Source organism: Hordeum vulgare, chromosome 2H, assembly GCF_904849725.1.
Source record: "Hordeum vulgare subsp. vulgare chromosome 2H, MorexV3_pseudomolecules_assembly, whole genome shotgun sequence".
NCBI classification, from domain to species: Eukaryota; Viridiplantae; Streptophyta; class Magnoliopsida; order Poales; family Poaceae; genus Hordeum; species Hordeum vulgare.
In genome coordinates, this window is record NC_058519.1 from 78,718,630 (window position 1) to 78,862,808 (window position 144,179).

At 44.8% G+C, this 144,179-nt stretch overlaps 1 protein-coding gene across 1 annotated transcript; it reads left to right on the forward strand.

Moving 5' to 3' along the window:
* Nucleotides 1–21,280: 21,280 nt before the first annotated feature.
* LOC123425155 (probable serine/threonine-protein kinase At1g01540) lies at nt 21,281–24,943 on the forward strand. The gene is made up of 7 exons (XM_045108835.1): nt 21,281–22,473; nt 23,376–23,480; nt 23,586–23,708; nt 23,790–23,960; nt 24,057–24,186; nt 24,291–24,503; nt 24,620–24,943. The coding sequence occupies exons 1-7, from the start codon at nt 21,863–21,865 to the stop codon at nt 24,752–24,754; spliced, it is 1,488 nt and encodes a 495-aa protein (XP_044964770.1). The 5' UTR covers nt 21,281–21,862; the 3' UTR covers nt 24,755–24,943.
* Nucleotides 24,944–144,179: the final 119,236 nt, after the last annotated feature.

The following is a 144,179-nucleotide window of genomic DNA, read 5'->3' on the forward strand; positions in this document are numbered from 1 at the left end:
TGGATGATGACTATCTTGTACTCCTAAGATGGACCGCGCTCCTTGATTGCGCTGACTCAATGAAGGCTAGTAGATTGCTCCCCCATACTCCACTATCGGTGAGGCACTCTTCGGCACAACTTCACAAGTCCATCGTCACCATAATGGACGGCAAGCTTCAAGCATGATCTCTTCGTGATGCTCCACTTGAACATGCACACCGCAATCTCGATGACAATTACCACTTGATGTCATCCTTCATGGGTCATATGAGATCTTCCTCTTGACGCAAGACCATGAAAACATACCTAACCCCACATAGAACTCTCACGTAGATCATAATGGACAATTCTTACCATACCATGGGATCACTTGATCCCTCTCGGTACATCTTGTATGCTTTGATTCACTCTTTGACTTAGTCTTGATCAACCTTGTATCTTATCTTCTCTCTTCATGAATACGATGTCTTGAAGGTAAACATGAATGTTCACACAATCTTCTTCTTCAAGACATGCTTGCAATAAGCTCAACTCTCACATGCCCAATCTTTGGATAAAACCTTGAATACCACCTTGGTCACCATATAAACTCCTTGAAACCAAGAAATGGACTTCAAGAAGTGACTATGGACAAATCCTTCGAATATAACTCAAGGCAACCATTAGTCCATAGGGATTGTCATCAATTACCAAAAGCACACATGGAGAAATATGCTCTAACACATAGGGTGCAAGGTTAGCACACCTCGCATCGTGTATGCAACCAAACAAAGTGATTATGTGTGAGTTTGAACAATGCGGGCAACCAAATATTATGCGCTAAGCTATCCCCTAATGCTTGAGAACTGAATGCAGGCAACCAAACAGGTTACACATGTTGGTTTAGAGGTTGTATTTGCTCAACCAGCCTCATGTGAGCCCGCCTTGAGGTAGCGAGGCCTGGCTACTACGACTTCCAAACACGCCCCTATTTCTTTCTCCGTCTCTTTTACAGTGCTCGGCTACATTACTTCTTAATTGTACCTACCACCTTTTCAGATGACAAGATGGTCTCAATTATACCAACACCTTCTTAGAGTCCCTTGACGTTCTATGTGATGCCCTAGTATCCACACATGTTCCTCGGTTAGACACTATCAACTGACCACCCTTTCCTCAATCTATTGATACCCATGTTTTCCGATGATTCTACTATAGATACTCGGTATTTGTTTCTTGTGTTGATCTCCATGAATCAAATGAAGTTGATTCTACCCAACGCGCCACAATGTATCCATGTAATGGAACTATATTTTCCTAAACTTACTATAACAAATGTATTACATTCACTAAGTCATGTGTTCCTAATCCATAATACCTCTATCAAATACTACCTCATTCCGTTGTACATCCATCATGCGCTCATCACATATATATTCTCCAAAAATCTCTATTATCATATTCAATGTGCACCAGGCCTTCTATCGTCTAGATCGCTCATCCTTTGATGCTCATGGTCCGACCCAATAAGCTCCCTCTCGCTCGCTTCTACTCACCCTCAGACGCTCGGTTGGGGTGAACTTTTTCTTGTATACGGTGAACTTTTTTTAGCAGTATGGTGAATATTTTTAAATACACATTGCATGATTTTAATATATGATGAACATTTTATCTGTATATATTGGAAAAAATATACAGCGAACTTTTTAAAATATATGATGAACATTTTTAATATGGTGAACTTCTTTTGTATACACCGACTATTTAATATAACACTACTGATTTTTTTTCTAATATAGTTTTTTATATTTTTTTAAATGGGTAGCTCTTGAAAGATAATAGCCATTTTTTTGGGTGAAATCTCCGACAAAAAAACCTGAGAGTAAAAAATAAAATTCTGCTCACACGCAGAGTAGGTCAGCCTATCGGCCCCGCTTCATCAAAACCTCCTCTATTTGCCACCTCAAGTGTCAAATAGGAGGTCTCCTCGGCTAGCTCTTGGCTATTCGGCTTCCTGTTTTTATGATCTCCCGTGTTGGTTTAGAAGAAAACGGACATAGTTTCCAAAGCAGTTGGTATAAAAAAAAATCTAAAACACACTAGATTTTTTTTTGAAATCCCACGAACTAAAGCAATATTTGAAAATTTAGAAAATGTTGGCAACATATTTTTTCTTGAATTTTAGAAATTTCTATGAATTTTATAAATTCTTCATGATTTTTTAGTTTTTTTATATATTTTATAAATGGTCATTGGTTTTAAAAATATTGACCACTTTAAAAATATTTAGTATGATAAAATGTTTGTCAATTGGAAAAATGTTCACCAAATTAAAATTGTTCCTCAGTTTGAAATATATGCACAACTTTTAAAAATGGTAATGAGTTTGTGAAAAATTCCATGAATATGGAAAAAAATAGATCATGGATTTTGAAAGTGCATATACGAGGAAATGTATTCGTAGTAAAATAGACAAAAAAATTATATGTATAAAAAACTGCTTAGATGGATCATAGGTCGGACTGTATTTTTTGCGCCATGGTTACATTTCCTCGTATTTTTTCACAAAACTTCAAAGGGGAGTAGATTGGGCACCCAAATTTGATATCCCCAAATTCTAGTTTTTTGCTATTAATCTGGTATTTTATAAAATTAATATTTATAGGGGGCACCGAGGAGCTCATGTGTATTTTCCATTCCGTTAATTGCAAGATACCTATTTAGTCGGCTAAAATAACTCCATTTGATGATTTAAGTGTCACCTATGTCGGGTTGAGTTCCCTAGGAACAACTTTTATTCATCTAGTTCGAAAGAAACTCACAACCTTCCCCAGAGTTAACTCTTTAAGGGGTGCGACATGAAGAAGCATACGCTCGGGGACTCTCAAGTCTCAAAGTGTGCTTAACCAAGCTGCTCGCATGTGTGCTCAAGAAGAAGGTGTTATGTACTTAGGTGTCGTGGTGTGCCTTCTCGTTATGAAGCTTATTTTATATCAGGGCCACGGCTGACATATCTGCCTTGTGGGTGCCATCAGTGATTGATGATTTGCAAAGCCTATAACCTACTGCTACATGGACGAAAGCCACCACCGGACTTCAAGGATATGGAGGTATTGGGTTTATAAATCTTAAAGTCTTTAATCAAGCGTTGTTTGGAAGACATGCATAACACCTTCTTCAATTTCCAAACAAATTGTGTGTAGAATTCTGAATGCTAAATATTCCCTTGTGGGCATGTGCCACACACAATTTTCCCTCAAAATATGTTGTGAGCTTGGGAGGGCATTCCGCATGGCTTGTACCTGTTGAAGCAAGGTATAATATGGAGATTTGTTTTTCGTGTGAGAAGGTTCATATTTGTAGAGATAAATTGCCCCCTCCCCCATGAGTCCTCTTTGAAATTTTAGCTAAATAGAACAAAACTTGGTGTAAGTGGGTATCTGAATTGTTATTACATCATCCCCTGTGATAGAATGAACACCTTTTTAGACACATCTTCTACCGTCGTGATGTTAAGGCGCTCCTAACTATTCGTGTGTCATCCACTGGAGGGGATGATTTTGTGGCTTGGCATGGGTTTTTTCACTGTAAGAAGTACGAAATGGAAATGCAATATAATACTCCCTCCGTTTCTAAATATAAGTCTTTTTAGAGGTTTCACTTAAGGACTACACTTCAGAGTATAAATTAATTCATTTTGCTTTATATGTAGTCCCTGATGGAATCTTTAAAAAGATTTATATTTAGGAACGGAGGGAGTAATGGCCTGCAAGAGAGGCCAATCTAGTATGACGCCACAAGGGGACAGAAATATGTGGAAGTTAATTTGGTAATCTCATACGCCTCAGAAAGTGGGGCGACGAATAGTCTTGTGGTGTATGTTAATAGATTTCACCATCATTCGGTGTTATTCTTACATGTGGAATATGTGGTTGTGAATATGAGGATGCTTTCCACATGCTTATCATATGTCGCAAGGTACATGCCCTTAGGTCTGATATGGCAAAGTTTAGCCTATTCCTAGTGAGTTGTTTGCTAATGATGGGCAAGGGTGGTTGCGCATTTTGCTAGGAATTCTGAATATTGGTCTTAGAGCTAAGGTTTTGTTTATGCTCTAGAGACTCTGGCCTCTAAGAATGACCCAATATTCTGTGAAGGTAAGGCATGTTACAGATTTTGTCACCTTTCCCCAAGATTACATGGACAATTTCCTTGTATGTGATAATGACAAAGGTAAAGAATCCATGGGAACAAATTTGTTTTTGTACGCAAGCATGAACGATTATAGTTTGGAAACCCCATCAAACTAGTGTATTAAGATTAATGTGGACATCGGCTTTGATCCTTGCTCAACTTCCGGAACCATTGGTTGGGTGGTGTGAGATATTTCTAACGGGGTCTTTAAATCAACATGGGATATTGTCCCAAGTTGTCCCACCATGGAAGAAGCGGAGCTTCAGCCGTGTATCATGGGGACTCATATGGGTATTCAATTCTATCTACCCTAAATTTTCAAAATTGACTTCCTTTATAAGTATTAAGAATTCCCATAACTTCTCACGTATGGACAAATTGTTACATGTGAGTTCTGAAGATGTTGGTGTTGGATCCACTAAAGAAGTAATTACAAGATTGTTCATATTAGCATAGATGCTCATGTTATGGCCCATGGTTCAACTTAGTTTGGTAAGAGCGGTTCTTGTACAGGTGTGTGTGTCGGTGTGGCTCCTTATTTCATGTTGGGTTGGCCAAAAACAATTGTAAAACCTTATCTTAATGAAAATCACGTGTTTTGTTAAAAAAGGATGCATTGGATGTCATGATGGTTGACATGACAACCTTTATCATTGCATATCAGCTTTCAACCATACAAGGAGTTGTCATTTGATTGGAATTCTAAAGGATGGTGAAGTTGTGGGGAAATGATCACATGTGAACCTTATGGGCATCACCCTCAAAGCATAAGCTCCTCTATAGAAGATAGCTTTGGCCCAATGCAACATTCCACTAGAAAAGACCATATTCCGAGTGAACCGAAACCTGTAGAGGTTGACACAATAGGATCATGACGACGGAATATCCCCGGGGTAGCCCCACAACTAGGATTCGGCCCAGCAGACTTGAACGACTCAAGTCCATGCCTGGAGATCACTTAGCTGGGTTGGCATCATGAAGCCCATCCGGATGATTTGCACCACGATGTCCATACGACTGGGCCGGTAGCAGGCAATCAAAGCGGGTGTTCCTGAGGACGCAATCAATTGATATGTTGTAAGTCATGTAGTCGTCGTCGTCATCATGTCATCGCCATTACAACATGGATCATACAATCATTGTACTCTCCATCTGATGGGGTTATAGTCCCAGTGTAGGGTCATAGGCCTGCCCTATAGGTCCTACCCAAGGACTACCTTTCATAAAGGACAAGGCCCTTAGACAGTTCCGACTGAACTGAGGAACTCCCCTCATCCAGCCGGTGACGACTCCCCCATCATCCAGTCGGTGACGAGCATCCGGAGCGTATTAATCGTACCGACTGGATTCCATTAAGTACATCGTAACCTCCCTGGAGGGCAACGGTCATACGTTTTCGTACACCATTATTAGCATTTAAGGCATACGTTACCTGTAACGTAGGCATTTATTCGCCACTACTCCACCCCTATCCACCGGACCGTTGTGAAGGGCAGCGCACTCTATATAAGACGCCCTTCCCCACTGGTGCAGGGGTTGGCATTTACGTAACCCCATATTCCACTCGGCACTAAGCTCCCAAGAGCACTGAGACGTAGGCCTTTTACCTCCACCGTAGAGGGGCCTGAACTCATACATCCTTGCCGTAGCTAAGGCTTTGTCCATCCTTTCGTACCCTACTCATCTACTGTTAGACTTATACCCACGACAGTTGGCGCCCACCGTGGGGCAGGCATCTAAGCGACTTCCGGCGAGTTTGCGACTTCATCTTTTCATCATGTCGTCCGGTGGAGATTTGTGCATGGGTCATGAGATCCTCTTCGGCGCAATCTCCTTCATCATCGACGATTCGGCATGGCATCGGGATGCGCCCCTCGACGTCGAGGCGCTCGCCAGTCGCGGGGCTACACACTTCCGTGCCGGTGCCCGCGGCGTCCTTCTTCTCCAGCAATCGGCTCCGGTGTCGATCTTCGCTCCCGTCACGCGCCGCAACAAGCGGTCCCGCCGTCCGCGGCTCCAGCGTTCGGTGCGACACGCCCAGGCACGCCAGAACGCGTCCTCTCAAGTGGCGGTCCTCGAGTCGGTTGTGGTCGCGCCGCCGTCCCAGTGCTTGGACTCAGTTCCGACTGAGTTGCCTTCCGAGTACTTGGGTCACGGGCCCACAGCCGAAGTTCTCATGGCCAATTCCCATGAAAGTCCCCGCCAGACTGGTCGGAACGAGCACGAGGTCGGCGAGTCATCCGACGCTCGCCGTCAACCCCGCCGTTCTGCCAGTCGACGCACTCGTCAGAGCAACGTGGAGGTGTTCCGCACACCCGTCCTCAACCTGGCTGCCGCTGCCAAGATAGTCGATTCCCTCCAACCGACTGATTCAGAGGCTGGTAGAGGGATCGAGCAGATCCGTGCCGTGTTGCACACGGCGCAGCAGCAGAATTCGGTGGTCTCCCAGTCACACAACAGGATCCACAACAGTTCTGTTCACGCGAACACGCATCGGTCAGTTTACAGCCCCGATTCTCATCAGCAACGTAGAGGAGGCAGCCGTTCCATGAATCCCGAAGATCATCGCCGTTCACGCACTCCTCCGTGGGGTGGGCCTTACGGGCCCCGACATCATGATGATCGGCGTTCAGTCGGTGACACATATGATCCAAGGCCCGACGCAAGAGGGTACATCGCCCGGAGGAAGGTCGACAGGAGTCGAGCCCACCGTGATGGTCACGACAGAGACCGTCCGAGTGGAAGCAGGACCATCGTCTCTGGCCCCGAGTGCTTCAGTCGGGCCATCCGTTCAGCTGACATCCCTCCCAACTTCCGATTGACGACGGGGATCAGCAAGTTTACAGGAGAATCCAAGCCAGAAACGTGGCTGGACGACTACCGAGTGGCGGTCCAGATCGGTGGTGGAGATGACCAGGTCGCCATGAAACATCTCCCCCTGATGCTCGACGCCTCGACACGAGCATGGCTGAACCAGTTGGCTCCTTCAAGCATCTATAGCTGGGCAGATCTGTCCCGAGTCTTCATCAGGACCTTCGAGGGCACGTGCAAACGCCCTGCTGGTCTCGTGGAGCTCCAGCACTATGTCCAGAAGCAGAATGAGCCCCTGCGCGATTTCATCCAGCATTGGACGACCCTCTACCACAAAGTGGAGAACGTCACAGAGCACCAAGCAGTCTGCGCCTTCAAGGCAGGCGTTCGGTACAGAGATCTGTACCTGAAGTTCGGTCGGACATGCGACATCTCCATGAGAAAGATGATGGAGATAGCCGCATGCTATGCAAATGGCGAAGAAGAGGACCGCATACGTAGCAGCAAGCATAAAGCAGTCGCCGATGGAGATGGGAACAGCACTCGGAAGCAGAAGCAGAAAGCTCCGTCCACTCCGCACGCAGAGGCAGCAGCCGTTACCAATACCAAGTTCAAGGGCAAGGGGAAAGCTCAGTTCACCCCCAGGAAGAAGCAGTTCGGAAACTCCATCCTGGATCAGCCATGTCCAATCCACACGAAGATGGACGAAGAAGGCAACGCCATATTCCCGAAGCACACCACTCGGCAATGTCGCCTCCTGATCCAAGGGTTCGGCGCAGGGCAGCCGAGTGAAAAGGACAATGAACAGGATGATGAGGACAAGGAGGATCCGTTCCCCCAAGTCCATGCAACACTGATGATTTTTGCTGACGTGGAAAGCAAGAGTCGACTGAAGCTGGTGAACAGGGAGGTGAACATGGCCACCCCAACCAACCCCACGTTCCTCAAATGGTCTCAGACTGCGATCACCTTTGACCAGTCGGATCATCCAGCACAAGTGCCCACCCCAGGGAGGCAGGCTCTGGTCGTCGACTCGGTGGTGGAAGGAGTCCGACTGCGCAAAGTCCTCATGGACGGCGGCAGCGGCTTGAACATCAGGTACGCCGACACTCTCAAGGGGATGGGCATTCCGATGTCCAAACTTAGCGAGAGCAGCATGCAGTTCCACGGAGTCGTCCCTGGACGAAAGGTCAAGTCACTCGGCCAGATCGCGTTGGACGTCGTTTTCGGCTCCGACAAGAACTTCCGCAAGGAAAAGCTGACATTCGAGGTGGTGGACTTCTAGAGTGCATACCATGCGATTCTGGGCCGTCCGGCGTATGCTCGTTTCATGGCCCGTCCATGTTACGTGTATCTGAAGCTGAAGATGCCGGGTCCCAAAGGTGTGATCACTGTCACAGGCAATCGGCAGCGGGCCGAGGAGTGTCTGCAGCAGGGGTCAAGGATCGCCGATCAGCAGATGGCTATCCTCGAGCTGGACGAGTACAAGAAGACAGCCGACCCCGCTGACTTGATGCGTTCGAAGAAGCCAGCTTCGGAGTCCGCATTCCAGTCGGCAGGAGACACGAAGAAGGTCAGCATCCACCCGACGGACGACACCGCTGCCCCGACGAACATCTCCACCACCCTCGATCCAAAATAGGAAGTCGAGCTCATCCAATTCCTCCGTGAGAACTGGGACATTTTCGCATGGAAGCCCGCTGACATGCCAGGTGTACCCAGGGAATTGGCTGAGCACCGACTGCATGTGGCTCCTTCTGCTCGACCCGTCCGAGAAAGCCTGCTCGGTCCGAGAGGAGGTGGCTAAACTTTTGGCAGCCAACTTCATTCACGAGGTACACCACTCCGAGTGGCTCGCCAATGTTGTCATGGTGCCCAAGAAGGACAAGCCTCTCCAAATGTGCATCGACTTCAAGCATCTCAATAAGGTATGCCCGAAAGACCATTTCCCGCTCCCCCGCATTGATCAAATTGTTGATTCGACTGCGGGTTGCGAGCGTTTGTCATTCCTTGATGCCTACTCGGGCTATCATCAGATCCGTTTGTATGGTCCCGATGAATTAAAAACAGCCTTGATCACCCCATTCGGGTGCTTCTGCTACATCACTATGCCATTCGGTTTGAAGAATGCAGGAGCAATTTTTATGCGCATGATCCAAAAATGCCTCCTTGACCAGATCGGTTGAAATGTGGAGGCGTATATGGATGATATCGTAGTCAAGTCACGCAAAGGTTCCGACCTGCTGACTGACTTGGCAGGAACATTCGCCAACCTTCGTAGGTACATATCAAGCTCAACCCTGCCAAGTGTTCATTCGGTGTTCCCAGCGGAAAGTTACTCGGTTTCTTCGTTTCCGAACGAGGGATCCATGTGAACCCCGAAAAGATCGGGACCATCGTCCGAATGGAGCGGCCGGTCAGAATACATGATGTTCAAAGGCTCACAGGTTGCCTAGCGGCTTTGAGCAGGTTTATCAGTCGACTAGGCGAGAAGGCGCTACCTCTGTACCGACTCATGAAGAAATCAGATACTTTCGAGTGGACAGACGAAGCCCAAGTTGCATTCGACGACCTCAAAGCCCTGCTTTCCACCCAACCGGTTCTTACTGCCCCGCTCAGTAAAGAACCCCTTCTTCTGTACATCGCGGCTACAAATCAAGTCGTCAGCACTGTTCTCACAGTCGAACGCGAAGAATAAGGCAAAGCGTACAAGGTTCAGCGGCTAGTATATTATGTCTCCGAAGTCCTGACTCCTTCCAAGCAGAGGTATCCTCATTATCAAAAGCTTATTTACTAGATCTACATGACTGCGAAGAAGGTGGCTCATTATTTCCAAGACCACTCGGTGTCTGTCGTTTCTGACGCTCCGTTGTCGGAAATCCTTCACAATCGGGACGCATCAGGCCGAGTGGCGAAGTGGGCAATGGAGATGTTATACTGCGACTTCAAGTTCGAAGCCAAGAAGGCTATAAAGTCTCAAGCTCTGGCTAACTTCATAGAATGCGTTGCAGATACATAGATGTTGAATGGCTCCGGCGTTGGCGTAGTGATCATATCGCCAAAAGGTGGTAAACTTAAGTATGCGTTGCAGATACATTTTGATTCCTCCAACAACGAGGCAGAGTATGAAGCTCTCCTTTATGGATTGCGCATGGCCATCGCACTCCGCGTACGTCGCCTGATAGTCTACGGCGATTCGGATTTGGTGGTTAATCAAGTGATGAAGGAGTGGGATGTAAGGAACCCCACCATGACTGCATACTGCAACACAGTAAGGAAACTCAAGAAGAAGTTTGAAGGTCTGGAACTTCACCATGTTCCGCGACTGAAAAACCAAGCAGTCGATGAATTGGCAAAACTTGGATCCACACGGAGACCAGTCCCGAGTGATGTCTGCCTCGAGCACCTACATCTCCCCTCGGTGAAACAAGATCCTTTTACACAGGAACCAGTACAACCGAAGAGCTCAACGGATCCGACTGAAGTCGAGGTCCCTGCTGTGGTTGATTTGATCATGGAGATTCTTGCTCTCATCCCCAATTGGACTGTGTCGTTCATTGCGTACATCCTGAGGCAAGAATTACCAGAAGACGAAGTCCAAGCTAGGCAGATCGTCCGCAGGTCGAAGTCGTTCACCGTCATTGATGGCCAGTTGTACAAAGAAAGTGTTTCAGGCGTCCTTCAGTGTTGCATCTCCCCTGAGGAGGGACAGTTAATCCTGGAAGAAATTCACTCAGGAACCTGCGGCCATCATGCCTCTTCAAGAGCAATCGTCGCCAAAGCATTCAGAGCTGGCTTCTTCTGTTTGCAAGTGAATGAAATGGCGAAAGATATGGTCGACCGATGCGAAGGCTGTCAGTTCTATTCTAACAAGTCCCACAAGCCAACATCCGCGCTGAAGACAATCCCTCTTGTTTGGCCGTTCGCAGTGTGGGGATTATATCCAGTCGGACCATTCAGAACAGGCCAAGGGGGATTTACTCATCTGTTGGTAGCAGTCGACAAGTTCACTAAGTGGATTGAAGCCAAGCCCATCAAGAAGCTCGACGCCCTTACGACCATCAAGTTTGTCAGAGACATCATCGCCAGATTCGGGGTTCCGCACAACATAATCACTAACAATGGCACAAACTTTGACTCGGACAGATTCAAAGGTTTTTGCACAGGCCAAGGTATCCGAGTGGATTTTGCATCTGTGGCGCATCCCCAAACAAACGGGCAAGCAGAGCGGGCGAATGGACTTATTCTTCAAGGGTTGAAGCCTCGACTCCTGCGAGAAGTTGGACATGCCGCCGGCGCATGGGTCACCGAGCTGCCTTCGGTGTTGTGGGGCCTCCGCACAACTCCAAATAGATCTACAGGGCGATCCCCGTTCTTCCTCGTTTATGGAGCAGAGGCAGTCCTTCCGAGTGACTTGCTTCACAACTCTCCACGAGTCGAACTCTTCTCCGAAGCCGAAGCAGAGAAAGCCAGGCAATATGGAGTGGATCTTCTGGAAGAAGAGCGCGAGATTGCACTGACTCGCTCAACAATTTATCAACAAGACATGCGGCGTTTTCACGCGCGGCACGTCAGGAGTCACACATTCCAAGCAGGCGACCTGGTGCTCCGAGTGGATCAGCAAAGACCTCACAAGTTGGCTCCAGCCTGGGAAGGACCCTTCATCATCTCCAAGGTGCTGAACAACGGAGCATATCGACTCTACAACCTCGATAGGGAAACGGACGAGCCGCGAGCCTGGAACGGAGATCTCCTGAAGCATTTCTACACGTGACCGCCGACGGAGGCAATGTAAAGAACAAGTATCATTGAAGTAATACAAAGCAGATTGATTTCTTGCAGGTTCAAAGTTATTCCGCGTTTGCAGACTCCGGTCTAAAAAACTCGCTCCGAGTGCGCACTAAAATTCGCACTCAGGGACTTAGCTGCGACCCAGAGTCACCTAAGTACAAACTCGCTCCGAGTGCGCACTAAAAGTCGCACTCGGGGACTTAGCTGCGACCCAGAGTCGCCTAAGTACAAACTCTCTCCGAGTGTGCACTAAAAGTCGCATTCGGGGACTTAGCTGCGACCTAGAGTCGCCTAAGTACAAACTCTCTCCGAGTGTGCACTAAAAGTCGCACTCGGGGACTTAGCTGCGACCCAGAGTCGCCTAAGTACAAACTCGCTCCGAGTTCGCACTAATAAACGCACTCGGGGACTTAGCTGCGACCCAGAGTCGCCTAAGTACAAACTCTCTCCGAGTGTGCACTAAAAGTCGCACTCGGGGACTTAGCTGCGACCCAGAGTCGCCTAAGTACAAACTCGCTCCGAGTGTGCACTAAAAAACGCACTCGGGGACTTAGCTGCGACCCAGAGTCGCCTAAGTACAAACTCTCTCCGAGTGCACACTAAAAAACGCACTCGGGGACTTAGCTGCGACCCAGAGTCGCCTAAGTACAAACTCTCTCCGAGTGTGCACTAAAAACGCACTCGGGGACTTAGCTGTGACCCAGAGTCGCCTAAGTACAAACTCGCTCCGAGTGCGCACTAAAAAACGCACTCGGGGACTTAGCTGCGACCCAGAGTCGCCTAAGTACAAACTCGCTCCGAGTGCGCACTAAAAAACGCACTCAGGGACTTAGCTGCGACCCAGAGTCGCCTAAGTACAAACTCGCTCCGAGTGCGCACTAAAAGCCGCACTCGGGGACTTAGCTCCGACCCAGAATCGCCTAAGTACAAACTCGCTCCGAGTGCGCTCTAAAAAACGCACTCGGGGACTTAGCTGCGATCCATAATCGCCTAAGTAAAAAAGCTTCCTTCGAGTGTATCGTAGAGATCCACTCGGAGGCTTAGGAGATCCTCATTGAAGCTCATGTGGATGTGAAGACAACTGACAACTACATCAGTAACAACTCGCTCCGAGTGTGCACTAAAAGTCGCACTCGGAGACTTAGCCGCGACGAAGAGTCGCCTAAGTAAAAGCTCGCTCCGAGTGCGCACGGAGACTTGACAGTCCCTCATTGAGGCTCATGTGGATGTGAAGGCAACTTACAACTACATGCTCCGCATGTTTGCCATTGGCTTCACCAAGAAACGCCAAACAAAAACCACGAGCCAAAATCGTGTCAAAAAAAATTGGCGAAAGAAGAGCAAAATATTCGATTCGAATTCAAAGTTGGATCTACGATAGTCGGCTCGGTGTGGATCAAGCTTATCCACACCGAACCACGAATGTGACGGCCAACAGCAATGGCGAAAGTTTGATACAGATAACACTCGGCATACCGAGGTAAAGCTTTTCAAGCATCACCAGGAATGGCACCGGGACTGGCAGGCTCCACAAAGGTGTCAAGGTCGACCCCGTTTGCGATGCGAGTGGCTGTCTCGAGGAAGGTCTCCATGAAATCTTCGAGTCAAAGCTTCTTGGTGTTGGCGACCTGCAACGCCTTCAGTTTTTCTTCGCGAGCTTCCTTGCAGTGCACTCGGACAAGCGATAACGCCACGTCCGCACCACAACGAGCGGCATACTTCTTCCACGCCTGCACTCTGTTCGGGACGCCCTCCAGCCGATTCATCAACCCTTCTATCTCCCGCCGGGAATCGTCTTCGGGCCACAGGTCCTTGTCGATCCGGCCGATGACTTCTCTCAGGCGGCCGATGAAAGGTCCCACTCTGCCAAGGCGAATATGCGCTCGGAGCATGTCCCGATTGGCTTCGTCGCCGAGTGGAACGTTCGGAATAACCGACCGCTCAATGTTAGCTGCTTCAGCCTCAGCGTCCATACAAAAATCTACAGAGAAAAGACGAGCAGAAAGTAAGCGCAGAATGAACTACAAAGTCAGGAAGCACTCGGCAAAAAGCTTACCATCGAGCAGCGCAATCATCTTCCTTGCCCAGTCGCTGACGTACTTCTCCTGCGATATGCACCGACTGTTCATCAACTTCATCTGACCCATCAGTTCGGTTCTTTGCTTGCCCATTTTCTCAATTTCGGCCACCAACGCCTTGTTCGCCTCCCGGGACTCCTCCAAAGACTTCTCTCGGTCAGCAAGAGCCCCCTTCACACCGGCTAAGTCATTCACAGCCGCCTCCAATTTCGCAGCAAGCTGAATCTTTTCAGCCTTCAGAGCATTGTACGCGGATCCCATTTCGCAAGTCTTCTGCAAATAAGCGCAAAGGGAAGATCAGACACATTCAACAAGGAAAACAATAAAAGCTCAAAGTTCTTCAGACCCCTGCCGACGCAAGCAGTCGGCAGCGGTCTCGGGGACTACACCCAGTGGGTTCACTAAGAGTGACCCCACTGGCATGAAGCTTGAATAGGTCCGCCCTATTGAGCTACATGACAAACAGACAAGCCTATGAGACTACTATTATCGGACTTGAGTAACACTACTCTCGGGGACTACACCCAGTGGGTACACTCGGAGTGCCCCCACTGGTACCATTCGGGCAGATCAGCTCTGGTCCGATCAGGTCACGGAAAATGCATATAAAGACAACTGCCGGTGCAAACACTCGACAGAAGTCTCGGGGACTACACCCACTGGGTTCACTCGGAGTGAACCCACTGCAAAATAATCCTACTGTATCCGAGTATATTGCTTAAACACCCAGTGGGTTACAAGAGGAAAGCAAACACTTACTAGCGCACTTACTCGGATATCGTCCCGGAGCTCCAAGCTTCTCTTGTACAAAGACGCGATGGAATCGTACGCTCCCTTGCGTCACCCACCATCAACTCCACCTGCACCATGCCCTCCTTGGCGGCTCCCACTTGGTCTTCCGGGAGGTGTCGGGCGTGGTACTGGACGGTCGACGGACCCGGCACGACAAAAGACTCCTTGGGCATCCCAAGTCCCGCTCCTATCGGTTCCGCCGCGAGGGGCACCGCCTTAGTCGATGGCATCGTCTCGGTCGGCGGCGCGTCCATGGTGGGAGCAACAGCAGATGGAACAGCTTCCAGGACAGGCGCCAAAGTTGGCCCTGGCCCCTTTTGGTCGTCCTCCTCCAGATGAATCACCTCCGAAGAAAGCCTGACTGAACAACATGAGATTACAGAAAAAGGGCAAGATTAAAGACAGCACTCGCAAAACAATAATGGAAACTCTCGGAGTCGTCACAACGTACCTTGCTGGGATGTGGCAGCGTTATCCGTATCCATGGGATCGTCGTCCTGGCGTGGCAGAGAGGTGGCGGAGGTAGCAGCTCTGTCGAGTAAAATCCACTCGACCGATAAGCATGAGTTCAATCAAATACTGAAAGAAGATAGGAGAACAAGACACTTACGCTGAGGCAACTGGAACAGCGATCCTCATCCGAGGCAAAGCTTTCCGAGGCTTGGACCCACTCGGTTTGGCCACCTTGGAAGGTTGGTCCGTGGGCTCGGCAGCAGCGTCCCTGGTCCTCTTCACGCTCCGAGCACTAGGAGCCAGGGGAGGAGCTGGCGGGGCACTCGGGGCGCTGGAGGAGCCGACGGAGTCGCGGGTTCGTGACGGCGCTTAGTTCGAGGCTCTGATGGTGGAGGTGGCGAGCTCTACTCCCCAACCTCCCCCTCCTCCTCTTCGGTCTCCTCCTCCGTCTCCCCACTGTCGGAGACGTACTCGGCGCTGTCCATGCTGCCCTCCTGGCTGCCCTCCTCTTCCTCAGCTGGATTCCCATTCGAGACGGGAGAATACCAGTTGGTCCACTCCTGCACAAAATACATTCGACAACGTCAGACGTCAGGCGGTGGTACAAGAAAAATCGATGAATCTAAGAAGATTGAAAGCACTCGACAAGATGTGCTCACCTCATTCGGAGGAGGATTGTCAGCGCGGAAGGGCTTCACTCGCCGGGCTCCTCTGGGGTTATCGCAGGCGCCTGTGATGCCCTGGACCCACGCCGTCACAACCTCCCCGGTCACGCATTCCGGATGAGTCCGAGTGGAGTCCTCAGGCCCCGTGTAGTGCCACATGGCGTGGTGTTGGGCTTGTAGCGGTTGGATGCGCCGATCCAGAAAAGTCTCCAGCAAATCCGTGCCGGTGACCCCCTTGCGGACGACAGCAATCAGTTTGTCGACTAGAGGTTGGATCTGGATCTTCTCCACCTTTGTGAGCGCAAGCTGCCTGGGAGGGGCCGGACGGTCTAGGCTAAAGGGTGGCAACCCAGTCGCGGCATTCGGACAAGCTATGTCCTGGCAGTAGAACCAGGTCGACTGCCAGTTCCTAACCGACTCGGACAACTGGAGAGAGGGGTAGCTACTCTTCGTTTTCTTTTGGAAGCCTAAGCCCCCGTAGAGCTGGAGGAGATGGGTTTTGTCGTCCGACTGGCTAAGCTTTTTGACAGTCTGGGACCTAGGGGAGAAGATGTACTTAAAGAGCCCCCAATGGGGGGGGGGACATCCGATAAAGCACTCGCAAAGGGTGACGAATGCGGCGAGATGGGCTATCGCGTTTGGAGGAAAATGATGGAGCTGCGCCCCGAAGTGGTTCATAATACCTCTGAAGAAGGGGTGGGGAGGCAGAGAGAAGCCCCTGTACATGTGGCTGAGCAGCAAGACGCGCTCTCCTTCTTGCGGGGCCGGCTCCGTCTCGCCCTCCGTCGGTAGCCTCCACGACTTGTTGGCAATCATGCCATGCTCCACCAGCTCTAGCAGGTCGTCCGCCGTCACCGTGGAGGGGAGGAAATCCCCCTGGATCCAACCCGCCGGCAGTGCCCGCTGTCGCCGCTGAGCAGGGGCCGCCTTCTTTTTCTTCTTCTTCTGCGACTCAAGCTTGCTCGTCTGCCCCTTCGTCATGGTGGAGGCAGCAGATCCGCAGAGGAGGAGAGGAAGGAGGAGGCTTGGAGCGCGTAGGGAGCTATGGGAGAAGCGAGGCGAGTGCGAGTAACCAGGGCAGCGCAACAAGAAACCCCCGGTGGAGAGGTTTAAATAAGCTTCCGACTGAGTCACTAACAGGTGGCCCCGAAATCTTATCCCCCGACCGGCTGCTGCGATATTAGTGGAGAAGATAAAGGCATGGTAATCGAGGCGACAGAAACTACTCGATGACGATGTCGTCATCCCCGCTGAGCACGCGGCAACCGAAATTTGAGGATCCCATAAAATCCGCCGCTGTCAGTTGACCGGTCACATCGAAAGATTCCACGGAAGCACTCGGTCCCTGACGGTTCGTTTCACGGATATATTCTCTCGGATCACTGGTCGAGAGGATAAAATGGATCGAGGCAAACAACGCCAAAGTCACATCCATACCAGTCGGATCCATACTCCACGCATCACTTCGTCGTTCCAACCCCGATCCATTCGGGGACTAATGATGGGGTAATAGTCCCAGGGTAGGGTCATAGGCCTGCCCTATAGGTCCTACCCAAGGACTACCTTTCATAAAGGACAAGGCCCTTAGACAGTTCCGACTGAACTGAGGAACTCCCCTCATCCAGTCGGTGACGACTCCCCCATCATCCAGTCGGTGACGAGCATTCGGAGCGTATTAATCGTACCGACTAGATTCCATTCTATACATCGTAACCTCCCTGGAGGGCAACGGTCATACGTTTTCGTACACCATTATTAGCATTTAAGGCATACATTACCTGTAACGTAGGCATTTATTCGCCACTACTCCACCCTTGTCCACCGGACCTTGTGAAGGGCAGCCCACTCTATATAAGCCGCCCTTCCCCACTGGTGCAGGGGTTGGGATTTACGGTAACCCCATATTCCACTCGACACTAAGCTCCCAAGAGCACCAAGACGTAGGGCTTTTACCTCCACCGTAGAGGGGCATGAACTCATACATCCTCGCCGTAGCTAAGGCTCTGCCCATCCTTTCGTACCCTACTCATCTACTGTCAAACTTATACCCACGACACCATCCTCATCGGTTCCATATAAGGCGACAAAATAGAATGTAGACACTTTCGTCGGATAGATTTACAAGATCCACATAGACGCATAAGCACACCCGTGTTAGACATCATCGTAACAACATTGTTCATACGAGATCAAAGCATAACCTGATAAAATTCTCTTGTGTGAAATCACGTACCTAGATCATCCACGCGCGCCTTGCCTCACCGAAAAATCCCCAAAACATGTGTACTTCCGTGAAAGCCCGAGAACAGTTCAAATGCAAACAAGCAAATCTCCCTCAAAGCCCACAAAAGAATACACACACACACATGCACGCACGCACGCACGCACGCACATGTACGCACACATGCAGGCACACACCAATAACAAATGAGCCTTGATGGTGACAAGCTTCAGTCTCCACATCGCTCCTCCCTGAGCGCCACAACCCTAAATTTGCGGAGAAAGAGCCTCAAGGGTCGTTGAGTCTTGGGTCTTGCTCATTGACCTCCAAAGTTGCAGAAAAATAGCCATTTCGTACAGGCAATCATTAAAGTGCATTCTAATCCCCTAGGTGAATTTTGGTAATCAACTCCAACATATCTCTCAAGGTACTAAAGATTCATCAAGTATATTTCATATTAGCTCCCAAAATATGCATCAAAATAAGATGATTAGTGCCCACTCAAAATCCCATTAGAACAAGTGTTAGCCAACCAAGGACATGGATTTTCACTTTAGTGATCCAAGATCATATTGAGTCCATTGGTACGATACTATGAAAAGGGTCACAGATTGTTAAGATGAGTTTATTTCTCTATTTGCTGAAATATCAAACTCAAAAGCCTTAAAAGCCTTTTGTTTCTGCACTCTGTCTACCATTTTTTGTACTCTTCACTTAGGACCTTGTTAACTACTTTTCAGATATAGTCATTAAAACCATAGATGATCTCCCGAGCATATCCATACGGAACCTCGGGAGCACTTATGCATTCCTTTAAGTTGAGCTTGCAGTTCAGAAGATCAAATTACAGAAGATGAAAGTTAGCAACAATGGTAAGGAGAGGGAGGATGGTTTAAATAATACCAATGATGTGAAAGAAAAGGTTGTGACTTGGCAGACTTGGCAGCCTCCCGCTCCGGAGTTCATTAAGATTAATATTGATGCAAATTTCATATAGGCCATTAGAGTTGCATGTGCGGGTGTGGTCGCTAGAAACTACATTGGAGAAGTTATCATTTCCTCCTGGGATTACATTCGGGTTTGCAACAACGTGAATGAAGCGGAATTTAGAACGACCCTAGCACGGCTTCACATAGATATTACTCTCCACAAGTCCATCAATTTAGAAATTGATTGTTCTTTTTTGCGAGAAAACTTCTGATCTATTCATCAACTTTTAAGGTAGTACAAAGAACACTAGAAGAAAAAATTACATCCGGATCCATAAACCACCTAACGACGACTACAATCACTCGAGCGAGCCAAAGACGCATCTTCATCATAGCCCCTCCCTCATCGAAGTCGAACAAACCTTGTTGTAGCAGACAATCGCAAAGTCATTGTGTTAAGATCTTATAGGACCAGCGCACCAGGATAGCAACCGCTACCAATAAAATAAAGCGTAGATCGAAAGGATCTAACCTGTAGACACATGAACGCAGACAAACAAAGACCAGATTCAAGCGGATCCATCGAAGACACACACCGACCGAATCCCGTGAGATCTGTTTGGACAGACCTTCCCTAGTTGATCTTAAGATGGAAGAATTGTGCATTTTCAGGATGATGACAAGATTCAAGATATCCAAAATTAACAGAAGGGCCAATAGGATGACGCAAGAGAGATTGCAAAGTTCAGTTTTGATAATAGGTTTGACGGCGTGCTTCTCAATAGTGTTTGGTCCAGCATGGCTGAAACTATAACAAATGATTGTATGAATGTTTTAAATTAATTAATATATGAAATGTGTTTTTTCAAAAAGAATAATCCTTGGAAGCTTCCGAGCTACGCCAAAAAAGGATTGTGTAACAGTCAACCTTTTTGCTCTAGCCAACTCATACTCTCACCTATCCCACCGATTGACACACAGTCCTGGGTTTTCACCTTTTTCCAAAGAAAAATAACATCCTACCGGTTCACTGGAAGCAACACTCTTTCAAATCATATTTTCTAAGAAAAAAAATACTTAAAGCATCTACAATCGGATCCCTCATATCCGTGCCAAACGTTTGAATAGATCGTCCGACCACTGATCGGTCATAAAATATCGACCCAGCCGGGCCCCCAAAACGTTTGGACTGACCGACACCCCTCATATCCAGTCCAAATATGAGGCACATATGGGGGAGCCCGGACGCGCCCACCATGTCGGCCTGACTACGGGGCCCACGCGGACTCGGCCGAAAACCCAACGGTCCGATGGGCGTCTCGACCGTCGCCGCAGTGTGAACGCCACATGACACCGCTCCGGCTCGCCGCTCGAGGCCATAGTCGACTATTTAAGTCGACCGACGTCCCCGAGACCTAGCACATCCATCTCCGCACACCATTCGCCGCCACCCGAGCCCATCCGCCTTCTTCCCCCCGCTCTCCAACGTTAGTATGGTCCGTCATAGGATCACGACCTACGTTATGCTCACGCCGAAGCGTCAGATGCAGATCGAGACGGAGATTCACGCACGACATGCCACCCGCATCGCTGCGGGTCTCCCTCCTCGCCGGAGCCGGAGGAGGAGGAGGAGTAGACGAAGGAGGAGGAGGAGCAGTTGTCGAAGGCGATGGAGGAGGACGAAGCGGAGATCCATGCTCCGGATATGAACAGGGCGGAGGCAGAGGCGGAGTTCGCCATCTCCCAAGACGAGGAGACGGCAAAGCAGTAGGCCATCCTGGATTCCATCCGGGATGAGGCTGAGGTGGAGGCCAACCGCTAACTCATCCGGCAGAGGCACACGGAGGCCGCCGCCCTCTTCGACGAGCTCGACGCGGAGATAGCGGTAGAGGAAGCCGCAACGGAGCAGTCGAAGACACCAGATGGGGCCGTAGCGGAGGCGTCGGAGGAGGCGGAGCTGCAGCTGCCGCACATTTATTCGTCGGAGGGCACGTAGAATCTAGTATGAAATGTATGATTCGAGGGGTGTTTTTTTGATGTGTGGTCATTTTCGTGGACACGTCCGGAGTTATATTTGTAAGTTTCGGCTGTAGACAAATGTAGCGGGGATTCCCCTCAAAAGAAAAAATGTAGCCGGGGATCCAAAGCACCCTGCGAGAACAAATGATTGCATGTAAAAAAAATAAAAATCTGGATTAGAAAAGTCGCAACATGCACTCCGGCCATGACAGCTCCTTCAGCAGATGGCCGAAAGATTATCAGCAGATACTCACTCCCCACCGCAATCCACACCTTATAATAAATAAATAAATAAATAAAATTGCCCCCCTTCTCCTTCCTCTACACTTTGAATTTGCGCTGCGCCCGGCTTCCTCACCTCCACCTCCACCTCCACCTTCGCCCATGCATGCGAAGCAGCAGCGCTCCCATTACTTCCCAATTACTCCACTCGCTCCCACCCTCTTCCACCCTCCTCCCTTCAATTGTCATTCTCAGTCCACCACTCGAGCCTAGCACTAGCATCAATTTCACCAACCTTCTATTCGTGTCCGGTAATCTTCTCTCCGCTCCGCGTTTCTTGGCTCGCCCTGCAATTTTCATCGCACTCGCACCAACCACCGCCATCGGCTGCTCCACCCTTTTATCGATCTTTCTTTATCTCTCTCGTCTCGCCATAATCCTGAATTTTCATCGCGCCGACACCGACCGAACCATCCACCGCCCCTCACTTTCCCAGCAAGCAAATCTAATCTTTGCAACCACATTGTTGCACCCGATCGCCCACCCGGATCAACCTCCTCCTCGCCCCTCTCTTTCCAGCGCTGCCGTGTCCGGCATCTTGGCTGTTTGCGCGGCAGAATCCGATGATCTTTGCCGTCTGATTGCTCGGGGCCCGGTCAGAGATCCACCGGTACGAGGGGAGCGAGCAAGAAGCTGCAGCCTTTGCTCGGGCAGCTCCCTCCCGTAGATGTCGGACTCGGAGCTGTCCCGGAGCACGGTGGTGTTCGGGCTCCGCGTGTGGGTGCTCGTCGGCATCGCCGTCGGCGCCGGCTTCGTGCTGCTCATGGCCCTCATCTCCGTCCTCTGCTACCTCGCTTCACGGCGGCGGCCAACCACCCCCGCACACCACCTCCCCACGTCCGCGCTTCCGAGTAAGAATGCCAGGAAGGTCAACGCGCCCGAGGGCACCCAAGAAGCCCCCTCCCACGCCGCCGCGAAGATGCCGCTCGCGCGGGTGCTCCAGTCCCCCATGTCGTCGCCGCCGGCCGTCAAGGAGCGGTGCATGACGTACCCGGAGCAGGCCCCGCACCACAGCCACCGGAGCAGCGGGATGCCGTCGTCGCAGGGCAGCACCAGCGAGAGCGGGGACGGCGCGGCCCCGGCGGACCGCGCGCCGAAGGCGGTGCCGGAGGTGTCCCACCTCGGGTGGGGCCACTGGTACACGCTCAAAGAGCTAGAGGCGGCGACGGAGATGTTCGCCGACGAGAACGTGATCGGCGAGGGCGGGTACGGGATCGTGTACCACGGCGTGCTCGAGGACGGCACGCAGGTCGGCGTGAAGAACTTGCTTAACAACAGGTACGTAGTACTACCGTACTACTTTCCTTACTATTCAAAAATGAAACTTGGTCTGGAAATTTTACAGTAACTTGACTTTGTCATCTCGGATGGAAAGTGCTGTCAACGTTGAAATATCTGTCACTACTTGTGAATTGCGATGGCTATGGATCAGTCGGGAAAACCCTCACCGGTTTGAATTTGAATTTGTCGGTGCTTCAAATTGAAAAGCCTGCATATACCCCCGGATGCTGCATGAGGTGCAGGTTGGGTTCAGTAAATAGTAGCACGAGTTAGTTTTTCCCTTATACAGTATATATTTCAGGTATGTTCGTAGCCAGTAGTTTGAGTGTGTTTTAACTGAGGGTGCTCTGCCCGACCGCTGCCCTCGTCGTTCCGTGCCACCGGCTGGATCTTGCTCTTTAGCTCGCCGGTGAGACACCCAGCAACTCCGGAAGCTCGCCGGCCCTGGAGCCCGCAGCGGCTGGTGGCGCTCCGCGCGGCCGTTGGCCGTTGCCCACGCGATCAGTGTCACCTGCTGGATTGCGTTCATCTTCTCGTCGGCTCTGGTGCCGGTGTGGCACCACCACGGCTTGTGGACAGGGTACATCAGCTGGGAGGAGTAAGTGCGGCGCAGACGTCAAGGTGGTGGAAGTGAGAGCGCGCTGCAACTGTTCGATGAAATGCCCACGAGAGAGATATGATGACAAGGACAGAGTGTAGAGAGTGAGAGATATATGGCCAGGTGTGCGATGACCTATCCAAGTATCCAACCCACGCTTAGTCAGCACATGTACCGCTTTGGCTAGGTTGAAATAGGTTTTTCTTCAATATATATGTTCAACCTTTTAGGACCGGCTTGGATTGCTCAATGTTTAGTGTCTTGCTCAAACTAATGAAATTTTGTTTTCTTGACTTGTTAGGGGCCAGGCGGAGAAAGAATTCAAGGTCGAGGTCGAAGCAATTGGCCGTGTTCGGCACAAGAACCTGGTGCGCCTTCTAGGATACTGTGCCGAGGGGAATCAGAGGTATCGTCTCCTATGTGCACATTTATTTGATTAGCTTGCTGAGTTGCAGAGTCAACAATTTGTGGATTTTGGTGATGTAAATGTTGCTCCTATGGTTATTCTTAGGATGCTTGTGTACGAGTATGTTGATAACGGCAACTTGGAACAATGGCTCCACGGGGATGTTGGACCTGTAAGTCCCCTTACATGGGAACACAGGATGAGGATCATACTAGGAACAGCAAAAGGGTGTGTGCTGCTCGGCTTGGATAACTCGCTATTACTCACATTTTGCCTGGTCACATAAATATCTGACACTCTGTGGTGTAGGTTAATGTATTTGCATGAGGGGCTTGAGCCGAAGGTGGTTCACCGGGACGTCAAGGCAAGCAACATCCTTCTTGATAAGCACTGGAATGCTAAGCTCTCCGATTTCGGACTTGCGAAACTCTTAGGCCCGGAGCGAAGTTACGTGACTACACGAGTTATGGGAACTTTCGGGTTAGTTTCTCTGCACTGCACTGCACCTGTGGTGATATTTGTAAATGTGGGACTAGGATGAACTAATGGTTACTAGTTTGTTGTTACCCATTGCAGGTACGTTGCTCCGGAGTATGCGGGGACTGGGATGTTAAATGAAACAAGCGATGTATATAGTTTTGGGATTCTTATCATGGAAATAATATCTGGTAGAGTACCAGTGGATTATAACAGGCCACCCGGCGAGGTTAGCCATTGATGTGCCTTCGTATAGCCTCATGAGCCTGTTAATGCATTTTTTACTTGAACTTGTTAACTGCATTTATAATTTCTATCATTAAACATTTTCAGGTACACTTAGTTGATTGGCTGAAGACAATGGTGAGCACCCGAAACTCCGAGGGGGTTGTGGATCCAAAGATGCACCAGAAGCCTGCCTCTAGAGCAGTGAAGAAAGCTTTGCTCGTGGCATTGCGATGTGTGGACCCTGATGCTTCCAAGAGGCCAAAGATTGGACATATCATTCACATGCTTGAAGTTGACGATTTCCCCTACAACAGAGATGTAAGTCAATAAAGGCATACATTCTTAAACTGGACTTTCATTTGATCTGGACATTTACGATTGTAAAGACGTTGAAACATATGAATAAGAAGACATCATCTTATTGCTATTTTCAGGAACGTCGAGGCGGTAGAGCTCCAACGAAGGCAAGGTTGCCCGGGAAACCGACTAACGGAACAGGTGATGGTGAAATTGACAACATTGGGGACAACTACGACCAACCTTTCAGATGGAAAAATACAGTGGCCTAGGTATTTGTTCAGTTACCAAATCATACAGAAGCCCATGTTGTAAATAGGGTTAGTACCCAATGAAGCCACAAACTGTCATTATTTTGGTGTCAGTCATGGAGAACATCACATTGTATGTATATGTCATCAAAGGAACGTGGTAGCGGTAGTAGTAATCCCTGATTATTTATCCAACTGGAGATGTTTTTACATGATAATGTCGTGATCTTTAAAGTTAACAACAGGAATGTTAAATCCCTCAGACGGCCTTTGGTTAAAACCTGGCCAGCGCTTGCGAATTGCGCTGCAAAACTCGGTACACTTGTTTAAAGCCTTTGGTTACTTCTGAAGTTAGTTCATTTGTAGCACTTCATATTTTTAGAGTTTATAGACTCGGTACACCCACTGTTCTAAATTGATTGAAGTTGCAGATTTGTTCTAAGTCAAACTTGTTTAACTTTGACCAACTATATTAGAAAAATATCCTGAAATCTACAAATCTAATATATATGATACAAAAATATATTTTATAAAGAACCAAATGAAACTAATCTGATTTTGTAAATGTTAAATTTTCTGTAGACTCGATCACATTTAAATAAGTTTGACTTGAGACAAAACCAAACCTTCAATTAATTTGAAACTGAGGGGGTACTTAGTACTGGAGATCAAAGAAGAACAACCAAAATGTGAAGCTGGTTGTTCAGTGATGGCATCTACATCTAATCCAGTATTTTCCTTTTGTTGCCTTCTTGTTGGAACATGTGAGGAACTTTGACTAATATGGTTAAGACGTCGATAAAGAAAATTAAAAGAAATAGATGGTGCCTGCCTGGAACATGTGAGGAACTGTGACCAATATGGTTAAGACGTCAGGGCTATAATTCTCAGAATACGAAACTCTTTCCAGCTGAAACAAAATGTTAGCTGATATGTCGTGACTGAGACTGGAGCTTTTCTTAATGCAGCACGCATAGAGTATGCACATGTAGTTAAGAGTCGTCGTTTGACAAACCTGTAAACTGCCAACAGCAACCAAATTGGCATGTTCGTGTTGAAGCTTAAGAAGAATATCGAACCAATCATGCAAAGAGCCTAGCCAGCACGTTGGGTACAGCTTTGCCACGATGCAAATGAGAGAGGGGGAGAGAGAGAGATGCAATGCTACAGTGAATACAACAAAATACAGGAAGAATGAAAAATATAATCTGCACAAGCTGTAGATCTGTACCGCATTTTTTTTTACAATTTGTTTTCAGAAAAGGATCAGATCTATTGTAAAAGTTAATCGGAAATACAACTGAAATATAATAAAAATGGTATCGAGATTTCGAGACCACCGAACGATCACTACTAACCGATGCCGATGGGTCATTCCCTTACCGGAGCCGGCTTGACCTTGTTGTCGTCTGCTTGAGCACCCCACCTGCAAGAACTAAAAATCGTTAATCTGAACTACTAACCAGACAACGAGATTCTCTTCGTCGCCGCCAGAGCGGCAAACAGAAGGAAAGCGAATCCACGGGCTTGCCGATGAAGTCTGGAGGGAAAAATTTGCCCTAACCGCCTAGGGTTAGGAGAGGAAACAAGAGGGAAGTCATGTTTGTGTGCAAAGAAATACTTTTCTGTTACAAGATTAGGTGGAGAGTGCAAGGAACTTGAAAATTGTATTTAATCTGTTTGAGCACCTCTTTGGACGAGATTTTTCAAAAAAAAAAGGTGTTTATCCTGCTTTATAGATCAAACACCAACCATGTCCGTATGTCATTTTGAAAAAGCATCAACCATATTCGTACATCAAGTTAGCCAAGGACAGGAAAATTAAACAAGAGTTCTGTTAAGGCAACAATACAAAAGATGCCGAAAAATGCAAAAGGGAAAGCGATACATGAAGCCCCCTAAACGAGGAATCAACTACTAGGAGGCTCGGCGAGGGTACAGTCGAACACCTGAACACCGTCCAACATGTTGCCTAGCTGGTCTGTGTCCCACCGCCTACATAGCGGGCGCCATTAATAAGCGTTTGGCTACTAGATGAAGCTGTAGTCTTCCTCATAAAGGATGAACTAGTACGGAAATTACTTTTGAAGACCGAGCTCCATGGAGATCTTCAAAATCAAATTTCAAATTTCGTGAAAATTCATTTTTTATTTTTTTATTTTTTTAGAAAGAATACATAGATAGATAAAGGTATATTACATAAGTGTGTAAATTTTTAGAACGAAACACTTTGAAATGAAGGCTGTGCAAAAAAGACAAATCTAAGACGTTTTAACACATGTTACTATTCATCATTTTGGAACATGAATTTGTTTTTTTGTACAGATCGCGTTTCAAAGTGTTTCGACCTAAAATTTTGCACATGCATGGATCTAACCCTTGTTTAGTTGTATATATTTTTTGATTTTCTGAAACTAAAATTTTCGAATTTTGATTTTTCTTTTTCAAAAATTTCGGCCTTCATGGTGGCCAAGCTCCAAAACGCCATTCTCCAACTAATAACACTTTTGAGCTTAGACTTGAGCTTGTCCATATTCTGAATTTTTTTAACGTATCACTACAAGAGATCCGTTGATAAAAATGTGGAGAACAACTCCACTAATCTTATAGCGACTATATCATGCATCAGAATTACTCTGATTTTTTTTTTCAAAATCACCATGTAAACTCATTTTCTAGTTTAACGATAGTACAAAACATAGCATGATATAAAGCACTAATAAAAAATTAATAGGTTGAGTGGAGGAGAACCATACCATTGAATAATACCCCAAAGTTTCAACACAAATACTCGGCGAGACACGAAGGTCAACAATGGGCATCCAGAAGAGCTTGGAATATTTTTCTAAAAATATGCCATGCTTTAGGAAGGTGGAAGAAGCCTCCCATGCCCGCCCCTGTGTGGGTGGCTAGCCCACACGACCCTACCAGGCAGCAACTATTGAAGCAACAAACCTGGCAATGAGTAATAGGGGTACGAATGAGGGCTGATCCTGTGACACTCGGATTTTATGAGACAAAGAGGTAACCCTACATCTCGAGTCTAGGGGTTGTGTTTCTATGTTATCTAATGATTACAACGTGCTTCTATCGAGCAAAGCCAGCGTTGTGATGCCGTTGCTACACTTGCGACTTCTGTGGTTTCTTCTACTATTGTTGAGCAGAAGGTGATTATGATGATGAGGAAAAGGTTGTTCGAAATCCGAACTACATGCAACCACTAGCACAAACACCAGGTTGTCCATATGCATCAATCGCAATGTAGGGTTGCACCACCCCCACACGCACTGGCGGAGCTACTGCCAAGCAAAACCGTGCTACGGCCCGCCTATGCTTAGTGAAAATACACTAGGATATGAGAGCAAATGGGGCATTGATACATCTCCAACGTATCTATAATTTTTGGTTGTTCCATGCTATTATATTTTCATTCTAGGATACTTTTTGAGTAATTATTCACAAATTTATATTATTTTTAAGCACTAATCTATTGACTCAGTGTCCAGTGCAAGTTCCTGTTCTTTGGGTGTTTTTTGTTTCGCAGAAAATCCATAGCAAACGGACTCCAAACACGATAAAAATTTAGGGAGATTTTTTTTGGAATATACGTGGATTTTGGGGGTCGGAATTAACACAACACTATGCTCGGCGGAGGCACAAGCCAACAGGACGCGACCCTGACTTGTTCCCACCCCTTAAGTCGGTTGGAGCTCTCCTTTGGTCGCAAGAAAGATAGTTTTCCAATAAAAAAATCCCCTCAAAATTTTAGCTCGATCGGAGTTACGCATCTCCGAATATTTAAGAAACGGTGAAGGATTAGAAAAGAGGTCGCGAAAATAGGAGAGAAACACACAGAGAGAGATTCCATCCCGGAGGGGCTGCTGCCCTCCGGGTGACATGGCGGCCATGGACAAGGGGAGAAACCCTCCTCCCACCTAGGGAGGAGGCCAAGGAAGAAGAAGAAGGAGGGGGGCTCTCTCCCTCTCCCCCCCGATGGCGCTGGAGCACCGCCCGGGGCAACCATCGTGCCGACGATCTACACCAATAACTTCATCGCCGTCACCACCAACTCTCTCCTCCTCTATGCAGTAGTATAAAACCTCTCTTCCTAGTGTAACCTCCACTTGAACATGGTGCTTAATTCTATATATTATTATCCCATGATGTGTGCCTATCCTATGATGTTTCAGTAAATTTCTTTTGTCATACATGTTAATTGTGATATGATGTTATTGATAGGAATTGTGTGTTGATATGGTGCTATCCTAAGGTGCCTTCCCGAGGCGCACACGTGAAGGATACATGCTGGAGGGTTTGCAATATGTTCATGATTTTTTTATAGTGGGTGGCTAGAGTGACACAACCTTACCACCAAGTAAGGGAATTGTTTGCGTATGGGTGTAAAGAGGACATGATATTTAATGCTATGGTTGGGTTTACCTTAATGATTTCTATTAGTTGTGGATGCTTGCTAGAGGTCCAATAATAAGTGCATATGATCCAAGTACATAAAGTGTGTTAACGTATGCCTCTTCCTCATTGCATATGATAAGTATCTACTCCCTCCTTTCCAGTTTATAGGGCTCAAATCTGAAATCTCATCAACCAAGGTGAATTGTGAGTGGATGGCACTAGTTTTAGCTAGCCGATGAAATATTTCTCACATATTTAATTTCCGAGGCAATAAATGTAGCATCCTCCTTCTCATTGGACTTGCATGATGGATGTAGAAAAAGATGCATGCGTAGCCACTAATTTCCTTTGCCTAATCTCTATGAATTAAATATGGCGTGGGATTCAAACCACTTTATTTCAATTAGACTCAAAATGAGCCTAATATAATGGAAATCCAAAATTTTTGAGTTGAGCCCTATAAACCGGAAAGGAGGGAGTATCATGTTATATTGAATTGCCTATGGAAAATCTTTCTCTTGCATTACACAAAAAGCTTTCTACTAAACAGCCCCTAACTTTTATTTACTTGCTCTTTATTTTCTTGCAAAACTATCTATTACACCTACTAAGTACTTCTAGTTGCCTTCCCGCAAAATAGTTTCATACTTGTTCTAGGTAAAGTAAGTGCTAGTGTGCATAGAGTTGTATTAGTGGTTGATAGAATTAGATAGAATACTAATTCTACCTTCAGCTCCTTATTGGGTTCGACACTCTTACTTATCGAAAAAGGCTACAAATGACCCCTAGACTTGTGGGTTATTGATGTCTGCTAGAACTATGTCGGTATTTACCCAAAGAGGAATTGATGATGCAGTATAGCAACGGTAGGTATTTCCCTCAGTGATGAGACCAAGGTTATCAAACCAGTAGGAGAACCTCCTCACACCACGTAAAGAACCCCTACACACAAATAACAAATACTCGCAACCCGACGTGTTAAAGGGGTTGTTAATCCCTTTCGGGTACGGTACCTCAAGATAGGCAAATAACATGAGGTAAAAGTGGTAGATAGGATAAATAGATCGCGGAACAAATAAATTGCAGGAAGGTATTTTTATATTATTGGTTTAATATATCTAAAAATAAAAGCAAAGGAAATAGATCGCATATGCAGATATGATGAAAAGAGACCCGGGGGCCGTAGGTTTCACTAGTGGCTTCTCTCGAGAAAAATAGCAAATGGTGGGAAAACAATTACTGTGGGGCAATTGATAGAACTTCAAATAATCGTGACGATATCCAGGCAATGATCATTGTATAGGCATCACGTCCAAGATTAGTAGACCGACTCCTGCCTGCATCTACTACTATTAGTCCACACATCGACCGCTATCCAGCATGCATGTGGTGTATTAAGTTCATGGATAAACGGAGTAATGCAATAAGAACGATGACATTATGTAGACAAGATCTATTTATGTATCAGTAGACCCCATCTTGTTATCCTTAATAGCAACGATACATACGTGTCGTTTCCCTTTCTGTCACTGGGATCAAGTACCGTAAGATCGAACCATCACAAAGCACCTCTTCCCATTGCAAGATAAATAGATCAAGTTGGCCAAACAAAACCAAAATATCAGAGAAGAAATACGAGGCTATAATCAATCACGCGTATAAGAGATCAAAGAAGACTCAAATAACTTTCATGGATAAAAACATAGATGTGATCATAAACTCAAAGTTCATCGGATCCCAACAAACACACCGCAAGAAGACTTAAATTATAGGGATCTCCAAGAGACCATTGTATTGATAATCAAGAGAAAGAGAGGAAGCCATATAGCTACTAACTAAGAACCCGTAGGTATACAAAGAACTACTCACACATCATCGGAGAGGCACCAATGGACATGATGAACCCCTCCGTGATGGTGTCTAGATTGGATCTGGTGTTTCTAGACTCTGCGGCGGCTGGAATTGACTTTCTTCACCCCCTTTAGGGTTTCTAGAGTATTGGGGTATTTATAAAGCAAAGAGGCGGTGCGGGAGGCCAACGAGGAGGGCACAACCTACCGGGGCGCACCATCGTTTGTTGTATTCTCACGATGTGTTATTCTTCACGATGTTAAATGTGTTATTTTCCATGCTAGATGTGTTATTCTCACGATGTGTTATTCTTCACCCCCTTTTGTCATACTCATCGTGAGAATAACACATCTAGCATGGAAAATATTGGCCACCCCTCACCGCCTCGCGAGCGGTAGAGCACACAAAAGAGAAATTTATTTTGAAAATTAGAGATGGAACATGCAAATTTTCTTAGAACGGCATGGAAATACCGCATATAGGTAGGTATAGTGGACTCATATGGCAAAGCTGGTTTAATGGTTTTGGATGCACAAGTAGTGATCATACTTAGTGCAAAATGAAGGCTAGCAAAAAGATTGAGAAGCTACCAACCAAGAAACAAAAAAATCTCGTACCCAAGCATTAAGCATAAGTAACACCGAATAATGCACCACAAGTAGGATATAAATTTCATTGCATAACTATTGACTTTTGTGCTTGCATAGGGAATCACAAACCTTAACATCAATATTCTTACTAAAGCACAATTACTCATCAACATGACTCACATATCATATCGTCATATCTCAAAACCATTACTAAGAATCAAGTTTATTTTGTCCAATGATCTTCATGAAAGTTTTTATTATATCCTCCTTGTATATCTGTCACTTTGGGACTATTTTCATATGTTGCTTTTGATAAGCTCAAACAAATTTAAGTGAAGAACATGAGCATAATTTTTCTTTCTCTCAAAATAATCTAAGTGAAGCAGGAGAGAATTTCTTAAAATTTTTACTAACTCCCAAATAAATCTAAGTGAAGAATGATAGCATTTCTTCAAAAATAACAAAGCACACCTTGCTCAAAAAGATATAAGTGAAGTACTAGAGCAAATCCATGGCTCTAAAAATTTAAGTGAAGCATAGGAGCAAGCATAGCATAATTTTTGGCTTTCTCAAAAAGGTGTGTCCAGCAAGGATTCAAGACTTAAAACACAAAGAAAAACAAGAAAATACTCATACATACAAGACGCTCCAAGAAAAACTCATAATATGTGATGAATAAAAATATAGTTTCAGTAAAATACCGATGGTTGTTAGAAGAAAGAGGGGATGCCAATCGGGGGCATCCCCAAGCTTAGTTGCTTGATAATTCTTGAATATTATCTTGGCATGCCTCGAGAATCCCAAGATTAGCCTTTTTCTGATCCTTATTCCTTCATCCATCATATGATCACACAAAACTTGAAAACTTCAATCACATAAAACTCAACAAAACCTTTGTGAGATCCGTTAGTATAAGAAAGCAAACCACTACTATAAGTACTGTTGAAAACCTATTCATATTTTATTTTTGCATTATATATACTGTATTGCAACTTTTCTAAAGGAAAATACTCATCAAAGAAAGCCATAGTATCATCAAAACAAGCACACAACGCAAAGAAAACAGAATCTGTCAAAAACAGAATCTGTCAAAAACAGAACAGTCTGTAGCAATCTGACTACTTTAAATGCTTCTGTAACCTAAACAATTCTGAAAAATTAGGAAGAAGTGAATAATTGGTTTACTAATCTTCTGCAAAAAGAATCAATGCAAAAGCGCCCTTCTGTTCAAACTGAGAAATAATTTCGTGACCGCAAAAGTTTCTGTTTTTCAGCAAGATGAAATCAACTTTCACCCAAATCATTCCAAAGGCCTTGCTTGGCACAAAACACTAATTTAAACCACAAAAACACATCTAACCAGAGGTATAATTGTGTATTTTATTGAAAACAGCAAGAGAACCAAAAAATAAAAGCATACAAGTTGGGTTGTCTCCCAACCAGCGCTATCGTTTTACGCCCCTAGCTAGGCATAACGCGTAGGATCTAAGTGTTGTCATCTTTGTTTCTAGATCCATATGGTGCCCTCATGATTGATTCATATGGTGCCCTAATTCTTGTTCTAGGGAAGTATTCCATTACCTTCCTTAGTGGAAATTGCAATTTAATATTGCCTTCTTTCATATCAATCACGACACCAATAGTACGTAAAAATGGTCTAGCAAGTATAATTGGACAAGATGGATGGAAATCAATATCAATAACAATAAAATCTATGGGCACATATTTCCTATTTGCAATAATAAGAACATCATTAATTCTTCCCATAGGCTTTTTAATAGTAGAACCCGCCAAGTGCAAATCTAAAGAGCATTCTTCAATATTGGTAAGACCAAGTACATCACATAAAGATTTCAGAATTGTAGAAACACTAGCACCCAAGTCACATAAATCAAAAGACTCATAATTTTTAATCTTTACTTTGATAGTAGGTTACCACTCATCATGCAATTTTCTAGGAATTGAAACTTCTAATTCCATTTTTTCTTCAAAAGCTTTCATCATAGCATCAACAATATGTTTAGTAAAAGCTTTATTTTGTTCATAAGCATGGGGTCAATTTATCATGGATTGCAACAAAGAAATACAATCAACCAAAGAGAAACAATAATAATTAAAGTCTTTGTAATCCAAAATAGTGGGCACATCACTAGTTAAAGTCTTGACCTCTTCAAACCCACTTTTATCAATTTACTCAACAAGATTTTCACCCTCCAAATCATAGGGACGCCTTGTAAATAAAGTTGACTCTTCTGCAGTCCCTTTTTCATCAATCTTAATTTTACTAAACAAAGAAACAATAGAAGAAACACCAATCATTTTAAGATCTTCATCACTTTTATGAAAGTAATCACTAGAAAACGCTCTTTCTAAAATTTCTCTTTTAGCTCTAAGCATAGCAGTTCTTTTCTTACTTTCATCCATAGAAACATAAAGAGATTTAATTGGTTTTCAACTTTAGGCACAAAAAAAGTCATCTTGAGAGTTTTTACATCATGAGAAATTCTATCAATACTTCTAGACAAATCATCAACTTTATTCAACTTTTCTTCTATCGAAGTATTGAAAGCTTTTTGAGTATTGATAAATTATTTAATATTGTTCTCAAGGTTAGAGGTTTTTCTATTATTATTATAAGTAGGATTACCATAGGAATTACCATAATTATTTTAGGAATTACTAGGAAAAGGCCTAGGATTAAAATTACCTCTATAAGCATTGTTATTGAAAATGGTTTGCGAAATAAAATTCACATCCATGGAATCAATATTTTGCTCAATCAAAGTAGACAAAGGCACATCATTAAAATCAATAGGAGCAATTTTATTAGCAACCAACTTCATAAGAGCATCAACTTTTTCACTCAAAGAATTTATTTCTTCTACCAAATTGACCTTTTTACTAGTAGGAGCTGTTTCAGTATGCCATTGTGAGATATATCCATAATATTGTCTAGCAACTTAGTAGCTTTACCCAAAGAAATTTCCATAAAAGTACCCCCTGCGGTGGAATCCAAAAGATTACGAGAAACAAAATTCAACCCCGCATAAAAAATTTGTATGATCATCCAAAGATTTAACCCATGAGTTGGGCAATTCCTTAGCATCAATTTCATCCTTTCCCAAGATTGTGCAACATGCTCATGTTCAGGTTGCTTGAAATTCATGATATGGGTTCTAAGGGAAATAATTTTTGCAGGTATAAAATACATAGTAATAAAAGAATCCTTGCACTTGTTCCAAGAATTGATACTATTGTGAGGCAAACAAGAAAACCATTTTTTTTGCACGATCTCTCAAATAAAACGGAAATAATTTCAACTTCACAACATCATTGACCACTTCTTTTTTATTTTGCATATCGCATAATTCCATGAATGTGTTAAGATGGGACGCGACATCCTCATTAGGAGTATCGGCAAATTGATCTTTCGTAACAAGATTCAGCAAGGCAATATTAATATCACAAGACTTCGCACTAGTGGCCGGAGGAGCAATCGGAGTGCTGATAAAATCATTGTTGTTGGTATTTGAGAAATCACACAACTTGGTGTTCTCTTGAGTCATGATGACTTCACAAAAAGATTGCACTCAAAAACAGATCTGACGAGAAAACGACGAACGAAAAAGAGAGCGAATAAAACGACAAATTTTTGTGAAGTGGGGGAGAGGAAAACGAGAGGCAAATAGCAAATAATGTAAATTGCGAGGAGATGAGATTTGTGATTAGGAACCTGGTTGATGTAGAAGATCCTCCCCGGCAACGGCGCTAGAAATTTGCACGTTGGCGGGAAACTATCTTGACTTGATCTTCCCCCGCAAGAGTGCCAGAAATTCCTTTTGATGTCTGCTAGAACTACGACTGTATTTGCCCAAAGAAGAAGGGAGGATGCTGTATAGCGATGGTAGGTATTTCCCTCAGTGATGAGACCAGGGTTATCGAACCATTAGGAGAACCTCCTCACACCATGTAAACAGCACCTGCACACAGATAACAAATACTCGCAACCCGACATGTTAAAGGGGTTGTCAATCCCTTTTGGTTACGATGCCTCAAGATAGGCAAATAACGTGAGGTAAAAGTGGTAGATATGATAAATAGATCTGAAAATAAAAGCCAAGTAAAATAGATCGCAAAGGCAAATATGATGAAAAGAGACCCGGGGGCCGTAGGTTTCACTAGTGGCTTCTCTCGATATCAACGCAATGATCATTATATAGTCATCACGTCCAAGATATCAAACGGTGGGAAAACAATTACTGTTGGGATATTGATAGAACTTCAAATAGTCATGATGATATCAAGGCAATGATCATTATATAGTCATCACGTCCAAGATTAGTAGACCGACTCCTGCCTGCATCTACTACTATTACTCCACACATTGACCGCTATCCAGCATGCATCTAGTGTATTAAGTTCATGGGAAAACGGAGTAATGCAAAAAGAACGATGACATGATGTAGACAAGATCTATTTATGTAGCAATAGACCCCATCTTGTTATCCTTAATAGCAACGATACATACGTGTCGTTTCCCTTTCTGTCACTGGGACCAAGCACCGTAAGATCGAACCATCACAAAGCACCTCCTCCCATTGCAAGATAAATAGATGAAGTTGGCCAAACAAAACCAAAATGTCGGAGAATAAATACGAGGCTATAATCAATCACGCATATAAGAGATCAAAGAAGACTCAAATAAATTTCATGGATAAAAACATAGATCTGATCATAAACTCAAAGTTCATCGGATCCCAACAAACACACCGCAAAAAGACTTACATAATATGGATCTCCAAGAGACCATTGTATTGATAATCAAGAGAGAGAGAGAGAGAGGAAGCCATCTAGCTACTAAGTACGGACGCGTAGGTCTACAAAGAACTACTCACACATCATCGGAGAGGCACCAATGGACATGATGAACCCCTCCGTGATGGTGCTAGATTGGATTTGGTGTTTCTGGACTCTGCGGTGGCTGGAATTGATTTTCGTCCCCCTTAGGGTTTCTGGAATATTGGGGGTATTTATTGAGCAAAGAGGCGGTGCAGGAGGCCAACGAGGGCACAACCCACCGAGGCGTGCCTGGGCCCCAGGCGCGCCCTGGTGGGTTTTGCTCCCATCAGAGCTCCCCTCAGGTGTGTTCCTGGCCCACTGGATGTCTTCTGGCCCAAAAAATCCACAAAAAGTTTTGCTGGGTGTGGACTCCGTTTGGTATTGATTTCCTGCGATGTAAAAAACATGCAGATAACAACAACTGGCACTGGGGACTATCTCAATAGGTTAGTACAAAAAAATGATATAAAATGACTATAAAATGATTGTAAAACATCCAAGAATGATAATATAAAAGCATGGAACAATCAAAAAATTATAGATACATTGAGGATGTTATCAATTATCAAGACCTTTTTCTGGCGCAGTTGCCGGGGAGCAATAGTGTAGTGGTTGATACTCTCGTGTGTGCTTGTTTGCTTTATCACTAAGTAATTTTTATTTTCTGTTATTAGTTGTTTTATATTTGTATTTAGGGATATGGAACACAAAACACCAAAAAAATTAGTTGTATTTGCTACTCATGGAGATGGGGAACCTCCTAAAACTCTAGATGCTTGTTATGTGAAACACATTAATTAATGCTTTGATAATCTTGAGAAATCCACATTTAACTTGATAATGGGAGACACGTTGGATCAATATGATTAATTTAGGTATTATCGCTTGTCTCAAAAAGGGAAACACTTATGAGATCAAATTAAAATGTTGCGTTGGTATGCTTGGGATTTATGCGCTGGAAGTGGTTATACTTGTTCACTAGCAGGAAAAGGGCCACGAGTCTCGGTTCCAGAGGGGCTTTAGTTCCGGTTCTTCAATCAGGACAAAACAATCGGGACTAAAGGCCCAAACCTTTAGTCCCGGTTGGCTTATGAACTGGGCCCAAACGAGCTCCACGTGGCCGCTGCGGGGCGCCCAGGTAGGAGGACCTTTAGTCCCGGTTAGTGGTTGGTAACACCAACCGGGAGCAAAAGGCAGCCACACGTCAGCAGCTCGCAGGCATTGTTTTTTTTGTTTTTTGAAAGGGGTTTAGGGATTTTGGGGGGTTTTATTAGGGGTTTCATATTGTGTTAGCTAGCTACTACATATAGAGAGAAGTGACCTCTCTTTCTCCGTGCTTGGTCAACGGTAGCTACTACATATAGAGAGAACTCGATGCTAGCTAGTAAGCAAATGAAGGAACCATTAATTACACAACATTGTCATGAACATATATATATAGAGAAGTGACCTCTCTTTCTCCGTGCTTGGTCGAACAACTCGACGCTACTAAATATAGTACACGATCATGCATATATACGATATATAACATCTCTTGCGATCCCTAACTAGCTAATATCTATCCACAAAAATCAGTAAGGAAATCCTGATGATATTCCCTGTCTGATGGTATGCCATGCTCAACAAAGAATCCCGCCAATTCCTCTTGAATTGCCCATATGCGATCAGTTGGTAGGAGTTCTTCCCGCTTCCGTTTGATCTAATTTAAAGAAGGGGTCAATATATATATGAATGAAACTCAACACAATTGATGGTAATAAAATAAACATGTGAATATTGTTTATGTACATCAAGTTCTTTAAAATATCTACCCTTCTCACAGGTCGTCTCGTGAATCCACTCGCAAACAAAGTATCCGCATAAATTAGTCCTGGTTTCCTGCGTCAAGTGGTACTTTACGAGAAAGAGTTCAATAAAATAATAATCAAGAATGATAATGGTATTGAATCTAGAATGAATGAGAGATGCGCGGAACTAGATAGTACTACTTACTTTGCAGTAGGTAAATCGAAACTCCTTATTCCATTCACCATTAGCTTTCTTGGTAAACTTTTCCAAACCCTGCACGACAAAGAAAATGATTACTTGATATCAGGAAATGAAAGAAAGTTGTTGATATGGTGCGATAATGATTGAACTTACTTCTGGAGCATTTCAGTAACCGATGCCAACTCTGTAGGGTCTTTAAGTAGTGAGTCCACGACAAGTACTAGTCCCTCGTCAAACCTAATGATTAGCAGAACAAAGTTAAACCTGCGCACGTATAACTCATCAATTATACTTAACCTCGAATAAGCGAAACAGAATGTGCAGAAGACAACTAGTAACACTCACCTGCAGTTGTAAGGAAATAGTATTTCCCTTCTATCATCACGTCGAAGTAACGCAGTTAGCAAGTTGTTCTCTATATCCATGGGATTCTTACATATGTTATGTGCATTTATGGTATCTGGGTTAATGAACCAAATGTCATATATTTGTCCTCTTTTGCATTCTAGGATCTTCAATCTGCATAATATAGCAAGGATAATTACCCATGCAATAAGGAAGGAGATGAGGTAGAGACTTAATTACAGAAATAATATTTACAGAAAATAGGAAATAACGATTGTTTTGTCGAGGGCGTCTTGATTGTATAACTAGAATAATTCGTGAAATTCAACAAACAACGATCCGTTTCCATTGTAAAAGTGCTCATCTCTAAACCCCCCTTGATACTGTTGGTCCCATCATTGCAGGATTTCAAGTACCAATCATGCAGTCTTTGCATCAGCCTTGATAGTTTCGTCAGCTGCTCGGGTTTGACGAGAGGCTTCCCGTGCTGGTATCTAAGGGCTACTATCGGGGCAGTTTCACACTTTACATCATCGCTTATATAATCAGCAAGAGTGAAAACATGATAATTAGCGACCTATGGGGACCCCGACTTACGAGTCGAGATCGCCGTGCTTAGTGATCCCAGATATCAATGCTCACCAAACACAGATACCGAATAAAAGAGTCTTACATCCATACATTCCGTTCGATACAATAAATGACCACCTGGGTCGAGTCTTACATATATAGGGCCTTAAAGGCCAAGCACCAAACTAGACCAATAGCGGAATTATTGGTTGAAAGCGCGAACCCATGCCATCAACCTTAACCTACAGGCATTCTGACTGGAAAGCGTCCTAGTTCGCAAGAACGTCACTGAGTTACTCTCCACCATATCCTGTTCTTGCATACCTGGTCAATGAAATAACCAGTGGCAAGCCAATGAGTACTTTGAATGTACTCGCAAACAGCTCATGATATGAACAACGAAAGTGAAGGATAACGATATCATGCATTTCTAGTGTAACTCATCTGGGCGGAATGATCATGAATATGCATCAAGTTAAAGAATTAATCTTGAAGAACATGTTACAGATATCAATATATCTGCCGAGGGCTGAACCGTCCGGGTTCACCCTATATGCCAAGTCACCAAACTTGGTCATATTATTGCTATCATAGCAACACCTTTCTCATCACCACACACACACAACTCACGCACACTTGGTTTATGCGGAAATATCAGGACGTAGTCTAAGCAGGATTACCCAACTGTCCTTGACTGTGGACACGGCTATTCAAATAGTTTACACTCTGCAGAGGTAGTACGCTGGACCCACGAGATCCGGGAAACTTTCGTGTCATCAACGACTCGCGGTATATCACATACCCGAGGTAAGTGCCCGATCAATGTGTTTCCCCTGACGATACTAGACAACGAGGTCCACTCGATTGGTACCTAGCCCACATGTCGTACGTCTTACGAGCACCAACTCTGGACAGTACCGACCATGCGGGGACCAACGGTGTGACTGAACTCATAAAATGGCATAGTCGTCCTACCCGGCACGACCCCATCACGAGAGTGACCACATATAACTCCCGCCACTAGTAATGTGGCACTTTCCTAGCCCCGACCAGAGTAATTAATATAGCCCCGTCCCATAAGGGGTAACATGGTCGTACTGGTAAGGTTGGGACGGTCGACACATCATAAATCTAATCCCATTTCCGAAACCTTACTCACACAAATACCGGGTGCATTACTTCACCAAAAGTGACCACGTAACTCATCATCACCCTCGGGCATTAGTGGCACCCGACGGGGTTTTCATAAACTCTTGCTTTATGACAACATCATGCTCATGAATAATACTACTTCTATCCTTACTTGTCAACATGGTATTATCATGACCCTAAGGGGTAGAGTCAAGCTCAATGCATGTGCTCCAGGGGAGCCTTCGATAAAATCATATCGAGTGATTACCGGCACTTATGATCATATGCAACGGGAATACTTGCTATTTAACGTGCAAAGTAACATATGCTCAGACATGGTCAAAGGACTGCTTGCCTTGCTCACGTAAGTCCTCGGGGTCTTCTAGGTCTTCCGCTCCAACTCCGAATACTCCGTCTACCGTCAACTATCGTCGGAAACAACCATAGTAAGACACACATCAAGCAGAAATAAAGTGTTCTATAAATACAAGTTTTATTTTTCTTGGACCTCTCTAGTCATAAGAAAAATAGCTGAATCCATGCCAAGGGGTTTTGGATAATCAGGGAATTTTGAATGGATGAAAGGAGGGATAGGTGACCATTGAAGAAGCCAACATAAATCATTTTGTTAAAAATAAGTGGAGGCACCCATTTAACAGAGAATGATTTTAGAAACATTTAGGAAGTGGTTTCACTAGATTTGGAGTTGAAATGAATATACTAGGAATTTTCTAATGTGGAATAAATAGAAATAGGAAGCTATTTATTATAAGCAACAGAATAGAGCTTGATAAAAATGTTGACCAAGGCTCTAAAATTAGTACATGATATAAGAAGGCTCTGGAAATTTGAATCACTCCAATTGGAGTTGATTTGAAACCTATGGGATTTTTCCAAAATGGATCTTTCATTATCCAGATTAGAATTTGAAAAATAACACAACGGGAAAAGTACTTGGAAAAATGGGCAAAGCACATATACTGATAGGCCTTGATTTTTCGGACTTGCAGAAATTTGAATCAACATTTTTGGAGTTAGAATGAATTTATGGGAGATTTTAGAAGATTGCAGATAAATGAAGAAGACAAAATGGGCCTCTAGACTTGGCTATCTTGCGCACTAGGCGCTAGAGAAGGAGGTGGGCTGGCCCGGTTGTGCAGACCGCCTGGGAGGCCTGATGACGCCGAAGGCGTACTCCTGCTAACGCGCCTTCGTGCGTGGGAGGCGCCAACGGTCAGGGCGCCGCCACTTAAAGCCGGGGGCCGACTGGTGAGGGGCTGACGCGGGGGCCCCGCCTGTCAACTTCGTCTCCCACCTCCCGCCGGCACAGAAGAGCAGTAGGGGAAAGGTTGCCGCGTGGGCGCCGCGTCTCGGGCCACCCCCTGCTCGGTTGAGAGTGCCGGCGAGCTCAGGAGGCTGCGCCGCCTCCATTCCCACACACAAGACCCGCGGAGGGGCTGCAATAGGGGAGCCGGCGCGCATCTACGGGAGGCCGACGACGGCTCAGGCGGCAGCCCCCCACTGCGAAGAAGAGGAGGGGAGGAAAGGTCCAGGGGAGGCCCCGGGGTTCTGGGTGACTGGGGAAGGCACAAGGGAGAGGGGTAGCGTCCCGGGGTGCTTGAATTTGAGCGGAGGCTGCCGAGGGAGCTTCGTCCATGCCGGCCATGGAGAAGGGGAGGAGAGCTTAGGAGAGAATGGGGAGCTCGAGGGGTTTCAGGGAGTGAGGGAGAGGGTTCTGGAGGCTTAGGGCGCTCGGGGGGAGCCATATGGAGAGGGGAAGAGGAGAGAAAGTGCAGGAGTTCTTGGAGCTCTCTGGTTCATGGATGCCACACATGCCTGAGGAAACTTGGAGGCTTGCTAGTGGAGGAAAATGGTTTGAACGGTCAACATGAGGCCTTGGGACATACTAAGACATGCTGGTTCGGCTACAAGTGGTCTGGGGGAAGAAGACAAAGTGCAGAGCTCACATACTGCAGGCCAGAGTGGTGGTCACCATGGTCACTTGTGCCTACAGGGTCCAAATGGCCAGTCAAACATGTCTGGGAGGTAGGGCATGCATCCTGGAAGGTGAGTGAGGAGTTTGGCTTCGAGTGGATCAAGTTTGAATCGGTTTGGACTCCGGTTTAGTTTGCAGCAGCAAACTTGGGGCTGGCATAAGTGGTTTTCACAGGAGGGGATGGGAGGTGAAACCATGTCCTGGAGCATGTGGTATGGAAGGACTACACACATGCAAAAATTCAGCTCAAGAAAAGAAGTGTAGCTAGCACCTGCTGTACAAAGCTACCTTTTAGCCAGAAAAGAACTTGTGGTTGTGCTGCTCATTTTCTCCACATGAGCATGTCATATCTTGGTTTGAAATGAAGCTATGACACAATAGAGAGGCTCTGGAAAGAATTGGGAGCCTTGGGTTAAGCAGAAGTATGGGAATAGAGATAAAATAATGACCCAAGGGTGAAAATGAGAGAAAGTTACAAAGGTTCCTTCCCCAATAATTGACTAGTGGCCATGGGAATGTTAGTGGAGGTGAAATGTAACTATGTGAGGCTATGGTAGAAAGTTGAGCTCAAGGGTAAAAGTGGAAGGGGCAAAAGAAGCCAATTTAGTGAGTGCACACAAGGTGTTTGATCTGTGGTTAGGCTACCAGATGGATTCCAATGGTTATGAAACTTAAGAGGGTCAAATAATAGATGAAAATAGGCTTGCACCCCAAATTTGGGATTTGCTGGAGAAGTTTTCCAATGTAGACTTGGAAAACCCATGAAATGGGCAGAAATGGCTTTCTGCCTACAACCCTATTCAAATCAATTCCCAGAAATCCAATATTTGGTGTAGGGACATTATTTGAGCCTTAAGGCATGCACAAAAAGTTTGAGATCAATTGGAGAAACTTTATAATGTAAAGTTTACCAAAGTCAGAAATCAACAGAGAGGGTTTTGAGGGTCTTAGGACAAGTTCTTCTATTCTCCTTGTTGTACCACCTGGTGTGGATGCCTTATTGGAGTATTAGAACATGTCCACCAAATTTGAGCACAATTGGAGACACTTCACAATGTAGAGTTGCTCAAATTTGATTCTAGACAGATAGGGTTTTAGAGTGATTAGGGGAGCCAAATCAACTTGGATTGAAATGAAACGTGGCAAGATCGTCAATAATATCATAGATGTCATGCTAGAATTTTACTCAAATTTATTGAGAATATTTCTTATAGAAATATTTCAAAATCTTGAAATAGGCAGGAAGGGTTTTGGAGGGATTTACCCAATATTTTGAACATGACCATGTGTTGAAACTCTTAAATATGGAGTAAATATATTCACCGAGTTTCCCTAAATTTTCTTAGATATTTTGAAAGCAATAAAAATAACTTTCCTTCATAGGAGACCATTTTTGGCCTCACAGAAAGGCTTTTAAATAAATTAATAAAATAACTTTTAAAATAATATGATGGTGGTTTTTGGAAGACATTTTGATAATAGGTTTATATAAAATAATTGGTGCAAAAGAATTCCCTAATTTGAGGACTTGTAATACAAATCTCATCTGAGAGGTTTGAAAGTTTAACTCAAAGAAATGCTTTTTGGTAAAAATAATATTTGGTAAAAAATAGATATTTATCCTAAACACATGGCATGATCATTAGGCAGGAGATCATGGATTGAGGAGGTGAGTAGGAGGATGGCAAGAATTAATGAGGAGCAATCACATGCATTCAAGCAAACAGGAAACAATAGTCACTCCAAGCATCACAAGCATTCACAAAAATTTCAATTGGTCCTAAATTTTGAAATAAGTTAATTAGTCAGGAAAGCCAAAAACTTGGTGTTACAGACCTTACCCCCTTAAGAAAATCTCGTCCCCGAGATTTCTAGGCTAGGGGTTGGTGAGATACAAAAATCTTGAGTCGGAGGTAGTCTTCATGTCCCCATGTTGTTGTCGTGGTCTTGAGGTGCTTGATGATACAACTTCGAATGTTTCGCACGTCCTTGCCTGATCGTGGGTGGGTCTGGTAATAAGTTAGGCTTGACCGAGGTCAAGGGCTTGGTGAACTAAGTCCGTGCAAGGTTCTGGCTTGCGAGTGTATTCCAAAGTCAGAATACGTGGCAAGAGGGTGTGTCTGGGACCTGGTCCTGGGGCTTCGCATGCCCATTAGTGACATCTAGATGTCTCATGTTAGAACACACTACCAAAGTCTTTGTGTAGCTTCCTGCTTACGGGGAAGTCCTTGACTTCCTTTCGGCAGTCAAGCTATGGTCGCAATGGTCTCCGAAGGCTTCTCGTGAAAGGGTCCGGGTTGGGTCTGACCCATGAGTCTAAGCTCGGAGGCTCAGAGTTCAGAATAGGTCCTGCCATCTGGGAGGGTTAGCAAGGGGTTCTGGACGAGCTGGCTACCTAAGAGTATAGACCAGCCATCCATTCCCAAGGTTTGCGACTCGGCAAGCGGGAATCACCTTTAGCAGGTCTTCACCACGACTTACTAGTACTCGCGTCCTTAATTTGGACCAAGGAGAGGTCGTCTGATTCTTTCGCTTGCCCAAATACTTCATCACCTTGAATCATCGAGGCTTCTTGACGTTGTTGATGTAGTCGGTGCGCGGTTTGTGGTTGACTCTTGTTGCTTCATCATCATTGTCGTGGCTTCCTTGCCACGACGGTTCTTCATCTTGACTTGAGTAGGATAGACTTCTGTTTTCTTGGGATTGCTTCAAGAAGTCCACCTCCTCGAGATATCACTGTACCCTTGGGAGGCATAACAATCGGCGTTCCTGGGGCTCGCCCGAATAGGACTAAGGTGTTCTTCCTCTTACTGGTTGAGTAAGTATGTCACCTGTGAGGATGACATCATACTTTCCTCGAACATGACAGAAGCACAATGCTCATGAGTCCGGTGAGGAGAATGGGGACTTGCTATGGGCGGGTACTGGCCACATTTTAACGACTTAGAGTCGCTTGCTGGGGTCATAATCCGTCCATCTCGTGGCTCAGCGAAGATTTAGGGTCTCAAGGAACTTAGGATGTGGGCGAACAGTTATCATCTTATCTCTGAGCACATTCCTTGATGCCAATAGTTCGATCGCTATCTTGGAACGACATCACCTCATCTCATCAAGGATACCACCCCACACGGTCAACTTCACACCGCTCATGCTAGCCAACTCTGGGTTGAGGGACGAACTAAACCCAAACACTACAAGTATGGTGTAGCAACGATGCACCTGCATTCCTACACAATAACCTTGGGAGGCATACAAGCTCCTATGATTGAGTTTAAGACACAACAAATCCAAATGTCCATCTAAGTCATCTAATGGACAGGGTACTGCATTACTATATTAAGGAAACACATAGTATACCAATCCAATATCTTGTTTCCTGCTACGAATCCGATCAAGTGATCTATCATTTCGATCATTCATTACTGGACCTGTCACTCCTACAAATCCAATATTGACGGGTTCTACATAATCTCTTAGAGTCCTCATAATTCACATATTACTGCAAGGATTACGTCATAGTATATCCACCAACTTTACTAATCATGGCCATCTAATCTCCAAGGCCAAACCACATAGGTTGTAAACCAATCTGACAACTCCAAGTACACACACTATATATCCACCGAGAAACATGGTATCATGATCGAGATTGTCGAGCTAAATCCAATTTACTCCGAACCATGTGGTCTCTTTCATCCTCGATACTCTATTAAGATTACCTACTTAAACCAAGAGTCAAGTCCAATAAGGATGCTACTTGATATTCCAAGTTATTTTGGTAAACACATCAAATCATGCCAACTACTTGCTAAAGTCAGGTATACCGCCAAGAATAATGTTCGCGATCATAATCGTCCTACTAAATCCAATTTTACTCCAGATTATATAGGTTACGATACTATATCAACTTGTTCCACCAAATTTCCTACCTTCGTAAGGGTCTTATGATCCACCAAGATAGTCTAGCTATATCCTGAGGACACATATCATCAAGACAACCTTTAGTCTAATACTCTATATCCGAGAACGATCCTCTTATGGCATCAGGGTTACGGTGCTAGCTCAAGATTGAAGGATACTTGTTCACTGCGATCACTCGTTCCATTAAGAACCCGGTGCTAGGCGGGGTTCATTAGGGACCTACACGTGTTCTGGCAAGTCCGTGTACTAGACACCTGACCAGAAAATTTTGAGCCTGAAAGGCTTGTGGAGGTTAGTCTGGTCTAGCGAGGCTTTCCAATCATGATGGAAAGCATAACTATTACGGGTTGCGTGTGGTTAAGCCTAGCACAGTCAGTGTCTTCAGTGTCAGTCGTCCTTCAAAGTGGATCCTTGGTGCATCTTGCCTTGCCGTCTTCAGTTGTCGAGAGGGGTGAGGGAGAGAGAGCACAGAGGGGAGTGTCTAAGGGTTTCAGTGCAATCAAACCAGCGTTGAAAAGTCAACTCAAACAAGTGCTAAAATTATTTTGAACATCTAAATAAGACGAGTGATATAACTGCATGCTTGTTGCCTAAGAAAAAGTGCGGCTTATATCAAAGCACAAACAACAACAACAACAAACAACACATAACATGGTCCATCCGAACCGTTTCACGGACTCGACTTCGCAGGGGGAATTCACGAATCATCCTAACCTAGGTTCTTGGACTCGACAGTCGTGCTTGCTTCGTGCCCCGGAGAGGAGTCCGCTAAGTCTTCTGGACCTTCTCATGGTGTTGTAACGCCTCTTGTTGTCTTTTGGTGTGGGGAGTTGCTGACGAAGGTGGTTCTTCATGGCTGTCATTGGCAGGATCTCCTTGTCTTCATGATCTTGTCAGTGTCTTCTTGTTTTCTGAGGCTTCGAGGGTCTCAAGTGGACATCTTCATGCATCGATATTTGCAAGACCTGATAGAGTTCTGATCTGTCAGTCATACTAATTGTGATATCGACACCTAGAGCGGGGGATGAAGAGAACCGTTTTCCTACTCACTAAGGTGAGGTGGACCAAATGGCGAGGTTCTCATCCATCGGTGGTGGTCGACACAATTCCTTATAACTGACAGGGTCGCTCTATTAGTGATGCAAATCAGGGTTTGCATATATTATGTCCAGATTATCATAGGCGAAAGTGGTATCACTCTGGAACAATGCCCAGGGTTTCACCATCTTCTAAGCCTCGATGTCCTTGTTCCTCATGGAGGTACTTCTGTTGGTGTCGTCTAGTCGTAGTGTTGTTATCCTTGTCCTTCAACACAGGTGTTTGCCTGGAAAGGTTATTTCCTTGCAGGCTGCGCACGAGGATTTCAATTTACCCCGTGGTCTGAGGGCAAAAGGTACTAGCGACCATTTGCAAGTTTTGAAAAAGTAGACGAGGAGTGTCAAGAAAATAAGAGTGGAAGGCTAGAGCATAACCTTCACTTTCTTTGAAGATTTAGGAGAGTCGAGAAAATATATAGGTTTTGTAAGTATTTTTGAAGGATCTGGAAAGCAGTTTTATCCTAACTAACGTCCGTGCTAACTAAGGCTTCCTACAGTCAGGATGGCTCTCATACGAGCTCTGTGGGGACCCCGACTTACGAGTTGAGATCACCATGCTCAGTGATCCCAGAGATCAATGCTCACCGAACACAGATACCGAATAAAAGAGTCTTACATCCATACATTCCGTTTGATACAATAAATGACCACCTCGGTCGAGTCTTACATATATAGGGCCTTAAAGGCCAAGCATGAAAATAGACCAATAGCAGAATTATTGGTTGAAAGCGCGAACCCATGCCATCAGCCTTAACCTACATGCATTCTAACTGGAAAGCGTCCTAGTTCGCAAGAACGTCACCGAGTTAGTCTCCACCATATCCTGTTCTTGCATACCTGGTTAATGAAATAACCAGTGGCAAGCCAATGAGTACTTTGAATGTACTCGCAAACAGCCCATGATATGAACAACGAAAGTGAAGGATAACAATATCATGCATTCCTAGTGTAACTCATCTGGGTGGAATGATCATGAATATGCATCAAGTTAAAGAATTACTCTTGAAGAACAGGTTACAGATATCAATATATCTGCCGAGGGCTGAACCTCGGGGTGGGCATAAAAACCGATGAACCGAACACCGAACCGAAACCGTAACCAAAAAAACCAAATTTTCCTTTTTTTCATTAGAGCATAAAAATTAGGTTTCTAGACTAACTAACCGAATTAAGTTCGGTATATTCGGTTTTTTCTTGGTTAACTGGAAGAAAAACCGAACTGTGACGTACACGTACCTTTTACAGCTGAAACATCGCAAAGGAATCAATGGAAGCTAGCCCATGTGGGGCGTGCATGACCTGACGATGTTCGCGACCATGTGTATGCAAGGCACAAACCCCAAACAAAGCTCAGCCACGTGACTGCATGACTCAGTGGGCTTCTTTTGGCATTTTTCTGAGTTGACTTCGCGGGCTTCTTCGTATAATGGGAGCAGCGGCAAGCGAGACGACACAATTGTTTAGTCCCACCTCGTCTGTGCAAGGAGATGTAGGAAGCAGATCATCTATATAAGAGGCCATGCGCGACCGGTGAAGTGCACAAGCGCCAAGCGCATTGTAGATGTTGTGGCACATCAGTATATACCAAAGCCGAACCGAAATTTTCGGTTAACCGAAATTTTCGGTTAACTATTTTGCATTGCCATATTCGGTTTCCAGTTTAGCAAACCGAATTTAAAAATTAACCGAACGGTAAAAACCGAATTTTCGGTTTCTACCGTACGCCCAGGCCTAGCTGAACCGTCCGGGTTCACCCTATATGCCAAGTCACCAAACTTGGTCATATTATTGCTATCATAGCAACACCTTTCTCATCACCACACACACATACACAACTCACGCACAGTTGGTTTATGCGGAAATATCAGGACGTAGTTTAAGCAGGATTACCCAACTGTCCTTGACCGTGGACATGACTATTTGAATAGTTTACACTCTGCAGAGGTAGTACGCTGGACCCACGAGATCCGGGAAACTTCCGTGTCATCCATGACTCGTGGTATATCACATACCCGAGGTAAGTACCCGATCAATGTCTTTCCCCTGACGATACTAGACAAAGAGGTCCACTCGATTGGTACCCAGCCCACATGTCGTACGTCTTACGAGCACCAACTCTGGATAGTACCGACCATGCGAGGACCAATGGTGTGACTGAACTCATAAAATGGCATAGTCGTCCTACCCGGCACGATCCCATCACGAGAGTGACCACATATCACTCCCACCACTAGCAATGTGGCTCTTTGCTAGCACCGACCAGAGTAATTAACATAGCCCCGTCCCATAAGGGGTAACATGGTCGTACTGGTAAGGTTGGGACGGTCGACACATCATAAATCTAATCTCATTTCCGAAACCTTACTCACACAAATACCGGGTGCATCACTTCACCAAAAGTGACCACCTAACTCATCATCACCCTCGGGCATTAGTGGCACCCGACGGGGTTTTCATAAACTCTTGCTTTATGACAACATCATGCTCATGAATAATACTACTTCTATCCTTACTTGTAAACATGGTATTATCATGATGCTAAGGGGTAGAGTCAAGCTCAATGCATGTGCTCCGGGGGGCCTTCGATAAAATCATATCGAATGATTACCGGCACTTATGATCATATGTAATGGGAATACTTTCTATTTAACGTGCAAAGTAACATATGCTCAGACATGGTCAAAGGTCTGCTTGCCTTGCTCACGTAAGTCCTCGGGGTCTTCGAGGTCTTCCGCTCCAACTCCGAATACTCCGTCTACCGTCAACTATCGTCGGAAACAACCATAGTAAACCACACATCAAGCAGAAATAAAGTGTTCTATAAATACAAGTTTTATTTTTCTTGGACCTCTCTAGTCATAAGAAAAATAGCTGAATCCATGCCAAGGGGTTTTGGATAATCAGGGAATTTTGAATGGATGAAAAGAGGGATAGGTGACCATTGAAGAAGCCAACACAAATTATTCTGTTAAAAATGAGTGGAGGCACCCATTTAACAGAAAATGATTTTAGAAACATTTAGGAAGTGGTTTCACTAGATTTGGAGTTGAAATGAATATACTAGGAATTTTCTGATGTGGAATAAATAGCAATAGGAAGCTATTTATTATAAGCAACATAATGGAGCTTGATAAAAATATTGACCAAGGCTCTAAAATTAGTACATGATATAAGAAGGCTCTGGAAATTTGAATCACTCCAATTGGAGTTGATTTGAAGCCTATGGGATTTTTGCAAGATGGAGCTTTCATTATCGAGATTGGAATTTGAAAAATAACACAACATGAAAAGTACTTGGAAAAATGTGCAAAACACAGATATTGATAGGCCTTGATTTTTGGGACCTACAGAAATCTGAATCAAAATTTTTGGAGTTAGAATGAATTTATGGGAGATTTTCGAAGATTGCAGATAAATGAAAAAGACAAAATGGGCCTCCAGACTTGGCTATCCTGCGCACTAGGCGCTAGAGAAGGAGTTGGGCCGGCCCGGTTGCGCAGACCACCTCGGAGGCCTGATGACGCCGAAGGCGTACTCCTGCTAACGCGCCTTTGCGCGTGGGAGGCGCCAACGGTCAGGGCGCCGCCACTTAAAGCTGGGGGCCGATTGGTGAGGGGCTGACGCGGGGGCCCCGCCTGTCAGCTTCGTCTCCCACCTCCCGCCGGCATGGAAGAGCAGCAGGGGAAAGGTTGCCGCGTGGGCGCCGCATCTCGGGCCGCCCCCTGCTCGGGTGAGAGCGCCGGCGAGCTCAGGAGGCTGCGTCGCCTCCATTCCCACACACGGCATCCATGGAGGGGCTGCAATAGGGGAGCCGGCGCGCATCTGCGGGAGGCCGACGACGGCTCCGGTGGCAGCCCCCCAGTGTGAAGAAGAGGAGGAGAGGAAAGGTCCAGGGGAGGCCCCGGGGTTCTGGGTGACTAGGGAAGGCACAAGGGAGAGAAGGAGCGTCCCGGGGTGCTTGGATTCGAGCGGAGGCCGCCGAGGGAGCTTCGGCCATGCCGGCCATGGAGAAGGGGATGAGAGCTTAGGAGAGAATGGGGAGCTCGAGGGGTTCCTGGGAGTGAGGGAGAGGGTTCTGGGGGCTTAGGGCGCTCGGGGGGAGCCATATGGAGAGGGGAAGAGGAGAGGAAGTGCAGGAGCTCTTGGAGCTCTCTGGTGCATGGATGCCACGCATGCCTGAGGAAACTTGGAGGCTTTCTAGTGGAGGGAAATGGTTTGAACGGTCAACGTGAGGCTGTGGGACATACTAAGACATGATGGTTCAACTACAAGTGGTCTGAGGGAAGGAGACAAAGTGCAGAGCTCACATACTTCAGGACAGAGTGGTGGTCACCATGGTCACTTGTGCCTACAGTGTCCAAATGGCCAGTCAAACATGTTTGGGAGGTAGGGCATGCATCCTGGAAGGTGAGTGAGGAGTTTGGCTTCGAGTGGATCAGGTTTGAATAGGTTTGGACTCTGGTTTAGTTTGCAACAGCAAACTTGGGGCTGGCATAGGTGGTTTTCACAGGAGGGTATGGGTGGTGAAACCATGTCCTCGAGCATGTGGTATGGAAGGACTACACACATGCAAAAATTCAGCTCAAGAAAAGAAGTGTAGCTTGCACCTGCTGTACAAAGCTACCTTTTAGCCAGAAAAGAACTTGTGGTTGTGCTGCTCATTTTCTCCACATGAGCATGTCATATCTTGGTTTGAAATGAAGCTATGACACACTAGAGAGGCTCTGGAAAGAATTGGGAGCCTTGGGTTAAGCAGAAGTATGGGAATAGGGATAAAATAGTGACCCAAGGGTGAAAATGAGAGAAAGTTACAAAGGTTCCTTCCCCAATAATTGACCAGTGGCCATGGGAATGTTACTGGAGGTGAAATGTAATTATGTGAGGCTGTGGTAGAAAGTTGAGCTCAAGGGTAAAAGTGGAAGGGGCAAAAGAAGCCAATTTAGTGAGTTTACACAAGGTGTTTGATCTGTGGTTAGGCTACCAGATGGATTCCAATGGCTATGAAACTTAACAGGGTCAAATAATAGATGAATATAGGCTTGCACCCCAAATTTTGGATTTGCTGGAGAAGTTTTCTAATGTAGACTTGGAAAACCCATGAAATGGGTAGAAATGGCTTTCTGCCTGCAACCCTATTCAAATCAATTCCCACAAATCCAATATTTCGTGTTGGGGCATTATTTGAGCCTTAAGGCAAGCAGAAAAAGTTTGAGGTCAATTGGAGAAACTTTATAATGTAAAGTTTACCAAAGTCAGAAATCAACAAAGAGGGTTTTGAGGGTCTTAGGACAAGTTCTTCTATTCTCCTTGGTGTACCACGTGGTGTGGATGCCTGATTGGAGTATTAGAACATGTCCACCAAATTTGAGCACAATTGGAGACACTTCACAATGTAGAGTTGCTCAAATTTGATTCTCGACACATAGGGTTTTAGAGTGATTAGGGGAGCCAAATCAACTTGGATTTAAATTAAACTTGGCAAGATCGTCAATAATATCATAGATGTCATGCTACAATTTTACTGGAATTTATTGAGAATATTTTGAACATGACCTTGTGTTGAAACTCATAAATATGGAATAAATATATCCACTGAGTTTCCCTAAATTTTCTTAGATATTTTGAAAGCAATAAAAATAACTTCCCTTCATAGGATACCATTTCTGGCCTCAGAGAAAGGCTTTTAAATAAAATATTAAAATAACTTTTAAAATAATAATATGGTGGTTTTTGGAAGACATTTTGATAATAGGTTCTAAATAAAATAATTAGTGCAAAAGAATTCCCTAATTTGAGGACTTGTAATACAAACCTCATCTCAGGGGTTTGAAAGTTTAACTCAAAGAAATGCTTTTTGGTAAAAATAATATTTGGTGAAAAATAGAAATTAATCCTAAAGAGATGGCATGATCATTAGGCAGGAGATCATGGAATGAGGAGGTGAGTAGGAGGATGGCAAGAATTAATGATGAGCAATCACATGCATTCAAGCAAACAGTCAAACAATAGTCACTCCAAGCATCACAAGCATTCACAAAAATTTTAATTGGTCCCAAATTTTGAAATAAGTTAATTGGTCAGGAAAGCCAAAAACTGGGTGTTACACAACCACTTCCCCCGGATCAATGTTAGCGACATCGGAAAACACCTAGAGCGTAGGGCACTGTCACACCCCAAAAATTTAATAATATTTTTATAAATAAATATTGCCTAGAATAAATATTTTGAGAAATAAATTGCTTCATGACTCTTCTCTGGGCCTCTTTCAAGTAGCATTGCGAAGATCATTTAGTGCTTGAGCCCTTGGTTGACACCCTTTTTAAATTCTTTACTTAATTAAATGGGATATTATTTTGGCATGTTCATTTAAAATCTGGATTTCTAGGTTTTCTATTAATCTTGGAAACACTCCTTTTTTTCCTTTATAAAGATGCTTTCCCTAAGTGACTGTTTTTGAAAATTTATGTTGGAACCTGACTGCTTGCATCAAAACATTTGTTTTGTTCTCGCAAATTCATGGGATATTTTATTTTAATATTTTGCCAAGACTTCTTTTATACAAATGCCCTATATTTTCTTTAAGGGCATGTTTTGCACCACAACCTTGTGATCACTTCTTCTAAAAATTCTATAAAATTTTTAAGATGACCTATGATGTCACTTGATCACATTTTTGAAAAATCTTAGCCAAGTATTTTGAAAACTTTGAGCATATTAACTACTTTTCTAACCTGGTCCACTTTTGAGTTTGTACTACAACCCCTAGAAATAATCTTTGAAAAATTCCATAAAATTTTGGGAATATGAAGTGAAGCATGAGGTTCATTTTTATGCAAAAACTCAACCTTGTGCCATGGGAAAATTTAGTAAAACAACCATTTTTCTACTCTGGTCCAGTGTGGTACTTTGCACTACAACCATATTTTTCTTTGCTCTATTTTCTTTGATATTTTTCATGCTTGTATGGCACCCTACCAAAACTTTAACTCCAGGAGTTGAGCCCCATTGAATGATTCTAAGCGCATGTGATATTAGCCTCAAGTTTCTGTCCAGAATAGGTTTTCTCCAAAAGTTGCACTAACCACTTTCCTCTTTTCTCCAACTAACCCTACCACCATTGCTAGAACCTAGAGAGACCCTCATCTGGAAAATTGGGTGGACATCAAAGATCATTTGGAGCCTCTCGCATTTCATTAAGCACTTTCAGAGCATGACCAAATTTGGCATGACTTTTAACCTGCAGTGTGGAGTTGTCTCCCCAGCTAGACCCTTATGTCTAGTAGCTTTGTTTTGACCAGCAACCCCACCCTGGTAACTTTGGTAAGCACCTAAGCCGTGTATCCATGCCGGTCATTTCGTTGAGCAGGTGCCGTGCATGCTTTGGGTTCACCCAGAGCACACGTTTTGCACGCACGCTTGCCGAGCCGCCGCGTCCACGCGCCCTCGCCCTCTGGTCTGCGCGAAGAGTTGCGTCAACCCCTCCTTCCGACTGTTGGTAGTCGCACTATGCGCGAGCAGTGCGGCGGCCGCGCGACGACGTGGCTTCTTCCGGCCCCTGCAGAGGCCGGCGCCGCCCAAGCAGCTCCAGGCAACCAGCTGTCCCTGGACCCTCTCCCGCACCACCTCCTTGCTGCCCTGCTGCCCCTGATGCCCTGCTGCCGCCCCTATTGCACCTGATGGATCGCTAGAGCTTGCCGCCGTCGGTCTTATCCAACAGACCCACAAACCAACTTGAGCAGGCTATAAGAAGGACCCCTGATCCCTCTGAGTTTCGCAGCAGCCTCCCCTGCCCCGTAGCTTCCCTCCCCTCACTTCAATTTTGCGGGAGTTGCTCTCTGTGCACCTCTCTGACCTCAACGTCGCCGTCGGCCTCCTGCACGATTCCGGTAGCCCCAAGCTTCTCTCTTCTTCCCAGGACCACTACTAGCCTACCCAAACCCTAGCTAACCCATTCCTATCGCCATACATGGCCGGAGCTACCTGAGGCCAAAGCTGCAGAATGGCCGAAGCTCCATCCGCCATTTGATGAACCCTTGTGCAGCCTAGAGCCCCCAGGTTCTGTGCACCTCCATGGGATGCGGCTCTTACCCCTAAGCTCGTGGGTATGCCGAGCGTCGCGAGAGATGCCTCCTAACGCTGGCGAGCCCTGTTGGAGTGCCGATGCACTCTGTCCAGTGCGCGCGCACGAGGTAGAAGAGGAACCCGATAGGCGGGTCCCGCCTGTCGGTGAGCTGGCTGCAGCTCTCGAGTGGCGCAGCCCCCTGGTACGTTTCCCCTTAGGTAGGGCGTATTCCCCTATGACCGTTTCGGTAAATGCGTTTCCTCCGTGGAGAAAGCGTATTAGAAACATTTTCTTTTATGTTTGATATTAAAATCCGATTAGAAAAGAAACTTAGAATGGCTATAACTTTTTATAGGAAAGTCCAAATGGGATGATTCTTTTCCCACCTCTTTCTAATCGCCTCTAGTTTACTTACATATTTATTTAAAAATTATTCAAACAACTTTTGTGTGCTGTTTTATGTTTGTGTGTTAATTCATATATTTTTCAAAATAGGATTTTGAAGAGAGGATACCTACTCCAAGATGTTGGGGTACACATCACCCTCCTCAAACTTCAAAGGCAAGCATCTTGAAGCCAAATTTGCATAAAGTTGTGTGATGTTTGTGTTGGTGCATATATTGCGTGAATTCAGAATATGTTAATAGAAATCTCGCATGAAATGATACCATGCATAAGAGCAGGTGATGGATATTATTATTGCTAAGTTTGTGAAAGAAAGGTGGTGAGTTGTTACTGCCTCATACTTCGTATGCTACATTGGTCTGGACCACCTCGGAGTAAGGTGTGTCTGGTGGAAATGAGACCATAGGCTGACACCTCACGGGATGAGAGTGGTCAGTGAAAGCATGTCGAGGTGTGATGGTAGTAACTCTGAGATTGTTCCTCTAGCAAGATTCTGCGGTACTAACCCTTGCATGAAAAATATTAAACCTCCTAAGTCGACCGTAGGTCGAGTCTTGTATGTGTGACACCTTACCTTACGTGCTACCACAGGTCTTTCCAAAAGAAAATACGGTCTAGTAAGTCGTAAATCTATTACCAAGTACACACCAAGTAGAGAGGCCAGGATGAAGGTATCCATGGCCCTGGACTAAATCGAGTCATCCGATCAGGGGGCATGGATGTTTCCGGTCTAGGACGGAGAGGGAATGGCCCTTCCCATTTAGCGCGCGGTATAAATTTGATCCCATGATAGTCGAGGTCGGAGCCTCCCTGTCTTATGGTTTTGCCCTGCAGCGTAGTCCTGTTGGAGCTGGGCTTCATAGGAGTAAAATGGGTGTGTGCTGGCTCTAAGACTTACTTCTAAAATACCGTACGCGGAATTAGTCCGAGTGACAATTGAAACCCGTGGGCTGTGGGTAAAGAGTACAACCTGTGCAGAGTCAAAACTAGTCGAGTAGTCGTGTCCACGATCAAGGACGACTGGTTGACTAGTCAAGTGTCGGTCTGAGTGTTGGTCTTTGGAGGTAGTTAGAGAAGTATGAGACTAATCAACAAATGTGGTGGATGACCATATTATTATTATTATTAGTCTGGACTAACCCCTATGATTATGTTTGTTGAATATCCCTCGGACGGTTCTACCTCCTGGATGTTCTTCACTTATTACTATTTCTTATAAGCTCTTTCTGTGGTGCCGCTCAGACGACCGACTTAGGCATGCTTACTTTTATTTCTTATGTGCCCTTTCTGTGGTGTTGCTCAGACGCCCGACTGAGGCATGCTTATTATTATTTCTTATGAGCCCTTTCTGTGGTGTCGCTCACATGCCCGACTGAGGCATGCTTATGATCATTTCTTATGAGCCCTTTCTGTGGTGTCGCTTAGACGCCCGATTGAGGCACACATATTATTATTTCTTATAAGCCCTTTTTGTGATGTCGCTTAGACGCGCGACTGAGGCATGCTTATTATTATTCCTTATAAACCCTTTCTGTGGTGTCGCTCAGACGCCCAACTACGACACGCATATTATTACTTATTCAGTATTACCTTCCTTGCTTGTTTATACAATATTGGTGGAAAAACAGTGTATCTGCATAAATGCATTCATGAATTAAACTCTAATGTCATGATATAATTGTTAGTGGAAATTCACATGCATCTCACCTGCTTTATCTTATTTGTTTTCTTGATGTTTGCGAGTACATTCAAAGTACTCACTGGCTTGTCTCTGGCTATTGTCTTGGCCAGATTGCATTCAGAGAGCAGCACGATGCCGTCAACCCCGGAACCTAGGAGCCAAGGATAGCAGCCTTGTGAGATAGGAATTTATCCAGGTCAGCTGTTCCTCTCAGAATGGAGTCCCATGGGCACTAGAGATTCCTCGAGTCGCTTCCGCCGTCAACCTCAGACTTTTGTTCAACCCATAGACCTTCATGGTCTTGTAACCCAGATTTTGTATTTTTCTTGGATATTCTGTATCAAGTAAGTGTCTACAAGTTAACAACAATCCTAGGGCTGGTAAACACAGAGACCTTTTTTCTGGAAATTATTTTCCGAAAAACAAGTCGCTACAACCTTGGTATCAGGTTGACCATTGGCTAAACTATCTTAGTCGAGTCGCTATCCCTACCCCGGATATTTATATATCCACAGCTCAGCCTAGCAAACCTAATAGCCAACCACAATGGCCATCCGACACCTTTTGGCAGTTGGTGCCTAACCTGTCAACCTAGCCCTTAAGCTATGTGTCTATGACCGACACCGGAGTTGTCGCATCCCTTAGGGTGCGATGAAAGACTCCCTAGCCTATATAGTAAGGCCTTGCCTCGACCCAGCAACCCGTATCTTTGAGACCACTACCCTAGTAACCCCCTTGACTTGCAAGATGCCTAGCCGCGTTCCTTGCAACGAGACCACCATGTCCGAGCCTGAAGACTCCATAGTCATCCTCGCCAACCTCAGCTGTCAAGTTTTTGGCATAGAAGAAACTCTAGTATATGTTGTACATGAGGCGCCTACGAGTGATGCTATTCGTTACTTTTGGGCCTCGGTGCACATCTATGGAGGAAATCCCTCACTGGAGTGCCCTCACCATTTAACTGGTAGAGCGGTGCTACGGCAACAAAAGTCCTTCCCAAGCAACGCCAAGAATTCTTCTTGCTACTTCTCTTGTTTGCGTCGGTTTTTCCCATGAAGAGGAAAGGGTGATGCAGAACAAGAGCAGTAAGTATTTCCCTTAGTTTTGAGAACCAAGGTATCGATCCAGAAGGAGGGTCTCGTCAAGTCCAGAGTACCTGCGCAAACACAAACAAGCTTGCACCCAACACTTCAAAGGTGTTGTCAATCCCTTCAAGATTGTTTGCAAAGTGAGATCTGAAGGCGGAAAGTGCAACGAAGTAAAAAGTGTAAGGCTGAAAATATGATGTGGAGTAGACCCGGGGGCCATAGTGTTCACTAGAGGATTCTCTCAAAATAGCAAATATCACGGTGGGTAACAAATTACTGTCGAGCAATTGATAGAACTACCCAAAGTCATGATGATATCTAAGGGAATGTTCATACATATAGGCATCACGTCCGAGACAAGTAGACCGATACTTTTTGCATCTACTACTATTACTCCACACATCGACCTCTATCCAGCATGCATCTAGTGTATTGAGTTCATGACAAACAGAGTAACGCCTTAAGCAAGATACCATGATGTAGAGGGATAATCTCAAACCAATGATGAAAACCCCATCTTTTTACCCTTGATGGCAACAGCACGATGCGTGCCTCGCTACCCCTTCTGTCACCGGGTGGGGTCACCGCACGGTATGAACCCAAAACCAAGCACTTCTCCCATTGCAATAATCATAGATCTGGTTGGCCAGACAAAACCCACAACTTGAAGAGAATTACAAGGATATGAAATCATGCATAAGAGAGATCAGAAGAAACTCAAATAAGATTCATAGATAATCTGATCATAAATCCACAATTCATTGGATCTTGACAAACACACCGCAAAAGAACATTACATCAGATAGATCTCCATGAAGATCATGGAGAACTTTGTATTGAAGGTCCAAGAGAGAGAAGAAGCCATCTAGATACTAACTATGGACCCGTAGGTCTATGGTGAACTACTCATGCATCATCGGAGAGGTCATGGTTTTGATGAAGAAGCCCTTCGTGTCCGAATCCCCCTCCGGCAGGGCACCAGAACGTGCCCCAGATGGGATCTTGCGGAGACAGAAGCTTGCGGCGGCGGAAAAGTGATTTCGATGATCTCCTGATTTTTTTGGGATTTTTAGGGAATATATAGGCGCAACCCCTAGGGCAGAGGGCGCCTAGTGGGACCCACAAGCTTGTGGGTCGCGGCCTACCCCCTGGCCACGGGGTGGGGGCTTGTGGGGCCCCTTAGGCTCCCCTGCCTTGGCTCCCAAGCTTCCCGATCTTCTTCCATTATGAAAAAAATCTTTTCGGGGATTTTCTTCCGTTTGGACTCTGTTTCAAAATCTCCTCTGAAAGGGGTCAAAAACATGGAAAAAACAGGAACTGGCACTTGGCACTGAGTCAATAAGTTAGTCCCAAAAAATATATAAAAGGCATGCAAAACATCCAAAGTTTGACAAGATAATAGCATGAAACCATCAAAAATTATAGATACGTTGGAGACGTATCAAGTATCCCCAAGCTTAACTCCCGCTCGTCCTCGAGTAGGGAAGTGATAAAGAATGAATTTTATATGTGGAATGCTACCTAGCATAGGTGTCGTTTGCAACTTCTTTCATGTGACATGAATGTTCAGATCCGTAAGATTCAAAACAATAGTTTGCTATTAACATGAAAACAATAATACTTCAAGCAAACTAGCAAGGTAATCATGAACTTTCAAAATAACAAGGCCAAGGAAAGTTATCCCTACAAAATTATATAGTCTGGCTATGCTCCATCATCCTCACACAACTAATGTAAATAATGCACAACCCCGGTATTGGCCAAGTAATTGTTTTCGCACTCTTACTTTCTCAAACTTTTTATAACTATCACGCAATACATGAGCGTGAGTCATGGATATAGCACTATAAGTGGAATAGAGTGTGGTGGTGGTTGTGAGACAAAAAGGAGGAGATGGTCACATTGACTCGGCATATCAAAGGGCTATGGAGATGACCATTAATAGATATCAATGTGAATGAGTAGGGATTGCCATGCAAGAGATGCACTAGAGCTATAAGTATGTGAAAGCTCAAAAGGAAAACTAGTGGGTTTGCATCCAACTTGCTTGCTCACGAAGACCTAGGGCAATTTTGAGGGAGCCCATCGTTGGAATATACAAGCCAAGTTATATAATGAAGATTCCCACTAGCATATGGTGGTGACGAAGCAAGAAGCTCTCAATCGTGAAGAACATGGTGCTATTATGGAGCACAAGTGTGGAAAAAGATAGTAGCATTGTCCCTTCTCTCTTTTTCTCTCTTTTTTTCATTTGGGCTCTTAGGCCTCTTTTTTTTCTTTTTTCTTTTTTTTGTTTTGGGGCACTTTGGCTTCTTTTTTTATATATATTTCCTCACATGGGACAATGCTCTAATAATGATGATCATCACACTTTTATTTACTCACAGCTTCAAAGCTCAAAATGATGATGACTCTATTGGAAATGCCTCCGGCAGTGTACCGGGATGTGCAACGATCTAGCATGGCGTATGACGTTGAAACATCTCGCTAGCTATCTTACGATCATGCAATGGCAATATGAGAGTGACGGCACAAGTCATGAGACGGAACGGTGGGAGTTGCATGGCAATATATCTCGGAATGGCTATGAAAATGCCATAATAGGTAGGTACGGTGGCTGTTTTGAGGAAGGCATATGGTGGGTTTGTGTACCAGCGAGAATTGCGCGGCACTAAAGAGGATAGCAATGGTGGAAGGTGAAAGTGCATCTATACCATGGACTCACATTAGTCATGAAGAACTCACATACTTATTGCGAAAGTTTTTATTTGTAATCGAAACAAAGTGCTAAACGCATACTCCAAGGGGAAGGGTTGGTAGGTGGTAACCATCGCGCGATCCCGACCTCAACACAAAGGATGACAATCAATAGATCAATTATGCTCCGACTTCGTAACATAGCGGTTCACCATACGTGCATGCTACGGGAATCACTAACTTCAACACAAGTATTTCTAGATTCACAACACCTTATTAACATAACTCTTAATATTACCAAATCCACGTCTCAAAACTAACTCACAGGAATCAAAACTTCTCTTTCTACTCAATGCACATGAAGATGGAGGTTTTCGCATCCTCTTTGGGTACCTATCACATTTGGGACTACTTTCATAGCATAAGCCAACTACCAAATCACGCACCGCCGTGCTCTATAAGATATAAGTGAAGCACTAGAGCAAAAGTATCTAGCTCAAAAGATATAAGTGAAGCACTATGAGCATTCTAGCAAAATCACGATGAGTGCATGTCTCTCTCTCAAAAAGGTGTGCAGCAAGGATGATTGTGACACAACAAAAAGAAAAGACTCCTACGATACAAGACGCTCCAAGCAAAACACATATCATGTGGTGAATAAAAATATAGCTCCAAGTAATGTTACCGATGGATTGAAGACGAAAGAGGGGATGCCTTCCTGGGGCATCCCCAAGCTTAGGATTTTTGGTGTCCTTGAATTTGTATTGGGATGCCTTGGGCATCCCCAAGCTTGAGATCTTTCCACTCCTTATCTCATCGTCCATGAGAACATCACCCAAAACTTGAAAACTTCACAAAACAAAACTTAAACAGAAACTCGTGATAACGTTAGTACAAGAAAACAAACTACCACTTCTTTTGGTACTGTAGAGAACTTGAATTCCATCTATATTGGTGTTGGGCTACTGTATTCTCACTTTTACATGGCTAGTACCCCCCCTATACTAACCATAGTTTCATCAAAACAAGCAACCAACTCAACAAAAACAGAATCTGTCAAAAACAGACCAGTCTGTAGCAATCTGTATACTTCGTATACTTTTGGTACCTCAAAAAATATTAAAACTTACAAAGGCCTGGGAAAAACGCATATCAACCAGAAGAAAAAAGAATCAACTCAAAATCTCTTTCTGAATAAAAATGAAAAATCATCTCGTGAGCGAAAAGTTTCTGTCTTTTTCCAGCAGGATCAAACAACCGTCACCAAGACTAGTCATAATGGTTTTGCTTGGCGCAAACACAAAAAGAAACACAAAAAACACAATCACAACAGAATTGTGATGGTGTGGACGCAAGAAAATATAAAGAAAAAAGATAAATTCATTGGGTTGCCTCCCAACAAGCGCTATTGTTTAACGCCCTTAGCTAGGCATAAAAGCGATAGAATCACGTATCGTCGTCTTTGGTGCTCAAACCATAAGTGGCCCTCATCATGGATTCATAAGGAAATCTTATTTTATTTCTAGGAAAGTGTTCCATGCCCTTCCTTAAAGGAAATTTAAATCTAATATCCCCTTCCTTCATATCGATGATAGCACCGATAGTCCTTAGGAATGGTCTACCAAGAATAATAGGGCAAGTAGGATTGCAATCAATGTCAAGCACAATGAAATCCACGGGTACATAGTTCCTATTTGCAAAAATAAGAACATCATTGATCCTTCCCATGGGTTTCTTGATGGTAGAATCAGCAAGATGCAAATTAAGAGAACACTCTTCAATCTCATTAAATCCTAGAACATCACATAAAGACTTTGGAATCGCAGAAACACTAGCACCCAAATCACACAAAGCATTGCACTCATAGTTTTTGATTTTGATTTTGATGGTAGGTTCCCACTCATCATGAAGCTTTCTAGGGATAGAGACTTCCAATTCAAGTTTCTCTTCAAGAGATTTTATCATAGCTTCGACGATATGATCGGTAAAGGCCTTGTTTTGCCTATAATTGTGTGGAGAGTTTAACATGGATTGCATCAAAGAAATGCATTCAATCAAGGAGCAACTATCATAATTGCATTCCTTGAAATCCACAGTAGTAATTCCATTACTATTCAAAGTTTTAACATCTTCTACTCCACTTTCAATGCTTTTAGCATCAAGATAGATGGACTCTGAATCATTGGGGCACTTCTCAACCAAAGTGGATTCATATACAGCCCCATAATCATTAGGTTTGACACAAGAAAACAAAGATTCAATGGGAGTCACACCAAGCACTTTAAGATCTTCGTGATTCTCATCACGAGAACACGCCTTTTTAAGCCATTCATGTCTAGCACGAATTTTGGTGGTTCTTTCTTGGATCTCAATCATGGAAACACGCATAGATTTCAAAGTTTCATCCATGTTGATTTTGGGAGGAGTACATCTAACTTTCAAAGCATCAACATCACTAGACAATCTATCAACGCTCTTAGCCAAATCGTCAATTTTGAGTAGCTTTTCCTCTATGGACGCATTGAAAATATTTTGAGAGTTGATGAACTCTTTGATATTACTCTCTAGATCACAGGGTAATCTATTGTAATTTCCATGGGTATTTTGTAGGAGTTGCCAAAGTTATTAGAGGAGTTACCAGGAAAAGGCCTAGGAACATAGTTTCCTCTGAAAGCATTGTTGTTGCCAAAGTTATTCCTACCAAAAAAATTAACGTCCAAGCTAGCGTTGCTACTCTCAATCAAAGAAGACAAAGTCATATCATTAGGATCCAGAGGAGCACTTCTACTAGCAACCAAATTCATTAACTCGTCTATCTTAGCACTCAACGAGTTAATTTCCTCTATAGCGTGTACCTTCTTACTAGTAGGTGACCTTTCCGTGTGCCACTGAGAGTAGTTCGTCATGATATTATCTAAGAGCTTTGTGGCGTATCCTAACGTGATTTCCATGAACGTTCCACCTGAGGTGGAGTCCAAGATATTTCTAAAAGCGAAATTTAAGCCAGCGTAAAAGATTTGAATAATCATCCAAAGGCTCAAGCCATGAGCAGGACAATTTCTAATCATTAATTTCATTCTCTCCGAAGCTTGTGCAACATGTTCATGATCAAGTTGCTTGAAATTCATGATATCATTCCGGAGAGAGATGATCTTAGCCGGCGGAAAATACTTGGATATATAAGCATCTTTGCACTTATCCCAAGAATCGATACTATTTTTGGGCAAATAAGAAAACCAAGTTTTTGCGCGATCTCGTAGCAAGAAAGGAAAAAGCTTCAATTTAATCACGTCATGATCCACATCTTTCTTCTTGTGCATATCGCAAATCTCAATGAAGGTATTGAGTTGGGATGCGGCATCTTCACTAGGAAGGCCAGAAAATTGCTCTTTCATAACAAGATTAGCAAAGCGGCATTGATTTTGTATGACTCCGCACTAGTGGCGTGAGCAATCGGAGTACTAATAAAATCATTATTATTAGTATTCGAGAAGTCATAAAGTTTGGTGTTTTCATTCATGGTGACTTCGACAAGCAAGCAAGCGGGCACACAAGCAAACAAAGAGCAGGCCATAAAAAGGGCGAACGAAAAGGCGAACGAAAAAGGCAAACGAAAAAGGCAAATTGGTGAATTGGGGGAGAGGAAAACGAGAGGCAACTAGCAAACAAAGTAAATGCAAGAGATGAGTTTGCGACACCTACTTGGATGAGTTCTTGACTTGATCGTCCTCCCCGGCAACGGCGCCAGAAATTCTTCTGCTACGGCAACAAAAGTCCTTCCCAAGCACGCCAGGAATTCTTCTTGCTACTTCTCTTGTTTGCGTCGGTTTTTCCCTGGAAGAGGAAAGGGTGATGCAGCATAGGAGCAGTAAGTATTTCCCTCAGTTTTGAGAACCAAGGTATCGATCCAGAAGGAGGGTCTCGCCAAGTCCAGAGTACCCGCGCAAACACAAACAAGCTTGCACCCAACACTGCAAAGGGGTTGTCAATCCCTTCAATATTGTTTGCAAAGTGAGATCTGAAGGCGGAAAGTGCAACAAAGTAAAAAAGTGTAAGGCTGAAAATATGGTGTGGAGTAGACCCTGGGGCCATAGTGTTCACTAGAGGCTTCTCTCAAAATAGAAAATATCACGGTGGGTAAACAAATTACTGTCGAGCAATTGATAGAACCACACAAAGTCATGATGATATCTAAGGCAATGATCCTACATATAGGCATCACGTCCGAGAAAGGTAGACCGATACTTTCTGCATCTACTACTATTACTCCACACATCAACCACTATCCAGCATGCATCTAGTGTATTGAGTTCATGACGAACAGAGTAACGCCTTAAGCAAGATGACATGATGTAGAGGGATAATCTCAAACCAATGATGAAAACCCCATCTTTTTACCCTTGATGGCAACAACACGATGCGTGCCTCGCTACCCCTTCTGTCACTGGGTGAGGTCATTGCACGGTATGAACCCAAAACCAAGCACTTCTCCCATTGCAAGAATCATAGATCTAGTTGGACAGACAAAACCCACAACTCGAAGAGAATTACAAGGATATGAAATCATGCATAAGAGAGATCAGCAGAAACTCAAATAAGATTCATAGATAATCTGATCATAAATCCAAAATTCATCAGATCTCGACAAACACACCACAAAAGAAGATTACATCGGATAGATCTCCATGAAGATCATGGAGAACTTTGTATTGAAGATCCAAGAGAGAGAAGAATCCATCTAGATACTAACTATGGACCCGTAGGTCTATGGTGAACTACTCACGCATCATCGGAGAGGTCATGGTGTTGATGAAGAAGCCCTCCGTGTCCGAATCCCCCCTCCGGCAGGGCACCAGAACTTGCCCCAGATGGGATCTTGCGGAGATAGAAGCTTGCTGCGGCGGAAAAGTGATTTCGATGATCTCCTTATTTTTTTTGGATTTTTAGGGAATATATAGGCGCAACCCCTTGGGCAGAGGGCGCCCAGGGGGCCCACAAGCCTGTGGGCCGCGGCCTACCCCCCTGGCCGCGGGGTGGGGGCTTGTGGGGCCCCTGAGGCTCCCCTGCCTTGGCTCCCAAGCTTCCCGATCTTCTTCCGTTATGAAAAAAATCTTTTTGGGGATTTTCTTCCGTTTGGACTCCGATTCAAAATCTCCTCTGAAAGGGGTCAAAAACATGGAAAAAACAGGAAGTGGCACTTGGCACTGAGTCAATAAGTTAGTCCCAAAAAAATATATAAAAGGCATGCAAAACATCCAAAGTTTGACAAGATAATAGCATGAAACCATAAAAAATTATAGATACGTTGGAGACGTATCAAGGGACCACCAACAAAGCCCAAGCCCGTCAACTTGCAGCCCGAGAGGCTATAGTCCGGCTGCGACATCTGTCGCCATGGATGAATAGCCGACCGTTCTGCTACTATCCTAGTCATGAAGGCTACGGTAGTCTGACCCGAGTTACCAACGAAGACCTTGAGGCAGACCCTGCCCTGGTGTAGGTTGTGCGCTATTTGAGAGCGCATGAGGCACTCATCGATCATATCACCTCTGACTTGGTCATGAGCCGCACGCCAACTGCTCGCCGGACCTCGACAAGCCATGAAGCGGCAACCGCCTTCAGCAACCAGCACATCTTGGTTGAAAGACCTATTAGATCCTTAAGGCCTGCCCCACCAACCATGACCCCGACAGAGCTTCACCGCAGTTTGGATGCCTATTGCAATGAAGCTGTGCCAAGAGCGTGTCGCCCGGGACGTCGTCGCCAGCGCAACTCGGTAGCCCCATTCCATGGCCCTGTTGACTTAGGAGCCTTGACAAATGGAGGATTCTTATTGGTTACTGAGCCTGCCAGCTCAGAGACCAATGAAGGCGGAGCGAGTCCGTCAGAGTTCCTGTCAAGCCAATGTAACGTTGTATTCCCGTGTTTGTGAAAGAACGATTTTTAATAAATTGCATGATGCCTGGACGCCTTAGTTTTTATAAGTAAATTTGCATAGATTAGTCCGCATGGCCTTAGATTAAAATTTTGGGCGTGACAACCTAGCCACCAAGCCAGCTAACCGAGTGATGTATCACTTGGGAGTTGATACCCGAGTTTTCACCCCGGTGAACCAGGCCACCCCACTGTCATACTGTGTGTCCCTAAACAAGGTACCTTTTGAGACCACCCATGACCGCTCCTAGCACTTCTCACCAAGTGCGCAACCTCGAGCCAATCCTCCCCATGAGTACCCAGTGGGATTCATCCAGAAATTCTGGATGCAACCCCACCAAAGGTAACTGTGTTGCCTCGCAACCCAGTATAGAGTAGCCCTGGTATGCCCTGTTGGGGAACGTGCAAGGGAAACAAAAATTTTCCTACGCGCACGAAGACCTATCATGGTGATGTCCATCTACGAGAGGGGATGAGTGATCTACGTACCCTTGTAGATCGTACATCAGAAGCGTTAGAGAACGCGGTTGATGTAGTGGAACGTCCTCACGTCCCTCGATCCGCCCCGCGAACAATCTCACGATCAGTCCCACGATCTAGTACCGAACGGACGGCACCTCCGCGTTCAGCACACGTACAGCTCGACGATGATCTCGGCCTTCTTGATCCAGCAAGAGAGACGGAGAGGTAGAAGAGTTCTCCGGCAGCGTGACGGCGCTCCGGAGGTTGGTGATGACCTTGTCTCAGCAGGGCTCCGCCCGAGCTCCGCAAAAACGCGATCTAGAGGAAAAACCATGGAGGTATGTGGTCGGGCTGTCGTGGGAAAGTCGTCTCAAATCAGCCCTAAAACCTCCGTATATATAGGTGGGAGGGAGGGGGGCCTTGCCTTGGGGTCCAAGGACCCTCAAGGGGTCGGCCGAGCCAAGGGGGAGGACTTTGCCCCCCCCAAACCGAGTTGGACTAGGTTTGGTGGGAGGGAGTCCCCCTCCCTTCCCACCTCCTCCCTTTTTTTTTTCTTTTTCCTTTGATTTCTTATCCTTGGCGCATAGGCCTCTTTTGGGCTGTCCCACCAGCCCACTAAGGGCTGGTGCGCCACCCTCATGGCCTATGGGCTTCCCCGGGGTGGGTTGCCCCCCCGGTGAACTCCCGGAACCCATTCGTCATTCCCGGTACATTCCCGGTAACTCCGAAAACCTTCCGGTAATCAAATGAGGTCATCCTATATATCAATCTTCGTTTCCGGACCATTCCGGAAACCCTCGTGACGTCCGTGATCTCATCCGGGACTCCGAACAACATTCGGTAACCAACCATATAACTCAAATACGCATAAAACAACGTCGAACCTTAAGTGTGCAGACCCTGCGGGTTCGAGAACTATGTAGACATGACCCGAGAGACTCCTCGGTCAATATCCAATAGCGGGACCTGGATGCCCATATTGGATCCTACATATTCTACGAAGATCTTATCGTTTGAACCTCAGTGCCAAGGATTCGTATAATCCCGTATGTCATTCCCTTTGTCCTTCGGTATGTTACTTGCCCGAGATTCGATCGTCAGTATCCGCATACCTATTTCAATCTCGTTTACCGGCAAGTCTCTTTACTCGTTCCGTAATACAAGATCCCGCAACTTACACTAAGTTACATTGCTTGCAAGGCTTGTGTGTGATGTTGTATTACCGAGTGGGCCCCGAGATACCTCTCCGTCACACGGAGTGACAAATCCCAGTCTTGATCCATACTAACTCAACTAACACCTTCGGAGATACCTGTAGAGCATCTTTATAGTCACCCAGTTACGTTGCGACGTTTGATACACACAAAGCATTCCTCCGGTGTCAGTGAGTTATATGATCTCATGGTCATAGGAATAAATACTTGACACGCAGAAAACAGTAGCAACAAAATGACACGATCAACATGCTACGTCTATTAGTTTGGGTCTAGTCCATCACGTGATTCTCCCAATGACGTGATCTAGTTATCAAGCAACAACACCTTGTTCATAATCAGAAGACACTGACTATCATCGATCAACTGGCTAGCCAACTAGAGGCATGCTAGGGACGGTGTTTTCTCTATGTATCCACACATGTAAATGAGTCTTCATTCAATACAATTATAGCATGGATAATAAACTATTATCTTGATACAGGAATTATAATAATAACTATATTTATTATTGCCTCTAGGGCATAATTCCAACATGCCCATCCCTTGTCCTTCAGGTCATCACCAAGGGTGTTGACCCAACAACGGGTGGAATAATTCCACACTCCCTCTAGTGGAAAATTTTCTAGATTTTCCTTTGGTAGTCCATTGTTGTCAGACCAAAGGGGACATGTTTTCCAAAACTCCTTCTAGGAGAAGTAGAATGTGTTTTCCCCGACCGAGAGTATTTTCTCGAGAACCCCTTGCCTGTATTCCGTTGACCATCCTCGGAGCGTATGTTAGTCTAGTAGTATGTGTTGGGGATATTATCTGTTGGGTAACCCGCCCTAGTTGGGCCGGGTCACCAAATTTGGCGACTCATCCTCAAGTGGTTCCGGTTTTGGCCCAGTAAGGCCGGGAGCCGGATGACGGTTCGGGACCTTCGGAAGAATCCATAATTGGGAAGATCTCCAAGTCTTGGAAAGATTGCGACTTAGAGATAGGAAGAATCACGATTTATGTAAAGGTAAGGACTCTTGTAAACCCTGGGGGCTTGACTGTATATAAAGGCGAGTCCCAAGGAAGGAGAGGGCAGGTTAGAAATCATCGAGTGCTAGGTCAGGCGACATACGCCCCCTTGTAATCGAAACACTATCAATACAAACACCAAGCAGGACGTAGGCCTTTACCTCCTCATGAGGGGCTGAACCTGGGTATATCTCTGTCTCGCTCCCGTATAACCCCTTTGAGTCGCCACCAAGGTGCGATGGCTCCAACACTAAGTCCTTTCATGAGGACATATGTCGTGACAAAACCACGACAGTTGGCGCCCACCGTGGGGCCTGCGCACGGTGGAGTTGAGTTCTCAAAGGGAGCCCTACCAGGGTCTGGGAGCTACGCAACAGGGCTCATGACTCGGAGCCGCCGTGGGAAGTACTACATCAATAACTTGCTGTGGGGGCCCGAGGCCGATTCAATCGAATCCGGCTACAGAATCCCCTTCGGCAAGATCAACGTCTTCGTTGGCATGGTTGGACTGCCTATGCCTGAGCCGGATATCTTCTCCAACATCGTCGAGCTGGCCAGGTACGTCCGCCCTGTTGCAACGCCGAACCTAACCCGTCCGGTCTTTGTTGGGTTCACACAGGGATCTGAGGAATTAGAACGATCAGCGACCCAGGAGACCACGCCGGTCAACACTGATGACGAATCGTCCATGGGCGACTCAGATTCAATTCAGTCTTTACATGGGGGCTGCCTCGGAGGTTTGTCACTAGCCATGGACCCCGAGGTTCTCGAACGGACCCGCCGTCAGATCGCCATTTACATGGCAGGGCGACTCAGCCCCCACCAAACCCGGCAGGCGAAGATGGGACTGGCGAAACGTCCAGAAGCCCGGCCGCAATCCTGGTGGAATTAGCGGCGGAGATAACGTCAGAAAACCAGGACGCGATAAACACGGAGTTAACAAAACTAAGAGATGGGGTGGCAAAGGCTCAGCGAGACGCTGAGGTGGAAGCCGCCAGGATCGAGACCCAGCAGGCTCAAATTACCGCTGAGGCAGCTCGCTTGAATACCGAAAACTGGCAGCTCGAAAGGCATCAGCGCGCATCTGACGCCGTCCATCAGCGGAGGCACCAGGGTCGTTTACCCCTGATCTCAACCCGACCCACCTATTCGACACTCCACGAACTCCCGGGGCAGGAGATGCTCCGGGAGGAGGACCGGGCTAGCCACCAAACCCGCCGTTTCAGCCAGCGGTTGATCGCGTTCCCCGATTCCAGACACCTCGAGGTCACTTTTCCAACCCGGTGGACAACGTCCTTGCCGCGACTCGCCATTTCGAATCCCTTCCGATTCATGGCAACACCCCAACTGAGATAGAAGCAAGGAACGCCATTGAGATGTTGAAGAGGACGGTGGTTCAAAACGCCCAGTTCTCACACAGCCTAGATCGACTGCACTCCACTCCCAGGCAAGCCGAACCAGGAGTCGGCCGGAGGACCAGCCCGCCATAACCAGCGGACCGTGACCCTTTCCCCAGGTCAACTCGCCTGGTCACCGAGACCCGCCAGGTCGGGATCACCCGGACACGCAAGTTGCCCCAGCACCTCTTGTTGGAAGCGGCAGACAAGTGGGGGTGCCATGCTTGGCCCCCGCCCTTCGCAATGAACGAATGCCGAAGGATTTTAAAGGACCAAGAAAGGTGCCTAACTACGCCCCGGACCTTGAGCCGGCGTCATGGGTCGAGAGTTACGAAATCTCCATGGACATGCTCGATGTAAGTGAAGCAGTCTGCGCCAGATTCTTCACAATGATGCTCGAAGGGACAACGCGTACTTGGTTAAAGAACTTGCCCCCCAACTCCATCCAGACTTGGGCTGAATTGAAAGAGCGTTTCGTCAAAAACTTCCGGGGGACCTGCAAGCTCCCGATGACAATAGTCGATTTACAGCACGGCGTTCAACACCCGGATGAGTCAGCCCACCACTGAACGCGGCGAGTCGCGGAAATCATTCATTCGTCGGATGGCATCACGGCGGCTCAGGCTGTGCTGATCCTAGAGCAGAACTGCCACTATGAGCCCTTGGTGCAGAAGTTGGGACGACTCAAACGAAAAGTCCAAGATATGGGGGAGTAAATGGACACCCTCACTAGGTACGCTGAGGCAGACGACACCAAAGATCCAGGAGAAGATGGTGGCAAGGCCAACTCGCCCAGGAAAGGTGAGTCATCCAAAAATCATACCCGGTTCCAGGGACGCGCCCACCATAATCATGGAGCGAACGACAAAAGAAGGCAGCAGGAAGAGTCTTCGGACTTAGTCGCCAACACCAACGCCAATAACAGCAACCAACACCAAAAGAAGAATAGGGGTTACAGTGGCAAAAAGCCGTGTAATTATAACGAGATACTCAAAGGCCCCTGCCCGCGCCACGCCATGGCAGACGGACCGGCGACTCATTCCTGGGAGGACTGCTACGTGATGCGGGAGTTTCGGGCGGAGGCGATCAAAAAAGGGCAAAGCAGTGACCCAGACCAGCAGCAGGAACAGTTCGGTGCACCCAATCAACGCCAGAACCCATTCGGCGGCTTCCCCGAACTGGGGGCTCAAGGCGGCTCACAGCCGAGCAGTGGCCAGTATCCATTGCATAACCAACGGCGGTATAACCCGCTCGGAGGTTTTCAATAGCCCACCCGTAGGGGGCTCCACAGGGGCAGGATGACAATGGTGGTTTCCATAACAATCCCAAGCAATTAAGCAATGGGCAATACCATGTCTTCACCACCAATGCCTGCAGCGCGTGATAAAAAATTGAATCACCGAGCGTACAGTGTGTCTGAGCCGGCGCTCCCCAGGTATCTCCATTGGTCCGAGCAGATTATATCATGGAGTAGGGAGGATCACCCGCCCAGAGTCGACAACCATGGCGACTTAGCGCTGGTCGTGGCTCCTCAAGTCGGGGGATATACCTTATCGAAGGTATTAATGGATGGCGGTAGCAGCATCAACATATTATACTTCGACACTTTTTGAAGGATGAACCTGCTGGAGAAAGATTTAATGCCTTCAACCACGGTATTCCACGGAATTGTCCCAGGAAAATCGGCGTATCCCATAGGCCGAGTTAGGCTCACAGTTGCGTTTGGAACAACATCCAACTACATGAGTGAATCGCTTATGTTCGAGGTGGTCAAGCTAAAAAGCCCCTATCATGCGTTGTTTGGGCGACCAGCTTACGCCCGCTTCATGGCTCGCCCTTGCTATGTTTACCTTAAACTCAAGATGTCTGGTCCTAAGGGACCCATCACGGTTGATGGTGACAGAAGGATCGCAAGAGAATGCGAAGAAGGAGATGCGGCTTACGCAGAAGTCGCCTGTGCTGCGGAAGAGCTCAAATATCACCAGGCCAATGTTGATCCAGCTGACATGTCACCTTTAAAGAAGCCAACGACAGATGCTGAGCCGCCCCTCAAGTTCAAACCAACACACGACACTAAGATAGTGGATTTCATCCCTGCCGACTTAACCAAGCAGTTCACTATCGGGGCGGGTCTAGACCCCAAATAGGAAAGCACACTCATCGAATTCATCGTGAGAATCGGGACATCTTCGCATGGAAACCTTCTGACATGCCTGGTGTGCCGAGAGAATTCGCTGAGCACCACCTTAATGTTGATCCAAAAGCAAAACCGATTCAGCAATATCTTCACAGGTTCAATGAGGAACGACGCAAGGCAATTAGGGAAGAAGTTGCCTGTCTCTTGGCCGCCGGATTCATCGTAGAGGTCTTCCACCCCAAATGGTTGGCTAACCCGGTCCTGGTGCTCAAGAAGAATGGTACCTTCCGCATGTGCATTGATTACACAGATCTTAACAGAGCTTGTACAAAGGATCCTTTCGCCCTTCCCCGTATCGATCAAATTATTGATTCAGTGGCGGGATGCGAGCATTTGTGCTTCCTGGACGCTTATTCCGGGTATCACCAAATCAAGATGGTTGTGGAAGATCAGGAGAAGACAACTTTTATAACCCCCTTCGGGGCTTTTTGCTACGTGTCCATGCCATTTGGGCTCAAGAGTGCAAGGGCGACTTACCAGCGCTGCATCCAAAATTTCCTCTGTGGCCAAATCGGACGCAACGTCCATGCTTATGTTGACGACATTGTGGTTAAAACTCACAGGAAGGAAACACTACTGGGAGACCTAAGGGAAACTTTTGACAATCTGCGGGTATACCAGATGAAGCTTAATCCCACCAAGTGTGTCTTTGGCGTTCCTGCAGGAAAATTGTTGGGTTTCCTGGTATCTGAGCGCGACCTTGAAGCTAACCCGCACAAAATCGAGGCGGTGACTTCACTTGGGAAACCAGCGAATATCAATCAAGTTCAACGGATGGCGGGTCGTATCGCGGCTTTAAGTCGCTTCATAAGCCGTTTAGGAGAAAAGGCTATTCCCCTTTATCAATTGCTTAAGAAATCTGACCGTTTTGTTTGGACAGACGAAGCCAACGAAGCTTTTGAACCCTTAAAGCAGCAACTGGTCAACCCGCCGGTTTTGGCCGCCCCAACTGAGGAAGAGCCTATGCTTCTGTATATTGCGGCAAAATCCAAGGCGGTGAGTGTGGCAGTGGTCGTCGAAAGGAAGGAAGAAGGGAAGGAATATCCAGTGCAACGCCCGGTATATTTCATTAGTGAGGTGCTAACTCTCTCCAAGCAGCGATACCCACACTGGCAGAAGTTAGTCTATGGGGTCTTTATGGCAAGTCGAAAGCTCAAACACTATTTCCAAGAGCACCCCATCACGGTGGTTAGCTCCGCTCCCCTCGGAGACATCATCTAGAACCGGGAAGCGATAGGGCGAATCGCCAAGTGGGCGATCGAACTTGGGCCGCACCACGTGCGATACACCCCTCGCACGGCTATCAAGTCTCAGGCCTTGGTTGATTTCGTCAACGATTGGACCGAGTTACATATCCCGGAAGACAGGCCTAACCTTACATATTGGACTATTTACTTTGACGGGTCTAGACAATTGGAAGGCTCGGGGGCTGGCGTGGTGCTGATATCGCCCCAAGGAGACAAGTTCTGCTACGTCCTCCGACTCATGTTTCCATGTACAAACAACGCAGCGGAATACGAAGCTTTGCTTCATGGCTTGCGACTCGCCAAGGAGATGAACCTTACGTGGGTCAGATGTTTTGGCGATTCTGATCTGGTGGCTCAGCAAGTTTCATGTACTTGGGATTCTCAGGACCCCCTGATGGCGACTTATAGGAGGGCTGTGTCTGATGTGGTGGGTCATTTCCATGGCTATCAGGTTGATCATATCGACCGGCACCTTAACGAAGCAACTGATGCCCTTTCACGTCTCGGTTTGCAGCGTAAGCCGGTTCCCCCCAATGTTTTTCTGGATACTTTGCATAATCCTTCTGTAAGGTTACCCTCGGAGGAGGAGTTGGCAATACCAGACCCTGAGTCTCAGTTCGTGATGGCTCTCCATGTTACGTCGGATTGGGTTCTTCCGTATCTGGCATATCTCTCCCGAGGCGAGTTACCTTCGGATGAAGTATTGGCTCGCCAAATCGTTCGTCGAAGCAAATCCATGGTCATCATCAATGGCGAATTATATAAACGGAGCACTTCCGGGGTATTCCAACGATGTGTTTCCTGTGAAGAAGGATGCATAATTCTAAACGACATCCATTCCGGAGATTGTGGGCATCATGCCGGGTCACGCTCCTTGGTTTCAAAGGCGTTCCATCATGGTTTCTTCTGGTTGACGGCCCATGCAGATGCAGAGGAGATAGTTCATCGATGTGACGGTTGCCAGCGTTATGGACGACAGGCCCATGTGCCGGCTCAAGAACTAAGGATGATACCTATTACTTGGCCTTCTGCAGTCTGGGGGTTAGACATGGTTGGCCCCTTTAAGATGTTGTCCAACAAAAAAACTCATCTGCTGGTGGCGGTTGATAAATTTACCAAGTGGGTCGATGCAGAACCTGTTGGTGCTTGTGATGCGGAGACAACGGTCAAGTTCTTGAAAAAGTTGATCTTCCGGTTCGGATATCCACACAGCATTATTACTGATAATGGTACTAATCTATCACAAGGAGCAATGCAGGAGTTTTGTCATCGTGAGCACATCCGGCTTGATGTCTCTGTAGTGGCTCATCCGCAATCTAATGGGCAGGCCGAACGGGTGAATCAGGAAGTGTTGCGAGGAATCAAGCCCCGACTCATGGTTCCCCTGGAACTCACCCCAGGGTGTTGGGTTGAGGAATTACCTTCAGTACTATGGAGCATCCGGACCACCCCAAACCGTTCTATGGGTTTTACCCCCTTTTTTCTGGTATATGGAGTAGAAGCTGTTCTTCCCACTGACATTAGGCATGACTCGCCCAGAGTTGCCGCTTATGTGGAACAGGACAACGAGTTGGCGCGTCAAGATTCTTTGGACGCTTTGGAGGAAGCACGCGATTTGGCTGCCGCTCGATCGACAATTTACCAGCAGGACTTGTGGCGTTATCACAGCCGCCGGGTCAAGAGCCGAACCTTTCAGGAGGGTGACTTGGTGCTTTGATTAATACAAGATCGCACTGGCATGCATAAGTTATCACCACCATGGGAAGGACCGTTCGTCGTCAGCAAAAGCCTTCACAACGGGTCGTACTATGTGGTGGATCTGCGGCCTGATCGGCCAACCACGGAGGCTGAGTCAACTCGCCCCTGGAACATAGCCCACTTGCAGCCTTATTACACTTGAGCTATTAGCTCTATTTTTTGTAAGTTTTTCATTTTTTATGAAGCAATAAAATTGATGCCTCCAAGCATGGGGGCTTTCCTGCTTTTTCATCTTATTGGAAATATGGATCTCTATTTTGCTCTTCAACAAGTCACCCAAGCATGGATGCTAGCCATACCAAAGAGCATAAGTCGCCATGTTGCGCTTATTACAAAACTGGGTATCGATAAGCCAAAGAGGATCGAAGTCGCTACAAGGCGCGCGATTCAAACATGGGCGCCTTATGTGATTCTGTGGATTAGGCCGGCTTACTTGGGGACAGTTTGTTCTCAAGTCATTTTGTGGTAATAGCGTATACGCTTCTACAATCCTATGACCGGTCTTTCCCTTAATCATAGGTCACTTGGGGGCTTCCTCTCACTGAGATCAGCCTTACTACCCATTTGGCCTGCGAAAAATTACCGCATTACAAATGGTTATATTGGACTGTGTGTTGGCCGAATCACCATATGGACCCATGAACTCTTGGCGAGTTACTCTGCTTTATGGACCCTGAACTTGCCTTGGTTAAAACATGTCTGGTACCGGCTAGCACCCCACATGGAAAATAGAGAAACCATTGGTTCACTGAACCCGCTTCACTGAAGCTTGACTCATGCCTGATCAGCCGGTCTAAATACTTGAGCTTTTTATACAAAAGTCTCTCTCGGGTAGCACTTGAGTTTATATAACTCGTCCTATCCCGTCGCGACCTGATGAGCCGACGAAATTGTTATTTTTTACCTTCCTGGCACTGCCACAAGGTTTTTCAGATTTTTTCCGACTCGCCTTAAATATCTTGGGTCGGTTATTGTTTATTATCATCCATTACTCACTGAGATGGTTTGATATATGTTTTTAAGCCTAACAGGTTTATGATCAAAATCATTATAGCCACGGCGGGTCAAGCATCATAAAAACGCCTTGAGGGCGGGTCAAGCATTCTAAGGCACCCTAAGGGCGGCATAAGGGTTTTTAGGACATCACAGAAGCAGTTTGATCTCTATGAAAGACTTATTACATGGCTCTTATGGCCAAATCCATGAAGGATTATTCTATTGATGTCCTCGGGTCAGCCTATTTTGAGCTCTGGCCGACTTCAATTTGCAAGTCGCCCAGTACCCATTTACACTTGGATAATGCGGCGAACACATCTTCATCGTTCAGCACCGATGAGAGATCCACCTCCAAGTCAAAAGGATTCTTGGGTCGACGCGGAGTCAAGCTAGTTGTCACAAAGGATGGCGGATTAATTTTCTTGTTCTTGTCGTCATAGGTGACTTGATATTTTGATAAATCCAAGCTTGCTGCAAGCTGAGTCGCCGCCAAACGGGATTCTTTGACAACATGCTGGTAATCCTCTTGAGCAAATTCTGACCCGTCATCCTTGAGCTGGGGAAAGCCTGCCACTACTTCTTCAGGTTATAATTCTGGAGCATACGCCAGACACCGACTCAGCGTAGTGAGTGCCCCTTTTCAGGCAGCTGACCGGGTTAGCTCACCGATTTGAGGAGGAAGAGTAGACAAGCAGCCAAGCATCTTCTTTATTGATGTTATGGGTTCCTTGGCACCCATCACTTCTTTCACGGTCAGCACACTTCCGGTATATAGCTGCTCCGTTAAGGTGTAAATCGCCTTCAGCATCAGGACACAGTCGCTCTGAAGATTGGCGGCTCTCGGACCTACATAAGGGATAATGATGGTCAACAACTTCTTCATACTAAGCTACTTATTTACAAAGTGCAAGGTGAGGGTTTCGTTTTTTACCAAAGACAGCTTGTGCCATGTTGGAGATATGTCGCTTTAAGCCGGCCAGCTCTTGTTGCACAGTATCCAACTTAGCTTCAGCTTTTTTTGCTTGCTTTACCAGGGCATCTTGATCAACTTGAGCCTTTTTCAAGTTGGCTTTTAGCTTCTCCATCTCAGATAAGATCAATTGACACTTCTCTTCTGATTGTGCCCGGGCATCCTGCTGATCGGCTAAATTTTCTTCAAATCGCCAAATGCTGATTCAACTTGGGTAAGTGATTCCTGTCGAAATATATTATCAAGGGGCAAGTCTCAGAATTATTGCAAGCAACATCCCTGACACTTGGGGGCTAATGTATAATTTTTTAGACAAAATTATATAGTATCAAGACCCGGCTCATCTTTTTACAGATGACCCGACCCTTGGGGGTTACAGGTCGAAAGTGTTTCTTCAATTATCAAGACCCAACTCATCTTTTTACAGATGACCCGACCCTTGGGGGTAACAGGTCGAAAGTTTTCTTCAATTATCAAGACCCGGCTCATCTTTTTACAGATGACCCGGCCCTTGGGGGTAACAGGTCGAAAGTTTTCTTCAATTATCAAGACCCGGCTCATCCTTTTACAGATGACCCGGCCCTTGGGGGTTACAGGTCGAAAGTTTTTCTTCAATTATCAAGACCCGGCTCATCTTTGGCCGGGTTATCCTGAAACGGCACCGATTTTTCAATAGGTTCTGAAGCTTTAATGGGAGTTTACCCGCCAGTTTTCCTTTTCTTCGCCTGTGCCCTAAAAGGAAAATGGGATGCGTTTAAAGAAACAGACATTTCCATCACCAGAACAATGTAAGTGTTATAAAGGACTTACCCTGGGACGCGGATCATCGGCGGAAGTGCTGACATCACTGAGTCGCCTGATAAAGGAGGAGAACTCTGCAAAAATAAATACCTCAAGATGTGAGCGAGTTATAAACATGATCCAAAAGGAAATGAAAAGAGATGCTATTAAAAGATACCTCATTTTGCCTTTTCTTGGTTTTGGTTGGTAACCCGGACACCAAGTCTCCAGAAGGACTCCGAGTTTTCCGATTGGAAGCATGTTGCGCTTTCTTCAAAAGGAAATTTGGATCCAAACAAGCATTTGGGTGAGAGAAGGGAACTTTCCCACAAATTCGCCTGGTCGGCTTAGGTGGAGGAGAAGATGAGTCGGAGGAAACAGAAATTACTTCTACGGAGTCTTCCTGGCTTTCATTGTCCTCATTCTACACAAGAGATACAGAGGCGTAAACACAAAACTATAAACAATGAATGGAGAGTTAAGGAAGATGGATTTTTACCTCTGAAAGTACGTCGTCGACTTGGGATTCATCGGCGTCAGACGGCTCAGTGACGACGGCTTTGCCCTTGCCCTTGGATTTCTTCTTTGGGGGCGGCTTGGCTTGCTTCAGGGCCATCTTTTTTGGCCTCCTGGACCAGAATTTGTCGCCTTTCTGAAATGGCATTTTTTATTATAAGAAGTCATAGCTCAAGTAAGAAGGAAGGAATAAAGTAAAGGCGGGTTAAGTTATTTATCTTTGGTGCCGGGTTGATCTTGCATAACGGCTTAAGACCTATTTGGCCGCACTTGGCCAAGGGCTCGCCGGTCAGTTTCTTGATGTTGGTTACGATATCATTTTCTGTTAGTGTTGTATGGAAGTAGCACTGGGGATGATCCAGGGTGTCGTCAAACTCACACATTAATCCATCCCGACGACTTAAGGGGATGGTGCACCATTCAACCCAGCAGCAGATTAAGTCAACCACAGTAAGGCCGTTGTTTGTGAGAGATCTTAACTCGGACAACACTGGGATAAAATCTGACTCCTCTTCTTCAGTAAGCTTGTCTGGGAGTTTGAAGTTGGTTGGAAGGCGCTCCTCCCTATAGCCAAGAAGCTTGTTCTCACCCTCAGGAGAAGTTTCCCGGCAGTAAAACCAAGACTCGCCCCAGCCTTTGGGATGGCTTGGCATGGCGAGTGACAGGAATGAACTATCCCTACGGCGTTGAACATTGACACCTCCAAGCTCCAAGCTAGGGCCATTGGAAAATTATGTCTGGCGATTCAAATGGAAGAAATACCAGAATAAAGGAACTGAAGGTTCCATCCGCAAGTAGGCCTCACAGAACACTTGGAACTGACATAAATTGCTTATTGAGTTGGGCCCTAAGTCTTGGAGGCGGACATTCATGAAGGTCATAGCATCTCTGAGGAATTTTGATCCGGGCGGTTGAAAACCCCGTTCGAGGTGCTCAACAAAAACAACTATTTCCCCTTCCTTCGGATTGGGAATCTCTTCTCCTAACCCGGAACGCCAACCGATAACCTCTTGGGGGTCCAGATTCCCCGTTTTCACACAGTTGTTGAGAAGAGTTTCATCAACCTTGGTCGGGAGCCAATCATTTTTGAAAACGGTACCCATGCTACAAAGGGAGAAATTACGAGTAAATTAACTCGCCAAGCGCTTACTAAATGGTAAAACAGATCCATTGACTCACCAAACAATTTTCCTGATAGCTAAGGGAGTTTATTGACTCGCCGATAAAGGGCCGGGTCAGAATACCAGGGCGACTTATGAATTTATTACTACTTAAAGAAAGATGGTTAAGAGCTTCAGAGGTGTCCGCTAAAGTGGTGAGATATGGATCTACAGAACAGGCAAAAATGAATGAGAAAAAGTCTGGATAAAAAAAACCTATGGCTAGGGTGAAAACAGTCCAGTTGATCTGGCGAAACCCTTTCTAGATCTTCAAACCAAGGCTAGCAAACTAAGGGTATGGAGAATACTGCTGTGCTCACTGTCGTCATCACGAACTAACCGGCGATTACAGAGCCATACGAGGTGTTCTAAGGAAATGGCGGACATGAGCCTCGAGAAGCTAAGATCTGCCTCTAATGGCGGGAGACTGACTTGGTAATGGCAGCTGGAGGCGACCAAGGAAAGATCCGCAACGAGTGTCGCGCGTTCAGCAGGCGTCGGAGTGCGTCGGATGCGGCGGATGGCGACGAAGCTCTCGGGCGGCGACGACGCTCTCGGTGCGGTGGCGAGTAAGAAGGGGGCGACAAGACGGGTAGGTGGAAATGTGCCCTGTCCCCTCCTCCCGCCTATTTATCAGGTGAGGCGCTGGGATCGAGGCGCCACGAGCGGGAACTGCCAAAAAATATAAAGATTCGCCATGATGGCACCCGAAATTTTCGGGATATCAATGTCGAAGGATCCGTTGGGGATTATGTCATTATCTCTTCCGAGATTAAAGGGATAAGAAGATGCCAACAAGAAGTGGTTCGGCGACTTGGGCATTTTCGCAACAGACGGCGGTTTGAGTGCATGGTGCAGGAAAAAGAGTGGGATGAGTCGCACCTAACTGGGCGAGCATATTGGCGTGAAAAAATTCAAGTCAATCTGGGGCCTAATGTTGGGGATATTATCTGTTGGGTAACCCGCCCTAGTTGGGCCGGGTCACCAAACTTGGCGACTCATCCTCAAGTGGTTCCGGTTTTGGCCCAGTAAGGCCGAGAGCCGGATGATGGTTCGAGACCTTCGGAAGAATACATCATTGGGAAGATCTCAAAGTCTTGGAAAGATGGCGATTTAGAGATAGGAAGAATCACTATTTATGTAAAGGTAAGGACTCTTATAAACCCTGGGGGCTCGACCTGTATATAAAGGCGAGTCCCAAGGAAGGAGAGGGCAGGTTAGAAATCATCGAGTGCTAGGTCAGGCGAGTTAAGCCCCCTTCTAATCGAAACACTATCAATACAAACACCAAGCAGGACGTAGGCCTTTACCTCCTCACGAGGGGCCGAACCTGGGTAAATCTCTGTCTCGCTCCCGTATAATCCCTTTGAGTCGCCACCAAGGTGCGATGGCTCCAACACTAAGTCCTTTCACGAGGACATCTGTCGTGACAAAACCACGAGAGTATGTCTTGCTAATTCCAGGTGAGTAACGGTGAAATAATTGATTGCATTTTTTGCACTTGAATATGAGTGAGTGTGTGCAATGTGATTGTCTTGTTTGCACGTGCATTTGAGTGATCGTGTTCCACGTTTTCATTAGTGAATTATTTTCTGTCCCTAAGCAAATCTCGGGGAGGAGATTTATTTTTAAGGAGGGTAGAGTTTGTCACACCCCAAAAATTTAATAATATTTTTATAAAATAAATATTCCCTAGAATTAAAATTTTGAGAAATAAATTGCTTCATGACTCTTCTCTAGGCCCTTTACAATTTTTTCCTTTCAAGTGGCATTGCAAAGATCATTCAGTGCTTGAGTCCTTGGTTGAGACCCTTTTTAAATTATTTAATTAATTAAATGGGATATTATTTGGGCCATGTTCATTTAAAATCTAGATTTCTGGATTTTCTATTAATCTTTGAAACAATCCTTTTTTCCTTTATAAAGATGCTTTCCCCAAGTGACTGTTTTTGAAAAATTATGTTGGAACCTGAGTGCTTGCATCAAAATATTTCTTTTGTTCTCGCAAATTCATGGGATATTTTATTTCAATATTTTGCCAAGACTTCTTTTATATAAAATGACCTATATTTTCTTTAAGGACCTGTTTTGCACTACAACCTTGTGATCACTTCTTCCAAAAATTCTATAAAAATTTAAAGATGACATGTGATGTCACTAGATCACATTTTTGCAAAGTCTTAGCCAGTTATTTTGAAAACTATGAGCACATTAACTACTTTTCTAATCTGGTGCAGATTTGAGTTTGTACTACAACCCCTAGAAATAATCTTTGAAAAATGCCATAAAAAATTGCGAATATCAAGTGAAGCATGAGGTTCATTTTTATGCAAAAACCCAACCTTGTGCCTTGGGAAATTTTAGTAAAACAACCATTTTCCTATTCTGGTCCAGTGTGGTACTTTGCACTACAACCATATTTTTCCTTGCTCTATTTGCTTTGATATTTTGCATGCTTGTATGGCACCCTACCAAAACCATAAATCCAGGAGTTGAGCCCCATTGGATGATTCTAAGTGCGTGTGATATTAGCCTCAAGTTTCTGTCCAGGATAGGTTTTGTCCAAAATTTGCACTAACCACTTTCCTATTTTCTCCAACTAACCCTACCACCATTGCTAGCACCTAGAGAGACCCTAATCTGGAAAATTGAGTGGACATCAAAGATCATTTGGAGCATCTCGCATTTGATCAAGCACTTTTGGAGCATGACTACATTTGGCATGACTTTGAACCTGCAGCGTGGAGTTGTCTTCCCAGCCAGACCCTCATGTCCAGTAGCTTTGTTTTGACTAGAAACCCCACCCTAGTAACTTTGGTAAGCACCTAAGCCCTGTAGCCATGTCGGCCATTTCGTCGACCAGGTGTCGTGCATGCTTTGGGTTCACCGAGAGCGCATGTGTTGCATGAGCGCGTGCCGAGCCGCCGCGTCCACGCGCCCTCGCCCTCTGGTGTGCGCGAAGAGCTGCGTCAACCCCTCCTTCTGACCGTTCATAGCCGCACTATGTGCGAGCAGTGCAACAGCAGCGCAACGGTCGTGGCTTCTTCCGGCCCGTCCAGTGGCCAGCGCCTCCCAAGCGGCTCCAGCCAGCCAGCTGTCCATGGACCCTCTCCCGTACCAGCTGCTTGCTGCCCTGCTGCCCCTCATGCCCTGATGCCGCCCCTGTTGCACCTGATGCATCGCCAGAGCTTGCCGCCGTTAGTCTTATCCGACAGCCCTGCAAACCAACTCGAGCAGGCTATAAGAAGGACCCTCGAGCCCACTAAGGTTCGGAGCAGCCACCCCTGCCCCGTAGCTTCCCTCCCCTCGCTTCAATTTTGCCGGAGTTGCTCTGTGTGCACCTCTCTGACCTCAACATCGCCATCGGCCTCCTGCACAATTCTGGCAACCCCAAGCCTCTCTCTTCCTCCCAGGACCATTTCTAGCCAACCCAAACCCTAGCTAATCCATTCCCATCGCCATACATGGCCGGGAGCCACCTGAGGCCAAATCTGCAGAATGGCCGAAGCTCCATCCGCCATTGATGAACCCCTGCGCAGCCTAGAGGCCCCCCCGAGGTTCTGTCCACCTCCATGGGATGCGACTCTTCCCCCTGAGCTCGTCGGTATGCGAGCTTCGCGAGAGTTGCCTCCTAGGGCCGGCGAGCCCCGTCAGAGTGCCACTGCACTGTGTCTAGTGCGCGTGCAGGAGGTAGAAGAGGAACCCGACAGGCGGGTCCCGCCTGACGGTGAGTCAGTCGCAGCTCTCGAGTGGCCCAGCCCCTTGGTACGTTTCCCCTTAGGTAAGGCGTATTCCCATGTGACCGTTTGTGTAAATGCAATTCCTTTGTCGCGAAAGCGTATTCTCACCGAAACGTATTCTTTTATGTTTGATTTTAAAAACAGATTAGAACAGAAACTTAGAATGGCTATAACGTTTTGTAGGAAACTCCAAATGAGATGATTCTTTTTCCTACCTCTTTCTAATTGCCTCTAGTTTATTTACATATTTATTTAAAAAATATTCAAACAACTTTTGTGTGTTGTTTTATGTTTGTGTGTTAATTTATATATTTTTCAAAAATAGGATTTTGAAGAGAGCATACCTACTCTAAGATGCTGGGGTACACATCACCCTCCTCAAACTCCAAAGGCAAGCATCTTGAATCCAAATTTGCATAAAGTTGTGTGATGTTTGTGGTGGTGCATATATTGCGTGAATTTAGATTATGTTAATAGAAATCTCGCATGAAATGATATCATGCATAAGAGAAGGTGATGGATATTATTATTGCTAAGTTTGTGGAAGGAAGGTAGTGAGTGGTTACTGCTTCATACTTCATATGCTACGTTGGTCTGGACCACCTCGGAGTAAGGTGTGTCCGGTGGAAATGAGACCATAGGCTGACACCTCGCGGGACGAGAATGGTCAGTGAAAGCATGTCGTGGTGTGTTGGTAGTAACTCTGAGATTGTTCCTCCAAGAATATTGTGTGGTACTAACCCTTGCAGGAAAAATATTAAACCTCCTAAGTTAAGTGTAGATCGAGTCTTGTATGTGTGTCACCTTACCTTACGTGCAGCCACATGTCTTTCTGTAAGTGCATCTAGTGCCCTTAGTGATTTTTGGTGGTTTAAAGATGGATAGGTTAAGAGACTAATGTTCTTGTAAGTGTACACATGTTCTATAAGTCACTGAGGAGTTTGAGTTATACGATGAATATCGACCCCTAAAAATGTATGTCTTCGGCTGAAGACTTTGGTCTTACCTTGAAGACTTTGATCATGAAGAAATTGCGATCAAATTGATATTCCTCATGAAGATATTGAAGATGAGGAATTCGGTGTGTTATGAAGAAAAAATGTCTGAAGAATTTGAAGCGTGAAGATTTCCTCTTCCTGTTTCATTTTCTTTACTCTTGAGTCATAGGAACATCGTACTGTTAAAGGGGGTCGAGCTAATACTACAAAATGAATTTCCTCATGATGCTCAACGCAAGCCTAAACCTACCAAAGCCTCAAAGTGAGGAATATGAGAGACATGAGGACTTTCACAATTGAATTTTTTGACCATTGCCGCGACATGCGCCACCTCACTGATCTTATCCACCCAACGGTCACATTATTTAAGGGCATTTATGTCAAATCATGTCAGGATGCTCCCAGGCTATAAATAGCCACTCCCACAACGACTAGCTGGTTGGCTGCTCCGAGAGAAACTAACAATTGTCATTTAGAGCAACCCAAATTCCTCAGAGCCTTCGAGAGAAAATCATCAAGTGAGGAAATACCCCGAACACCAAACCCCAAACCAAAAACCAAGTGATTGAGCATCACTGAAGAATTTGTTCCTGTGTGGAACTGAAGCCTTTTACATTTGAGGACTGTGCATCCTTTAGATGGTTTGGCGTCATGGTCTAGAGCATCCAGCAATCAACTGTGGATCGCCGGGTGACCGAGTTTGTGAGGGTTTGGAAGTCTGTCCCGAAGACTTACCACGAGTGTTGGGCGAGGATTGTGTGTCCTTAGCTCAAGGAGAATACGGTAGGGACTATGTGTCCTTTGGTTTCAATACCATGCCGCTCCAAACCGGACATACAAGTGTCATAGCAGTTGGAACTGGGTCATCAACAACTGTCTTCATCGTGATACGGGTTCTATTTCTTCAACTCTTTCATTTCCTCAAAATTATATGTTGAAGACTTTAATATGTGTTGTTTGAAGAATTTGTCTGAAGACTTTCTCTGAATTTCCTCAACCTCAAAGTATTCACTCGAGTTAATCTTCACATGCGTTCTATCGGTTGTTACTTCTTGGTAAGGTTCTTGATCCATGCTTTACTTTGTGAAGGAATTATCACTTTAGCATGAGAGATTATATGTTGGTATTGCTGTTCTGATCATGATCATGATGCATGCATGCTCGTATCTTGTTTTGTCGACACCTCTCTCCCTAAACATGTGGACATATTTATTGAGCTAGGCTTTCGCTTGAGGACAAGCGAGGTCTAAGCTTGGGGGAGTTGATACGTCCATTTTGCATCATGTTTTCATGTTGATATTTATCGCTTCTCGGGATGTTATTTCACTTCACGGTACAATTCTTATGCCTTCTCTCTCTTATTTTGCAAGGTTTACATGAAGATGGAGAATACTGGCAACTGGAATTCTAGCCTGAAAGTGGAGCAAGTTTGAGATACCTATTCTACGCAACTCCAAACGCCATAAAAATCAACGCGGATTTTTCCCCGATTTATCAAAAATACTGGGCCGAAGAAGTGCCAAAGGGGGGCATGCAGGTGGCCACAAGCCTGCACGGCGCGGCCACCCCCCAGGCCGCGCCATGAGGGCTTGTGGGCACCCTGCAGGCCCACTTGCCCCCTCTTTTGCTATATGAAGGGTTTCGTCCAGGAAAAAATCAGGGAGGAGCTTTTTCGTGGTTTCGCCGCCGCCACGAGGCGGAACTTGAGCAGAACCAATCTAGAGCTCCGACACGACAATCCTGCCGGGGAAACTTCCCTCCCGGAGGGGGAAATCGTCGCCATCATCATCACCAACACTCCTCTCATCGGAGGGGACTCGTCACCATCAACATCTTCATCAGCACCATCTCATCTCGAAACCCTAGTTCATCACTTGTAACCAATCTCCGTCTCGCGACTCCGATTGGTACTTGTAAGGTTGCTAGTAGTGTTGATTACTCTTTGTAGTTGATGCTAGTTGGATTACTTGGTGGAAGAGTTTATGTTCAGATCCTTGATGCTACTTGTTACCTCTCTGTCATGATTATGATTATGCTTTGTGAGCAGTTACTTTTGTTCCTGAGGACATGGGATAAGTCATGCTAATAGTAGTCATGTGAATTTCGTATTCGTTCGGTAATTTGATAGGTTGTATGTTGTTTTTCCTCTAGTGGTGTTATGTGAACATCGACTACATAACACTTCACCATTATTTGGGCCTAGAGGAAGGCATTGGGAAGTAGTAAGTAGATGATGGGTTGCTAGAGTGACAGAAGCTTAAACCCTAGTTTATGCGTTGCTTCGTAAGGGGCTGATTTGGATCCACTAGTTTAATGCTATGGTTAGACTTTGTCTTAATTCTTCTTTCGTAGTTGCGGATGCTTGCGAGAGGGGTTAGTCATAAGTGGGATTCTTGTACAAGTAAGGGAAGTACCCAAGCGCCGGTCCACCCACATATCAAACTATCAAAGTAACGAACGCGAATCATATGAACATGATGAAAACTAGCATGCCAGGAATTCCCGTGTGTCCTCGGGAGCGTTTTTCCTCCTATAAGACTTTGTCCAGGCTTGTCCCTTGCTACAAAAGGGATTGGGCCACTTTTCTGCACCGTTGTTACTTTTGTTACTTGTTGCTTGCTACGAATCATCTCACCACACAATCACTTGTTACCGACAATTTTAGTGCTTGCAGATTTTTCCTTGCTGAAAATCACTTGTCAGATCCTTCTGCTCCTCGTTGGGTTCGACACTCTTACTTATCAAAAGGACTAAGATTGATCCCCTATACTTGTGGGTCGTCAAGACTCTTTTCTGGCGCCGTTTCCGGGGAGTGAAGCGCCTTTGGTAAGTGGAACTTGGTAAGGAAACATTCATATAGTGTGCTGAAATTTGTTGTCACTTGTCACTATGGATACTAATCCTTTGAGGGGCTTGTTCGGGGTATCTTCACCTCGAATGGAAGCACAAAGAGTTGCTCCTCAACCTGCTGCACCTACTGAAAATATTTTCTTTTAATTTCCTTCGGGTATGCTTGAGAAACTGCTGGCTAATCCTTTTACAGGAGATGGAACATCACATCCAGACTTGCATCTGATCTATGTAGATGAGGTTTGTGGTTTATTTAAGCTTGCAGGTGTGCCTGAGGATGAGGTCAAGAAGAAGGTCTTTCCTTTATCTTTGAAGGATAAGGCGTTGACATGGTATAGGCTATGTGATGATACTGGATCATGGAACTACAATCGGTTGAAATTGGAATTTCATCAAAAGTTTTATCCTATGCATTTAGTACATCGTGATCGGAATTATATTTATAATTTTTGGCCTCGTGATAGAGAAAGCATCGCTGAAGCTTGGGGGAGGCTTAAATCAATGCTATATTCATGCCCTAATCATGAGCTCTCGAGAGAACTTATCATTCAGAACTTCTATGCTCGTCTTTCTCATGATGATCGCACCATGCTTGACACTTCTTGTACCGGTTGTTTTATGAAGAGAGATATTGACTTCAGATGGAATTTATTGGAAAGTATTAAACGCAACTCTGAAGATTGGGAGCTTGAAGAAGGTAAGGAGTCAGGTATGAATTTCACTTTTTATCGCGTTAAATCCTTTGTTGAGACAAATACTTTTTGTGATTTTAGCTCTAAGTATGGACTTGACTCTGAGATAGTAGCTTCATTGGGTGAATCCTTTGCTGCCCATATTGATCTCCCCAAAGAGAAGTGGTTTAAATATCATCCTCCTTTACAAGTCAATGTAGTTAAACCCAATCCAGTTGAAGAGAGAGTCATTGCCTATAATGATCCTGTGGTTCCTAGTGCTTACATTGAGAAACCACCTTTCCCTGTTAGGATCAAGGATCATTCTAAAGCTTCAACTGTGATACGTAGAGGCCACATTAGAACACCTACACCCCCTGAGAAAATTAGAGTTGAACCTAGCATTGCTATTATCAAAGATCTTCTATGTGAAGAAGTTGAGGGACATAATATTCACTTCTGTGAAGATGCTGCTAGAATTGCTAAACCTCACGTTAGAGACAAACATAGGCCTGTTGTTGGCATGCCTGTGGTTTCTGTTAAGATAGGAGATCATTGTTATCATGGTTTATGTGACGCGGGTGCTAGTGTTAGTGCAATACCTCAATCCTTATACGATGAAATTAAAGACGAGATTGCACCTGTTGAGATAGAACCTATTGATGTCACTATTCAGCTTGCCAATAGAGATACTATCTGCCCTATGGGAATTGTTAGGGATATTGAAGTCTTGTGTGGTAAAACAAAGTATCCTGCTGATTTCCTCGTTCTTGCTACCGCACAAGACAGCTTTTGTCCCATCATATTTGGTAGACCTTTTCTCAATACTGTTAATCCTCATATTGATTGTGAGAAGCAAATTGTCACTGTTGGCTTTGAAGGTGTGTCACATGAGTTCAATTTCTCCAAGTTTGGTAGACAACCTCATGAAAAGGAGTTGCCTAGTAGGGATGAAACTATTGCCTTAGCTTCTATTGCCATGCCTCCGACTAATCCCTTAGAACAATACTTGCTTGAGCATCAAAATGATATGCATATGGATGAAAGGGATGAAATAGATAGAGTTGTCTTAGAACAATATCCTATACTTAAGAATAACTTGCCTGTTGAACTGCTTGGGGATCCACCTCCACCAAAGGGTGATCCTATGTTCGAGCTTAAACAGTTGCCTGATACTCTTTATTATGCCTATCTTGATGAAAAAGAGATATATCCTGTCATTATTAGTGCTAGCCTCACAGAGCATGAAGAAAAGAAGTTACTAAAAACTCTGAGGAAGCAGCGTGCTACTATTGAATATACTCTTGATGATCTTAAGTGCATTAGTCCCACTCTATGCCAGCACAAGATCAAAACTGATCCTGATTTCAAACCAGTTGCTGATCATCAAAGGAGATTGAATCCTAAGATGAAAGAAGTAGTAAGAAAAGAAATACTAAAGCTCCTGGAAGCGGGTATTATCTATCCTGTTGCTCATAGCAATTGGGTGAGTCCGGTGCATTGCGTTCCTATGAAGGGAGGCATTACCGTTGTCCCTAATGATAAGGATGAATTGATCCCACAGAGGATTATTACTGGCTATAGGATGGTGATCGATTTCAGGAAACTGAATAAAGCCACTAGGAAAGATCATTACCCTCTGCCTTTTATCGACCAAATGCTAGAAAGGCTGTCCAAACACACACACTTCTACTTTCTAGACGGTTATTCTGGTTTCTCCCAAATACCAGTTGCACATTCTGATCAGGAGAAAACCACTTTCACATGTCCTTTCGGTACCTTTGCTTATAGACGTATGCCTTTTGGCTTATGTAATGCACCTGTCACCTTTCAAAGATGTATGATGGCTATATTCTCTGACTTTTGTGAAAAGATTGTCGAGGTTTTCATGGATGACTTCTCCGTTTACGGGTCTTCCTTTGATGATTGCCTCAGCAACCTTGATCGAGTCTAGCAGAGATGTAAAGACACCAACCTTGTCTTGAATTGGGAGAAGTGCCACTTTATGGTTAATGAAGGCGTCGTCTTAGGACATAAAATTTCCGAAAGAGGTATTGAAGTCGATAAGGCTAAGGTTGATGCAATCGAGAAAATGCCATACCCCACAGATATCAAAGGTATAAGAAGTTTCCTTGGTCATGCTGGTTTCTATAGAAGGTTCATTAAAGACATCTCTTAGATTTCTAGGCCCCTTACCAATCTCTTGCAAAAGGATATTCCTTTTGTTTTTGACGATGATTGTGAGGAAGCCTTCGAAATACTTAAGAGGGCTTTGATAACTGCACCTATTGTTCAACCACCTGATTGGAACTTGCCTTTTGAGATCATGTGTGATACTAGTGATTATGTTGTTGGTGCTGTTCTAGGGCAAAGAGTCGATAAGAAGTTGAATGTTATTCACTACGCTAGTAAAACCCTAGACAGTGCTCAAAGAAACTATGCTACTACGGAGAAGGGTTTTTTAGCAGTCGTGTTTCCATGTGAAAAGTTCAGGTCTTACATAGTTGATTGCAAAGTCACTATTCACACAGATCATGCTGCTATTAAGTACCTCATGGAGAAGAAGGACTCTAAACCTAGACTTATCATATGGGTTCTCTTGCTACAAGTATTTGATTTGCACGTTGTCGACAGGAAGGGTGCTGATAACCAGTAGCAGATAACTTGTCTAGGTTGGAGAACGTTCTTGATGACCCACAACCTATTGATGATAGCTTTCCCAATGAGCAACTGAATGTCATCAATGCTTCACGTAGTGCATCGTATTATGTTGATTATGCAAACTATATTGTTGCCAAATACATACCACCTAGTTTCACGTACCAACAAAAGAAGAAGTTCTTCTTTGACTTGAGACACTACTTTTGGGATGATCCTCACCTTTATAAGGAAGGAGTAGATGGTGTTATTAGACGTTGTGTACCTGAACATGAACAGGGACAGATCCTACAGAAGTGTCACTCCGAGGCCTACAGAGGACACCATGCGGGAGATAGAACTGCACACAAGGTATTGCAATCAGGTTTCTATTGGCCCACTCTCTTCAAGGAGATAGACGTTGTGTAAATTTGTCTTGTCTTATGACGAATGTCAAAGAATAGGTAATATTAGCAAACGTCAGGAAATGCCTATGAACTATTCACTTGTCATTGAACCATTTGATGTCTGGGGCTTTGATTATATGGGACCTTTTCCGAAATCCAATGGGTATGCTCATATCCTAGTTGCTGTTGATTACGTCACTAAGTGGGTAGAAGCTATCCCCACTAGTAGTGCTGATCACAACACCTCTATCAGGATGCTGAAAGAAGTTATCTTCCCTAGATTTGGAGTCCCTAGATATCTAATGACCGACGGTGGTTCACATTTCATTCATGGTGCGTTCCGTAAAATGCTTGCTAAGTACGATGTCAACCATAGAATTGCGTCTGCCTACTACCCTCACTGCAGTGGCCAAGTAGAGCTAAGAAATAGAGAGATTAAACTGATTCTGCAAAAGACTGTCAACAGGTCTAGAAAGAATTGGTCTAAGAAGCTCGATGATGTACTGTGGGCTTATAGAACTGCTTATAAGAATCCCATGGGCATGTCTCCTTACAAAATGGTGTACGGTAAAGCATGTCATTTACCTCTTGAGCTAGAGCATAAAGCTTATTGGGCAATCAAAGAGCTCAACTTTGATTTCAAACTTGCCGGTGAGAATAGGTTATTTGATATTAGCTCGCTTGATGAGTGGAGAACTCAGGCATATGACAATGCCAAGTTGTTCAAAGAGAAGGTTAAGAGGTGGCATGATAAGAGGATACAAAAGCGTGAGTTCAATGTAGGTGATTATGTCTTGCTATATAACTGTCGTTTAAGATTCTTTGCAGGCAAGCTTCTCTCTAAATGGGAAGGTCCCTATGTTGTTGAGGAAGTATATCGTTCCGGTGCTATCAAGATCAACAACACGGAAGGTAATTGTCCGAGAGTTGTAAATGGGCAGAGAATCAAGCATTATATCTCAGGTACTCCCATAAATGTTGAAAGCAATATCATCAATACCATAACTCCGGAAGAATACCTAAGGGACATTTATCAGCCTATTTCAGATTCCGAAAACGAAGAGGTATGTGATTCGGCAAGAAAACAGAGTCCAAAACTTTTCCAGTAGGAAATTTTTTCAGTTTTGGAATATTTGAAAAAAATACAAAAATGGGAAGTAGTCCATAAAGTGCGTGAGGAGGCAACTTACATTAAAAATCTTCAAAGGATGGCGACTCCCACCTCCCACCCCCACCTCGGCGACCCCATGGCGATCTGGAGTTCTAGTCGGCGTTTGCTCCTTCATCTCCGTTCATCTGCTCAGGTGAACCCTCCCGACCCCCCCCCTCACATGGTCGTGCATGGCTTGCATAGGTGGTGCCACGTTGGATCTGGACTTTTCTCCTGGTTTGGCCTTTGTAGATGAGGTTTATCGTCATTCTGGCGTTCTGGTGCATCCTATGAAGCACCGCCGCCCATTCATCATGGTGATTTCTTTTGGTCGCCATGTTTTCCGTCATTCTGAGGATTCTGTCGCCGCAGTATTGGAATCTGCGATTGGGGGCTCTTCCATTGAGTTTCGTGTCTCTCAGATTACGGACTCGGTCTTCTCTTTCAAAGTGTCCTGCATGCAAGTTGGCTTTCATATTCTGGATTATCGTTCATATAAGTGTTCAAATTTTAAGTGCTTCTTCCATCTATGGGGTAATGGTGGTCCTAATTGGCGCCAGGAATTTTCTATATGGAAGAAATAATGCGATGCTGAATGGATTATTGTGAGTCCATCCAAGAGGAGAGACGCACTAGGTCTGATGGCAATGCATTCCAGACCTCTCAAATCCTCTCTCAAATCTGGATCATCTGTTCGCAAGAAGCTATCATTCGCATCCCTCCAGCAATATGAGGTTTGCAAGGGTTATAGATGTCCGGTTTCTCATGAGGAGCTTCTCACGCTTGAACAGGCCGGTTATGCAGTGCCTTCTCATGAACGTGTCATCATTTCGGCGCCACCACCGGTTGAACTCCGGTGTACAGTGGCGGCGCCGCATATTACGTTCGGTACTGATTCTCGACAGGAGTCATCTCCTGTATCTCCCGGGCCTGATTTTAAAATTACCAAGTGTAACGGAAATTCTCCCTTGCCCGACGGAGCTCCAGCTGATCCCGGCGAGATTCGTGGGGTTTCGAATTCTGAGAAACAAACTTCGGTGGAGAGTTTGGATACTGGGCCGACTTCTACGCTCATTAGTGATCCATCCGAGGTTACTTCTTCACGTGGGCCCGAGTCGAGTCCTAAGATGGATATTCCCTCCTCACAAGAAGCCCACCTGGCCTTTGATGAGCTTATTAATGGCATGGTTAAAGAAATTTTCTCTTGCTCTATTTGCAACTCTCGGGGACATCTAGCTGCGAACTGCACGGCTTCACGTGGATGCGCTGATAGAGACGTGGGCCGCACACGATCTAGCTGCACTTCCTTTATGCGTGATAATTGTCTTACTTGGAAAGCGAAGAGACCCACCACCTCCTGTGTCGCTGATATGTCGGGAACTGCCGATACTCTTGGAGAAACCGCACCGCTTGCAGAACAGTTCCTCCCTGTCTCGTAGCCGTCACATCCTCGAACTCCCTCCAAGACACCACCTCCATCGTCGCCGCCTCCTCCCACGATGGCAAACTTTGAGCTTAATCCGGAGCGCTTCCTCCCGCCGGGCCACAACATCATCGACGGCGGTCCCGACCGGCTACCTCGGACCTACACCACGCCTTCCATCCCAATTACCAGGCGTCATGAGCAGTTCGTCATCGCAGAGGTGCTCCCTGCACCTCCGGCAGATATCCTGGTCCAGGTACGGCAGGAAGTGGTCGCTCTTCTTCATAATAGGGGCCTTCATGTTCGATCAGCACAGCCATGGATTGAGGGCGTGGGGTTGTTCGAACTCCGAGATGCGGCCGAAAGCTTTGCTGCTGTCCAGATGGTTCCGCAGGCATTGGCACACAATACTGTGGTTCGCTTCATGCGCCACAATGAAGGAGTTGGCTTCAGAGGCCAAGAGGGTTTTCGGCAGGGATGTCTGATGCTCCTGGGGGTCCCTCTGGATTTCCACAACACCAACGACCTTCGGGCTGCAGTCAATACTTTCGGCGAGTTCCATCATTGGGTCAGCGATGATCCCTACTTGGTTCGCTCCATCGTTTTTGCATCTTTTCCAGATGACCGTCTAGTACCTCGCAGTATCAATTTTTCAGAGTATGCTGCTTGGGGTGGTGCGAAAGTGTCTTGCTCTACACCTGTTTACATCCTGGGGGCAGCGCCTGCTGAGGTGATGCCCCATGATGAAGATCCAATGCCCCTCAATGGAAACCCCCATCCGCTTCCCGGCCAGCTTGTCAACGACAACTTCTTGTTTGGACTGCCCCCGTACCCTGCTCTGGGATGGAACGCAGTGCCACCCCCCTGAACCTGAGCCAGTAGTACCTGATGTTGCTGATGGTGGGGGCTGGGGGAAACCGGCTGCTGCTGCTGATGGAGGAGGATGGGCGCCAGAGGCGGCCCTAGAAGCTCAACCTGCTGCTCCTGCACAAGACCAGGAGTCCATGGTTATTGATCAGCCCAGTCCCTCTTCTTCGGACTCGGTTCATGAACTGGTAGACTTGGACCCCTAACATCAGGGTGACATCGATGAGGTCGCTGCTGACCCTGCCCCCCTGCTCGCAATGTGGCTGCCATGGTGGCCGCTGTCCCTGCTGCCCCTAATGCGGAGGTGGTGGCTGTTGTCCAAGCTGACGCTGCTGAGCCGGAGGAAAATGGGCCGGTGGAGGACGAGGCGCCTGACAACAATCCACTGGCGATCGTCCCATACAAGCCCCCACATGTTCAGTCTGAAAACCTCTTTGTTGGGGCAGTCAGGGTCTTCTACGGGCCTCCTCTACCGCCAGTGCTTTCCTGGTCCCGATCATTTAAAGCACTCATGGGGGCACCCAGTACCATACACGTCCCTCGCCAGCTACAGATGCCAATGGAGACGCCCATTCTAATTCCCAAGCAGTCTTGGACGGTGACCTTTGATAGCTCTGACCCAGAGCTGGCGCCAGCGGCGCCAGAATGCAGCCCGGTTTCCTCGTCAGAGGTAATCCCTGTCAGCCCCTCTTCATCTGCTGCGGAAACCTTTTCCTTCCAATCACCTCTGCGACGAAGAGAGGGTCCCGTAAGAAGGCCACGCCTGTTGTCGACTCCTCTGTTCGCCGATGCACACGAGGCTCCATCAAGAGGGATGGTTTCAAGCCTGTGTTGCAGGAGCTGCCAAAGCACGTCCCAAAGAAGTGGAAGCCCAAGGCCAAGCCCATGCCATCTCCGCCACATGAGTCCACTGCTCAGGGCGAAGAGATTCCTCCTGCCACTCCTATCCCGGTGATTCAGGCTGTCGGTCAGCAGCTTGGCATCACTCCTGAGAAGCTGACCGTGGATCGTCTTATGGAAGATCCAGCTGACTCCAACCCATCATCTACCGATGTTTAGTCAATTTATGTTAAATATTTGTTGTACCAGCTCCATGTTTCGTCAGACTACTGTTTGCTCTGTCTTATGGCTACCCGAACCTCGGTTGCAAGGGCTATTACATATCCCTGCTTTTGCTTTATATACATCTTTCTATGGATAGTCGTTCTACGAGAAGTTGGCGTGTTCTTTGTTGGAATGTTTGTGGCCTAAATTCTGATCATAGGCAACGAGCGGTTCATAATAAGATTGATGAGAGCCTGGCTGCTGTAGTGTGCTTGCAAGAAACTAAAATGCAGTCCATTGATTTCTGGACAGTCAGGTGTTTCTATCCTAAACGTTTGGATCAATTTGCTTACTCCCCTTCCCGGGGAGCATCCGGGGGTCTTATAACACTCTTGAACTCATCCATTCTTACTGGTGCTTTAGTGGAGTGCACACCTTTTGGATTGATCATCTCATTCACATCAAATCATACTCGAGAATCCTGGACTTTGGTGAATGTCTATGGTCCTTGTCAGGGTGAAGCTATAGATCTTTTTGTGAGCTGGCTGTATAATCTTCATATACCTGCTGATGCTAACTGGCTGCTACTTGGGGACTTTAATTTCATTCGATCACCTGATAACAGAAACCTCCCTAGGGCTGATGTAAATGATATGTTCATCTTTAATGAGATCATTGGTCATCTTGGTTTACTGGAACTACCCATTAAGGGCAGATCATTCACTTGGTCCAATATGCAAGATTCCCCCTTCTTGAGCAACTTGACTGGTTCTTCACATCTGCCAATTGGATCTCTTAATACCCTCTTACTCAAGTGCTCCCCCTTGCGAAAACAGCTTCTGATCATGTTCCATGTGTGGTTACTGTCAACACCTCCATCCCCAAGTGCAACCTCTTTTGATTTGAGAACTACTGGGTTGAAATGGAGGGCTTCATGGACTGTGTCCAAAATTCCTAGCTTATTCCTTCTAAGAAGGCTCACATTACTGCCATCATTACGGATAAGTTGAAACATCTCAGGAAGGCTCTAAAGAGATGGCAGACAAATTTATCCCAACTAAAAATTTTCATCTCTCGATGCAACCAAGCTGTGTTATGCTTGGATGAACTTGAGGAATTAAGGCCTCTATTCAGACCTGAAGCCAACTTCAGGAGCATTGTAAAGTTGCACCTCGAGCACCTCCTGCACCTTCAGTTCCTGTACTGGAAAAAGAGAGCCACTATCAGATTTATCAAAGTAGGTGAGGAAAATACCAAATTCTTCCATGCTATGGCAACTGAAAGATATAGCAGGAACTCCATTGCTTCTCTTAAGTTAAATGATGGATCCATTATATCTGATCATGACCAAATTGTTGGGTGTTTCTGGGCATCCTTCAAGGACAGAATGGGAACTTCCCTTGGAATTAACATGGCCTTTGATCTACAGTCTCTGATCCAAAAGGTGGATGGTCTTGATGTCCTCACACAGCCTTTTTCTAAGTCTGAAATGGATAAGACTGTTCAGGAAATGCCAATTGACAAAGCTCCTGGGCCTGATGGCTTTAATGGCCTCTTCTTTAAGAAATGCTGGTCTATTATTTGTCCTAAGTTTTATCAACTTGCTGCTGACTTCCATGATGGTACATCTAAGCTGGAGAACATGAATTCTTCTTATATTACTCTGATTCCCAAAAAGAGATCACCTGAGCAAGTGGGAGACTAGAGACCTATCTCCCTCACTGGGATGTGCCTCAAGTTTTTGTCTAAGATGGTAGCCAACAGATTGCAGTTGCAGATCACGAAGTGTATTCACAAGAATCAGTATGGCTTTATCAAGTCCAGAACCATCCAAGATTGTTGGCTGGACTCTTGAATACATGCATCAATGTCATCAATCCAAAAAGCCTATAGTTATTCTCAAGCTGGACTTCGAAAAGGCTTTTGATTCTATGGAGCATGATTTTATCTTTCAGATTCTTAAACTCAAAGGATTCAATGATAAATGGATACTTTGGGTGCAGCAGCTCCTCACTTCTGGCTCTTCCTCTGTCCTGGTCAATGGAGTACTTGGAAGGAAATTCATGTGCAAGAAAGGGGTCAGGCAGGGAGATCCCATGTCCCCCCTGCTTTTTGCAATTGCTGCAGACTTTTTGCAGACCATGGTTAACAAGCTGCTGGTGGATGGGCTGATTCAGCTGCCAATCCCTTGCCATGATAAGGATTTCCCTATAATCCAATATGCTCATGATACCCTTATCATCCTCCCAGCCGAAGAAACTCAATTGCTTCAGTTTAAGCAAATGCTCTTGCTCTTCTCTCAATCCACTAGGCTCCAAGTGAATTATCATAAATCTGCCCTTCTGCCTGTCAACATTTCTCAAGAGCATCTTCAAGCCCTTGCTGACTCCATTGGCTGTAAGGTAGGATCATTACCCTTCACACACCTTGGGCTTCCAGTTGGGACAACTAAACCAAGAATTATTTATCTCATGCCCCTGGTTGACAACATGGAGAGAAGGCTAAGTGCTAGTTCATCCTTCCTGGATCAGGGGGGAAGGTTGCAGTATTTAAACTCAGCACTGTCCTCTGTTCCAATCTTCTTTCTATGCAGTTTGGATATCCCACCAGGCATACTAAAACAACTTGAAAGAATTCAAAGACAATGCCTCTGGAGGAAAAATTGTCAAGATCATGCACCCTCCCTTGCTGCCTGGAATCTGGTGTGCAGACCCAAACATAAAGGGGGTTTAGGCATTATGAATCTAGCAATCCAGAATGAAGCCCTGCTGCTCAAGAATGTAGACAAATTTTTGAATAAGGCTGATATCCCATGGGTTCATTTAATTTGGAACACTTACTACCATAACACAGTCCCTCAGGGAACTGCTCTTTGTGGCTCATTTTGGTGGAAAGATATCTGCAAAAGGCTTGACAAGTTCGGATCAGTTACATATGTTCAGCCTAACAAGGGGGACACCATCCTGTTTTGGTCTGACTCCTGGTTGGTTGGAAACTCTACTAGGCCTTTGGCTGCTAGATTCCAAAGGCTCTTCTCCTTTGTTACTGACCCTTTCTGCACAGCTGAGGAGGTTTTTAAAGCCTTTCATGATGAAAGTATGCTCAATATGTTCCATCTACCACTCTCTGCTCAGGCGTACCAGGAGCTACTTTCTGTCAACTCTCTGCTTCAAGACCTGCTGCTGAATCCCCAGGCTTCTGATATATGGGTATGGGGTAAGGATGCTAAGGCCTACACGGCCAAGAGATACTATACTCATATCCACATCACTATTAATCCAACCCTTTACTGAACTGGATCTGGAAGAGCTATTGTACAATGAAGATCAAGATGTTTTCCTGGATGCTAATCATGGATAGGCTCAACACCCAGGACATGCTTGAACGGCACCACTGGAATGTTTCAGACTCCAACCTCTGTGTTTTATGCCATGCCATAGTTAAAGAGGACAGAGATCACCTCTTCTTCTAATGTCTTTTCAGCACCAGGGTATGGACTTACCTACAGATCACATGGCAGGGTCAATCCATGTGGAGCTCTGCTTTGGCTGCCAAGAGAGATTTCCAGTAGCCCTTTTTTGCTGAGGTAGTGTTCACTGCCTGTTGGAACATCTGGACTGTCAGAAATGCCAAGGTTTTCAACCATGAGCAGCTGAGATTCAGAAAATGGAGATCCAACTTTATTCATGACATTTCTGTGTTAGCTCATAGGATTAAGGCTAGTTTCAGGGACGACGTCCTTAAATGGATTTCCTTTCTGCCTCCTTGAGGTTTGTATTCATAGCCCCCAACCCCCTTGTATATCCTAACCTCTACTTGTACATATAACTCTTGGATATGGGAATAAAAGAAAAAAGGCCGTGGGGTGTTTTCCCTACAGTAGCCGGTCAAAAAAAAGTGCGCAAGGAGGCGACAAGCCTGCACGGCGCGGGCCCACCCCGTAGCCGTGAGGGCTTGTGGCCACCTCGTGCGCCTCCCGGACTCCGTTTTCGTGCAGGGTACTCCTTCTGGTCTGGAAAAAATCATTATATATAATCCCGTTTGGTCTGACCCGTGCATCACGCAGATTTCTTCTGTTTTTCGTTTCTACCCTGTTTCTGTTGCACATCTCCAAGGTATAAATCAAAGATTAATGGCCCTATTGGAGTCAAATGTTGCAACAACTCCACCACCATCACCACTAAAGGAAGACAATTAAACATGGGTATGGGCAATCCCCTTGGCTTGTGCCAAGCTTGGGGGAGTTGCCCTGGTATCTTATCACCATCACATCTTTTGCCTTTACCTTTGTTTTAGTTTTCCTTTTCAGTTTTCTCTTTCTCTAGTAGATTAAAAGTCTTAGTGTTTTAGTCTTGAGTTTTGCTTTGTGTCACCCCCGATGTATTTGAGCTCGTGAGCCATATAATAAAGAGTGTCTTAGTTGAAGGGCTTTGCCTCTTGCCATGATCAAAAGAGTGAGAATAGAACAAAAGCATGAAAGATCATGTAATGATCTTATGGGAAGTGATGGCTTCACATATAAAAAGAATGAGGATTGAAACTTGTTGATAGTAGGAAAACGTAGACCTTGGTCATTGTTGCAATTAATAGGAAGTGATAAAGAAGGAGAGGTTTGCATATAAATATATCATCTCTGACACCATCTATGATTGTGAACACTCACTAAACTATTGCATGCCTAGAAGTAGATGTTGGACAAGGAAGACAACATAATGAATTGTGTTTGCTTGGCTCCGAACAATGTTATAGGATTAGAGATCCCTTAGCATGCGAAGATTGCTTCCACCTCATATTAGCCAAAACCTCCCACACCAAGTAGAGATACTACTTGTGCATCCATAAACCTCCAACCCAGTTTTGCCATGAGTGTCCACCATACCTACCTATGGATTGAATAAGATCCCTCAAGTAAGTTGTCATCGGTGCAAGCAATAAAAATTTCTCTCTAATATGTATAATCTGTTAGTGTGTGGAAAATAAGCTGTGTACGAACCTGTGATGAGGAAGACATAAAAGCGACAAACTGCATAATAAAGTTCTTTATCACAGGGGGCAATATAAAGTGACGTTCCTCCGCACTAAGAGGACACGCATCCAGACCTCAAAAGCGCATGACAACCTCTGCTTCCCTCTGTGAAGGGCCTATCTTGTACCTTTACTTTTTGCCCTTGAAAGAGTCATGGTGATCTTCACCAATTCCTTATTCCGCCTTTATCTTGTCTAACGTCATATGCTTGGGAAAGATCTATATTCATATGTCAACTTGGAAGTAAGTATTCACAAATTATTATCGTTGACATTACTCTTGAGGTAAGCAGTTGGGAGGCAAAACTATAAGCCCCTATCTTTCTCTGTGTCCAGCTAAAACTTTGATCTCATGAGTACCACGTGAGTTGTAGCAATTGTAGAGAATGAAAGAATGGTTGAGTATGTGGATTTGCTTTACAAGCTCTTATTTGACTCTTTCTGATGTTGTGATAAATTGCAATTGCTTCCATGACTAAAGGCTATCGGTTGTTACTTCTCGGTAAGGATCTTGATCCACGCTTTACTTTGTGAAGGAATTATCACTTTAGCATGAGAGATTATATGTTGGTATTGTTGTTCTAATCATGATAATGATGCATGCATGTTCATATCTTGTTTTGTCGACACCTATCTCCCTAAACATGTGGACATATTTATTGAGCTTGCCATTCGCTTGAGGACAAGCGAGGTCTAAGTTTGGGGGAGTTGACACGTCCATTTTGCATCATGTTTTCATTTTGATATTTATCGCTTCTTGGGCTGTTATTTCACTTCACGCTACAATTCTTATGCCATTTCTCTCTTATTTTGCAAGGTTTACATGAAGAGGGAGAATATCGGCAACTGGAATTCTGGCCTGAAAGTGGAGCAAGTTTCAGATACCTATTCTGCGCAACTCCAAACACCGTAAAAATCAACGAGGATTTTTTTCCCGATTTATGAAAAATACTGGGCCGAAGAAGTGCCAGAGGGGGGGCATGCAGGTGGCCACAAGCCTGCACGGCGCGGCCACCCCGCAGGTCGCGCCATGAGGGCTTGTGGGCACCTTGCAGGCCCACTTGCCCCCATCTTTTGCTATATGAAGGGTTTCGTCCAGGAAAAAATCAGGGAGGAGCTTTTTCGTGGTTTCACCGCCGCCACGAGGTGGAACTTGAGAAGAACTAATCTAGAGCTCCGACAGGACGATCCTGCCGGGGAAACTTCCCTCCCGGACGGGTAAATCGTCACCATCGTCATCACCAACACTCCTCTCATCGGAGGGGACTCGTCACTATCAACATCTTCATTAGCACCATCTCATCTCCAAACCCTAGTTCATCACTTGTAACCAATCTCCGTCTCGCGACTCCGATTGGTACTTGCAAGGTTGCTAGTAGTGTTGAGTACTCTTTGTAGTTGATGCTAGTTGGATTACTTGGTGGAAGAGTTTATGTTCAGATCCTTGATGCTACTCAGTACCTCTCTGATCATGATTATGATTAGGCTTTGTGAGTAGTTACTTTTGTTCCTTAGGACATGGGATAAGTCATGCTAATAGTAGTCATGTGAATTTGGTATTCGTTCGGTAATTTGATATGTTGTATGTTGTTTTTCCTCTAGTGGTGTTATGTGAACGTCGACTACATAACACTTCACCATTATTTGGGCCTAGAGGAAGGCATTGGGAAGTAGTAAGTAGATGATGGGTTGCTAGAGCGACAGAAGCTTAAACCCTAGTTTATGCGTTGCTTCATAAGGGGCTGATTTGGATCCACTAGTTTAATGCTACGGTTAGACTTTGTCTTAATTCTTCTTTCGTGGTTGCGGATGCTTGCGAGAGGGGTGAATCATAAGTGGGATGCTTGTCCAAGTAAGGGCAGTACCCAAGCTCCGGTCCACCCACATATCAAACTATCAAAGTAACGAACGCGAATCATATGAACATGATGAAAACTAGCATGACAGAAATTCCCGTGTGTCCTCGGGAGCGTTTTTCCTCCTATAAGACTTTGTCCAGGATTGTCCCTTTCTACAAAAGGGATTGGGCCACTTTGCTGCACCGTTGCTACTTTTGTTACTTGTTGCTTGCTACGAATCATCTCACCGCACAATCACTTTTACCGACAATTTCAGTGCTTGCAGATTTTTCCTTGCTGAAAACCACTTGTCAGATCCTTCTGCTCCTCGTTGGGTTCGACACTCTTACTTATCGAAAGGACTACGATTGACCCCCTATACGTTTGGGTCATCACACTGCTACTGTCTCTGCCGCTGATGTGAAGAAATTCAAGCAACTTGATTCACAAGCGAAGAATATCATCTGTGGCCATCTGAGTAAAGGTCAGTATGGCAGATTGAGTGCTTTGGGCACAACTAAGCTTATCTGGGATAGGTTGTCCAAAGTCAATGAAGGAATCTCAACTCAGCGTGACTCTCGTGTTGATGTTCTTCGCGATCTCTTTAATCACTTCAAGAGGCTTGACAATGAAAGTTGCTGATACATCCCAAACGTATCTATAATTTCTGCTTGTTCCATGATCTTTTGGGTGACATTGTTATATGTTTTGCTACACTTTTATGTCATTTTACACATATTTGGACTAACCTACTAACTCATTACACCCACTGCCAGTTTTTGTCTGCTGATGTCTATTTTGCAGGGGCTTTTACCCAATTTTCTGAAGCCCGAAAAATTCCAGGAAAAATATACAAAAAATCAGCATAACGGGAGCTTCCATATCACCGAAGATTAGCCAGAGGTGGCCAGGGGCCGTCCAGGTGACCCCTTGGCGCGGCCTACCCCCTGGCCGCGCCAGGAGGCCGCCTGGTTGAGTCCCACCCCCTCCGGTGCCCTCCTTTGGCCTATATTTACTCCTCCGCGAGAAAACCCTTCCATCACATCCAGAATCACGACTTTCTCCATCGATCTGCCGCTGCAGCGCTTCCGAGATCGGGAGCATCAAGAGACCTTTTCCCGTCACCCTACCGGAAGAGGATTGACCTCCGGGAGCTTCTCCACCGCCATGGACACTTCCCGGACGTGTTGTGAGTAGTCCTCCTTGGACCATGGGTCCATGACCAGTAGCTATGTGATGTCTTCTCTCCAATCTTGTGCTGCAATGGTTAGTCCTTGTGATCTGCACTACATGATCAAGGCATCTATGTAATTCTCTTGCTATTGCTATGCTCAATTTTTTGGGATCTTGTGGTTTATGAGATTATGTTCAGATTTTTATGAGTTATATTTTTGATTATCCTTTTATATTATATTCCTTAGTGATTCATGAATGTTCTGCGCTGCTATTTATTGCTTTGGCCGAGTAGTAGATTGTAACTCCAAAAGGGAGCGTTATGCATGATTGTGGGTTCATGCCCCTCGATGTTTAGCTTGAGTGACAGAAACATGAGACTAGGGGATGTGTTGTGCCACGAGGGAGAAAACAACGATGCTTGTGACCACAGTTGCAAGGATTGTTTACCTTACGCATAGTCCGTTGCTTTGAGTTTACACTTTGGGTGGGGCTCGCAACTTAATACCGGCGAGATGTTCTGGATAGATATCTGAAGGTGGGTGATTAGTAAGTAGATGCTGATGAATATGTTGGGGAACGTCGCATGGGAAACAAAAAATTTCCTACGTGCACGAAGACCTATCATGGTGATGTCCATCTACGAGAGGGGATTTCCGATCTACGTATCCTTGTAGATCGCGCAACATAAGCGTTAATAAACGCGGTTGATGTAGTGGAACATCCTCACATCCCTCGATCTGCCCCGCGAACCGTCCCACGAGCCGTCCTGCGATCCGTCCCACGATTCGCTCCGATCTAGTGCCGAACGGACGGCACCTCCGCGTTCAGCACACGTACAACTCGACGATGATCTCGGCCTTCTTGATCCAGCAAGAGAGACGGAGAGGTAGATGAGTTATCCGGTAGCATGACGGTGCTCCGGAGGTTGGTGGTGATCTTATTCCAGCAGGGCTCCGCCCGAGCTCCGCAGAAACGCGATCTAGAGGAAAAACCGTGGAGGTATGTGGTCGGGCTGCAGTGGCAAAGTTGTCTCAAATCAACCCTAATACCTCCGTATATATAGGAGGGAGGGGAGGGGCCTTGCCTTGAGGCTCAAGGATCCCCAAGGGGTTCAGCGGAAGGGGGGGAGGAGGAATCCTCGTCCAATCCTAGTCCAACTAGGATTGGAAGGTGGAGTCCTTCCCTTCCTTCCCACTTCCCCTATTTTTTTCTTTCTCATTGATTTTTCTTATCTTCTGTGCAGGGGCCTTCTTGGGCTTGCCCACCAGCCCACTAAGGGCTGGTGCGGCACCCCTAAGGCCTATGGGCTTCCCCGGGTGGGCTGCCCCCCACGGTGAACATCCGAAACCCATTCGTCACTCCCGGTACATTCCCGGTAATGCCGAAAACTTTTCGGTAATCAAATGAGGTCATCCTATTTATCAATCTTCATCTCCGGACCATTCCGGAAACGCTCGTGACGTCCATGATCTCATCCGGGACTCCAAAAAACATTCGGTAACCAACCATATAACTCAAATACGCATAAAACAACTTTGAACCTTAAGTGTGTAGACCCTGCGGGTTCGAGAACTATGTAGACATGACCGAGGGACTCCTCGGTCAATATCCAATAGCGAGACCTGGATGCCCATATTGGATCCTACATATTCTACAAAGATCTTATCGTTTGAACCTCAGTGCCAAGGATTCATATAATCCCGTATGTCATTCCCTTTGTCCTTCGGTATGTTACTTGCCCGAGATTCGATCGTCAGTATCCGCATACCTATTTCAATCTCGTTTACCCGCAAGTCTCTTTACTCGTTCCGTAATACAAGATCCCGTGACTTACAATAAGTCACATTGCTTGGAAGGCTTGTGTGTGATGTTGTATTACCGAGTGGGCCCCGAGATACCACTCTGTCACACGGGGTGAAAAATCCCAGTCTTGATCCATACTAATTCAACGGACACCTTCGGAGATACCTGTAGAGCATCTTTATAGTCACCCAGTTACGATGTGACGTTTGATACACACAAAGCATTCCTCCGGTGTCAGTGAGTTTTATGATCTCATGGTCATAGGAATAAATACTAGACACGCTGAAAACAGTAGCAACAAAATGACACGATCAGCATGCCACATCTATTAGTTTGGGTCTAGTCCATCACATGATTCACCCAATGATGTGATCCAGTTATCAAGCAACAACACCTTGTACATAGTCAGTAGACCCTGACTATCCTTGATCAACTGGCTAGCCAACTAGAGGCTTGCTGGGGACAGTGTTTTGTCTATGTATCCACACGTGTATCTAAGTCTTCATTCAATACAATTATAGCATGGATAATAAACGATTATCTTGATACATGAATTATAATAATAACTTATTTATCATTGCCTCTAGGGCATAATTCCAACAGAATAAATGGTCTACTTGTCTTGGTGTACTGCCCATTACTATGGAACCTCTAACTATCAAGTAGCATAATTGGCATTGCGGTGCGTTCAAAATTCTGTCAATTGCCCAACTGTGATTTGTTTACCCAAGGATACTTGTTTACCATCTTTTGGGAGAGAAACATCACTAGTGAACATCATGTGACTCCGGTCCATATCACCATCATTGTTTACACCTCCATCATTTAACGTTTTCATTTACTTCTCCGTTGCAATCACTATTACTTTTCCGCTTGTGTTTTGATCCTTTGCAAACTACAAGGCCGTAGAGATTGAAAACCTCTCTATACTCGTTGGGAGCAAAGTTATTTATTATGTGTGCAAGTACACGTCTTCTGCTAGCGCCAGGGTGGAATACACCTACTTGTTGATCCTACGAGTCCTCCTGGTTCGATAAACCTCACAGTCTCCGTGTGAGGGAAAACTTGCTGCTGACTACACCTCAAACTTCCACTTGGGGTAACCAAGAAGGTGTGACAAGTATATACATCATCTCGTCATCAGGTGCCAAGATACATGTGATCGCCTCACTGACATCTCAAATGAACAGCAAGAACTGGGAGCTCGAGACATTACTGATCATGAAGTTGTGAAAAAACTGCTAAGATCTCTTGATCCATCTTTTGATACACTAGTTCTGATGATTCAAGAAACAGGAGACTATAAGATGCTTGATCCTGCTGATATACTTGAAAGACTCAAAACTCATGAATTCCAACAGGAAGAAAAGAGAGATATGTATGGACCAAGCTACTCAAGAACTCATGCGCTGAAGGCTAAATCAATTTTCTCATCTGAAGAAGAAGACTCAGATTGCAACATTGGTGATCCTGAAGAACTTGGACAAGAGCTTGCAATGCTTGTGAGGAAATTCCAGAAGTTTACAAAGCGTGTTCACTTTGGTAAATCTTCAAGAAGAGATATGAGGAAATAAGAATCTTCATCTGAGGACTACAAGAAAAGAAGCTGTCACAAATGTAAGAAATCTGGTCACTACATAGCTGATTGTCCTCGCTGGGTGAAAGAGTCAAAGAAGAAGAAATACAAGGATGAAATTTCTCATGACTCGAAGAAAAATAAGAAATCTTCAAAATCCTCATCCTCAAAGTCCTCATCGCATAAGAAGACCAGTTTCAGAAAGGCTCGGACACTCATTGGCAATGAAATGGATTCAGAGGAAGAATCTGAGGAATATGATAAAGATGAAGGTTCTAAAGAAGATTCAGAGTCTGATGTGGCATGTCTTGCACTGGCTACCACATTCGTCAACAAGTCAATATTCAACCTTGAATACGTGGATGACTTCGGTACAACCTATTGCTTCATGGCAAAAGGTTCAAAGGTACTGAATGATACTTCCTCCTTTGACTCAAGTGACTGTGAATCTGATGATTATAAAAAACCCAGTTACAGTAAACTTGCAAACATTGCAACTAAATAACAAAGTGCCATTCAAAAGTTTCAAAAGCTGCTAGACAGAAGCGATGATCTGTTGAATGATGAAATGAATCGTACTCAAGTCCTCACTGAAGATGTGAAAAGTCTTTAGTCTAGATTTGATAGTCTTCAAGATCATTATGACGCACTCTTGGCTGATCATGAGAAACTTTCCTATGAATTTCTTCAAAGGAAACTTGACCTTGAGAAGTTGAAGATGTCTCATGATGATCTTCGAATGGAAAACAATTCTTTGCTTGCTCAACAGATCACTGCCGCTCAGGTTGAATTTACTCCACCATGTCTCAAATGCATTGAACGTGAAACTGCTAATTCTTCACCAGAATAATCAAATGCTTCTATCGTTACAAATTCCTCAACTCCTCCTGCCGTATCAAATTCTTCACTTGAGGAAACCACAAATGCTAGTGACGAAAATGTAGGGCTGAAGGAGTTGTATGTGGCAGGCATATACGAAAGTCTCAAAGGGCATCAAACCCTTTGCGGTGTGCTCAAAAAGTAGATTTTGAACAAGAACCCGAGGAAAGAAGGAATTGCCTTCGAGAGGAAACTGAATGCTGATGGATCATACTAGAAACTTGAGCTGTATCCCAAAACCTCATGGGTTGCTGCTAAAGCTCCTCCCGTCGATCCATCTTCTCTAACAAGCTTTGCATGTGAATTATCCTATTCCTTAGATGAGTCATTTGACTCCAACTATAAACTATTCAAAAATCAATCTGGTGAAGTATTTGCTCGATATGTTGGAACTAACTGCAGGAATGGACCACCCGTGAGGAAAATCTGGGTCCCCAAAAGTTTCTTGGAAAACCTTCAGGTGAATGTCTTCATGACACCACATGTGAAGAACCTGAACCCCAGATCAAATTCCTTAGGTCGACCAAAGTCTTCAAGAGGATCAAAATCCTCAAATGGCCAACACTATACCCGTACTCGTGGTAATGCTTCTGATATGGAGGGAAATTACAAGGGATATGAATATGAGGAATAGGATTCCTCAAATCAATATGTTCATAAGTCCTCAAAGAACTTCTCTGCCTATTTGTTTGAATACTCTAATCCCCTACTATGAAACGAAGTGCATTAGCTTCAATGCCTCCTTTCTCATATGTTGCTCGCAGGATCTTGAAGTCTTTGCCACCCCTTCAGATGTGGGTGGTGAAGAAATTAAATTAATCACTTCTGCAGGCCAGGTCTCCAGATGAAAGCCATCATCTGAAGAATTTGCTAGAGACTTGAGAAAAATGCTTGATTGGACGCAAGCTAAAATTGACGAAATGATAATATTTCACACATCCTCAAATTTACTGTTTATGATGAAATTCCTATCTGATGAAATTGAAATCATATTCTTCAAGTCTGAAGCATATGAGATGGTAAGCTGTACTAATTCATATGCAGGATGACAAACCTAAGAATACAGAGTGGGTTCTTGACAGTGGTTGCACAAACCACATGACTGGTGATAAAAGCTTGCTGATGAATATGCCACTCACTCCATCACCACTGAAGCAAATCACTTATGGTGACAAAGGTAAAAGTGAGATATAGGGACTTGGCAAAGTGGCTATGTCCAAGGACAGACACATGGACAAAGTCATGCTTGTCGAATCCCTTCGGTTTAACCTCATGTCAGTCTCAATGCTTTGAGATCTTGATATGGTTGTTATCTTTGGAAAATATAGATGTGTAGTCATCATGGAATCTGACAGATCCAAAGTCTTCGAAGGCTTTAGGATAGGAGATTTGTACATTGTTGATTTTTCCATAGGTCCTCAACCAGCCACATGCTTACTAGCAAAACCTCAGAAGGCTGGCTATGGCATCGAAGACTTGGTCATGCAGGCATGAGGAATTTGCACACGCTGACGAAGAAGAAGCATGTCATTGGCATCAAATCAGTCAAATTTCTCAAGGACCACCTCCGCGGTGCTTGTGAGTCTGAAAAAATGACCAGATCCAAACACCCCTCGAAGACTATCATGACTACTACTTGTCCATTTGAATTTCTTCACATGGATCTATTTGGACCTACTCATTATGCTACTCTAACCAATGCAGCATCTTTATATGCCTTTGTCATTGTTGATGACTATTCTCGATATACCTTGGTACATATCATTCTGTATAAAACTGAAGTGCAGGAAGTCTTCATACGATTTTTCTCAAGGGCCTCGACGAACTTCGATATCAAGATCAAACACATCAGAAGTGACAATAGGACATAATTCAAAAACACTGGTCTTGATGATTATCTTGATGACCTTGGTATTACTCACGAATTATCTGCTCCTTATACTCCACAAAAGAATGGCGTCGTTGAACGCAAGAACAGGACTCTGGTTGAAATGGCATGGACCATGCTTGAAGAATATCAGACTCCTCGTCGTTTCTGGCCTGAAGCAATCAACATTGCTTGCTGATACGTCCCAAACGTATCTATAATTTATGCTTGTTCCATGATCTTTTGGGTGACACTGTTACATGTTTTGCTACACTTTTATATAATTTTACACATATTTGGAGTAACCTACTAACTCAGTGCACCAAGTGCCAGTTTCCATCTCCTCATGTCTATTTTGCAGGGGGTTTTACCGAATTTTCCGAAGCCCGAAAAAATTCAGAAAAAATATAAAAAAAATCAGTGAAATAGAAGCTTTCGAATCATCGAAGGAGCCCTAGAGGGGGGGTCAGGGGCCACCCAGGCGGCCTCCTAGCGCGGCCAGGCCCTATGCCGTGCCAGGAGGTCGCCTGGGTGGGTCCCACCTCCTCTGGTGCCCTTCTTTGGCCTATATTTAGTGTCCTGAGAGGAAACCCTCGCAGACTTTCCGGAATTGCGAATTTCTCCATCGTTCCACCGCCAGAGTGCTTCCGAGATCAGGAGCGTCAGGAGACCTCTTCCCGGCACCCTGTCGGAGGGAGGATTGACCTCCGGGAGCTTCTCCACCACCATGGACGCTTCCCAGATGTGCCATGAGTAGTTCGCCTTGGACCATGAGTCCATGACCAATAGCTATGTGATGTATTCTCTTCAATCTTGTGCTTCAATGGTTAGTCCTTGTGAGCTGCCCTTCATGAGCAAGGCATCTATGTAATTCTCTTGCTATTGCTATGCTCGGTTTGTTGGGATCCGATAGATTATGCGATTATGTTTAGATTGTTATGAGTTATATATTTGAGTATCCTTTTGAATTATGTTCCTTAGTGATTCATGCATGTTCTTCGTTGCTTTTTATTGCTTTGGAAAAGTAGTAGATCGAAACTCCAAGAGGGAGCATTATGCATGATTGTGGGTTCAGGCCCCTCGATGTCTAGCTTGAGTGACAGAAACATGAGACTAGGGGATGTGCTTGTTGCCACCAGGGAGAAAACAGCGGTGCTTATGACCACGGTTGCAAGGATTGTTTGCCTTACGCATAGTTCGTTAATGCAGTTGTCCGTTGCTTTGAGTTTACACTTTGGGTGGGGCTCGCAACTTAATACCGGAGAGGTGTTCTGGATAGATATCTCAAGGTGGATGATTAGTAAGTAGATGCTGATGAATAAACGGTCTACTTGTCTTGGCGTACTGTCCATTACTATTGAACCTCTAACTATCAAGGAGCATAATTAGCATTGCGGTGCGATCATAATTCTGTCAATTGCCCAACTGTGATTTGTTTACCCTAGCATAGTTGTTTATCTTCTTTTGGGAGAGAGACATCACTAGTGAACGTCATGTGACTTTGGTCCATTTCAGCATCATTGCTTACACCTCCATGATTTACCGCTTTTATTTACTTTTCCGTTGCAATCACTATTACCTTCCCGCTTGTGTTTTGATCCTTTGCAAACTACAAGGCCGGAGAAATTGACAACCTCTCTGTACTCATTGGGAGAAAAGTTATTTATTGTGTGTGTAGTTCCACGTTTTCTGCTAGCGCCAGGGTGGAAGACACCTACTTGTTGAGCCTAGGAGTCCTCCTGATTCGATAAACCTTACAGTCTTCATGTAAGGGAAATTTGCTGCTGACTACATCTCCACCTTCCACTTAGGGTATCCAACGAGGGGCGAGAAGTATATACATCAACTCGTCATCACTTGCCACATCATCAACAGGGTATATCTTCACAAATTCCTCAAGAAAACCTCGTATGAGCTCCTCACTGACAAGAAACCCAATGTAAGTTATTTCAAAGTCTTCGGTGCAAAATGCTGGACTAGAGATCCTCATCATAGCTCAAAATTTGCACCTAAAGCACATGAGGGCTTTATGCTTGGTTATGGAAAGGACTCGCACACCTACAGAGTCTACAACACCTACCACAATAAGGTTGTTGAAACCGTAGATGTGCGGTTCGATGAAACTAATGGCTCGCAAAGAGAGCAATTGCCTCCTGTGCCAGACAAATTATCTCCTGAGGAAGCTATCAAGTGCAAAGCCACTCAAGACATCGTTCCTACTGAGAAAATTGCTGAAGAAATTGTCCCCAACACTGATGAAATTCAAGTAGGTGCACCTGAGGAAATTGCTCCAGATCAAATTCCTCATCCCAGACAAAATCTTCAACCAGCCCATCCAAGAATTCCAAATGAAGTTGAACTTGACAAAATCCTCGATGACACGATGCCCTAGGTCCTGTCACTCGCTCAAAAGCTTCACATTTAATTAACTTTTGTGGGCATTCCTCTTTTGTGTCTATCACAGAACCCTCAAAATTTGCTGAAGCCTTCATGGAACCTGAGTGGATTCAAGCCATGCAAGATAAACTTCTTCAATTCAAGCGAAATGACGTGTGGGACACTACAAGGAATATGCTAATACACGACGCTATTTTTTCGTCGCTACATCGTCACGGTTTTTAATTTACGATGATCTCACGACGAAAAACCAAGCGTCGAAAACGGAGCGTCACAAATGAACAACACCGACGTTTTGATCAAAATCGTTGTAACTTTTACGATGATTCCTGGATTGTCGTAACCTTTACGACGATCCCAAATCGTCGTTGGGAATCAAACCCAGTCCTATGTGGCAGCCCTATGTGGAAAAATTACGACGAAATCAAAACATCATGATTGAAATTAGCCCAACCCATTTCAATTGATCACATGCGCTGGTTTTATTTTTGGACTTCTTCTTATTGGGCTTCTTTTCGGGCCTTAGCCTATTTACAACCACTTCTAGTTTTTTTTATTTTTTTATAATTATAATTTCGGCCCTGGCCTTTTAATGCCCAAATAAATTTGGTCCAGTTTCAGTTTTGGCCTTTTTTCATTTTTGAATTCAGGAACTTTTTCTTCAAAACTTAGTTTTATTTCTATTTGTTGGGCCTTTTCAACCCAATTATTTGTCCAACATTAAATCCAACACTATTTCATATTCAAATCAAGAAAACTCCAAATCGAATTAAAATCATCCATCATATAACATCACATAATACATCTCCCTGGTTTACATAATACAATAACTCATCTCATGAATACATTTCCTTACACATGAATATAGCAAGAACGCACAACATTGCATAATAAAACAATGGCACATGTCCTACTATCCCAATATTACAATGGACTTCATTCACTCTCCTATGAAAAATGTTGGAGATGCCACAACTTGTCAACCTACAAGAACATTACATTACACATGAATCAATCAAAAGGAAACAAATATAAAAACATCAGAAACAAATATAAAAACATCAGCACACATGAAGGATGCATTTTCGTAATGGCCATTTATGCTTTCATTCTACAATGAAAATATATTGAAAAGAGCTCAGTGAACCAGGCATTTCATATACATATGAGCTTTATCTTCAGGATTAACAGTACATGACAGATACAATCATGTATTTCTGAAACTATAAGAGACTTAGCAGCACTAGCTATTCAAATTTTCGACTATCTTATCAAATAGGTCATGGATTATCAGATAAACAATACCAGTTACGGAGCTCTGTATCAGGTATTCAGGAAACATGGTTAGAAATCAGTAGCTCTTCCCTCACGTCATAAAAAAACATTTGCGTAACGTCAGACCAGTGTTCACATACAGTGAGAGAACCTCCCTCACAAACTCCCATTCTTTTAAGCGAGGGGAGAAAAGAAATGTCCTTATCCTCATGACCAAAAGGAGATGATACATGCAGGCTGATGATGCAATATTATTAAAGAGAGCAATACAGAAGTACGACGATAATACTCTGCTTAGCTGATTCATGTGTAACAAGCATCCTAGTATGGCCACACTTTAGCACAGTCAAACGAAAATGCTAAACTTATGCTGATTGGAGCTATTGTAAACTATAATTAGAAACATTGCTTTCTAATATCTGTAATTGTCTTGTGTAGCGAGCAGCAATTTAGTGTTGGCCCTTGCTACCATTCGATGTACAAGTAATGTCAGTAGGAAAGCCAACGAATGAGATCTTACATATCCATGAAATTCAGCAATGCTCACTGAAATGATCTTAACTCAAACCCAAGTAAGTGCATGACTATGATCGAACACAGAAATTACCATGAGCAAATCCTCAGTCAGGATGCGACGCCACACCACACCACAGGAAAACAAGGAGAATCAAACCATGAGCAACAACTAGTCGATCCTGGGAACTCACATGAAGACGAAGAAGGCGCTCGGGGGGCGCTTGGGCTTGTTGGGGTCCTTCTCTGCCTTGCTCTTCTTCATCACGAGCCTACACCACCAGAAATAAACAGCAGTAGCAAACCGAATTAGAGCCCGACGCGAAACAGCAGCAAGAAACCTCTACCAGTTTTTTTTCTACACCATAACAGGCAGACTCATCTTATTAATCTTATCTGCACTACAATTGTCCTGCTTTTTATGGTGCCAAACCGGCAAAACCCCCCAAGGAGAGGAAATGCAGACAATTTGTGCATCGGCAAGACAAGTTAGCGGCCTAGCTGGACAAATACACTGGCTCAAACATAACCACTGTATGTAAAAGCACGCACTGGACAAATACATGTGAAGTATATTCATGAATTTGTGAAGTATATTCTGCTTTCGCTTCAGGCCAAATTTTCTGCCTAGAATAACCCTTGCAAATATACGAGCTAGCAACCAGAGAATTATCCTTGCAAATTTAGGAAGGACTGTTAAGACTGAATATTCTTAGAATTGCCTGCACAACAATCGGAGTTACACAGCTATTATGCTACTTGTGAAGTATATTCTGCTTCACAAGTAGATGCTACTTGTGAAGTATATTCTACTGGACAAATACATGTGAAGTATATTCATGAATTTGTGAAGTATATTCTGCTTTCGCTTCAGGCCAAATTTTCTGCCTAGAATTACCCTTGCAAATATATGAGCTAGCAACCAGAGAATTATCCTTGCAAATTTAGGAAGGACAGTTAAGACTGAATATTCTAAGACTTGCCTGCACAACAATCGGAGTTACACAGCTATTATGCTACTTAGCAAGAGGTTAGGGAACGATAGTAAGCATATTCCATCTTGATGCTTACACAAACACAAGACTTACAGAGACAATACTCTAATGTTGCAATGTAGTGTCAGTCCTGCAACGGAGTGTTGATCCCTTCCCAATCAACAAATCTGCATTTGTCTCATATGAATGTTGGTTTCTTTTTCAGTACAAGTAAAAGTAAAAGCTAATAGTGAAATTACCCATTGACATTGAGATTCGCTTAGTAAAAGAACAAAATTGCCTACACACTGAAGAATATATATACTTGTATTGTAAAGATTGGCCTGAAGTGGATTCACCTTGTGAAGAACCATGGACCTGCTTCGCTTCTCGCGGATGCAAGTTCAAGGTGAAACAGAAGTGTAACGTCGTCTTAATCCCAATGGCCGATGCGTGCGGGACCTCCACACATGGATGATGGCATGCACAAGCACGCACTAGAAGAGGAAGCATACCGGGCAAAGCTCCAGTAGGATCCTTCTGAGCTCAGCAGCCCTGATCTGCATCGACACCATCAAACCATCCCGTGAACCAAACAGCAGTAAGGCATTTAATAAAACAATGATCATGCGCCATGGACAATGGCGATAGTGACATGAGGCAGGGCGTACGTGTACCTCGAACATGTCGGCGGCGCGCTCGTTGAGGCTGTCGAGGTAGCGCAGCGCGAACCATCGACCGAAGGAGGTCCCGATCTGCAGCGAGCGGCGTAGCACGAGGAGCGGGCGTCGGCCGTACACTCTGGCGATGCCCGGGATGTCGTAGGCGGTGGGGAGGTCCCCCTCGGTCGCCAGCCCCTCCCCAAACAGGTACCCCGAGCACCTGGTGAACGCGTCCTCCTCCGAGATACCACCGGCGCCGTAGCCGAAGGCGACGCGAGGCCGCGGCGCCCGCCGACGGGGACGCTGCCTCCGGTGGCCGGCGAGTCGTCGCCCCTGAACCCCATGAGGGAGCACCCCTCGTCGTCCTCGCGGCACCACCAGCAGCACGCCCACCCGGCGAGCAGGGACAGCGATAGGAGTAGCAGGACCAGGGAGGCGGAGCGGAGGCGCGTCGTGGCGGTTAGCGATGGCCCCGACGACCTCTCATGCATGAGCGGGGCGAGAGAGATCGGGATTGGGGGGCGGGTGGGGTGGGGACGGAGAGAGAACGGTGAGGAGCGCCGCCACGATGTACCACTTCATCGTCTCCTCCTGCCGTGTCGCCAGGCGGCCGCGTCGGCGAGCGCGGGAGGCTTGGAGAGGCTCGGGTGCTCCGGATCTGGGAGGAGGAGGAGAGGATAACGTGCGGTGGCGCCGTATCTGGGAGGAAGGTGCGATGGGGGGTGTGAGCTAGGTTTTGGGCTTCGGGTGGGGTATTTTTTTTCTGTAGATGGATGGATGGATGGATGTGGGTTGGAGATATGGATGGATGGATGGATGGACGCCATGTCATCGATCTATGGAAAGATTTCTCATTGGGTCGAAAAAAGGGAATTTGAGGATTTGCCCTTGTTATCCTTCTCATCGATTATTTGCGATATCTTTTTCAGTTTGTTGATGATTTGCCCCCGGAGGTAGGGACCCACTGGAAAATGTCTAAAAAGCTCGTCGTGGTACCCAAGGTCATCCTCGTCTCTTCCAAAAGAGAAGCAGACGGATGCGTCTCCGCGTGCTCGCTCGTTGTCGTTTAGACAAGTCAAGATGTGAGGACGAGAGTGGAGGCAGGGGATATAGCCGATCCTAACAGGTTGTTGCAGGGGAGGAGGCAGCCAGGGAGCAACGCGGCGAGCAGCGAGAGTGAGGTCACGCAGCCCGTGCACGTGTCATAGCTGACGCCCAGCCAAGAGCAGGGGTGGTTGTCATCGTCTGTCCACTTGGGAAGGCGGTCCAGTGGGTCGGCGACGCGAAGACCACGAGGCACCAACCCGACTACGCGAGCACGTCGTCGGTTGACGACGACGGATGCTTGCGCCTGGCACATGAATCAACCACGGTGGCTTACCTTTTTTGGCCGTCGACCTCAGCCTTCTTGGTCTGGAGCGGAGTGGTCAGCACAACAAGGCGGGTTCACGAGCCACAGCAACGAGAGACACGGCTGCGAGCCATGACGAGCAGCCGGGATATGAACGAACAGAGAAACAGGAACGGTCAAACATGAAGCTAGCTAATTTGGGCTCGGGCAGTTTGGTCACTGATTTTGTGTTATATTTCCATGTCCTCCATAAGGGGCAAATCATTAAGACTCTCAGAAAGGTGTGGCTAATTATTAGTAACAAGAAAAACACGGGTAAATCCTCAAAGTGTAAACAAACTTGTGGCAAATCTTCAAATTCCCCTTCAAAAAATCAATGATTTAAAATAATTTTCAAGTACTAAAAATAGAGGAATTTTATGAAGCATCTATCAAAAATATTTTGCAAAAGTGCACCATACAAATTTTGAAAAGTTAATTACATAGGTTACATAGGTTACTCTAGCTATATTATCGGCTCTCGTGGAAAAGACAAATTTTCGTTGAATTAGCTAAAAGCGGGTCAAATTTGAACTGCAGCTACATTATAGTTTGCTCTATATTTTTGCTAAAAACAATTTATAGGTACACAAGTATCTATTTAATCATAGAAACATCAAAACATTTCCAAGATTCAACCACTAGGTATGAACGGTCATACCCGCTATTTTGACCGCGTTTTGAAATGGCCATGGAAAATTCAAAACAAATTCAAAAAAAATGGAAAACCATTGCATTGTGTCATTATATGTGACAAAGTCACCAGGAAAAATAATAAACTTGTAATACGACAATTATTTTAAATAAGTGTTCTTAGAAATGAGCTATCATGTGTGAAGATTCATGACTTTCAAGCCAAATGATCAATCTTATAGCCACATTCATGACATAGTTTGTTGAAATGATATAATATTATGCACAAGGGTGCATATCGGAATGTCAAACAATGTTGATTAAGGAAGTTTTCATTTTCCTTGTATGAAAAATTCATTTTCCATTTTTCAAGTGATCAAAATGAGTTGTTTTGTGAAGGACCTACCATATATTTGTTTTAAAATTGGACCAAATCTTTTTTATAAAATACTAGTCCATATTTAATGTACAATTGAAAAAATGGTTGGGCGTTAAAATATTTTATCCACCTCTCGTGAAAAAGACAAATTTATGTCGATTCATCTCGAAGCGGGTCAAATTTGAACTGCAGATGCATTATAGTTTGCTCTTTATTTTTCCCAAAAATCATTTATAGGTATATAAGTATCTATTTAATCAGAAATACGTGGTGTGGTGCCTTGACGTCGAGGTTTGCATGGTGGTCGAGGGCCCCAACTCCAGAGTGCGTGAACTTGCATGCGAGTCGCATGGTCACCGCGTGACCATTGCGTTGCCATGCGTTCTAGGTGGAATAGGCATGTCCGGTGGGTTGGACAATCCCTTGATAGGTGTTTGCAAGAAGAATACAATAGAATAATCTCACGAGGAGACTGAACTAAGCTCAAACATGAATTAGCAGCCAAGTGTTTGATTAGCGGTGCGGGTAATTCACATAGACAATGGGCCTAAATTTTGTCTGAGGATGATCATCTACTAAGGAGACTCTCTTGGCAAATTTGTATCTCAAATGGATGAATCTAGGTGGCACTTGCTTTGCAAAGTAACACATTGTGCAGAAATATGGATGTTGAAGCTAGGATCAAATGAATGAATGGATTGACCTGAAATTTTGTGTATGATGTTAATTTGGGCATATGAAGGCACTATATAAAAATTATACCATTTGGACATGCCAAAGTGACACTTCCTTTAAAATGTGCCAATGGACAGAAAATGGTAATTGAAACTGGGCTCACATAGATGATTGGATTGAGCTTAAATTTGGAATAGGATGATAATTTGGGCACATTAAGGTACTGTAAAAATTTCATAAAACTTGGATAAACAAAAATTCTACTTCCTTCACAATGCTCTCTACTTAACAGAATTTTGGGAAAAATACTGAGAGAAACTGGCTGAATTAAATGAGCTAAAATTTGGTGGAGTGAGGTTATATGGTTAGTGTCATCCCGTGGTAAATTTTCATCAACTATAAAGCAATATAAAACATAGTTGCTTCACAAAATGAAAATATTACCAGAAACAAAGATTGGATGATGAGCTCACATGAATTGTTAGACGTGGATAAAATTTTATGGAGAGCTATGTTTTGGGCACATAGATGATGTGGAAAAATTCAACTCATCAGGATATTCCTATCTAGTACTTCCTTCACAAAGCTGTTAGCTGAACACAAACTTTGGAAATTTTCTGAGAATGATTTACTAGGCAAACCGTTATGAAAGTTTTCATGAGGCAATGATTTGGATAGGAAAGAGTGCCCAAAAAATATGAGGGTAATCAAAGAAATAGAAATAGAACTTCCTTCACAAAGTGCTATTCTGAACAGAATAGGAAAATGAATATTTTTGAATTATTTTTGAACTATGGAAGGAAGGGTTTTCACATATTTGAGAAATATATGGTCCAAAGTATTTATGAGAATTTTTCGAGAATTTTCGCAATGACAGAATAGTAGGTTGCTTCACAAACTAGGATGAGGTGGGATAGAATGGACCCACGAGTGACATGTCAACATAGTTAGAACATGTTACGACATTTTTACAATCGTCGTAGAAGTTATGACGATCTCATCTTATGCGGTTACGACGTTTTTGACTCACATCGTCGTAATTTATATGTAGATTTGATCCCCTCAAACGGTTTGCGACGATCTCGAATGAAATCGTCACAGATTTATGACGAGTTCATCAACGACGTCTTAGAAAACATCATGTATGAGCATATTTCTTGTAGTGGGAACTCGTCAAACGACCAGATCCTCGCAAGCAAAATATCATCGGCACCAAGTGGATTTTCCGAAACAAGCAAGATAAGGATGGTCAAGTGGTGAGGAATAAGGCACGGCTTGTAGCCCAAGGCTACAAACAAGTTGAAGGAATTGATGTCGATGAAACTTTTGCACTTGTTGCTAGACTTGAATCTATTCGAATACTACTTGCTTATGATAATCATCATAATATTACTCTATATCAAATGGATGTGAAAAGTGCACCCCTCAATGGTAAACATGAGGAATAAGTATATGTTGCTCAGCCGCCAGGTTTTGGATATCCAAAGCACCGTGACAAAGTCTTCAGACTCAAAAAGGCACTCTATGTCCTCAAGCAAGCCCCTAGGGCGTGGTATGACACATTGAAGGAATTTCTCATGAAGAAAGGCTTCAAACCTGGTTCACTCGATCCAACTCTTTTCACAAAATCTGATGACAATGAATTATTTGTGTGCCAAATATATGTCGACGACATTATCTTCGGTTGTACTGACAAACGTTACAATGATGAATTTGCTTACATGATGAGTGAAGAATATCAGATGTCTATGGTGGAAGAGCTGAAATTCTTCTTAGGCCTTCAAATTAGTCAACAATGGAATGACATATTCATATCACGGGAGAAATACCTCAAGGATGTTCTGAGGAAATTCAACATGCATGAATGCAAAGGCGTCAAGATTCCTATGCCTAACAACGGCCACCTCTGCACTGACGAAAATGGTAAAGATTTCAATCAGCAGGTATATCGCTCGATGATTGGCTCTTTATTGTATCTATGTCCATCTAGGGCCGATATAACGCTTAGTGTTTGCATGTGTGCTCGTTTTCAAGAAAAATCGAAGGAATCACACCATAAGGCTGTGAAACATATTCTTCGATACTTAGCTAACACACCAACACTAGGATTGTGGTACCCCAAGGGCTCAAATCTTTACCTCGTTGGATATTCTGACTCCGACTATGCTGGTGACCGTGTGGATCACAAGTCAACATCAGGCACGTGACATTTCCTCGGAAGATCATTAGTCTACTGGTCCTCAAAGAAGAAGAACTGTGTTTTTCTCTCCACTGCCGAAGCTGAGAACATTGCTGTTGGATCCTGTTGTGCTCAATTGTTGTGGATGAAGCAAACCTCAGAAACTACGGCATCAACATGAACAATGTGCCCCTCTATTGCGACAATGAGAGTGCAATCAAAATCGCCTACAACCCAGTACAACACTCGAAGACTAAGCACATCGAGATTCATCATCATTTTCTTCAGGGCCATGTCCTCAAGGGCAATATCATCATCGACCATGTGAAGACTGACGATCAACTAGAAGATATTTTCACTAAGCCCTTGGATGAGAGAAGGTTTTGCAAGTTGCGATCTGAGCTAAATATCCTAGAGTCTTCAAATGTTTTGTGAAAACACGCACACATCCTAACACTTATGCAAAATTGATGACTTACATGTGCAACACACGAAGAATCAATTTTCTTCAATCAATGAAGAACATCACTCTTAGTGTGAAGAAATTAATGAAGAATTTGGTTCTCAGGGCCCTACGAAAATTGTACGCGGTGCCTGAAATCATCATTCTTATACGGTGGGTCACGCCACCACCCAACTTTGAAATTCTTCAAGGTGGTTTTTCTTCAAAGTTGGAATTCATCAATGTGACACTTTGTCACAAAATTCTCAAATTTTCAAAATCTTCAAATTCTTCAAATTGTTTGATGATTTTCATTTGAGTATATATATATATATATATATATGTATATATATGTAGAATGAGCTTTCAAAGTCCTCAACAACATTCACTTATAGCTGAGTCTTCAATTTGATATTTCATCTAAGTGAATGTGATCGTACCTGACTCCCCTCTATGCTAAGCTCAACCCAGTCTATTCTCAATTCTTCATATGCATTCTATTTGACACCTGTTCAAAATCCTCATTGAGTCCTTGTCAGCTGAGGACTTTGCAACAAAATCCTCAAAAATTCGAAAAATGTTTTTATAACGTTCCATAGTTACTGGACCCACATCTCACGATCGGATAACCACGAACTCCACCCTTCAGTCGTGGGCACCACGTGTCATGAGGAGACGAAGGGGCAAGGGCAGTTCGGTCCGAAAGTTTGGGCCGAACAGTTTTTCATCAGAGCTATAAATAGGCCCTTACCTCCTTAGACAAAACACTTCGTCCTCTCATCTTCTCCGCTCGAGCTCAACCCTAGCGCCACCGCTAGCATCCTCGTCGCCGGTGAGGAAAAGCTTCGCTGCCTCTCCCTCGCCATTGCCGGACTCAGGCCGACCATGGAAAATCGTCTTCCGCCGCCGCCGTAGCTGATTTCAGTTGCCAAGTTAGGGCGCTGAAGATCTGAAACGAGGAACTTCTCTCTTTTACTGCTCCAGTTCTTCTGTTCTTTGCACAGGGTAAAAAAATCCTATTTTACTGCCTGTGTTGATCTTTTAATTCACTTTAGACTCGCGAAATCTGTTTTTCCTTAGAAATTCTGTCAGCCATGCACTCTCATTCCTCAAACACTTGATGAATTTCACTAAGCCACTAAATTCTTCATGATATTCCTCAATTGTGTAAATTCTCGAATCTGCAAAACTCTGGAACCGAAGATCAGAATGCTTAGTCAAATTCCTCAACTCATTGGTCAAATCCTCAACTTTTAATTTTTTTCAATTTCTTCAAATCTAAGAACGCATATGACCTTCCAAAATTCTTCGCAACTATACTTCGATCACAAGTACAAAAATGTTAGCTGATGAATCTCTAGGTTCTCATCAACTTAACTCATTTGCAGCATTCCTCGAAGAAACTTTACCCATGTCTTCAAAATCATCAAGAGTTCATATTCCTCAGCAAAAGCCTGAGTTGAAGAAAAATGGAGGATGATCGGAAGCAGAAAGCAGGAAAGAAGCTGGAATAGAATACACCATTTGAAATACCTGGAGACATATATGCTGATTATTGTACTCCTGATGAGGAAATACATGGTAAAGATAACATGGCGAAGCGCAAGATAAGGCTCAGGTGCGCTAAGGAGTGGAAGGAGTAGAGATATGTGACTCCAAAATATGTGAAGAAATTCACCCTCAAGCCACCTTGCAAAAGGCCTCCACGGGGTGAACAACAAGTCACTCATCCCCAAAGTGTAGAACTATTGAGGCTTATCCAGATGAGAAAGACAAATATTTGTCTTAGTTACAGAAGAAGGCAAAAGCAGCTGTGAAGAAATTCAATGAGGACTCTTCTGCTGCAGCCACTACTGCCACTTCTTCAGCTGCCGAGGCCTCTGCTACATCAATTCCTCAGAAGAAGACTTTGCTGAAGAAACCCAAAGCTTCAACTATAGCGCCAAAAGAGCAATTGCCTCAGAAGGCTGAAATGGCTGCAAAATCTTCAACAGCACCACAGTCTTCACCCCCAGAATAGAAGCAGCTCAGTAAGTTTCAACCTGCACAATCAAGTTCCTCAGTGCCATCTTCCACTGGCTCTGCTACAAAGTCTTCACCCACTCTGTTGAAGACTAAAATGACTGCTGGTAGAGGCATCAAGCCAAGTCCTAGCAAAGTCATCAACGTTCCATCTGCATCAGAAGGAACTGAAGAATGTGATGATGAAACACTCAAAGCAATCATCAGAAACAAACAGGAACGTGTTGCACAAGCCTCCGACAGTTACATTCCTCTAGCTATGGATCTGAAGTTATTGCTGGATTTCATCGACCTCTGGTATGAAGATCCAAACACACCGGTTGATGACTTAAAGCTTCGCCCTGGTGTCAGCCATATGGTGGCTACTTTTATCAATGAAGCAAAGTGGAAAGAGCAGCAAGCCAAGAAAGCAAGGGCTGCCAAAATCAAAAAGGAGAAATTCCTCAAGCAGAATCTCCCCAACCTGACGCCTGAAACACTTGTATCAACTCAGTCTGAACTCAAAGCCCTCATAGGCAAGTATACAAGTCTTCACTCTGATCGTCAAGGCTTCAAAGTGAAATTCATCAAGGCTGCAACAGCTACTATTGATGAATACAACAAGAGAAATGCCCTTCCAAAGGAGCAAACACCACCTCAGCCAAGCTATACTGTCCAGCTACCCGAGGAAGATGAAATTGATGAACCAACCACTGAGGAAATTTCTCAAAATATTCCACCTGAAGAAACTGCTCCAGCTAAAGAAACTACCAGGCTTGACACTGAACCAGTGGTTGATGAAATTGTTCCTTCACCGCAACCCTCAAAGGTGAAGAAAGTGACTCCGTCTACATCAGACGTGAAGAAAATCAAAGCGGCTGAGAAAGAAGCCAAAAAGAGAAAAGTTTCAATAGCCTCAGAATCCTCAGAGGCCAAAGTCTGAAGATCACTCAGTCAGAATCTTCATCAGCCCCGGTGGATGCTACTCCTCTGAATGGAGCACCATCATACATGATCGTTCCCTTCGGAGTTGACTATCTCATTCCTGAAGAAGATGAAGAAATGAATGACACTAAAGAGGATGACATAATGGATGAGTAAATACAAATAGATGATATTCCTCCGTCCACCACTCCTCCAAAGACCACTGAAGAATAAGTGGGTGATGATGACATTGGGAGCAGCACACCAGTAATCCATGATGATTTCTGGGAAGAAACTCATCCTCGCTCACCAAGGTCAACTCAAATCCCTCCAACTCCTGCCGCAACTGAGATTGTCACCGGTTCTGACGAAAGAAGCATTCGTGAGGAATCTGCTCAAGAATCGGCTGCATTAGCTGAAGACAATGCAGCGACCATTACTACAACTCCTTCCTCCAACAAGCAAATTACTCAAGCTGAACAGAATCCTCAAACTGAGGAAAATGCTGAAACTGAAGAAAATGCTAATGCACCCAACATTGAAACCGCTATTGTTGTGGTGAACATAGAAACAACAATGGTGTTGGCTACTCCTCAAGAACAACAACACAATCTTCAACCGCAGCAAAATCATTCTTTCTCCAAAAGGCCAAAGTTTCAGAAAGAGGCATTCTATCAAGAACGCATGTACTTCACTGGCGAAAATCCATATGACAAGCTTCGCATCAGACACAGGAAGTTCGAGACAAGAAATCAGCTTAACTACTATGCTTCAGTGCTCTGTGGGAGAAACAAGATATTTCAGTATACCCATATTCCTCACTGTGATATGGAGGAAATACCTTGCTTTGCTCCAATCCTCAACGTTCTTCACGAAGCTGGGTTACTGCCTTTATGTACTGACATCGGAGATTGGAGCACATACATCATTCTTAAATTTTACGCCACACTGTATATCTCTGGCGACCCAAAGGATGTCAACACTTGGGTATTGGATTGGATGACTCAGTACACGCACTACAAAGCTCCTGCCACTGAATTTCTTCGAGCTCTCCCAATTTCAATTCCCTTAGAGGATGTAGTTCTGATGTATGATGAACGAGAACTGCCCAACAAGATGATGGAAGTCCTCATGAAGCCTTTGGCTAAGGACCAACCCCCAAGGACTCGATTTCTAGTACACAACTTGAAGTATGAACCTAGAACAGTGTACAAAATCCCGTCTTATGCCATTGCTCCTATCAAAGGGAATGATGATGAAGAAGATGTCGTAGGCATCATGAAGAATATCATGTTCAATGTCATTCATGGCATACCTATGAATTTTCATGATTTATTCTTGAGGACTTTGGCTGACAATGCTTTGTCAACATTTGACCTGAAGATTTATGCGCCTTGGATCTTGAGATTCATCACAAACAGGTCAGGCATCAACTATCAACCTGATTTTCAGAATCACCTCGGATATTTGCCGCCTATCAAAGATATCAAGAAATCATTTCAACTTGTTGAAGGCAAAGGCAAGTCTGTAATTGATGAAGGAAATCGACCCCTTGATGGCCAATTTCGCAAGGCAGATTCCTATTCTTCATATGATGACACTGCTACTCAAGATCCTCCAAGCCCAACTTCCCCTAGAGTGATGAATAACAGAGAGCTAATCCTTAGTCTTCATCAAAAGGTCGATCACAATCACAAGTGGGTGAAACGCCAGTTTGGTGCCATTGTGAAAACCCTCAACAAAACTCAGAATGCGGTGAAGAAAAATCACTATTATCTTCATGAGGTGTTTGATCGCACTTGGGCCACCTTGGCTCATCTGAAGACTCAAGAGTAACTTGAGGAATTGGTGTTTCCTTAAGACTTTGACTGGTCGTGGCCTCGAAAGAAGAAATTCAAGCCAATTCCAGTTCCTGACTTGGAGGATAGTTCATTTTCTTCATTTCACAATGTTGAATCAGACGAAGAACCAGAAGACACTGCGACTGGTTCAAGGAAGAAGCCTGTCTCCAAGAATCCTCATGCCTCTATATCAACCAAGAAGTCAATTTCTTCAAGGGCGTTAGTCTTCAGTTTTGTCCCTTTTCGTCACTTGATGACAAAGGGGGAGAAATCTGAGAGTTAGTCTTCAAGCGGGATCTATTTTGGGGCTTATAAACTTTATTAAGTTACAAACTCTTGGCTCTTCTCAAGTGTTTGATGTAATGAGTTGTAACTTAAGCCCGATGGTGCTCTGACGCTTTTGAACGTTTTTCTTCGCATGCTTATTCCTCAAAGTCTAATAATACATGCATGCTGAAATTTGGCACACACCATTTTTCGTCATGCATTTTCAAATTCCACATATTATAAGTCAAATCTATGCATTATTTACAAGATACAGGGGGAGATCTCCATGATATAAATCATCAATGTGCATCTGCTGTGCAAAGAAAATTCCTCAAAATACACACATCTTTAGGGGGAGTCTCTCGGTATCTTGATTTCAAATTCCTCAAACTCAGTACTTACATTTCATATTTTTATCCCCGTTGAAAACTTAACCTAATTGTCATCAACCACCAAAATGGGGGAGATTGTAAGTGCATCTAGTGCCCTATAAGTCAGTACTTACATTTCATATTTTGGTGGTTTGAAGACTTATAGGTTAAGAGACTAATGTGTTTGTAAGTGTACACATGCTCTATAAGTCGCTGAGGAGTTTGAGTTATACGATGAATATCGACCCCTAAAAATGTATGTCTTCGGCGAAAGACTTTGGTCTTACCTTGAAGACTTTCATCATGAAGAAATTGCGATGAAATTGATATTCCTCATGAAGATATTGAAGATGAGGAATTCATTGTGTCCTGAAGAAAAATTGCCTGAAGACTTTGAAGCATGAAGATTTACTCTTTCTGTTTCATTTTCTTTACTCTTGAGTCATAGGAACATCGTACTGTTAAAGGGGGTCGAGGTAATACTACGGAATGAATTTCCTCATGATGCTCAACCCAAGCCTAAACCTACCAAAGCCTCAAAGTGAGGAATATGAGAGACATGAGGACTTTCACAGTTGAAAGTTCCGACTGTTGTCGCCACACACGCCACCTCACTGATCTTATCCACCCAACGGTCACATTATTTAAGGGCATTTATGTCAAATCATGTCGGGATGCTCCCAGGCTATAAATAGCCACCCCCACAACCAATAGCTGGTTGGCTGCTCCGACAGAAACTAACACTTGTCATTTAGAGCAACCCAAATTCCTCAAAGACTTCGAGAGAAAATCATCAAGTGAGGAAATACCCCGAACACCAAACCCCAAACCAAAAACCAAGTGATTGAGCATCACTAAAGAATTTGTTCCTGTGTGGAATTGAATCCTTTTACCTCTGAGTACTGTGAATCCTCCATACGGTTAGGCGTCATGGTCTAGAGCATCCAGCAGTCAATTGTGGATCGCTGGGTGACCGAGTTTGTGAGGGTTTGGAAGTATGCCCTGAAGACTTACCACGAGTGTTGGGAGAGGACTGTGTGTTATTAGCTCAAGGAGAATACGGTAGGAACTGTGTGTCCGGGACTGTGTGTCCTTTAGTTTCAATACCAAGCCGCTCCAGACCAGACGTACAAGTGTCACAACAGTTGGAACTGGGTCATCAACAACTGTCTTCATCGTGATACGGGTTCTATTTCTTCAACTCTTTCATTTCCTCAAAATTGTATGTTCAAGACTTTCATCTGTGTTGTTTGAAGAATTTGTCTCAAGACTTTCTCTGAATTTCCACAACCTCAAATTCTTCACTCGAGTTAATCTTCACCTGCTTTCTTTGTACTTGCGTACTATGTGAACCGATTCTCATAATCTTCACCAAGTAATCTGTTGTACTAGTATTTGCACTTGTGATCTTGCGCTATTTCCGCTGCACTTAATTTATCATTGAGGAATTTCCTCACAAGGAATTTCCTCGGCGATGAAATGCTAAAAATCACCTATTCATCCCCCCTCTACTAGATATAATGCACTTTCACTTTTCGAAAGGAAATACAGTCTAGTAAGTCGTAAATCTATTACCAGGTACACACCAAGTAGAGAGGCTGGGATGAAGGTATCCATGGCCCTGGACTAAATCCAGTCATCCGGTCAGGGGGCATGGGTGTTTCCGGTTTGGGACCGAGAGGGAATGGCCCATCCCTTTTAGAGCACGGTATAAATTTGATCCCATGCTAGTTGAGGTCGGAGCCTCCCCGTCTTATGGTTTTGCCCTATAGTGTAGTCCGGTTGGAGCTGGGCTTCGTAGGGGTAAAATGGGCATGTGCTGGTTCTGAGAGTTACTTCCAAAATACCGTACGCCGGATTAGTCCGAGTGACTATTGAAACCCGTGGGTTGTGGGTAAAGAGTACAACCTATGCAGAGTCAAAACTATTCGAGTAGCCGTGTCCACGGTCAAGGACGACTGGTTGACTAGTCAAGTGTCGGTTTGAGTTTCGGTCTTCGGAGGTAGTTAGAGAAGTAAGAGACTAATCAGGAAATGTGGTGGATGACCGTATTATTGTTATTATTATTACTCTGGACTAACCCATATGATTATGTTTGTTGAATATCCCTGGGACGGTTCTACCTCCTAGATATTCTTCACTTATTACTATTTCTTATAAGCCCTTTCTGTGGCGTCACTCAGACGCCCAACTGAGGCATGCTTACTATTATTTCTTATGAGCCCTTTGTGTGGTGTCACTGAGACGCCTGACTGAGGCATGCTTATTATTATTTCTTATGAGCCCTTTTTGTGGTGTCGCTCAGATGCCCGACTGAGGCGTGCTTATGATCATTTCTTATGAGCCCTTTCTGTGGTGTCACTTAGACGCACGACTGAGGCACACATATTATTATTTCTTACAAGCCCTTTTTGTGGTGTCGCTCAGACGCCCGACAGAGGCATGCTTATTATTATTCCTTATAAGCCCTTTTTGTGGTGTCGCTCAGACTCCCGACTGCGGCGCGCATATTATTACTCATTCAGTATTACCTTCCTTGATTGTTTATACAACATTGGTGGAAAAATAGTGTATGTGCATAAATGCATTCATGAACTAAACTCTAATGGCATAATATAATTGTTAGTGGAAATTTGCATGTGTCTCACCTGCTTTAAGTTATTTGTTTTCTTGATGTTTGCGAGTACATTGAAAGTACTCACTGGCTTGTCCCTGGCTATTGTCTTCGCCAGATTGCATTCGGAGAGGAGCACGATGCCGTCAACCCCAGAACCTAGGAGCCAAGGATAGCAGCCTTGTGAGATAGGAATTTATCCAGGTTAGCTGTTCTTGTGGGAATGGAGTCCCATGGGCACTCGAGATTCCTCGAGTCGCATCCCCCGTCAACCTCGGATTTTTTTTCAACCCAGTAGACCTTCATGGTCTTGTAACCCAGATTTTGTATTTTGCTTGGATTTTTGTATCAAGTAAGTGTCTACCAACTAACAGCAATCCTGGGGACGGAAAACACATAGACCTGTTTTCTGGAAATTATTTTCCGAAAAGCACGTTGCTACAGGCCCGATTTCTTCTGCAGTTTGCCGAGCTAGGATTTTTTTCCCCACTTCTTGAACCACTAGTACTTAAGCTTACCGACTTCTTCACTTTAACATATGTCTTTTGAATAATTTGCTCATAGTGTGATGGCAGCGGACGCGGTACCGATCGGTGTCGCTCTAGGGCATCCAGACGGTGCTTCGCTTTTACCGGATCAACTTTCTCCTTTGGAGGTGGACGTTTTGGTGCAAAATAGGCCTTATTATAGGCAGCCACGATTTCCGCGTTTTCCTCGACAGTCCTCTCATATGGTAACTTTGCAGGAGCCTTGAGGCTTGGACCATATTAGAATTTGTTCCCGCCTCCTGTACTGCTAGCCGCCGGAGCGATGGCATTTCTCTTCGGCCGTTGCTGACGCGCTGAAGGAGGCAGAGGAGGAGGAGGCAGAGTGCGCTCACACGCTGGAGGAGGCAGAGGAGGAGGAGGCGGAGTGCCCTCATGCATCGGAGGAGGCGGAGTGCACTCATGCGCTAGAGGAGGCGGAGGAAAAGGATACAGAGGAGGAGGAGGCGGAGTCTGCTGATGCGTCCAGTGTGGAAGCTTGATGTACTCCTTTCTCCATAGAAATGTAGACCGTAAAAAAATTTCTAGATGAATCTCCCCTTCACGTGTAGGGAGTCAAGCTCTAGCTCCTCAAGCCCCTCCGTTATTTCATCCACCATCACAATAGCATAACCATGTGGAATCGAACGGCAATGGAAAGTTCCCTCAGCTCGAGGAGGTAGAACAGAGCCGAGCCGCGCCTTCAAGGTGAGGTTCTGGCATTTCGCCATTAGCCCACAATGTTCAGAGCCATGAAATCAGGCAGAATGAGCTCAGTGGAAGCCACGCTGCTTCTCCGCTCAGATGACGGGGTAGCTTTTGTGGCAGCTTCCAAGGAAGGATCTTCATGCCGCTGAGATGGTTGGCTGGTAGCTTGCTCACTCTCAAGTTCCTCTAGTTTCGCTAATCTTGCAATGAGCTTTTGCATTTCGGTTGCTTCCTATTTTTCTTTCTCTGTCGGCTTCTATAACTATCGTTGTCGGGAAACTCATGCACCCATAGAACAGATCTTGATGTGCCTCGTGTTCGTCCACGGTGTTCAGGATTCCCGAGGGCCTCTATCAGCTCGTCCTTCTCTCTGTCAGGAATGAACGTCCCTTCCTGCGCTGCCTTGATTACCTCCTCAAGCTTGGTAATGGGTATTGCAAGTTGTTCGTTCGTCCAAACACACTTCCCTCATTCTGGGTCCAAAGTTCCCCCAACCCCAAAGAACCAAGTCCTTGACCGATCTGGCCAGTGCAACATCGCTGGTTCGACCCCTTTAGCAAGCAGGTCTTACCCAGCTTTGTCCCACAACGGTCGGGCTTTGCTGTAGCCACCTGACCCCGTGGTATGGTTATACTTCTTCAGTGCAACATTTCTCTTGTTTGTCTATGACCTTTGCTTACCTTTGTTCGATTTCTTGTAAGCCATAAATGTGGGTCAGTGATCCATGATCTTCTCATATTGATCGATAAACTCTTGAGTCTCGTCTTCCTCGACAAACATTATGTTCAAATGTTTCCTCCAGTTCTTGAATAGTTCTGCCATCTTCTTAAGAGCAAATGCCTTGACCTCTCCCTCTATAACGGGGTTATTTGAATCCTCGTCTAGCGCTAGGCTGAAATTTTTAATTAGCGAGGTCCAAAGATCATCTTTCAGTCTATCATGGACATAAGAAACTTCAGGGTCCTTCTTATTCCATTCGTGGATTGTGATCGGGACGCTGTCCCTAACAACAACTACGCACTGATGTACAAATGTGTTCTTGGTCCGCTTGGGAGCAATCGGTTTGTCATTTTCCGCGACTTCTCTGATCATGAACCTTTCATCTCGGCGCAACCTTTTCTTCGGGCCTCGTCTCCTTGCGGAAGTTTGGCTTGATCCGGAGGGCTAAAAGAAGATAGAAATGTTAATATATGTACATACCAAAACAATTAATGCATCAAGTTAGCACAAGATTTATATATATATATATATACAGAAAAGCAAAGATATAAAGTTACGTTGGAGCATAAGCAATCTGTGCCGCACGTTATATGTTGGGATACGCCCATGTGTGTGTGCATGTGAGAGAGAGAACCTTATCTACAAGAAAGTGTGAATCTGGATGCAAACAAATGGGTCAGATAGCAACCACCCCAGCTAGTGTTGATAGAAAATCCATGCCATATATATATATATATATATATATATAGGGTCGCGCTATTCGTCACCCTGGGTGAGGAATAGTTATTCTTCACCCCCCTCTATTTTAACATCAATGCACCGTAATTTTACGTTCCGTAAATTTTGTCTTATTTTATATGTAAAAAGAGACCGTAAAAAATATAATCAATGTAAAAATATTTTATGTCACGTAAAATTAGGACCATACAAAAATAGTGCCAAAAATACAATAAACTCATTTTTTTGGTCTTCTGACCTATATTTTTGTTTTCTTTTGTCAAATTTTGCGTAATGATTCAATATAAATGTAAATATTTGTATTTCAAATGTAATTTATTTGTAAATTGATCATAATAATATCGCGGGTGAAGAATAAACTATTCTGCACCCTCGGTGATAAATAGAGTTTCTATATATATAAGGCTCCCTCCTCCGTTCGGTGACCAGTGTCATCATTATGATCTCCTTCCTCCGCCATTCGGTCACCGGAGCCGTCACGAACTCCTTTCTTCTCCATTGTTGGATCACCCGAGATGTCATCCTCTCCTTCTTGACCATTGGTGTCGTTGAGAAACGACAAGGGATCACGTCCGTCGCCAATTATATCCCCCAACAAATCTTCTTATTACCAGTCTCTATCCCTGGTCTCTGCAAATATTACAACACGACAATATACAAACATGCGAGATGGATTAGCGTGGAAAACATGGACTTAATATCACAACAAGGAATCATATGCATATGAGAAATGTATTAGTGGCAAACATCATCGAGGACTCCTCCCCCTCATGTCTGATGCGTCATCCTATATATCTTTCGAGAGAGGATACTTTGTGGAACGCCTCTCTCATGCATGTCCAACGCCCCCCCTCATGTCGAAGTTATCAGGATTATACATTCACGAGAGTACACTATATTGTATTATACATAACAATTACGGGTAGGGGCGGGAGGGGGTAGATCGACATGACACTCTTTTTTCTAGGGTTTGGGTGGCCTCGATAGTTGGTCGGGCGAGCGGACCGCCTCTCTCTCATGCATGTACGACATCGCCCCTCATGTTGAATTTATCGGGGAGGGGGTAGATCAACAACGACGATTACCATTCAGCAGACATTTGTCATTCTAGTACCGTTTCCCAGTTTTATTAAACAAGAGATTTTTAAATTTTTATTCATACTTCATACTGAGTGGATTTGTTCCAATTCTTCTTATTTCTTGTTGGGATTCTGCACCTGCTTTTTTGCTATTAAGAATATATCAACTACAGGAACTGGAGCTTCACATTTTCCTTTACAAAAATAGCTTCACATTTTCATTTCAAAAAAAGACTTGTTATCATGTCTGGGGTGCATAGATTTATACACAAGATGAATACAAGATTTATACGCGAGATGAATATAAGATGAATACACAAGATGAAATTTATATACCCAAGATGAACTTGAGGATAATTTTTTCTTGTCAATTCATTACATACGCTCGGAACAAAAATATCACAAATGTTTGTGAATGGATTATGAGCATAATCATCCTGGGCATACAAATTCTCCCAAGGCAAAGCTTGACAAATATTTTTTTTGATCTACATAGATCAAACAAAATACATAGGGGGCGGTGGCCACGGTGACAGATCGAGGCAGGAAATAGAGGGGAAAAGAACGGTGCTCAACGAGAAGCATATGAAGGCTCATTGAGGGACTAGTCACAGCAGACGGCAGCATGATCTACGAAGAACGGCGACGGCCATAGAAGGAAGCAACGGAGCGGGGGGGGGGGGGGGGGGTCGACGTAGAATGGCACCGGTCCTCGTAGTCGAAGTAGCGGAGCTCGATGGGGGCGGCGATGGCGATGAGGCCGAGCAGGCTCGAAGGCGACAGCAATCTCCGACACAGCAGCCTGGCGGTGTTGTGGTGTGGTTCGGCATCGGGGAGAGAATGGGAGAGATTGGGGGAAAATTCTCTAAGTGCTACTTATATATCCCACCTTGTAGTCCCGGTTGGTGGCTCCAACCGGGTCTAAAGCACCCCTTTAGTCCTGGTTGGAGCCACGAACCAGGGCTAAAGGTGAATTTCACCAGCCCATAGGGCGTAAAACAACCAGTCCTTTAGTCCCGGTTGGTGGTTCGAACCGGGACTAAAGGGATCCTTTAGTCCCGGTTGGAGCCACCAACCGGGACTAAAGGGCAGCTCCTGGCACTAGCGCGGGGCGGTGGGAGTTTAGTACATGCATGCCTAACACTTTCTTTGCCCTGTTGGGCCTAAATGCCTTGTGGGCCTGTATCCTCGCCCAAGTATAGTGGGGTTTCTAGTCGTATGCAGGCCATGGTGACCTATTATGAGTGCATTTTATTATTTTTTGCAAAATTATATATTGATCATAACCTGAGGTTTACAAAAGCTTTTTAGTTGACTCTTTTTGCTATTGAAGAATATTATAGTTTTGTTTTAGTTGATCACAACAAAATATTTTAATTGATTCTTTTTAGTTGATTCCTTTTGCTATTAGAGTTTTATAAAAGCTTTTTAGTTTGCTATTAAAGTTTCTAACAAAAAATACTTTATGAAAATTCTTAGAGTTTGTGGTAGCAACCACCTAAATACTGTTTTTGAGTGATTCATTTAGCTTTAGGTAACAAAATTATAAACTTTCTATTAGTGCTAGTAGTTTGCAAATTTGAATTCTTTGCTATTAAATATTTTTTTTTCTGTTATTATAGTTTGCTATTAAAGATTTTAACAAAAAAACTGCATGAAAATTCTTTTTAGATGATATTTTTTGATTCTTTTTAGTTAATGTTTTACTTGATTCTTTTAAGTTCATTCTTTTTAACAAATAAGTACTTTGATAGTTTTAGTTGATTTTTTAACTTATTTCAACTACAGACTTTTTGTGCGTTCAACATGAACCACTCAAAGCCACATCATCAATTTTCAACCCTTTCTTACTTCATTTAATATTTTTCCTGCATTTACTGATTTTTTTGAGCTAAATGACCCTGAAATTGAAAAGCACTGCAAATGAAATCTGGAAAGGTTGAAAGTTGGCATGGTATCATCATTTCACCCACATAGCATGTGCTAAAAAGTTGAGATGGTTACGGCAAAAACTAGATGCACTTCGTGTACAAAATGAGCAATCTCTTTAGAAGTATGAGGGTTTAGGACGAAAACTCATCTGCTACAAAGGGATTTCATTTTTTGGACTTATTTCAACTCCAGACTTTTTGTGCGTTAAACATGCACCATTCAAAGCCACATCATCAATCTTTAACACTTTCTGACTTCATTTGGTATTTTTCATGCATTACTCATTTTTTAGCTAAATGACCCTGGAATTGGAAAGCACTACAAATGAATTCTGAAAACGTTGTAAGTTGGCATGGTATAATCATTTCACCCACATTGCATGTGCTAAAAAGTAGAGAGGGTTACGGCAAAAACTGGATGCACTTCGTGTACAAAATGGATAATCTCTTTCGAAGTATCATGGTTTTGGACGAAAACTCATCTACTACAAAGGGATTTCATTTCTTCGTGTAAGCAAATCCATCATCACAGCCATCATCAGAATAGTTATGGAGAGAAAGTCTTCACTTTTTCTTCCCGTGTGTCCCTTGCTTATTGCACCGTAACCATGGATAATCTTCATCTCTTAACAGGGTGCTTGGGTCAGCCTTCACTTTGAAGGGAGGAATTTCATGAAGCTTTTCATAATCTCTGACATGTCTGTCTTGCTATCCACTCCCACGATGTCTCTTTTCCCTGAAAGAACTATGTGGCGCTTTGGCTCATCGTATGATGTATTTGCTTCCTTATCTTTTCTTCTTCTCGGTTGGCAAGACATGTCCTGCACATAGAAAACCTGCGTTGTCGTGGTTTTGTGACGGCATATGTCCTCGTGCAAGGACTTAGGTTTGGAGCCGCCGCAGCTATGTGGCGGCTTGAGAGGGGTTGGTCGGAATTGAGAGACACGGGTTTACCCAGGTTCGGCCCCTACGATGGAGGTAAAAGCCTACATCCTCCTTGTGTTTCATTGATGAAGATGTTGATCTCGATTACAAGGGTGTGGAATTGCTACCTCTAATATCGAGGGTGTCTAATTTGTCTATCTCTAATGACTTGAACTTGTCATGGATTAACCTAAATTGTCCCTCTTGGAGTGCCTTACCCCTCCTTATATAGGTGGAAGGGGAAGGTTTACATGTAGAGTCCTACTAGGAGAAGTACAAGGACTAGTCTCTCTTGAATCCTAATCGGGTCTTGTTTCCTTTGTGAGGGAGTCTTTCCTCTTCTTCGGGCCTTCCCTGTGAGCCAACCCTCCTGGCCTCTCTATGAGCCGCCTTATGCAAGGGTGCACGCCGGGCCTTGGGCCTTCAATCTTGTCATTCGTCTGACCCACTTACCGGGTCACCAGTTAGCCCCCAAGCTCGGCCAGGTTCTAGTGAATTGCCATGTCCCAGCCGGGTCATACTTCAAACTGGGTTACACCACGGGGTATATCCCTAACATTAGCCCCATGTTAGCTTGAATTTATTCATGGTAAGCTCCTGAAATAAATATGCCAAGAGACCGACTTGCTTCCGTGGGAAGCATACTTCAATGAAGTGGTTCCTTTGAAAATACGGTTTTCTTCTTCATATTAACGGGTCGTCTTCACAATCATCTTGCAGTTAGTTGTCCTTTGCAATAAAATACATGTGCCGTTGGGTCGGCCTCCATTGCTTTTGGCATTGAAAAAAACATTAGATTTAAAATAACCTTCCGGTGCTGAGCAAGTTTTGAATACTCCCGGTTTGAAGATGTTTAGAGTGTTGGGGAACGTAGCATAAATTCAAAATTTTCCTAGGCCATATTCAGATCTTCCTATGGAGATACCAGCAATGAGAGAGGGGAGAGTGCATCTTCATACCTTTGAAGATCGCTAAGCGGAAGCGTTACTAGACCGTGGTTGATGGAGTCGTACTCGCAGTGATTCAGATCGCGGTGTGATTCCGATCTAGTGCCGAACCACGACACCTCCGCGTTCAACACACGTGTAGCCTCGTGACGTCTCCCGCACCTTGATCCAACAAGGAGGAGGGAGAGGTTGGGGAAGATCTCCGGCAGCACGACAGCGTGGTGTCAATGGAGAGACGAGGTCTCCCGGCAGGGCTTTGCCAAGCACCGTGGGAGAGGAGGAAGAAGAAGAGCAGGGCTGCGCCGAGAGAGAGATGGAAAACCGTGTCTCCAATGGCCAAAACCCCCGCTATATATAGTGGGAAGGGAGGGTGGCACCCCCTTTAGGGTTTCCCACCCTAAAGGGGGGCGGCAGCCCTAGATGGGGCTCAAGGTGGCGGCTTGGAGGGGGAAGAGGGGGTGGCGCACCCCTGGTGGGCTTTAGGCCCACCTGACTTAGGGTTTCCCCCCTTTCCCTCTCTAGGCGCCTTGGGCTGGGTGTGGGGGGTGCACCAGCCCACCCAGGGGCTGATTCCCTCTCACACATGGCCCATGTAGCCTCCTGAGGCTTGTGCCCCCCCGGTGGGCCTCCGGAACCCTTCCGGTGGTCCCGGCACTTTGCCGGTGGCGCCCGAAACATTTCCGGCGTCCAAACCCATCCATCCTATATATCAATCTTTACCTCCGGACCATTTCGGAGCTCCTCGGGACGTCCAGGTTCTCATCTAGGACTCTGAACAACCTTCGTTAACCTCGTATAACAATTCTCTATAACCCTAGCGTCATCGAACCTTAAGTGTGTAGACCCTACGGGTTCGAGAGGCATGCAGACATGACCGAGACATCTCTCCGGCCAATAACCATCAGCGGGGTCTGGATACCTATGGTGGATCCCACATGTTCCACGATGACCTCATCGGATGAACCACGATGTCAAGGATTCAATCAATCCCGTATAGAATTCCCTTTATCTGTCGGTATAGAACTTGCCCGAGATTCGATCGTCGGTATACCTATACCTTGTTCAATCTCGTTACCGGTAAGTCTCTTTACTCATTCCGAAGCACGTCATCCTGTGACGAACTCCTTAGTCACATTGAGCTCATGATGATGTTCTATCGAGTGGTCCCAGAGATACCTCTCTGTCACACGGAGTGACAAATCCCGATCTCGATTCGTACCAACCCAACAGACACTTTTGGAGATACCCGTAGTGCACCTTTGTCGTCAGCCAGTTACGTTGTGACGTTTGATACACCCAAAGCACTCCTACGGTATCCGTGAGTTGAACAATCTCACGGTCGAAGGAAAGGACACTTGACATTAGAAAAGTTTTAGCATACGAACAACACGATCTAGTGCTATGCTTAGGATTGGGTCTTTGTCCATCACATCATTCTCCCAATGATGTGATCCCGTTATCAATGACATCGAATGTCCATGATCAGGAAACCATGATCATCTATTGGTCAACGAGCTAGCCAACTAGAGGCTTGCTAGGGACACATTATGATCTATTTATTCACACATGTATTACTGTTTCTTGTTAATACAATTATAGCATGAACAATAGACGATTATCATGAACAAGGAAATATGATAATAACCATTTCATTATTGCCTCTAGGGCATATTTCCAAGAGTCTCCCACTTGCACTAGAGTCAATAATCTAGTTACATTGTGATGTATCGAACACCCATAGCATTGTGGTGTTGATCATGTTTTGCTCGAGAGACAGGTTTAGTCAACGTGTCTGGAATATTCAGATCCGTGTGCACTTTACAAATATCTATTACTCCTCTCTGGACCTAGTCCTGGATGGAGTTGTAGCGGCGTTGGATGTGCTTGGTCTTTGATACGTCTCCAACGTATCTATAATTTTTGATGGTTTCATGCTATTATCTTGTCAAACTTTGGATGTTTTGCATGCCTTTTATATATTTTTTGGGACTAACTTATTGACCTAGTGCCAAGTGTCAATTCCTATTTTTTCCATGTTTTTGACCCCTTTCAGAGGAGATTTTGAAACGGAGTCCAAACGGAAGAAAATCCCCGAAAATATTTTTTTCATAACGGAAGAAGATCGGGAAGCTTGGGACCAAGGCAGGGGAGCCTCAGGGGCACCACAATCCCCCACCCCGCGGCCAGGGGGTAGGCTGCGGCCCACAGGCTTGTGGGCCCCCTGGGCTCCCTTTGCCCTAGGGGTTGCGCCTATATATTCCCTAAAAATCCCAAAAAATCAGGAGATCATCGAAATCACTTTTCCGCCGCCGCAAGCTTCTGTCTCCGCAAGATCCCATCTGGAGCACGTTCTGGTGCCCTGCCGGAGGGGCGATTCGGACACGGAGGGATTCTTCATGAACACCATGACCTCTCTGATGATGCGTGACTAGTTCACCATAGACCTACGGGTCCATAGTTAGTATCTAGATGGCTTCTTCTCTCTCTTGGATCTTCAATACAAAGTTCTCCATGATCTTCATGGAGATCTATCTGATGTAATCTTCTTTTGTGGTGTGTTTGTCGAGATCCGATGAGTTGTGGATTTATGATCAGATTATCTATGAATCGTATTTGAGTTTCTTCTGATCTCTCTTATGCATGATTTCATATCCTTGTAATTCTCTGCGAGTTGTGGGTTTTGTGTGGCCAACTAGATGTACGATTCTTGCAATGGGGGAAGTGCTTGGTTTTGGGTTCATACCGTGTGGTGACCTCACCCAGTGACAGAAGGGGTAGCGAGGCACACATCGTGTTGTTTCCATCAAGGGTAAAAAGATGGGGTTTTCATCATTGGTTTGAGATTATCCCTCTACATCATGTCATCTTGCTTAAGGCGTTACTCTGTTCGTCATGAACTCAATACACTAGATGCATGTTGGATAGCGGTCGATGTGTGGAGTAATAGTAGTAGATGCAGAAAGTATCGGTCTACTTGTCTCGGACGTGATGCCTATATGTATGATCATTGCCTTAGATATCGTCATGACTTTGCGTGGTTCTATCAATTACTCGACAGTAATTCGTTTACCCACCGTGATATTTGCTATTTTGAGAGAAGCCTCTAGTGAACACTATGGCCCCCGGGTCTACTCCACACCATATTTTCAGCCTTACACTTTTTACTTCGTTGCACTTTCCGCTTTCAGATCTCACTTTGCAAACAATCTTCAAGGGATTGACAACCCCTTTGAAGCGTTGGGTGCAAGCTTGTTTGTGTTTGCGCAGGTACTCTGGACTTGACGAGACCCTCCTTTTGGATCGATACCTTGGTTCTCAAAACTGAGGGAAATACTTACTGCTCCTATGCTGCATTACCCTTTCCTCTTCAAGGGAAAAACTGACGCAAACAACAGAAGTAGCAAGAAGAATTCCTGGCGTTGCTTGGGAAGGACTTTTGTTGCCGTAGCAGTCTTCCGGTGAAATATGGGCTCCTTGGCTATGGCAATGGCTCCTGTGTTATCATAGAAGAGTGTCATCGGACCCGACGCGTTTGGAACCACTCCAAGGTCGGTGATGAGCTCCTTCATCCAAATCCCTTCATGAGCTGCTTCTGAAGGAGCTATGTACTCCGCTTCACATGTAGATGCTGCCACGACGTCTTGCTTGCTGCTGCACCAGCTCACTGCCCCGCCATTCAAAACATACACGTATACGGTCTCTGACTTAGAGTCATCAGGATCTATGTCGAAGCTAGCATCGACGTAACCCTTTACGACGAGCTCTTCGTCACCTCCATAAATGAGAAACATCTCCTTAGTCCTCTTCAGGTACTTAAGGATGTTCTTGACCACTGTCCAGTGTTCCATACAGGGATCACTTTGGTACCTCCCTACCAAACTTATCACAAGGTTTATATCAGGTCTGGTACACAACATACATTAGAGAGCCTACGGCTGAAGCGTAGGGGACAGTACTCATCTTCTCTCTATCTGTTGTCGTGGTCGGTGAATGAGTCTTACTCAATCTCATACCTTGCAAAACTGGCAAGAACCCCTTGTTTGAGTTTTCCATATTGAACTTCTTCAATATCTTGTCAAGGTATGTACTTTGTGAAAGACCTATGAGGCGTCTCGATCTATCTCTATAGATCTTGATGCCTAATATGTATGCAGCTTCTCCAAGGTCCTTCATCGAAAAACTCTTGTTCAAATAGGGCCTTATGCTCTCCAGTAACTCTATATTATTCCCCATCAATAATATGTCATCCACATATAGTATGAGGAAAGCTACAGATCTCCCACTCACTTTCTTGTACAGACATGCTTCTCCATAAACCTGTATGAACCCAAATGCTTTAATCACCTCATTAAAGCGAATGTTCCAACTCCGAGATGCTTGCACCAGCCCATAGATGGAGCGTTGGAGCTTGCATACCTTGTTAGCATTCTTGGGATCGACAAAACCTTCTGGTTGCATCATATACAACTCTTCCTTAAGATACCCATGAAGGAACACTGTTTTGACGTCCATTTGCCAAATTTCATAATCATGAAAAGCGGCAATTGCTAACGTGATTCGGACTGACTTCAGCTTCGCTACGGGAGAGAAGGTCTCATCGTAGTCAACTCCTTGAATTTGTCGAAAACCCTTTGCGACAAGTCGAGCTTTGTAAACGGTCACATTACCGTTTGCGTCAGTATTGTTCTTGAAGATCCATTTATTTTCTATGGCTCGCCGATCATCGGGCAAGTCCACCAAAGCCCATACTTTGTTCTGATACATGGATCCTATCTCGGATTTCATAGGCTCAAGCCATTAGTTGGAATCCGGGCCCGCCATTGCTTCTTCATAGTTCGAAGGTTCACCGTTGTCTAACAACATGATTTGCATCAGAGGGTTGCCGAACCACTTCGGTGCGGAGCGAACCCTTGTGGACCTTCGCGGTTTAGTAGCAACTTGATCCGAAGCTCCATGATCATCATCATTAACTTCCTGTTCAGTTGGCGTAGGCGCCACAAGAACAATTTCCCGCGCTGCGCTAGTCTCCGGTTCGAGAGGGGGTGTAATTACCTCATCAAGTTCTACTTTCCTCCCACTTACTTCTTTCGAGAGAAACTCTTTCTCTAGAAAGGATCCATTCTTGGCAACAAAGGTTTTACCTTAGGATCTAAGATAGAAGGTAAAACCAATAGTTTCCTTAGGGTATCCTATGAATACGCATTTCTCCGCTTTGGGTTCGAGCTTCTTTGGTTGAAGTTTCTTCACATAAGCATCGCAGCCCCAAGCTTTAAGAAACAACAGCTTAGTTTTCTTGCCAAACCATACTTCATACGGTGTCCTCTCAACGGATTTAGGCGGTGCCCTATTCAAACTGTATGCTGCAGTTTCCAATGTGTATCCCCAAAATGATAGTGGTAAGTCGGTAAGAGACATCATAGATTGTAACGACCCGACTCATTACGAGTCAAGCCTCTAGTGTTTCCGTACCATCCCAAGATCATGCTGGTACACACTCAGTACATCAATGTATAGATCAAGAGTTCAATCACACAACTTTATTAGTCAAAATCTCATAACGAGTACTTTATTACAATAATGAATTACAATAAAGTGGCTGAAGGCCATCTCATGAGATATCTAACGAAGAGTAGCGGAAGCATCAGGTAGACGAGTCCATCCAACTCCAGGGCATGTCGTTGAGCGTAGATCGTAGCCTCACTCCTGGTCGGAAAAGTACTCTGCAGCATGATACGTTGCAGCCATGTAGGTCAGCATATGGAATATGCCAGCAAGTCATCAAAGAGAGGTGTAAAATAATAACCAACTATCTCTACATGCATATTTGGCAGGTGGGGCTATAAGTTTTGCATAAAGCCAATTTTTCTGCTACAACAAGAAGGGCTGAAAACAAAATATTACTACATTGTTTGTTGTTAACGAGATGGTTCCGCCAACCAATTCTCGTACCCGAGTTGTTGTTAATTCCCACATCATTATTAAGTTGTGTCGAGAGTTCACGGAAATTTCAATGCCTTTGGCTCATGTTGTCCATGACCGTGGACAGGGCTAATCGATTAGGTTGGGCACTCTG

Bases quoted from the DNA above. Each gene is read 5' to 3' on its own strand.
- LOC123425155 (XM_045108835.1), top strand. From the start codon at position 21,863: ATGTCGGACTCGGAGCTGTCCCGGAGCACGGTGGTGTTCGGGCTCCGC. The intron at 22,474-23,375 runs GTACGTAGTACT...TTGACTTGTTAG, and splicing joins AAGAACTTGCTTAACAACAG to GGGCCAGGCGGAGAAAGAAT. The intron at 24,187-24,290 runs GTTAGCCATTGA...AAACATTTTCAG, and splicing joins ATAACAGGCCACCCGGCGAG to GTACACTTAGTTGATTGGCT.